We start from the raw sequence: 142,119 nt of genomic DNA, 5'->3' as shown, positions 1-142,119 counted from the left end.
CATAGCACATCTGGCTTTCCACAGAAGGCCTAGGACCAGTAGTGGAAGGGTGCAAATTTCTCATTTAGGCTGTCAAGGCTGGAGGTATGAGCTGGGGTTCAGCTGTGCAAGATATAGCAAGGGAAGGAAATGTGGGAGAAAGATACCAAGTATGGCAGCTGTCTGTGCTGGAATAAAAAGACGACAGGCTGGGGCTGTTCTGTTGCTCAGCCAAGCCATTCAGTAGTCCCCAGATCAGTCTGAGAGGCATGTTCCTATCTTGTGCCAAAACCCAAAATAAGCCTTACAGCTGCTTGCGGTGTGGTACCAAGGAACCACAGAGAATGCTGCACCAGCAGCCTGAGTCTAGAACAGAGGCAGAGGTTCTCCTTTTCTGGAAAAATTGTTATATTTTTTTGATCCACATTAAAACATATTTGTCAGGAGTAAAAATATAATTGTGGGGAACCAGAAAAAAGGCGTTTTCAGTGCACTACCCTTCACAAGGCTCCTTGCCATTTGTCCAGAAGTCTTTGGTCTCTTCCACTACTGCTGTACGTTCCAGAAATGCCATTGTTCTGATTCAGCATTGGAAATGGAGCATTTTTTTGCTTTTCACCTATGCCTCTCAAAGATAAAACAGAAAGAGGAGACTTTTGTAATTCCTAGGTATGCAGCCCTGTTGGACTCTTTTAATAAAATCTAATGCACAACAGGTTTCTGTAACCAGCTACCACTAGCCAAGAGGCAAGTATTACGTTCTTCGGTGTGTTAAATGTATGTGAACTATGTGTACCGCAGGTAAAGTTAATAGTTTCAGACTAGACCAGTGCATAAACTTCATACCAGGTCAGTCTGGCTGCACAGGAAGAAATGCTTACTGTTGCACTGTACAAATTCTGCTATTATTATGTAGACCTTGTTGGGACGTGAAAGAAAGAAAATGAAAGAGAAGTCATAGGAACAGGATGAAACCGTTTTTTTCCATCATACTTGAAGCTTGTTCCTCTTAAGTTCCTTTTTGATCTAAACCAAAAGGTGGACAAAGTCCATTTCCACATTAGCAATCTAAAAAACTCAGCTGAGATTAATTTACATGAATAAGGAAAGATATTTTCAAGTGTGGCATTATATATATATGTATTTAAATAAATGCTTACACTTAAAGTTTTTTCTGGGGCATTACCTATGGCACTCTTGTCTTGGTTTTGTGCTTTTAAGTTAAAACTAGTGACCAGTTGGAAATGGTTTTAGAGCTCCCTGACCACTGTGGCAACAACTGGGGCAGATGCTTAGGACTAAGAATTATTTAGTCTGACAAGCAATCAGGAGGATATTTTCAGAATCAAACTCACACTCCCATACAGACGGGACAGAGAGGTCTAGAGCACAGATTTTTGTGCCCCTGCCCTGGTGAGCAGAGGAACCACAGCCTGATGGTGACTTTTCACCAGTCTCAGAGGCTAAATTGCCATTGTCCAGACCCAAGCAACACTGATTTTCCCGACTCGCTTTATGATCAAGCAGGGCAACAGAAACCCCAATTTGACATTTCTACAATGAAACAGGTTTTCAGCAAAATCCAAAGAAGGTAGGCCTGCCTCTCAGTCACCTGAAAGCACCATCTGAAGGCCACTGGGCAGACAAGGACCTGCACTGTAAGCTATTCAGCAGCATCTTCATTCCAGTGGCGTTTGCTGCATGACAAAATGGGGGTGCCTCGTTCGTCCAGCTGTTTGGGAGCCTGCTCAGCAGCAGCTCCCTTGCCCTAACAGAAACATGGGAGGTTCTCTAGCATGAGGTTGTAATGTTTCCATCTGCAAACTGCCTTGAAAAACATCCAGAAGAAAATAAGTTTGTTTTGGGTTTTTTTTTTAGATGCTTCTAGGGCACAATCTGGGGCACAAAAAACGAGGGCACCCAGCCAGCTCTAAACGCAGGCCCTCCCGAGACTGCTGGGCAGAAGCAGTCCAGCAGCTGGACAGCTTTTGGCAGGGGGAGCAGGTAGTGGCATCTTCATGCCATGGGACAGTATTTTGGCTTCCACGCGGACTTTAAAAAATAACCAGCTCTGCCACAGCATCCACTCATGGGACGATGTGCCAGGCTGCAGCTGGGTTTCGGGTGTTTCAAGGGTGTGGATGGAAAACGGGTCCCGCGGGCGGGTGCGCACGCCGCACAGCCCCGCGCGGGCCGGCTCCAGGCCCGGGGACGCGCTGCCGCCCGGGGCCGGTGCGGGGCGGCGGCACCAGCGCCGTGGGGCCACGGGCGCCAGAACCGGCCGGATCCGGCCGGCGCTCACCTGTCCCCGCGCTCCCCTCTCGCTCGGGGCAAGGTGTGTGTTCAATTACTTTTATTTATTTATTTTTTAAAATTATTTTTAATTCCCCCTGAGGACCGGAACAGGCGTTTTTCTCCTCGAGATCTTAAGATTTTCCCTCTCTCCTTCCCCCCGCCTCCCAGCCAGCTCCCCGCTCCCCGGAGGGGAGGCGGGGGCCGCCGTACCTGGCGCCCTCTGCCCGGGGAGGAGCGCGCCGCGCCGCCCCGGCCCCGACGCACCGACACCGGCACCGGCTGCCGAGCAGGTGGGCGCGGAGGGGATGCAGCGCTGCGGCTGCTGGGTTGGGGGGTGCACGGTGCCTCCGACCCGCCCGGGACCCCCGGTCAACCGGCAGGGAGGGAGGGCTGGCCAGCCCCGAGGGCGAGGCGGCCGCTTTCCCTCGCCGCTGGGGCCGGGGGCCACGGTGGAAGAGCTGGCCCGAAGGCAGGAGCTGCCGCGGGGGACGAGAGGACTCCGCGGACAAACTCGCTGCCGCGGCTCCTCACCGACCGCACGGCAGCGACCGGGCAGCGCCGCGCCCAAGCCCCGCTCCCCGCGGGGGGCTCCGGCAGCGCTCCCGGCAGCGCCCGGCCCCCCTCAGCGTCCGGGCGCCGGGCCAGGGAGGGCACGGCGGTGGCGGGGATACCCAAGCCCTTGGGATTCGGTTCCTCACAGCGGCAGAGGACGTGCGGCTGCGTGTTCGGGACAGGGTTTGCGTGGTGCTGCTCTGCTCTTTTGCCAAGTAAAGGAAAACGCGCTGTGTTCAGGCGGCGGGGGATAGGAAGAACTTTTTTTTCCTTGTTTTTGCCCTTGAAATAGATATGCTGGAATAGGTCAGCTAAGAAAAAGGAGGCTGAGTAACCATCAGAGCTACCGTGCATTACATGCTTATGTACCTGTTACAGGGGGAATACTGGAGAAGAAGCCCTTAAAGGTTTAATAATAATTAACAAGGGGAAAAATTAGACTAAAATCTTGTCACCTGGGCATCACTCTGTTTGCACTAATAAAGAGCGACAGGAAATGTGTTGGAAGCGGGTAGCAAGAGTGGGTTTTGTTACTATTCTTAGGATGTGCTTGGGGTTTGCAAAGGCGCAGTAGCGGCGGGGAATGTCACAGCCCGTGACGCTGCCCGCGCAGGGAGGGGCGGAGGAAGGGCGTGTTTGTGTTGTTCAAGGAGTCCGGGAGTTCTAGGAATAGGAAGGACACGTTAGGCCAACATGCCTTTTCTTCATTTGTTACTGAAAGCGGAATATTATGGAGTTTTCTGAAAGGCAGCAAAATCTGGTTTAGGAGAGAAGACACTGAGATATAATGTAAAGGTTGATCATTTCAACACAGAATGGTCTCGGGACAGTCTGGATTTATGGGCTAAAATCCGCAAGTGCTTCTGCTGATTCAGACAGAGAAATATTGCTGAAATTGTGATAACAGTGATACCTATTATCATGCCTGCTGCATGAATAGAATTGTTGAACTGCTTCCTGATGCAATCAGTATTTTCAGTTTCTCCATCCAGCACCATATCCTGTTTATTTAACAACGTGTGTTTGTATAATCATTGTTAAAAGTCTTCAGTTCACATCCTTTGCACTGAAAGGCAAACCACGGGGAAGATGATGAAGGAAATTAATACAACTTTATTCCGTGGTGGCAGTCGGAGCAGGGACAGTTGTTAGGTATGTGTGCCTGGGGGTGGTTCCAGTTCACTGCTTGCACCTGTGACCCAAAACAGTGTCCCAGCTGGAATGTGCAGGTGGTGCAGATGCAGCTGCCACCCACAGCTCAGCTGGTGAGGGACATTGCCCAACGTGAGGTGGAAAGATTGAGTCTTCTTTGCCTTCGGTCACAAGCTTCCTTGTACAAGGTAATATACAAGAAGCTCAGTGTGGGATCCTTAAAAAGGATTGTGTAAGTGTGTTTTGTTTTGCTTTGGATGTTTTGCTGGTGATGATAGTGACAAAATGTGGATTAGATTCATAACCAGAAAGAAATTCCATGGGATTTGATTCTTCTCCTGTAGAAGATCATGGAAAGGAGTGGGGCTTAGCAACCAACTGCAACCACTCTTGATGTTACGGTGACCTTGCTTTTAAAAGTTTTACAGTATTATCTGTAACATTTTATTAAGATTGAGCCTCCACTAGACTAAGTGGCATATGAAATAGCATGAAAGTGCAGGTGACTGCCAGCTTGCAATATAAGTATGAAATTTAATTAAAAAAAAATAAAGATATATGTTCTATGAAGACGGGAGTGTACGAATAGTTTGATTGGCTTTGTATACAGACTTTGGTTGCTTAGGGACAGATGCAGAGCTTAATTCATAATGTGCAATGTTCAAGTCATTACTAGTTTGGATTTATTCCTGAAAATGGTTGAGGTGCACTTGAGATTCTGATTCTGTGGTTGTACTGCACTGGAAAGAGCGATGACTGTATTTATCAAAACATAGTATAATACAAAGCAACTCTCTCTTTTTCCTCTGTTACTTCTCTCCATCACTGCCCCCACCACCTAAGAAAATATAAATAAAGGTCCTGTAGTATTTCAGTTTCTGTTACGCTGCATCAGGAAGGGCCATGCTAGGTTTCTGTATGTAATGACTATTAAATATGAATTCACAGAAAGTATTTATTTTTTTTTTCCTAAAACAGTATATCAAAACGTAGCAGTATTGCATCTCAGTAATCATACCATAACAGTCAAGCCTGTTTGTTGAATGTCGTAACAGAACGCAACATAGATGTTAATAGATGCTCTTTACATAATACTTTAAAAGAATGGCTTTTTTGGTTGATGAGGTCATTATTTTGGGAAACTAATTGTTCTCTGGAAATAAGCTCTTGAAGTGAAAGCAGCATCTTAGTCATAACAAGTAGATAAATATTTGCATACTTTAAGAGACAGATGTTAAAAGCTCTGATTTACAATTGTGTATTATATCTAAAATAAATATTAACTGATATTATATATTAAATAGTTTTAAAATATTCTATCTCTGAAACGAAGCAGGGCAGTGAAAGGATTTGTGTTACATTTCCTTGTCTGTTTGTTAGTCATAACTCACCTAGAAGAATTGCATGATTTTTCAGAAGTATTTGCTTCTGTGGAAGCTTTTCTTCTCTGTGCTCAGTGACAAGTTCTGTTCAGTTATCAAAAGTAGGTGAGATTGAACTAGCTCAGTTCGGCTCTCTTAACTTTGACTTCCATTCAGTTACGGATGTGGGATGTGTGTGAGCATCTGCCAGGGTATTTTGTGGATATTTTTTACCATTTTATTTGATATTATGTGGATATTTTGTGCCATTCACTTTAAGGTCTAATAAATGAGATCACAGATGAAAACATGAAGCAGATAATTGCTTTAGGAAAATCATGCAAGGCTCTGTTGTACCAGAATAAAGATTCCTGCCTTCTTCAGAGTATATGTAAAATTAATATCTACATAAACATAATAATTGGCTATAATATCCAGTAAATTATTTTATCTAAAAAGCCTCCAGTACTCTCCTTACACTGAGTTACTAGTGACTGCTATGCAGTTTTGAGGTATAGCTTTCTGGAATTCCTTTTACCACTGTTCTTATAGATCTTCCTTGATTAGTCTGTGCTCTTATGCTCTCTTTGAAAGTCTGAAGCATTCTGAAAATTAGCTTATGGTAGCAAAACCTTAAAGGGACATCACAGTTGCTTTTTCATCTGTGGTCATTCTGTGTTAGGGTTGTTCAGTGGCTTCGTTGTCAGGATGAACTGTGGTGCAAACAGTGCTGTATTTGCAAAAAGTAAAAATGTCCCTGGCCATCCAAATCAGAGAGAAAAAGAGTGTGTTTTTAGACAAAAATGTATTCTTTTGAATATGGCCACCTTAATTTGACTCCTGAGTATCGTTGAGTGGACTCATTCAGTCTTACATATGTGGCAGCTGTAAAGCTGCCTTTGGATTGCTTTGAAAGTGTGTGTAACAACTAAAGAATTTTCAGAAGGTGTGAAAAGTGTGTTTTCATGCCTTGGTTATTCAGACAACAGCTGAAATGGATTTCCTTTAGACTACCAGAAATAACCTCTCTCTCAAATAAGATCATGCACAGGGAGCCTGATACTTCTTTGCATTGACCCTGTGTCATCTTTCACCACTGTTACCAGACGATCTATATAACTCACTGTGATGAGTAGGGAATAATTTTGTAGCCAGCCCAGGCAGAGGAGAGCAACAAAGCAGCTGTAGTATAGCTACAGTGTAAGTGATAATACCGCATGAAAAGCAGAGGAAAGCTGGACCAAGATAAAGTTCACTAAACATAAGAACAGAAAATTCAGCATGAAAGCACTTGCTCAATCTTGATGCTGCTCTTTCAAATACCTAAGAAAACTACCTGCAGCTTCTATGTAATTGATATGCTATATCCTTCGTTGACACTTTGGCAAGTGCAATGTCTGCCTTGATAAACTAAAGCGGTGGCTAGAAATTACGGTGCTTCTGCTCGATTTGTAAGATAGGGGTAAAATGCTCCTCATCAAATGAACAAAGTGAATGAATGGGTTTAGAGATAGTAGCCCCTTTGTGTTGGTCTTTCAGGAAATAAATGCAGGTCTGTAAATGGCTGCTGTACCATTTAACTTTTTCTAGTTACAGTATCATGTTTTACTCTCTTTATTGTAAGTAACAAAAAAGGAAAAAAGAGGAGGGCAGAATATGGTACCAGATCACAAGGGAGGTCTTGGGATCTTTTGTTCCTCCTTCATATCCTCTTGTTTGAAAAGGTATTATGTTATTGCTGTCCTTACTGGCATAGTTTTATGCAGTGAAAAATGTACATGCACCAGTGCTGCTGGCTGCCTATAAAACTGGCAAGTTTGGGGCTTTTGTCTGAGTCAGTCACACTTTTGTTTCACGTTCAGAAGAAAAGAAATAACACTGTATCTGTGCAAAATCTATAGATCTGCTTTGTTAGTTGAGTAGACACATAAAGAAAAGAGCAGAAAAGGCAAGCCAGGCTTACATATCAGGAAAATGGAGCATTTTTTAGTAAGTTACTTTCAGAGGGAATGTTTGCTCCTCTTGAGGATGTGTGAATCACTGCAGAAATATCTGTCAAATTCTGCCTAGGATTTGGATGGAAAGTTGCTTCAATTGATTGGTTGTGTGAGTGCAAACAGCTTAACACACATTAGTGATGTTACTTGTGTTACTACTTGAGTATTTTCAGAATAAAACCCTGAAGAACTGACCTCACTTCTACTTGAAAACAAAGGAAAAATTAGTATAAAAAATAATAAGAGATTAGTCCTTAAGTTAGTAAATTGTCTGAGGGGGTGGAGACTATCACTGTAGTGTACTGTGTGAGTGACAGATGTGGGGCCCGACAGGGCATTTAATGCAGAATGAAAGCCTTTTTTAGCCTTGAAATGACTAAGTAGCAAGGAAATTATGCAAAAGCGGATTGTACAAAGTATTCTTGGATCAAGTGATCATGAGTTTACATTGACTTAGCAGTAGGCGAAATGCTGCAGTGCCATGTGGGGATACCAGAGCTCACTCTGAACAAGCTGTACCAGGAGCTGCAGAGGCCCATATAGCTGCAGGATGGGTTTACTGTGGTTGCTTTGCTGCTTTCCTCTGCCCAAACTGGTGTTTTTTCTCCAAAATTTCAGTCTTGTATCCAGTCCATCATCTGAGAGTTCGTATGCTGGCGCTAATGCTTACCAGCTCTAGTCAGGATATATCTCCTGGTACCTCCTAGAATCACATTTTCTTTTTTTCAGAGCCAAATCAGCCTAGTTCTGCATTTCCTTTGATTTCTCTCAGTCCTAGCAACCTGTGCTGAACCCTCTGGTATCATCATGCAGAGTTATTCACTTTTGCATCCTGTGCAGTGTGTCTTCTCCAGGACAGACAACTCTACCTTGTAAATAAATTGTCCATTGACCAAAGACAAAGACAAAAGTGAAGAGGGGGGATGGAGAGACTGGTAAACAACTAGAAGAGGCAAGTAAAGAAAGAGAAGGGCCCACTCCATAGTGGTAGAAGTGAAAGATGAAGTCCAAAACCAGCATAAAACTTGCCACCAGTGTTGGTGGAAATGAGTGAGTCCTTATCTTTCTCCTGCTTATTCTGATGGTAGCACATACTTGCTGCATTGGAAGTATTCTTGGGAGCAGACTCTGGCCTTGTTTGAAGAAAGGAAATTGCAGGAAACCACTTTGCTGCTTTGTGTCTATGATGGACACATCTTCACAAAAATCTTCTGTTGCCAGTTAGTCCCTAAAATTGCCTTCCTCCTTCAGCAGGCAGCACAGTTAACTGGTTTTGGATTCCTAATGTCGGTTGCTTATTCTGTGTGTATAGGTAGATGTCAGTCACATTGTCCTGTTTGAATATAGTGACTTTTACAAAGAATTGCAACTGAAGTGCATTGATAGGTCAAAGGGCTGAATCTTCAATTTAGTAAAACTCGTATTGTTTCTTCTGAGGACTTTGTTTTACCAGCAATGCAGATGTAGGCCTACAAATCAAAACATATTTTGCCAGGGATTTTAAAGGGAACTAACCGTTGCAAATGACTTTGTGATTTGTTGTTCTTTGCACAAAGCGATATCTTTGTCCTGTAAATGGATGTGAGTATGGAGCTAGATATTTTGTCCATTGCCTTTAAAAACAGCTAACAATTTTATGTACAAGAAAACATAATTACACTTTGCACATAGGAATTTTTATAAATACATCAGCTATGACACTTAAGATGCAATAAGAGCATTTTGCACTCTATTTCAGAACATGGAATTAATTAAAATACTAAAAATGCAACATTGTGGTAGTGTAGTGAGGCTTCCTTAATAACATGGGGTCTTATATACCTTTTACTTTTAAGTATGGAAGCTTTACTCTTTAGTAAAGAACATCTACCAACTACGTAATTGAAATGGAGCGGCAGTTTCAACCGGATTGACAGATAAGAGCATGAAAGTAAGGATGTATAAGCATGTTCGGAAGTTGTAGTTTAATTGGTTGGAACATCAGGGCTAGTATTTTTACCCCTTGAAATGGATTTGGAAGGAATATTAAGTAATCACAGCTTACTGAAAATCAGGATCAAAGCTTCCCTTTCTTTATTTGAGGCGAGGATTTCCTTGTCAACTTACTCCTGCAGGTGATCAGACCATCACATTTTACATCCCTTGTGACAGACAATTCTCCTTACAGAATATGGTGACCACAATCCCTGCTGGGCCATGATACTGATAACCATGTTGCAGGGAAAAACAGCTTGTGTTATATTGCCAGATTTATTTTTCTTGCATTGCCAGTATTTGACTGTGTTTCTTAAGCTGGTAGATGTCAGCCTGACATGGCATGCATACAAGTTCCTATAAATTTATATTTCCAAGATGGAAAGCTGTGAATGTTTAAAATAGGATCTCTGATGAAACATCATGTGGTTGAGAGTGAAAATTTTATAATTATTTGAGATACGGATTTTGAAAGTCTTGGAGTGTTCTCATACCCATGTTTGCAAATTCTTTTCACTGGATTCACTTTTGAAAACAGACATTTTTTGAGCTGTGTATAGCAAATATAAAAAGCAAGTTGCTCAATACTACCCTGTTTGGGTTTTCTATTTTGATGCTAGCTATTTAACTGGAAAGCAAAACTTTCTTCTCTTAGGGGAATTGATTAAACAACTTCAGGAATTTCTTTGGTAGAAACCATTCTCTGTACAAGTATACTTTTCGAATATGTCTCTTTATATTATATGAATGTAAATAAATAAATAAATGTGAAAACATACAATACTTCTCTGCAGAGGCCACAAAACTTGCAAGTGTTAACTTGAAACATCCAATTGCCTCTACTGAGAGAGCTCAAGTGCTGTTCACAGTGAAACTCTTGAGAAGTGTAAAACAGTCATCTTCAGGATGTGGCAGTGACCTTGAACTTCCACTGAGCTGGCTTTATTTATTTAGCTTAGGCCAATGATTAACTTTGCAAATGACTGTGTATCGAATTCACTATTGTTTATATATCTGGCAGTGAAATAGGCCATGTCTGACTTTGTGTGGACGATACATTTAAAGGAAACTCTTTTTATAAATTGTTTCCTTTGCAAAGTTACATCTTTGTGCAAGTCCTAATTTCTTCTAATTTACCTCATTTGTCTTTGGATTCTTTAACTTCAGGTTAGCACTACGGTCGGCATAATATATTTCTTCTTCTTCTTAGATGTTTTCTTTTCTCTTGCTCCTTATTTAAAAGAGGATAACAAATTCTGTTATTCTGCTTCCTTACAGCAATTAGTCTTCTATGGCAGATCCCCACAGAACAGAGGAAGCTACACCCTGAAATAGTCATGTGTAGGGACATGAAGTCATCTGCACAGCTTTGCCTCTGAAGGGAGGTTTGTCAAGACCTAGCCCTTCAATTTCCAGCCTCAGCACCATAGGGAACCCAGGGGAGAACTCTACCCACAGCACACATGGAAGCAAGGCGTCTTCAAATCCTTGTAATTTGTGCTAGGTCAGCCCTGGCTTGTTTGTTGCGGCGTTATCAGGCTCATGACAGAACAAGAGTCATGCTGGTTTTTGTAGGCAGAAAGGGAATTCAGACCTTAGCTGGATCAAGCCTGGTGGAAATAATCCAAACTGGGGAGAATTTATGTTCCTTGGCTTAAATGCAGGATACTGTTACATGCTGTGAAATAATCCCACAGCTCTGTGTAGACAAATGCGACTTAAAAGTATTTCATCGGATATTATATGGAGGAGAAGCCCCCAAGGTTTGTACATTTCAATGGAAATTAAAAAGCCAGATTCTGCCTTCAGTTGCAGTAATGTGAATGGTGACTGAGAGCAGAAATTTGCCTCGTAAGTTGTATGTGATCTGGCTACTGTCTGTTAGGAAATGGTGAAAGACTGTAGTTTTCTTAGTCAGCTGTAGGAATACACCTGTGAATGTCTTAAACTATATCTAGTAAGGTAGGTATGTATATGAGTGCTTTCATTTCTCATGAGCTGTAAAAGGAGGTAACAGTTTCATGGTTCTGCACTGCTCTGAAATCTCTCAAATACAGCAGAGACTGTCAAGTATTTTGTGGAGGGGTTATTTTGCAGAGAGGAAACTATGAGGATACTTGCAGGCTCTACCATGATTCTTCCTTGTTCTATTTTCTAAACACAAAAAGTGATTGACACTAAAAATGGTAGAAAGAAATGTAGCATCTGGTGCTTAAAAATTACATAGTTTGGTTCTGTTATGCTTAAAATCTAAACTGATCCATTCCAAACAGAAGCTTTTTCCGAGTCATTTCCAGTTGTGTGATAGTGACAGAGGAAAATTTGATCTGTGTAACACACATCCACTGCTCTCTGTTTTTTCTCTTCTCTGATTCTGCATGTGTTGTACTGTCATCGAAAGACCTGTGGTGTGCTTGTACCAGTGATTTCAGCTGCTCTTTGGTGATGTTTGACAGGAGCAAATGGTGGCACAATTAGGCTCACTGTCTACTTTTCACATTGTGAAAGATGAGCAGATGCTTATTGATGCTGTTTCTCCTGTGTGATTTTGGAATTCTTTTAGTTTACTGTTAAAATATAAGGCTTTAAAAGCTGTTACTCAGAACAGTATAGTTAATGGAGAAATCATATTTGATTATATAAAAGCTGATTAAAACTTAAAAACAGAGTTTGTGTTCTACATTTTCTTTAGTTTTTAATCAGGAAATAAGACCAATATTTTAGATAAGTTTTCCTGCACACCTGTTAAATATCTACCCCAGCCTTCATTTTGAAGCAAAAAAATCTGTACATCTCCCCAAAGCTGAATTACCTGCCTCAGAGTGTACAATGCAAATGATTGCATATCCAGTAAAAACAGATCAGTTCTTTTGCAGTCCTTTCTCCAAATTTGTTAAGTGTTGTATTTGAAATTCCAGCTGTATTGTTATATGATTATGCCACCTAAAGACATAAGGAAAAGGAAAAAAAAAATGCTACTAGCTAAGAAATAAATTTGCATATAAATTTGCATATTATGTGCATTTAAACAGTTGTTTTCCTCTGTCCTTTCACCTTCCAGACACTGTTCCAAATGGGAGGCAGAGCGCTCCCTGCCTTGCCTTTCCATGCCAGTTGAAGGTACTTCAGCACAGCCTTTGCAGACAGACCTGTGGTGGTTCTGCTGGGCATCAGCGTGGCAGAAGACGTGACAGCTGCTGCCCCAAACCCAGCTTGTTCCTTAGTGTGGGTCTGTGATCCCAGCAGGACTTAATTGTGGTGTGTGCCCAGCACTGTGTCAGCGGCACTTTAGAAGGAGACCTTTGGGAAGCTTTTGGATCAGAGCTTGTGTCCATCTCATGGCTGGGCAAGGTGAGACCAGATCTACATAAACCTTAGTCTGAGTTTACCACAGGTGAATTCAGGCACAGGGCTGAGACCACTTCATGAAGAAGCAGCATCTGCATCTTCTTTGTCTTGTCTGTCACTTCAAAATGAAAGTCTAAGTGAAGACTTTATTTGGGCCTTCAGAGTTCTGTGTTGAGGACTGTACTTGCTGTTCTTACTTAAACCCAGCTGCTGTTCAAGCAAGCGCTGTGAGAAGCAAGGAACAGTCTGTGACACCTGAAATTACCAGTCTTAGAATTACGCTTACCAAGGGGACAAAAAAAGACCGATTGCTTTGAGACCCAAGAACAATAATCAGTTCACTGACTGATGGGATGATTTGTAAGAAGTAAAACAGCTCAAAAAATATAATTAGACCTTGTAAATGTACTTCTGAATTAGAATTCTTGTATTTCAGAAAGCTGATGCTCAGGGGTAGGAGAAACTATTTTACTTAGTACAAGGCAGAGTCATCTGCAGTAGAGTGCAAATGGGATCAAATGGAGAAAAGGAGAAATTAGGCTGATTTTTCGGGCAATCTGAACTATGAGGATTGACTGTTAAAGAGCCTCCCAAAGGAAATAATACAAGTCACATTATTTGGGACACCTAAAATTAGACTTCAGAAAGCACTAAAAAAAGATGTACAACCTTGCTTTCGTAGGGAGGTGGACTAGATTTGGGATTTTCCTTTTTTTTTTGCAATAAATTCTGTGATTGTTGGGCCTGATTATATTCTGTGATGTAGAAGTCAAGGGAAGATTTACATTATATTTTTGCCTGAGAAAACTGAGGCTAAACACAGGGGCTTCTCCCCTTCATCTTTTGCCAACTTTTAAAACTGTATCTTTATCTTTCTGTCCCTCAGGGATAATTCAGACCCTGCTCTTCCAATTAGAAATATGTATAGAGGAGAAAGGGCACGTGTGCCTTAAGGACCCTTCGTGGCATTTCCCTCTTGTCTGGCTCTTAACAGACACTAGAACTGATCAATGTGATACTCCTTTTTTTGTTTTTAATTCAGAATTTATTTAGCTTATAATGTGCAAATCCATAACCCCAGCATATTCTGAAGCTATTTTATGAAATTGCCAGCCATATTTTGAGTAGCAACTTGATGAGGGAGGAAGAGGCAAATGAAATACAGCCTAAATACAACCTTTAACAAAGGAACAGAGGCTTCCACATAACACATGTTGATATATTAAAGTGTTAGTGCAGTGATACAAAAGAGGTTCTCAAAATGTGTAGATAGTGCGGTTATGACCAAATTTTAAGAGCTAATTTTTTTTAATTGAAGATGCCTCTCTTTATCTACATCCAGACCTTCTTTGCTATCAATGTCTCCTTGTGTGAATGACAGCACTCCTTCTTCCAAAGCTCGCTTGAACAGATAGAACCCTTACATGGAAAACGTTTATTCATTGCATAGGTATTAGATGTGATCACCTTGACACTGTAATAGTACTGGTATAAAAAAAAGATGAATTTGTCTGTGTGCACAAAAGCATGCCAAGGTTGGGACACTTAGCTTCTGAATTTGTGATAGGAGACAAAGGAAGTCAGAATTTTCTGAAAGATAGTTCATTTGTAGAGGATTTGAAACAGCATGGGAAGAAAGCTGTAGGGCATCTCCAATATTTAATTCAAAGGTTGTGGGTTATAGCCCCCCCAAATACATTCTTCTCCTGCGTCACTGGACCAGAGGATTCAGGATGGGGGAGTGGGATACGTGGTGAACACTGCCTATGCATGGAATTTTGGGTTGTAGGTGGCCACAAGTGGCCTCAAGTTGCACTGGAGGGGTACAGATTAGATATTTAGAATAATTTCTTCATGCAAAGGGTTGTCAAACACTGGAACTGAATGCCCAGGGAAGTGGTGGAGTCACCATTCCTGGAGGTATTTAAAAGACATATAGATGAGGTTCTTAGGGACATGACTTAGTGCCAGAGTAAGGTTATGGTTGGTTTTGATGATCTTGAGGTCTCTTCCAATAAAAATGATTCTATGATTCTGGTCCTGGAACATCACTGGAAGGAATGGGTGCTGAGGCCAAGACTAGTGAGAGAGGCAGGCAGAAAAGAGGAGACTGAGGGGGACCTCATTATGCTCTACAATTCCCTCACAAAGGGAGAAGGGGCAGGTGCTGATCTCTTCTCTCTGGTGATCAATGACAGAACCCGAGGGAATGGCAGGAAGATGTGCCAGGGGATGTTTAGGTTGGACATTAAGAAAAGGTTCTTCACCCAGAGGGTGGTGGAGCACTGGAACAGGCTCCCCAGGGAGGTGTCACGGCCCCAAGCCTGACAGTGTTCAAGAAGTGACTGGACAACACCCTCAGACACACGGTGTGAACTGTGGGGTTGTGCAGGGACAGGAGTTGGACTCGATGATCCTTGCGGGTCCCTTCCAACTCAGGACATTCTATGATTCTGTGAATGGTCTGCATTTCAGATGCAAGATTGACTTCTAAATACCAAGAGCTGATTCCCATTTCCTTTCTCCCGCTGCCGCTCGCCCCCAGTGTGCTTCACCTCCTGCTGCCATGCATATGGTCTGTCACAGATGCGTGGGTTGTATTTTTTTTTCTAATTTGACTAAGAGCATATTTTCCAATCTAAATCCTTCATGAAGACAAAAGGCTTGTATTGCAGGGTAGGAAGATACTAACCCGAAACATATTATTAGCAGGGAAGACTCATTCTCCTTATGTCCAGGTTTTTGAATGACTTAATTGAGGAAAAGAGATAGCTTCTGATAACAGTTTTTTGCACAGGGCAACAATGAGGGTGGAATGGTGGAGATGCTGTGAAGCCAGCTTTCTTGGAAAGCTTCATTAAGCCATTATTGAAGTGATTGTGACCAATTCTCTTAAAGATCCAGGGTGCTTTGATATGATAGGCCTTTGCATAACAATCTCTCAAGGGTGAAAAACGTTGCAGAAGCTCTGCATAGTTAATTTTTGATCGGTCTCCCATAAACTGTTTTACAAGATACAGCAGAAGGAAAATACTCAGATATTATCTGGATATTGTTCACGGACACTTGGTATGAAGTGGACAAAGCTGCATGTACCTTTTAACTTCATTGACTCTTCCCATCCAAGTATTCCCTCAAAGATTGTAACTTGCCACATTTCTGTCGTGTCCTCTCTCCTGAAACCCTCCAGGTTGAACAGTCTCATTTCTTCTGCTTACACAGGTGATTCTTAAATTACTTGACCAAAAGGTTTCAGGCAGCTGGAAAAGTATAAACAGAGTAACTGTTTTTAAAAAAGAAGGAAAGAATTAGGGGACTAAGGCCTGGGAACTGTGGTGCTTTCAACTTAACATAAATTTCTAGAAAAACACCAAAATAAGTAGGATGTTTCTAAATGCTTAGAGGACAAAGGAAAATAAGTTATCATCTACAGAGATGTATAAAGAACAAATATGTCAAATCAGTGTAATTTCCTGCTAAGATAAAGCCTTCTAGAAAAGAAATAGCAGATGACATGTTTTGTGTTATTGTAGGACTTTTGATGCTGTTTTGCATGACATTGTAAAGAATCTCTGAAGACAGTCATGATGCGATGGACATAAAACTAGATGTAAACCCATGTTTGGAGCATTTCTTTGAGAGTCACTATCAAAATAAAGGAAGTTATCAAGTATGGCTTGCAGAGGGCTATATTTGGGGCTGCCTAGTACTTTCATTTGCAATTTTACTGATGAAATACAGGGTTTGTTTACTAACTTTACAGATGACTTCAGACTGAGAAGGGATGCAGTCATGTCAGGGGCTGGGTTAGAAGTGAAAATCAGTGACTGATGGATGCCCTGCATTCTGCAGGCAATTTAAAAAACAAACAAAACAACACCACCACCATATAGATTTTGCTGGAAGGTATGTGTCTCTATAGTCAGTGCATTACTAAAGAGTTGTGGAAAGGGAACATTTAAAAATGGCAGGAAAACACATGTGACTTTAATACATGAGATGCTTGGTCCTTATATGCTGTCCTTTGGTAACAGAACTATGTTTAATAAAACTTTAATTTGTAGAATGATTTCTTCATTTATTCAAACCTTGCTTTTTTTTTTTTTTTTTTTTTTTTTTTTGTAACATTGGGGCAAGTCCAGTGAATGTCACAGAGTCACTTACTCTGTCTTTAGAGCAGCAAAACTCTGGCTTAAATCAATGGAGTTTTTGTCCCATCAGGAGTGTGTCTACCTGTGGTTGCCTGTGAATTGCATTTCAGGGCTATGGGCTGGATTGAGGCAAGGCATAATAGTTAAAGCTGGCCTGGCTGGCATCGATGTATTCGGTATTCATGGCACTTGGCCAGATCTGTGAGCTTGCTCTTTAGATGAATGTTGTCATCAGAGAACTATAATGAGGCTGCTCGTTCTGTAGTTTTGGAAGCAGCACAGTATAAAAGTCTTCAGTCTGCTGTGAGCTAGAAATTTGGCTGATCTTCAGCTTACAGTGTATAAACACGTTCCTCCTTTTCTTTTTTTTTCCCCCACTTTTCTTTCTCCTCCCTTCCTTCTCCTCAAGGACATAGACTTTGGTTATATTTTTGATAACTGCGTGGAGCTAGAAATCTGAACGGATGCCTGTGCCACCGCCGCCACCACCACCTCCTCCTCCACCACCTCCTTTGCCTTCTGGAGGGCCCCCTCCACCACCGCCTCTGGTAAGATTGACTTTTCATCTCCATTAGCAAAAGCTTAGCTGTAGTAGTCAGCTCAGTCCCCCAGAATTTTGGTGTGGATATTCATAGCAAATATCTGCTTGTTTTGCTGGCTTTTGTCCTTCTATTCATTAGATCTGTCATCTCCAAAGTGGGATGTGTGTGATCATCCTTTGGGGTGCAAGAAGAAAATACTAGAACTTTGGTCATACAGGTGTATTATTTATAAATAAGTAAATATAGGTACATTGGGGTGCATGCTCAAAAATTTTTTATTGCTAGGGGTGCAGGATCAGATGGTTTGGAGGTAATTGCATTAGGGTGCATGTGGCGAGAACTTAACATTTATGAATACTTCTTCAGCCACAGGGAACTAACTCATTTTTGTATTGGTAATGTGCAGGTGGTAAATGTTAATTTCTTCATCCTCTTTCTTACAGCTTCTGTTAAGACTCACAGTGTTCGGTGGTAGGTGTTGCTCTTTCTAGCATATGCTGTCTTCCTGGGGATACAGCACAATGTGCTTTTATACATGTGCAGGAACAACTACGGCTTCCAACAGATGATTGCTCTGTGTGTCATTAAGCAGAACATGTGTCCTGCCAGTATGTTTGCAAGAAGAGGAGGATGCTCTGAGTGAAGTTTCAGGGTATTGCGTTTTCATACCTTCATAATCAATTATTGTACTTATGGTAGAACATACGTAAGTCATTCCTTGTGTTCTGCAATTAATTGTTCATAGCCTGTTTCTGCACTGAAACTCTTAGACTGTTTTTGAAAGGGTGAAACCTGGCAGGGTTGTATTCAACACATAATATCTCTCCTGACTCTTTTTTTTCATGTATTTTTCTGTCACTGCTGTAATTATTTGCAGTGTATGTTAGTCCCTGTAGTAAAACAGTACATGGTACTTTAAATGTACTTCAGATTATTATTATTTTTAAGAACTTTATTTCTCCCTTGCATTCTCTGGCATCATTGCCTGTTTTGTTCCCATGAATGTCTGTAGATTTTGTTTGATAATGTTCTTATCTTCCTTCAGGAGAAGGCTTCCTTGCTTGTTTCTCTCTGCTACTTTGCAGGCTGAACTATTTTGTAAAACTCTCTGTGAACTGTGGAGATGAAGAAGAGGAAGACACAGACAGCACATGAAATCAGCAGTGCTTGATTCCTTTTTTCATTCTGTTTTACCTTTGGGCACCATGAGCAGTGTCCTCAGTTAGCAGCTCTTCCGGATTGGTGCACAACCTATAATGAGATACTAAAATTAATGGGCTGAATTTTGTGAGCAACTTAATGCCCACAACTGCAGTTAAAGTCAAGAGAAGCTGCAAGTGTTCTTATCCTAATACATTTAGTGCAGTAAATATCTAGAGATATTTTTAGACTTCTCTAATGTATGTCAATTGTAAAAGACTTGAGAAAGCTAAGAGTACCCTGAAAGACCAGTATGAATAAGTTCAGCTTTTTGTTTCCCCTCCTTTTCTGATGACTAGAATCACTACTATGACAGGGTTTTGATGCAAGGGGGCGCTTATGCTGTATTTCTTTATTTTAGTTAGATCATTCTATTTCAAATGTCATCTGCTGTGTGTAAGACATACAGAATTTAGAGTCAGTTTTATCTTGGTGATAGGATAAAAACTAAGCATATTTCTAATTAATGTCTGATATTACAGCCTTAATTTTAAAGAGTGTTGACACTGAAAAGAGCACATGAACCAACATAAAGCAAATAATGTGACAGAACATTGAGGTTTTTTTGTAACAGCAAAAGGATCTTTCCCTGTCCAAACTGAATCAGAGAGGGCCAACTTTGAGAGATCTGTAGTCTCCCTGGTGAGTTCGGCAGAAGTGCAATGTAAGAGTCAGCTGGTGCCAAGTTGCAGAGTAAAATCTTATAATTGGGGAATCCATGAAAACTTGCTACAGACCCCATTTTCTTTTACTAGGAAGCTATTTTCTGGTACCTGGCATCTGTATTTTACAGCTGCTAAACTGCCCAGCTGTTGTTACAGCTGCTAAATCTGCAGTTGGAGGATGGAAGAAGAAAAATTCTAACAGGCACGTAGGTTTAAGGAAAACCTTCAAAGCAAATAAGTTTTATTTGAGCAACACCTGGGAACATTCCAAAGTAAGCAGCACTGTGATTTTTATTATACTGATATAATTAAACCAGAGTAACATTTACATGTTAGCAATTAGAAGTTAGGTTTTAATTTTGCTATTGATGTGCAGGCAATCCACTACTTTAATTTACTTGATTTATGTTAGAAGAGAAATGTCTGTGCGTAGGTTGAGGTTTTAGAATCCTGTCATTTTGCATGATGCCATTGCATGGGTACCATGGACTTCTCTTGCTTTTCTAATTACATGGAAAATACCCGTACTTTCCTCTTGTTTTCATTGTTAAGAGATTTCTGGCAGAAGTATTCACCATGTTATCTTTTTTTTGGCACATTTTCTTAGTGAATATGATGAGCCATGGTCCCAAATGATTTTGAGGTCCTTACTTCATTGAAATCCTAAGTACTGTTGGCACTTGACTTTTCTGTACTGTTAACTCTATCTTAAGGCAGAAGAAATTTAGGTCCTTTCTTACTGTCTTCAAAGATTTTGGATTTGCAGATGTTCTGTAAGTATTTGCACTGAATTCTGCTCACAAAAGTTGTTGCAAGACAATAGTAAAGTGACTTGGAGATGGTACTTCAGACATGTTAGGAGTCACCTGTGCCCAACAGCTGAAAAGCTTCTGGCTGTTAGAGCTTGCTTAAAAGAAAACAAAGTGGACTTTTCAGGAGGGAATGGTAGGGTATCAGTGATAGCAGATGTAGGTGGCTGAGTCAAAATGTAAATATAGTTAATTGGATGAATTGAGCATGTCTTCAAGTGCCAGCCTAGAGAAAGATAAGATGGATGAGTAGGCAGAATAAAGCTGTGCCCCAATATATTTCCTGGTACTGGCTTACAGAATTCAAATCTTTTTCTCTTTCCCCCTCCACCCTCATAGAGGAAACTTAGCAAGGAGGCATTAGGTTGTTTGTCCTAAAGCTCTTTCCGTTTTATAGGCACATGTGCATCACCTGGGTATGTTTTTTCACAGGTCTTTGTTGTTGGTTTGTGTGGTTTCTGGGGGGGGCTGCGATGGTGGTGGTTTTGTGTTTGTTTTTTTGTGGGTTTTTTTTAAAGCTTTCTACTTCCGAAAAATTTATTTTTATTCCCCCTCTATTTCTTTTATCTCTTTTGCCCTTTAATTTATCATATGAAGTATTCCGGTTGGTTTTGGCTGTCATATTTCCAGGAGTAGATACCACCACTGAGAGTGACTGAAAATTTCTCTGCTTCATCTCCCAAGAGAGGATCAAGAGAAAGTTTTGCTTTGATAAACCATGTTCACTTTTTACGTGCAATGGAGGCTGCTGTGCAGCCTTTGTCTGTACATTTGAATTCCTAATGTTATGATCAGTCGTCACCTATTAAAAATGTTAACATTGAGGGAAGTGTGGATATGTAGCAGCCCTGCTGGGTTGTGCCTTATTCAGAGAAGATGTTTGTTTAATGATTCATACGTTTTTGGAGTTTAAGAAAATACTTCTATTCTCTTTAGACTTGTTCTTATTAAAGCTTTAGCATAGAAATTAACCCCCCAAAACCATAATGGATCAAATGATTAAAGCCAGTAAAGTAGCACCAGGAGTTTATTTGCCTTATTGACATACTGAAAACTAGGAGAGCAGGAGAAGAAAGAAATGTGCTTACCTTGTTGGGGAAAAATGTGAAACTTGAAATAACGCTCAATGCTAGACTGGTATGTAGATTAACCTTAATGATCACTGCATTATTATTTGGTTTAAAAACCCATAATTTCTGTTGTAGATAAACAAATTTATGTGTTTGCTAAGTTTGTTATTCTGACTGGATTTTCCCTTCTTGTAACAAAAATTCGGAGGAGCAATTCCTCATGGTATAATACTGTGATAAATGCATAATTTACACAGAGGCAGGATTTCCAATGTTAAGGAAAACATCAGCTGATAGTTTTCTTTGGGGGGATGTATTTTTTTCCCCTCCTTCATACAGTTGTCAGAGTGAAAACCTTGTTGAGCTGTTTTCCCCAACCTTCCCAAGAAATTCAGAGCGCTACAGTGCTTATCTGAAGCTGTGTGGGAGTTGGTTTTTCTCCTGTGACATTTAGTACTCCTGTTCTTTGGCAAGAGAAAAAACAATGTATATACAACAGCTTGGCTGAAAATCCTGATGATTTATGGTATTTTGATTTAGTCTTAACCAAATATAATATAAGAAAGAGAATGTGTGCATATAAGTGTGTTTATGCATTAATGCGTGTACGCCTGCTAATTATTTATTGTAAAAATGAAGGTGGTTTCTTGGGTGAGCAATAGGCTGACAGGCCAGGCTTAAATGGTTCTAGTAAATGGGGTTATGTCGAGCTGGTCACCAGTCATTAGCAGGGTTCCGCCGAGATCCCTCTTAGGGCCAGCGCTCTTCAATGTCTTTATAAATGACTTAGACTCAGGACTTGAGGGGTTGCTTAGTAAGTTTGCTGATGACACAAAACTGGGGGGAGCTGTTGACACTCCGGAGAGCAGAGGGGCCCTGGAGAGGGATCTGGACAAATTGGAGAAATGGGCAATCACCAACTGCATGAAGTTTAAGAAGGTAAGTGCTGGATTTCGCACCTGGGACACACTGACCCTGGCTGAACATACAGACTGGGGAATGAGATGCTGGAACACAGCTCTTCACAGAGGGATCTGGGGGTTCTGGTCAACGGCAAGTTGAACGTGAGCCAACAGTGTGTCCTGGCAGCCATGAGGGCCGGTTGTGTCCTGGGTGCATCCAGCACAGCATTGCCAGCTGGGCGAGGGAGGTGATTGTCCCACTCTGCTCTGCGCTGGTGCGGCCTCACCTGGGGCAACACAGGCTAAAAAAGATATAAAGCTACTGGAAAGTGTCCAGAAGGCTATGAAGTTGGTAAAGGGTCTGGAGAGGAAGCCATGTGAAGAGAGGCTAAAGTCACTTGGTTTATTCACCCTGGAGGAGACTGAGGGGAGACCTCATTGCAGCTACAACTTCCTCACAAGGGGAACTTTTCTCTTTAGTGACCAGTGATAGGACTCGAAGGAATGTCAGGAAGATGTTGCAGGGGAGGTTCAGGTTGGACATTAGGAAAAGGTTCTTCACCCAGAGGGTGGTGGAGCACTGGAACAGGCTCCCCAGGGAGGTGTCATGGCCCCAACCCTGACAGTGTTCAAGAAGAGACTGGATAACACCCCCAGACACATGGTGTGAACTGTGGGCTTGTCCTGTGCAGGAACAGAAGTTGGACTCGATGATCCTTATGGGCCCCTTCCAACTCAGGACATTCTACGATTCTAAGTTTCCACTCAGGCCCCTAGGCGTGCATGCGTAACACTGAAAGCTTAACAGGATCAGGCATAGTGCCAATTACAAGATATTTAGGAGTGTGTTTACTAAAATTTTAGGTGAGCTGTGAGTAAAATCAAATACAATACTTTGTCATGAAGTTCCTAATCAGGAGATACTAAATCATAGTATTTATTGCAGCTAGGTAAAACATTCTGAAGCAGAGTGCAGGCTTGGTTACCTTGTTGATGACTGGCCATGATACAGACTGTGCTGAGGGCTGGCCAAGGTGCAGCTGACATTTTGGAGAACACTTTGTTCCAGCCAAAATAAAGGAACTGATTTTTAGTGTTTTAATAATGTATCACACCTCATACCTGTCTGCTTTCATAAAGAAGTGAGCAGCAATTATGTAGGGAAGATGATGTGTCTTTGTGTGGTTTATTTGACTTCATTTTCAGTTAGTGGAAAATGTCGCACAACTATAGCATCTCAAAGCATTGTTGCTGCAGTCTTCTGTTCATGTAGTCAACAAATACAGAAAGGGTAAGTGGGAGCTATGAAAAGTGGGGAAGATGTAAAGAAAGCATAGTACTAGGTTGGCATTGCTCCCTGTGTTTAATGTGGAGAGGGGCATGTACTGCAGATATTCATATGTGCTAATCTTGAATTCTTTACTTGAGATCTCTTAGGTCACCACTTCTAATGTATTTGGGTGGCAAGTTCTGTTTTGCAGGTTTCTTCATAATGTTGTGGAATGGAATGGAATGGAATGGAAAGCATTTAATTTTTTTTTTCTTATTCTTGCTGTCTGTTTTTCATCTGTATAATGTATAGAGACTACAGCATCTCGCAGAGGTACCAGATGTAAAGATCAAGCCCAGGTACTAGAAGCAGCCTAGCTACAGAGAGCTCAGAGGTTAATTTACCATTCTAATCACAAGCTAATACTGCCCTGAAAAATCACTGCCCCATCTGTAGTGTATGTAGTGGCTACATATTAAATTCCATCTGCCAGTTAATCTTACACTTGTAGCCTTTTAATTAAAAGAGAACTCAGAATTATAGCAATACTTGAGTTGAACTTCTCTACGTGGCTGGAAAGTGACATTGCAAGAAATGTTAGTTTCTTACTATTCTTCTATCTTGGGCTGACCGTAATTTTCAGGGATGCTAAAACACATAACAGGTAACTGGGTAGGAGAAATGGCACAGCACTCTTAGAACAAAGCAAGATTAAGTTGTGATACGCGTAGGTTGCCATATGTTGAATATTTTGTGGTAGAGAGAGAGAACAAACAGCAGTGGTGTCACTGGCTCCCATGGCAGCATTTTCAGCCTTGTGCTGTTTGACATTTTCATTGCAATGCCAGGGCCTCGTGTTTTCTTCTTTATGGAAGAATTTTCACTGATGCAGAGGAAATCCTGGGAATTTGAATCCCAAAAATTTGTAAATCAGAATGTGAAGGTCAAAATTGTATTTGAAGCCAGTCTCAGGGTATTTTTGGTATCTGACTTTTGATCTTTCTGAACTGCTGAGAAAAAATTTTAGAGTAGTTTTGATTTTATACTCCCTTCATTTTGGTGGCTTCTGTTACTGCATATTTTCTTTTAGTGAAAGAACAGCCAGAATATATGCCGAAAATGTGGGTGTTGGTAAGTTAAATACCCACAGAAAAGCTAAATGGCTCAGCAGGTATAAACCACCATATTGATTCCCTTGCATTTTTGCATTCAGGTACAGAAATGTAGCAACCCACACTGGAAAACTTTAAGTACAGCCTTGTGAATGAGCCCACTGCTCCGTTTGTAGCAGGAGCAATTGAACCTTTAAGTATAGAAGATTTTACATTGTCTGACGGAGTGGTGCTAACATAACATGAAGAGAGTTTTATTGGGTGCAGTGGCGTCAATCACTGGTGGTGTTTGGAATGAGCACTGGAATAGAGATGTAGAAGACAATAACTCCTGCTGTGCCATTTTTTCTCTCTTTTGTTCCCTGCTGCTGTGTCTGCTGGGAACGGGTAGATGCTCGTGCAGAGCAGGCACCATCTCTGCTAATGCTGAAACGCCTCATTATTTGGGACTAAGGCCAGGACTAGGCGGTGGCTGAAAGTCCGGGAAGAACTTCTGCACAGTACTTCCCTTGCTAGAAGCTGAGGAACAAGGCTGGTGTGGACAAGGCCTATCTAAGGACACACATTGCTCGGTGACCTTCTCAACCCGGCAGGTTCAGATTGCAGAACTTTGTGCGATGGAGACTGAGATCATGGTTAATCATTATTGAGCTGGGTGTAGATGGAATCATGAAATGCTGGTCATGTCATTCTCTTGAAACAATGACTTCGTTAGTTGCCAGGAAGCTATTTGGCATGTCCCCTTATGTGAGTTCCCTCAAAAGTTGGCTGGAAAGTGAACCCCTCACATGGGAAGCGTTTGCAGCTCAGCTTGCTAGAAGGCTGAGATATTGCTGTGTTTACCCAGGTAAACCAAGTGCCAGGAATTAATTAGTTTCATCCTATGCTACACAGCAGAAACAGGAGAAGCAGCCCTGATCTTGCGATTGACTGTGCAGGTGGAGTCTTGCACCGTAGCGAGGTTTCCCGTTATTAAAAAGCTTTAAATCAGAGGTCAGGGCTCTGTTGTGAATAGATGAACCAAAACTCACACATACCAGATCTCACAAGCTTCTTTATAAACAAACAGTTTAAAGTACTTAAAATAAGTCATGTGCTTTGTTGTTGAGACTTGTTGGATTATTTCCTTAAGCTGGAAGGGGAGTTTGTTTTATTTTATTGTGCATTTGACAGTACATGAGTGAAAGCACACCTGATGCATATTTAAATGCAGGAATGATGACAATGTTTTTCTGTATTGTACTTCTGTTTGTGACTTGCTGGAAACTGGGTTTATTTTATTATTTTAATAAGCTCTTGTTTTTTGTTGCAATTGCATTTCTTGGCACAGTCACGGGAGAGACTTTAGCTGCCCGTCCAAGAATTCTTTTTAAGAGCAATGCTCTTGCCTGCTGGGCAAACTGCTTCTGCTGCAAATACACAATTGTGAATTCTTGGCATAATTCTAATCTAGTAAAAGTGGATTGTTCTTGGGAAAACAAGTTCCTCTGGCGTTTCAGATTTCATGTTAGGCTACAAATGCATAGATGACTTTTATACTCCTCTGCTATGTCAAGGAAGACATACTTATTAGCTTACACTGATGTTTCTGGTCATCTTCTGTATTCTACCTTGTTCCAAAACAACCTCATTCTTTTAGTTAAAAATTATGACATTGTAGTTTGTTTGAACGTTCTGGCATCTTACTCGCAATATTTCTTTTTCTGTCAGTTTCTGGTTTTGAAAAGGATGCAGAGTTCAATTCATGTAAATACAGTATTCCTGATGCTTAACAGGGATCTCCTTAGGGAACACTTGTGGTCAGCAGCTTGTGGTTAAGTGGAAGGATGCTATGGAGTAAGTTGCTTGCGAGCAGGTCTCCCCTGTTCTTAGTCCATTCTTTTTCATCAGCAGTGTTCCAAGAAGGGTATTTTAGCAGGATGTAGCCTCTTATGGCCCCTCACTCCACGTCTGTACCCTTCAAGACTGCTGTAAGCACCAAGCCTGTGCCTGGCGTTCCTTCAAGAGAGCAGGAGCTTTATGGCTGGATGAGGTCCCAGTCAGCATCTCTCCCTCCATGCCCTCCTACTTGGAGACCCTTGCTATGCCATATGGGGAATGAGAACACCCATCATCCTTCCTCAGATGATTTACCAACCCCAAACAAGCTGTGTTTTCCTCTTGATATTCTTAGCCATCTCTGGCATGACGCATATACGGCATTACACAGCTACCCTCACCTTTATTGTCCTCTTCCCTGAACAATCCATATTTGTCTACACCAGAATCCCAGTTATGTTTAATATAATATTTGGGGGGTTTTGTTATATTTCCAGTTGTTCTGGCTCTTCCTTGATCCTTTGTGTGTCCTTGAAGTAAGGTTTAGACATCTCAGTTCTCTCTCACTGTTGATGGATAGTTTCTTTGGCCAGACTTGGCACTGCCACAGCACTGACTGAGTTGCATATGTACCTATTACTGCTTTTGCCCTGTCTGCTGTTCCACATGCTGATTTGAATTGTCCATTGCCATGTTTGTAGACTTTTGCATTTCTTAGTTTAAGTTTAGTCTCTGAATCGTGTCAGATTGGATGTCAGAGAAGGCCAGGACTGGCTCAGCAACTCTTGTTTTCATTAATGTGTGTCTCTGTGACCAAGCGTCCCTTTTCTCAGAGCTCTCTGTTCATTTTTTCCTTATCTTGCTGTAACATCTTCCCTTTCCTTCAAAGGCAAAGCTGAGGTGTTGCATGCTGCAGTGGTGAAGATCCCTGGCCTTGGCCATTCTCTGTGCAGGTTTGGCTGAGCATGGCAGAAAAAAATAATAAAAAATAAAAGAGTTTGAGGACACCCCTTAACAAGTCCGTATTTTACTATCTGTGCTTGGTCTCTGCCTCGAATAACTTCTTTTTTTAACTTAGGGGGGAAAAATTGGCCATGGGAGAGTGGAAGGGTGATTGACATCAGATTCACAGAAATAAATGAAGCTGTCAGCAAAAGAGAGAGCTCTCTTTCTGCCCATAATAAAATACTGCATGTCAAATTGATTGGTGGATTTTTATTTTTATGTCTCACCAAATAGCTACTTAGGGATAAGATAAATGTATTTTGACTTCTTTTTTTTTTTTGTTTTATTTTTTTAATCTACTTCAGATAAATACTTTTTTTTTTTTTTTTTTCTACAGTGCTGTGTTTCCAGTATTTCTTATAAAAAGTGACCAGGAAAGGGAATCCACTGTGATGACACAATTCATTACATGTTAGGAATATAATACTCAGTACTATGAGTTCTCTGAAATAAAATAGAATGTAGTGCCTTTGGATGGAATTGTGCTTTATTTTATCTTACTTATGGCTCCTACCTATTGCAAGGCTGGAGTACTGGATCCTCTTTTCTCATCAGCTGATGGGTTTATTCTGAAACAAAGGTCTGTGATTGCCCGGCTACTGGGATTGTGCAGGTAGCTGGAGGTACATTTTTGCTGCAACCATTAGGTTTATAAAGGTTTACACTATCCTGAAGTATTTTGCAAATTCAGTAAAGAGTATATTTAAAAATCAGAGTAAATATAACCCATTTGTGGGAGTGTCTGCATCTACTATGACCTGACCTAGCTGCCCAGAGTCCAAAGGATTTCCCCTTTTCTGTGCTACTACGAACTTTTTCAAATGCCTGGTGCTTTCTGCATTTACATCATTTTGGTCTCTGAGCACATATGCCTCTTAAATATTTTAAGTATCATAGGAGCCCAGAGGGTAGGTTGATGCTCTTATTTGTCTTGCAAGATGTAAAGTGACTTTCCCAAGGTGATGCAAATATTGCAGCAGTCATACTCCCAGAAACGAAGTTCATTGCCATGGATTTTAGTCCACTTTCTTTAAAAAAAGTCTCTCTGATCTTAATCTGTCTGATACAACCCAGTTTAGGGTGTTACGATTGTGATTATTCAGGGCCAAACCTTGTGTGGTCCATATGTCTAGTGTACACAGAGTTGTTCTGCCAAACAAAACTATTCACAGAACTCAGAACTGGAAGAAATCCTTAGGAACCCCTGGCTGCCTCCCTGCCGTCAGCAAGTAGCTCTGTACAGGCTCAACCACTTGCACTTCAGAAAAAGCACCAGAGAGGATCCAGCCCTGATCTGAAAACCAAGAAGTCGATGATCTGTTGCTGTCCACAGCCCTTTGCAGGGGAGATTGGTCACTCTGGCTGCTCCTATACTTGCTGCTTTCCAATCAGAGCTTGTCTGGCTGTGTCTTACATTGACTCGCCAAATGCCTGTCTCTGCTGGATTAATAGATCTCGGGTCCTCACTGTCACGTCCCTTTGAAGGTTTGTGCTTTGGGGCTCATGGACCAGCCTGAGCTGCTAAAATCCAGACTGTTTCTTCCAGCTTTCTGAATACCACTTCAGCTCTCTTCCTGTGCATCTCCATTTTTTTGATACCATTTTAAAGATCTGAAGACCAGAACTGAACTTGTAACCATTTTTGCCAATATTATTTTTTCTGGAAGGATAAAATGTATCAGAGGGCTGTGTTATCCTTCCTTGCCACGTCCCTGTGTTAGGAGGTCGGGCACACTTGCCCATGCACTGTCACTGCTGAGGCCTATGGCTGGTCAGGCTTCCGGCACTCTGGATGCTGGCTTTAATTTCAGAGGTATGGTCAGAACTTTTCATATGGTCATTTTCAGTTTTATATTTGACATTTGTATGTATATTGTGCATATTTTTTTTCCCTTCCCTCAGCCTTAGGGGAGTGTGTTTTGGTTTGTTGTTCTTTTCAAGTGGCCTCGAGTTGCAGTGATTTGATCTCTCTGTGTAACCGTGCTGTCCTCATTCATTTCTCTGCCAGTCTGAGTTACCAGCTGCAGATTTTGAAACGTTTATTTCCATCACTGCTGATTTACACTCTGGAACATCACTCTAAATATTGTGATTTGGTGGTATATTCCTGTTTACAGGTACTTTGGAGACCTGTCAGGCAGCCCCAACATTGACTCTATACCTTACTGAATGACATAGCTGAGGATGTAATTTAGGCCGCTGAAAACAAAAGTAGCAGAGTTTGGTCAGATGAAAAGGGAGTAGATCTCTTATGTACAGGCTGTTTACATGTGTGGTTTGTTCTGTTCTGTTTCCAAGTATGCACTGAATGTGCTATTCTTTATGTCCTAAATAGTAGCAGAATAACCTGATGGTTACTAAGGTAATGAGAACCCACCGTTCTCTTACCAATGCATGTAAATAAAGTATGGAACTTAATTTCACTCTGTGTTACCTGAGGCAGCTCTGGCATCTGACAAAACAAATGATCTTCACATTCTCCTCCGCTTCCCTTCTGATTTTCACTGAAAGATTGAGATGTTTCTCTTTTTGTAAATAAATGAGGCTGCCCTGCAGATGGAGGGAAGAAAGTAGCCCAAGAATTACATCCTTTGTCATGCAGCTGTTTTTCCTCTGTGACTCAAAATATATTTGCCTTTCCGCTTAAATGCTTCTACTTCATGTGATCGGAATTGAAGATTCAACACCCATATGACTTCCTCTTTTATTTTTCTCTTGATACGCAACTTATGTTTATTGTCTGTTCTTGTGCGATGGATTGCAGGCGTAGCATGAGTGTGAATTCCAGATTAATTTCTTAATCAAAGGAAGGAAACTTCCTTTTTGATTGTGTATCAAAAAGCAATATGGTAAAAATACAAATTTGCTGACACAGTAACACCAGTAGATGAGTGGGTGAGATACTTACTTAGTGAAATGATCCTTGACAAGAATTGTCACTGGCTTTGGGAGAGCAGGCAGCAAACAAGAAATCCAAAGGAGCTCTGACCACTGTGCAAACAGGCAACACTACACCCCAGACCATCTTGACTTTTTAATGGAAAAAGAGAATCCGTATCAAGCTACTCAGCAGCTCATCAATCACCTGAATCCACCAGGCTGGGCATGGGAGATTGTATCTGTCTCTTACATACAGGAGGAGGAAGAAGAAACAGCTGGGGCACGGGATGGAGTTGTGCTTGAAGTAAGGGAATCTACTGCAGGAGAAAGGCAGCAGTTTATGCTGAATTATGGGCCTCCAGAATAGTGTTCCTGATTTTTATCTTTTTTTTGCTATAAATTGTGAACAAATTAATGTCTTAGCCATGTTAAAGTGATATCAAATCATGGGTGCTCGCAAATGTACGTTGCCATGAGTGGGATATTTTAGCGTAATAGCCATTTGGATATCAAGGCTTTATATTCTAATAGCCTACCTGCTCAGAGAAGGAGTGGGGCAAGGGGCAGGGATGAAGTGGACAGCTGGCATAATATACGGATATTTGAACTCGGAAACGAAAAGACAGCTGCTGGATCTAATTTTAAACATAGTCTTGATCAGATCCCTCTAGATCCTGGTTGTCCTGCTACAGCAAAGTCATTAGCGGGAGTAGAGACGAGTGAAATTCAAGATACTGGTAAAAAACTTTTGTGAGAAGGGGAGTCACCCTTGTTCCAGTTATGGTATTTCCATTTCTCACAGTAAGTATTTAAAGAAAATGCGAGTGGAAGCAGCGTCTGGTTGGTACATGGTTTGACACTGCTCCCACAGGCAGCTTTTCTGGGTTGTCCTAATGCTGTCCTGAAACCACAGGGGCCAGCAGCGCTGTATCCAGTTAGGAAACCGTGTATTCAAAGTGTTTTTTTTGTAATATTTAAAATAATATGTGGTTATAGTATCGGTCACCAGATGATAATTCCGAGGTTTTACATCAGGTGTCAGGAATGCATTGGAAGGGATCGGGAGTGCCATCCAGTGGGGCTCTGCAAATTTAGCTTGCTGGTTTTGTTTGTTGGTTTGGTTTGGTTTTTAGCAAGTGCAAAAATAACAAGTAGTATCGCACCAGTATAGTTCTTCATTTAGGATTAGCAAGCTAAGATATTTTATTAATTCAACAGCTGGTTAAGCATTTTCAAGCGTCTGTCTTGCTTTCAGAATGCTACTACCAAGCTGGGTATTTTTGGTTCAAAGTGTGACAGTATTGTTCTGCTTTATTTTAACTACGATGCTAAACTTCAGGGCTGTGGAAACATTCCTGTATTTATTCTCTTTAGGAACTTAGCTAACCCCCGGGAATTTGCAGTAGCTGTGGACACATGCAGCACACTGCTCCTCTGATGTGAAGATTCCCCTCTGCTAGACCGCTCCATTAACCACATGACAGGTTTAGAAATAACAGCTTTGCTGGTTTATATCCACTTCAGGAAAGAGAAACGTCCAGACTTTTTAATTTTTTTATTTTTTTTTTTTAATAACAGGAAACTTGATGAAATAAGAATAAAAAATGAAGATATATATTTTTTGTTTTGTTACAAAACTTTAAATGACAACCTGACTTTACATTTACAGACCTTGATTAGGCTAGAAAAGTTACTAAGATATAATTGTATTCTTCTAAAGACAGCGTTCTGTGATCACATCCAAATATAAGTGCAGTATGCAATTAACTGTCATCTTTTCCTAAGGCAAAGTGGGTAGAACAGAAATATGTTTATTCTAAGGTAGGATATAAAATCTGTATTGTAAAGCATTGCAAATAGCATGAAAAGAGAGAGGTGGTTAGAGCTGGAGTTGTGGGGCAGAGACCATAAATGGCCAAGCAAGAGGTCACATTTCATGTAAGCGTGTCTCCTAATCTCCTTTCAACAGTATTAGCACAGCCAGTGTTAGATTTGTGTTATATTTAAACTTTCATCTTTCCTGCCTCCTATGCAACTGAACGCTGTTCTTGCTGATTCAACCCAAAGGCTTTGAAATGACAGCTGCCAAGGCTGGTTTATTTCAAATCTTCTATCCCACGTTTGCTTATGTGTCCTTTCCAAGCATGTATTTTTGTCTGTACCTCCCATCTAATATTCTTATTGTCAACAGGGAAGTTCAGAGCTGCCAAAATTGCGAAAGGAAGACCAAAAAGCACGGAATGCGCTGTTAGCTGATATCCAGCAGGGAACTCGCTTAAGAAAAGTGACTCAAATCAATGACCGCAGCGCACCACAGATCGAAAGTGAGTGTGTGCTCCTGGGTAAGGGCCCTGGGTGAGCTGTGCTGAAGCCTCAGTTGCGGAGATCAGCTGGACAGTTTTCAAATTGAAGGGCAGGTTTAAAGTTCAGCAAAGGTCTGCACCTTCATATGGCTTTAGGATGTGGAGATGCTTTCTAAACTTGCATCCTGCTGTAAGATGAATAACTATTAACACTTCACTGTTATTAACACTATTAAGTCTTGTCCAAAAAAGGCATTTCCTTGTCCAAAAAAAAAAATCACAACTGAGAGTCCTTGAGAGTTTCTCAATGAAATAATTGTTTAAGTGGGAATTGTTTGCTCTGGCAGAAGATCTGTTCTTTACTAGATAAAAAGAACAAAAAATGCCAAAAACATCTGGAAGCATAAATTTCCTGTTGTCTAACACAACTTGTGGTTGGTGTCATTATGGATGTGAAATTAAGAAGCACCAGGGGGTGCTGTGCTCCAAGATCTGGGTCAGAAATTGTGTGAACAGTAACTTTCCTTGCTGAGCCTGCCTTAAGAGGGAAACGTCTGCTCTCGGCTATGTTTGTTGGTGCCAGGTCTTACTAGTCTGAGTGCAAGAATGAAATTACTTTCTGATATACCCTGTGTTTTTTGTTCTTTTTAACAGAACCCAAGGAAACTAACAGAGATGGAGTTAATCAAGCCATTAATAAAGGCAGCTCTCAGCAGCCTCTGGGAGGTTTATTTGCTGGTGGCTTCCCTGTTCTCAGACCAGCGGGCCAGAGGGACATGCCGGGTAAGGGCTTCGTTTCTATGAAAGAATCACTGGAGGGAACTGTGGTTTGGGATAAACACACTTTGGGTTTAGCTTTAGTATTTGATTTTTATTGCTATTTACTGAACCCTTAGTTCATCATGTGACCATGGAGGGCTCAATTAATAATGTGCTTGAAGTAATCTTTCTAGATGTCAGGTGCCTTATTCCTTAAAATATAAATAATGAGCTATCTCTGCACTGGGTAGGAATGAGATTGAATAGGTTGTGCAGAGTTTTAATGGAGATTTTTTTGCATTAGTTTAATGAGAACTTTTAATTGTGCCTTGAATATTGAAATCTGAGCTTATCAACTTCAGCATAAATGGCATAGAAGTCATATTTCCTTCCCTCCATTAGTGTGCATTTCTGCAGTATTACAGGCTTGTGTGTTACTTTTAAAGATTCATATTTAAGATTTTTGCTCTCTGGATTTGGCAAGCACAGTTTTGATCCAGAAAGGTAATTTATTGACCTGAAAAAGGCTATTGTTGCTTCACAAAGACAGAAGGAAGGCATGTGTGGGAGCCCCTGCTGCTGCTTTCACCTCAAGAAGGGGTGACTATTTTAGAGTCACAGCAGTGCCCTCTGGTGCTGTTGGGCAGCTGGTGACTGCTCAGGCAGCACAGAGCAAGGTGGGCATTTGCAGGGAAAGATGCACATTGGCTCTACCTGCAGGGTTTTCTCCTGGAAGACGAGCCCATAATGCGCAGCTCAGCTTGTGACAGGGCCGCCTCACCGCCTCAGCTGCAGTAGCTACTCTGGGTTGTTCTAAAACTCTGACTATGTGAATATAGAATGAGATGCCTTTTTTTGGACATCATGCTTTGGGAAAAATCCTTGACATTTACTCAGGAAAATACATTTTGTAAGGTCAAGCATCTGAGCATTTGCAGTTGAAAAGGAAACATTTGAACCTGTACCTTTGGGAAAGCCTTTGAGGCACTAATTTTAAGAACTTGGCTTTTATCCATGGGATTGAGCTTTATGTAATATTGTGTGAATTTTTAAATCTTAAACAAGTTCTTAACTTCAAGGATGCAAGCTGATGCGTGTCCACCTTGTGTTCTTCGAGGTCTTTTCACTAGGACTCTTGATTCCTTCAAGCAGACAGCTCATTGATGTTCAGCCGGCTGTACTAGATAGATGGGGCTGGTATGAAGTACCTCAGGCCTTTTGAAGGAAAGTACTTTCTCCTTAAACTGTTTCATTTCAACTGAGGAACAGGGATCAGAGTCCCCAGTGCCTACTGGGACACATCACCTCTCAAGCCCCGTTACACCAGGGGCAACCTCTTGGATATGAGATGGTTTTGGAGAGCTAATCACTCCAAGTAACCAGTGGGGAGGGGACGATGAAGAGCTGGCTCTTTGCACTGTTCTGTCTGATGAGAGGGAACCAAACCCTGAGGTGTAACGTGTGATACCTGTTTTTCAGCTGGGAGACCTGGGCAGCTTCCAGGGGTCCGAGCAGCAGCTCCCAAGCCCTCTGCCCCACCGACCTCCAGCACCGCCAAGGCGAGCAGTAACCCGTCGCACCCGGCTGAAGGCCCAAGGGCAGCGGCCCCACCGGAGCCCCCCAGCACCTCCCGAGCCGGAGCCGGCCCGGGGCGGCCCAGCCTGCCCGCCCCCCCGCCACCGCCTCCCGCCTCCAGCAAACCTTCCCTCGCCTTCCCCCCTCCTCCGCCTCTCCCCCCTGCAGCCGAGCGCCCTCCCAAGGGGGTGTCCCCCAGCGCTGCTCCTCCGCCCCCGCTCCCTCCTCCTCAGGCTGACAAACCCACCAAGTTTCAAGCAGGAGCTTCACACCCGCCGCCTCCTCCTCCCCTGCCCCTCGTTCCCCCCTGCGCGTTTCCCGGCAGGACAGCGGATTTCCCTGCTGCTGCCTCTCCCTCTGAAGGAAGGGACTGTCCCCCTCCCACACCGCCACCCCCACCTCCTCCTCCACCACACACGCACCCCTTGACGGTCCCCAACAGGCTCTCCTTGCCGCCCTCCCCAGCCTTCGGCACTGCCGACGTGCCCCCTCCGCTGCCCCCTAAGTCCCCCAACTTGCTGTCGCAGCTCCACAAGCCCAGCAGTATCCAGTCCCTGCCGCTGCCCCCCACTCCCGGCCTCCCCCAGCCCACGGCGGCGGTGGCGGAGACCAGAAGGAAGAGAGCCGGCCGAGGGGCAGGTGAGAGCCGCACCTGGAAGGAGGGAACGTTTCTTCTCCCTTTGGCTATCGGGGAAATAGCACTGGTGGCCTGAGAGCGTGGAGGAGTGCGGATGGAGAGGGCAAGTAGCAGCAGGGTGAAGTCCATGGTCTGGAGTACTTGTAGGTCACATGGCGTGTAAGGGGCATGTGAGACATCAGGCTCTTCTTAGCGCTGGACACACACACCTTATGCTTTAATCTGTGATTCTGGGAAGCAACATGCTGATCAGCAATGTTTTAGGACCGCTAGGCTGTTGCTTTTATGTTGGCATTTACTGAACTCGGGAGCAGTTTTCCTACCAGTCTCAGGTAGGGCAGCTGAGTTTGCCACATCTGCAGCTGCTCAAGCTCCGATGACAGAACCCGAGGGAATGGCAGGAAGATGTGCCGGGAGAGGTTTAGGTTAGACATTGGGAAAAGGTTCTTCGCCCAGAGGGTGGTGGAGCACTGGAATAGGCTCCCCAGGAAGGTGTCACAGCCCCAAGCCTGACAGTGTTCAAGAAGAGACTGGACAACACCCTCAGACACACGGTGTGAACTGTGGAGTTGTCATAGGCAGGGACAGGAGTTGGACTCAATCATCCTTGTGGGTCCCTTCCAACTCAGGACATTCTATGATTCGAAGTGTCAGCCTACCCAGAACATCCCTCCACTGCTGCACCCGTGCAGTCTGGCAATGGCTGGAAATGTTACAGGAGAGACTAAAGCAAAGACGGGGCAGCTGCAGCTATAGATGAACAAAGGCAAGTATGGATGCAGCCCTCTGCTTTTCCGCAGTGGCCAGTGCCTCTTGTGATCCAGGTGGCAGGGTCAACAAAGGCTTCTCTGACTGCTTGGGAAGCGGGGATATTAGCTAGTGTTTCCTTGAGCAGATGGTAGAAGGAACTTTTTTCTGACTGATATAATGAAGATAATAAAAAAATGAGTCTAGATCTGTGTGGGTTTGAGGAATGGAGACAGCTACTTAATAAGGAGCATCTGAAGAGAATGTTCTGTACCCTGTATTTTAGCAGCCACATGTCAAGAGAAAGATTAGTGGTTCCCTTTGACAGCCATGGGAAAGGCCATGTAAGTACAGCACATCAGGTGCTTCGTGATGGTGATCAATGCTGCTCAGGAACTGTCTGATTCATGGTGGCTCAGCTTTTGAGGTTTCCATAAAATTAGCCTGCCTTTCTCTTGGTTATCCAGGGGGAGAAGCAGTTTTGAGAGGCTGGTAACTTGGAGACCTTGGGCTCCCTGTGCTTCACACAGTTCCTGTGGTAGCTCTGCCCAGATGTGAACTTTGAAGGCTCTTGCAGCTCCTCAGTGAAATGCACAAGAACGATAGTAATTCCAATGCATAGCTGCCAAAATGTCAGGAAATTAATTTCTTTTAGTGATGATACCATCTAGTGTGGTTGTTGCTTATTTTTCTTTTCTTAAACAAAATACTTGTTCTTGTGAAAGTGGAAGGATAGATTGGGCCAAAGCCATGCTTCAGAATGTCAGACTTCCCTAGAATTAGATATAGCAAGCCGCAGCCAACACCAATAGTGACTTAAAAGTAACACTTAATGCTATAAATCCATGGTCAGGCTGGACAAACAGCAGCTATGAAGTACCCCAAAGTAGCTAAGTTTGCCCTAAATCCTGCATTCCTTCTACACTTCCACTTTTCTACAAAGTATATTGTCGAGTTTGGTAAGTCACAATGATGTTTCTCTGTTTAAGGACCTGGTGCTGGGAAGCTTGTCACTCCTCCACAGCCACCAGCAAGATCACCAACAACTGAACTTACAAGCAAGTCTGGAGTCTCAGCCTGGGCTGCAGCTCATGACCCCTACCCACCACTTAAAAATGGAAACATGCACATCATTGGTAAAATAACCTAAATTACGTCTCTCAGCCTTATTTAATGATTTTAGTGCAAAAGCCTGTGTGTGTCTCAGACCACAAAAAAAAATCATGAGACCTTCTCATGGCAATAACAAGGTAGTATAACTAGACCCATTAGAAATATTTTTTGTTCAACCTTATATAATTAGAGAAAATCAAGGCTTTTTCACAAAGGTGTTGAATCATCCAGTAGAAAATAGAGCATGCACTACCTGCAGAATTATTTAAGGTTGTGAAAAGTTGCTGTAGGGTGCTTAAATTACTATCCTTAAAACCAGTTCATGGACATTTAGTAGCTTTAGTCCTATAGAGCAAAGACTGGGAAGAATTACTTCTGTGGTCTGATGAATTGGCCATTCATTATTGCTTATAGCTAAATGGCTTGAAAACCACCCAGGAATACCTCTGTTACCACAACTTGATCAATGCAGAAGACTGGAACAGCAGCCAGAAGCTTCACTTCAGTTAGTAGCAGGCAGTGTTTGCAATTAAGCCAGAAAACTTGGAAGGCTTACAGATACACTCCTCAAGATTGTTTATATGGAGTGAGCCACTGTCAATTCCAGGGGAAAACAAGTCAGCATTTAAAATTGAAATTACTTGTGGCAATTTTTACTTTTTCTTTTTTCTTTCTTTTAAGTATCTGTCTAATAGTGACAAATGTTTATTTCCCTGAAACTTTCCAGATGACTTTGAATCTAAATTTACTTTCCATTCTGTGGAAGATTTCCCCCCACCTGATGAATTCAAGCCATTTCAGAAAATATATCCCAGCAAGATAGCTAGAGGTAAGTGTGTAAACAGCTCTGATAATGATCCAAAAGGATTAAAAACAGGAAGTGAAAATAAAGAACAGAAATCTGCATTAATGTGAAGAACTGGGCTCAGGAATAAGTAGGGAGGGATGGGATTTTTTACAGTGGTTGCAGGGACCAAAGATACAATGAAAAGCACTTGATTAATTACTGTTAAGTCTTAGTAGCTAAAAATAAAACTATGTGGCTTAACATGCATTCTGTGTTCTTCAGATTGTTGAATTTGCAGAGCCCTTGATGTTAAAAACAGACAGGCAGCTACTGTTTTTTTGTTCATGAACTTGTGAAATCACAAGAGAGGTGATTTGATCCATGTCTTCCATCATGTGTTTTGATTTAAATCCTATGCTTGGTGTTTTACAGATCCCTCTAAAAATCCGCCATTAAGAACACATGTAAGATGAGAAGCGTCTTCTGATGCTCTGTGGATTTGCTATTAAACAAGAAGAACATCAAGATAATATATAAACCAGAAGGGGTCCCTATTACAGTGATAAGAGATTATATTTGAATTGCAAGTGCTGCAATGTTAACATTTTTATAAACTGGGAAAGTGCTGTAAATGATACTTTTTGAATTGGCCTACAAACCACAGGAATGTTAGCACAGGCTTTTAAATTATTGTATATAGGTGGATAATTTTTAAGCAAAGCAACATAAAATCTGAATTCTTTGTAGTGTTGAAACAATGCTCATTCATCATGCTGACATGTTACCTCAGAATACTTTTTGCATTACCTGCCTGTAGTTCATTTTTCCTCTTCCACCATCATTTTAAAGTATTTTGGAAATCCTCCAGTTATTATTCAGACATTTTTCAACTAACTACTAGAAACTAATGTGATACCTTTAGTCTCCCTGTATGTTTCTTCACTTCTTCTATTCTGCCTATCCTCAGATGGCGGCAGAATGGCACTTTCATGAACAGATGGGCCCACAATCCTTTTCTCATTAAGTGCGAAGAGGAAAGAGCTGATGAGGAGCTGTGGCTGCTGTTGAGCCCACCTCTTATTGATTATAGATCCTTATAGGATATTGTCTGAAGAAGCCCAGCTGGGTAGATTGGTCATGGACTTGACAAAAGACAACAGAACTTTTCCAGACTGGAGGAAAAGAAAGTTTTCTACTGTAAGAAAAAAAAAAAATATGGTGTGTGTGAATGCACATGCCATGAATTATGTATGTAAGGGCACGTGTCCTGTATTTTTCTGCTGGCAAAGTGGATATTCACCCTTTGTGTGACAGACTGTCTTTACCCAGCAATTAGGAGGCTTCTGGATGAGGGGTCCAACACCTATGTTATAAACAGACAACTACAGCTACAATTGTTAACCTGTAGCAACAGCAAAGATTCATTATCCGAAACACACCAGGTGGAATAAGCAGTCCCCAAAGTGGTTTTTCCCTTTAACAGAGAGGGTTGAAAAAAAGTAACAACCTAGCAGCAAAGAAGACTTGAGCTTCTGCTTTTAATATGCAGCCTGGGGTAAGGTCTTCAGATCTGTGAATAGGATGTCTATTTCCACCAAGAATTATCCTTATCTTTGTGCATTTCACAGCATGAGGAGGAATGTTGCCAGCAAGGTTGAGGGAGGGGATCCTTCCCCTCTGCTCTGTACTGATGAGGCCACACCTGGGCTACTGTGTCCAGTTCTGGGCTTCCCAGTACAAGAGAGACATGGACGTGCTGGAGAGGGTCCAACAAAGATCCAATAAGATGACGGAGGGACTGCAGCATCTCTCCTATGAGGAACAGCTGAGAGAGCTGGGACTGTTCAGCCTGGAGGAAGCTCAGAGAGAATCTCATCAATGTGCATAAATATGTGAAGGAAGGGTATAAAGATGGAGCCAGGGTCTTTTCAGCAGTATTCAGTGACGTGAACAGCAGCAATGGGCACCAAATGAAACAGAGGAGGCCCTGTCTGAACATCAGGAAACACTTTTTGCCTGTGAGGGTGACAGAGCACTGTCACAGGTTGCCCAGAGACACTGTGGAGTCTCACTCCTTAAGAGATACTAAAAAGCCATCTGACATAGTCCTGGGCAACTGGCTCTACATGGCCCTGCTTGAGTGGTGGGGTTGGACTTCCAGCCATCCCTCCTGATCTCAATCACTCTCTGGTTCCCCTTCTCACAGCTCTCCTGGGTTCCTGCACTTGGGTCACAACAATCCCATGCAATGCTACAGGCTTGGGGAAGAGTGGCTGGAAAGCTGCTTAGTGGAAAAGAATCTGGGGGTGTTGATCAACAGCCAGCTGAACATAAGCCAGCAGTGTGCCCAGGTGGCCAAAAATGCCAACAGCATCCTAGCTTGTATCAGCAATAGTGTGTGCCCCTGTACTTGGCACTGGTGAGGCCACAACTCGAATCCAATTCAGTTTTGAGCTCCTCACTGTAAGAAGGACATTGATGTGCTGGAGTGTCCAAAGAAAAGCAACAAAGCTGGTGAGGGGTCTAGAGAACAAGTCTCATCAGGAGCAGCTGAGGGAACTGGGGCTGTTTAGCCCAGACAAAAGGAGGCTGATTATCACTCTACAACCACCTGAAAGGAGGTTGTAACAAGGTGGATGTGAGTCTCTTCTACCAAGTAACAAGTGATAGAACAAGAAGAAATGGCCTCAAGTTGCAGCAGGGGAGGTTTAGACTGGATATTAGGAAAAATTTCTTCCTAAAAAGGCTTGTCAAATATTGGAGAGGTTTAAAAGACATTTTGAAGTAGCACTTAGGGACATGTTCAGTGGTGGACTCAACAGTGTTAGGTTAATGGTTGGCCACAATGACCTTAGAATCATTTAGGTTGGAAAAGACCTTTACGATTCACCGGCTTGAAAAAAGACACTGCTGTTCCAGGGTGAGTCTGGGTCTAACAGCCCAACTATTTACAGTTATGGCATTAATTTATATAATTGCCATAAATTCCCCTCAGCTGCAGCTATAGTAACAGTATAGATCACAGGTAAAGACCTTTCCCCATGGCCATGCCTTTGAAAAAAACTATTTGGAAAAGACACGTAACTGCATCTTCACATATCTCTGCTTTGCTCTCAGTTCTTGCAAGAGCTCAGTTACGCTGCAAGTCTTGCTCCTATGCACATGCTCATGGTGTGGAGTGGCGTAAGGGTAAGAAGCTCTTCACCTGGAGGACTCTAAGAAAGCATCAGTCTTTTTCTAGCCTATTATGATACCTTGCTGTATATCATGTGAAAAGAAAAAAAAAATAGTGATACTTTGAACAGTAAATACTGTCACTGTAATTATTATAGTTACTTGATAAATATGCATGAATAAAGTAATAATCAGGGGTCAGCATATACATTGCATTACAAAAACCTGGAAAAGTTTAATACTGCTTTGAAGAATATTTTGCTAGAGTACTATTAAAGGTGACTTACTGTTGGTTCTTATGAGTTCTGGAACTTGTGTACTGCTTTCTAATATGTACCTTCATAAGGATTTTAAACCTACTTAATGATAGACTACCTGCCAGAAGATATCTGAAGAAGAAAAAAAATACTACTGTTTTTTATTATGATTAGGGGCATTTTAGAAACAAATGACATCTTTTGGAGATTAAATTAGAAAGCCTGCGCATATTTGCAAGCACTGGTGAAATGCTATTTCCATATGTACTGGATTGTTGTTCAAGATCCATTGAGACTTTTGAAATTGCTGTTACCTGGAGATACAGAATCACACTGGCTGTCACCCAGGGACAGCTGGCCCCACTATGTCCTTCCACTCAGCCACAGCTGCATTCAAGACCACTGGAAGTTTTAAGGCCATATAGGACTCATGATTACACTCCAGCATGTTGCTGTAGCACAGTATTATTTTTTTATAAATGCACTACACAGCTGAAGCAAAACCAACATCCTATTAGAAAATTACTACCTGGATCACTGCGCTCAAAACAATTTATTAGTTCTGTCACATAAGCAGTTCCAAATAAGGACATAAATTCCCACAAGATAATTGCAAATGTTGGCTTGTTCTTTCTTAAGAAACAGGCAAATAAGATATATTTTGGTTTCAGCAGGAACACCCTCTTCGTTCATCTTGCCTCCCTCCCAACTGAAAGGCTAGAGATCAGAGTTGTGCAAAAGAGCTGTGTGAAGTGGTATATCCTAATTTTGGCCGTCTCGATGGGACAATCATTTTATCCCTGTTCTGCTTCACAAATATCCAGCTACTCCTATCAGGATGTAAAGTGCTCAGCAAGCAACAGCTTACAGAAGCAGTTCAACGTGGTATGTGTTAAGTGTACTCTCACTTGGAGTATTTTCACTCAAAGTACCCTTTCATTCCAAAAGTGGATTTTATGGGAAATCTTCAGTTGTGGGCAGTCAGCAAAAGCACACTGCTGCTTCAGCTGGCTTCATCCAGCACAATACCCTCTGAAATGAAGTGGGCTTCTAGGCTAGGTAGACAGAAGCTAAGTTTTAGGGTTTACTTGCCTACTTTCTCCTTCCCTTGTCTCCATTTTCAGAATACCCATCCACAGGAGCTGTTCCTGTCATAGAGAGCATGGGAGCAGTATGCTGTGAACGGGAAGATGATTAGGTAGGCCATAAGAAAAAATATTTTCACAATTTCATAAAAAAAATTCTGAGGATGCAGTGTGCCAATATGGTCATGACTACTTCCCTAATGCACAACTCTTACCATTTCCAGTTGAGGTGTTGCTGCCTTCTAAAGAGCTTAAATTTCCTCAATAGAAAAGCCCATGGTTCTTCACCATGCCCTTCCCTGAGCAGCAAAGCATTTTAACTCCATATGCTAACTTCTAACTATTAAAAACAGGGACTTCTTGTCTGAACCTCCTGTTAAAAAAAACCCAGCCATCTTCACATGATGCAGGAAGCAGTGTTTACCTGTTTAATTCTTAAAGGGCTTGCCCCATCTCACTTCTACAAGAAGATACATGAAAAGCAGGTCTGTCTGTAAAGACTGTCAAGGAAGGGAAGCATGCTGCAGAACTGCACTTAATATCAGGAAGCTTAAGACAACCATTTCTGAGCCTAACCAGTTGGATTGCCACACCCCCCAGTAACTCACTGGTACGTGATTCATCAGCCACATATGCTCACCACGGAGTACTAGGAAGTGTTCAGCAGTACAAAGGCAGAAAGATGGTGAATAGTCAGGTACTGATCAATGTCCAGCATCTATTCCCTCAAAAAAAAAATCCGAATTTGTAGTTTGTATATAAATATGACACCTTATTCCATCTTAAGAGCCAATAGGTTATGTATAGATGCCTTAGGCTTCCAGGCTGTCTCTGTGTTTTAGTAGTCAGTACTAGAGTGGCAGCCACCTGCATCACAAACACACAGGCACCCCTAAGTTGGGTGCAGGTGAAAGCAAAACTCAACTTGGAGGACCCAGTCTCTGGTCATTTGTACAGGTGTGAGGTCAGATGCTGAGTGACTGTAACCAAATATGCCAATATGAGGTCAGTACAGCAAGATCAAGAACCAGGACTTACCTTCCTGCCCCCCCAAAAAAGTGGGATTTCAACTCTACTTTCTTTGCATGAATTAGCAAGAAGATAAAAATGTGAGTCAGCCTTGCTGTGAGCCTAGTCCTGAGCAACAGAGGAAAAAACAGATTGTTTTCAATAACAATATGGCGGTTATCCTGATGAAGTTAATCTTTGCTTTAATTGGTTGCCCAACATACATATTTAAACATTCTGTACTAAATTAGCCAGCATGCACACAGTAATTGGACCAGTCAGTGACTTTCTCCTTTCACTATATACATACACAAACAGAAACACCACAAGATTGGACAAAAGAAAGCAATTTGTTAACCTGATACAGCTAGCAAGTAACTTTTTTTTCCTCTAGAAATGTTTGTCCTGCAAATTCACAAGTGTGAGGACTTTCTTTCAAGGCTTGAAGAACTCTGCAGTCTTCCAGTGAAAAGGCTAACAAGAGCCACTGTAGCTGAAACAAGATAAAATTAGTTTTAAATCCATTCCAAGCAACAGTGAAATTAAAAAAAAAAAGAAATTGCAATGGAGCATAAAGGAAAAGGGACCTTGGAGACAATCCGAGCAGATGCACTGAGGTAGAAGGTGGCTTTGGACCTGATTCTGAACACCCTTAGCTTGGTGTTAAAGAGAAGGAGGAAGATCAGAATCAGATCAACATTTCACATGCACCCATGATACCAGAAACCCAGTATCTAAAGAAGTGAAGTGTTTGCTTACTTTATTTGAAGAACTTTAGTTCTGTGTCAACACAGTCATAGAAAAGATCCACTACTTCAGCAGGATCCAGAACCTCTGTACGAGTAAGGATATCTTCCATTGCTTCTAAGCCTTGTTTTTCAAGGTCTAACATAATCCTCATCAGTTTCTGGCCTTTATCCTAGAGGCATGAAACAACCAAACAGGCTCATTAAAGCATTTTACTGTTCTCTTCTGTTATGGAGCTCTTCCAAAGTATTTTTAAAAATGAGAAAGCCTTTGACCATCAAAAAAACTATAATATTAACAGAAGTAGTTTGTATGTAAAAAGGCTAAAAGGAACAGTGTTGCACATTTATGCAGTAAGAAAAATAACCAAGAATAGTTGCTAAGTTTAAAGCAGAGAAGGAAGATGGAGTGAAAGCTGGACAGAGGAAAACAGTATAAGGCTTGTACAAATAGGAAAGAGGTTAAGCAACTTCTTATGCCTGTAAGCCCACAAACAGAACTGTTTGAGAAGACCAGAAGCCCTGGGGATTGTACAGATCATGGTATGTACACATGTATCCCTCAGATCATCATCTGCAAGATGATGATTAGATCTGAAGTGATGTTTAATATAACAGCAGTAAGACTCCAGATGCCAGGGAAGGCTTTGGGTGTCATTTTGACTGACTTTTATTCATGTTTCTGGGCACGAAATTCACTCTTAAAAAAAGAAAAATGACAGCTTCTTCAAATCCAGATGTAATTTAGAATCTCCTATAATTGTTTGTTTTTTGGTTTTGTGGTTTGTTGTTAATTTTTTGTTTGTTTGTTTTAAATAGAGAAGCGCTGCTTGTTTTCTTTGCAGCTACCAACATTGAATTCCAGAAGAAAAGACATTTTGAGTGAGTGATGGTTCTGAGCTTTCCAGGATTTGTATAAGCATTTGAGCAGAAAGAGCAGAGCACCTGCACATTGAGTCAATGTTACCACAGAGGCCACAGATTTTAAATTAAACCATTCCAAGGGATTAAAACCCACACATAGCTATAACTGCATTTAAAGAAAGTTTGTACTAGCAAAGGTTACCATGGTTTCCTTAATCACTAAAGAATAAGTCTGAATGCTGTTATGATCTTCTCAAGACTCTGACACATGCAAACACACACAGAGGAGAACAGCAGAAAAACAAGTCCTCTGTAGAAGTTCAACATGATTATGTGGGCCTTCCACAAATTGCCCAAAATACCCATACCAGCATCACCAGCATGCCCTGTTGATCTCTCCTTCTGTCTTACTTCATTTTAACCAGTTATCTAGTTTAGTGCTGTAGTTGTAATTACAAATGTCAAAGAACAGTTGTTGAACTACTTGCATGATTACAGCAAAAGTTGTATCTCCATCAGTTGGAAAAGCTGTGTAGAATAATCCTTTTTCTGCCTTTACTTATTCCAAAATTTATTCCCATTCAACACTTTAGGATTTTACACTGAAAGTTTTTCAGCTCTCGAGTACTTGTTGCATAGCACTGGAAAATGCCCTTTCTTCTCTTATGGCATTTTCAGTTATTTTGTACAAATTAATAGAAATACAATAAATTGTGACTTGCGAAACTGTCATGTGCAAATTATTCCTTAAAAAAAACCCCAACCCTCAAATTCTGCAGTTCCCAGTCCAGCATATCATTTAAATTACAACATTCCTGCCACCATCCTATCATATAATTCTGATACCATGTTGCACTAACATCCAGTGTTCAATAATCAATTTAAAAGACTATACACACAAGGAGGACCGAAGAAGCTAAACAGCTTGTTGGTTTGACTTTTCAACTTTGTAAAAGTATCACGATCATCAAAAAAAACTATGCAGAATAGTTTGCCCTTCAGAGGGCACCATTATTCAAGCTAAACTTGCAAGAATTCTAAGGATACTCAGCAAAAGCCTTTTTAAAATTATTATTCTGATAGCATAGAGAAATGTTTAGCCAGAACAGGCTGTATGGTTTTTGTTTGTTTTCAGTGAGTGACTCTGAAGTCAATTATGGAGATAGGAATCTGCATTTACCTCTTGAATTTCCAATCCCATGGTTCTCACCTGATCATTCTCAAGGAGAGATCTGGCCCATTCATGTGCCTTGTACAATTCATGCCTGCGATCAGGTTTCTCCTGGAATCGAGGTATCTTTTTAGCAGGATCATCATTGCCGAAAGAAGGAGACTGTACTTTTGGTACTAATTTTACATCATCAACAAAAATAAAGGGTTTAAATATGGACCTGAAAGAAATGAGAATTACTGCTTGCAGTAATACAAGATTTTTTTAATATGTTATTCAAACGTTCACCAGGCTATTTTAAAACAACAGATGCAGAACAGCATAGGTGGTTCATCTACACTAGGCACAGACTGGGTCACAGAGTTGGTACTAGTCACAAGCAAAACAAATCTATGTGCTTTGAAAGAGTTGGATTTGCCAGTTACCATAAAACTTCATTACCCCTTTTCACATCTAGGCTTCTTTGGTCTCATTCATGCCCATTCTGCCACTTCTTCAGAAAAGTAGCACTGTATTTTCCTCTCTAGATTGTATTTTGTTTTTGTTTTTTTTTTAAACAAATTTGAGCATTCAACCTCACATCAGTTTTTCTCCTCTGTTCAAACTGCCATCTCGCCTTCTCCTCCCAGATTTAATATTCATTAAAATCACAAACAGACACTTGTGTGGAGCAGGGAAGATTACACACCTGGCTCAATATAGAAGAATGTGGCACATAACCAGCAGCACTTTAAAATTTTATATCAAGTGGAATAAAAAAGACATAACTACCAATATTGTGACACTTCTCAAACAATTTCAACACTGAGTTTGGATCTAAACTCCAGAGAGAGAGAGAGAGCACAAAACCCCAGCAATCCAGGATCTTAATTCCTGGAAATCTGAGAGCACATATTGGCAAGTGCATGGAGAAACCACCTTCTTTCCCTTCAGCTACACAACAAAATAGCACCCTTCATTCTGCAGTAAAGAAGCTGCCAGAAGTGCAAGACTTCTGCAAAACATGATTAATAGCCACTGTCTGCATACAGTCAGCAGGTTCATTGCTGCTACCCTTTCCATCACTGTCATGAAGTCTTGCTGACTAAGAGTTTATGTGACTCACTAGCTTAAAATAATGTTTTTTTAATGCATTAGAGAATAAAATAGAGCAAGAAAGGCCTCTAAACAAGGGGTTTTACAGCTAGACTTTCCACCTTTAAAAAGAACAGAAATCCCATCAAAACAATTTGAAGCTTTGCTCCTTTTTATCTCAAAGGATTTGCATCAAGTCAAATAAAAGCTTTGGTAAGCAAGCTAAAACTTCATACTTAACCCTGAAGGTTTGAGCTGCATAATGCAAGGTAGGTGGAAAGTCCCTTTGGCATGGAGGACTTCTGTAGCCCTTGGCAGAACCTAATGCTGACTACTACTCTTCTTACAGGAATGACTGTCAGCTGCTTTCTTCTCCCCATAACCTCTTTACCTCAATGCAAGTGGCAGATCTCCTGAATAACTGAAAGTGGTTTAGTTTAATTTCTGTGAATCCCAGGTGGATTCTGTTTAAAACACAAGATAATTAATTAGTTCTTTGATGATCTGGCTCATGAGTTCCCTTATCTCTTCTGCTGCTTTCAACTAGGGGAAACATCATTTAAACCAACTAGAAATTGTCCCTCCAATAAAAAAGACCTAGGAGGGATACCTAGGAGTTGCAGATGTTTTGGTTTGTTAACATTTTGATGTCATACAAGGCTACCTACAGTACATGCCCCCTCTTTGCTAGTTAGACACTTCATTTGTTTCAGTTTTGCACCCACCTGTTCAAGAGACACTACTAAAATGGTCCACAACCTCATCATCTCAACAAGAAACCACTGGAGAGCAACTATGCTGGAGTAGTAGTTCCTGGATCCTCCCCAAACTGCATTTACTCTGAAGCTCTGAATTTAGGCAAAGTTCCAGATCTGGCCTTTCAGCTCAGTGGTGCCCATTTAGAATTGCGGCAAGACAATTCAGTAACACAGGACCGTCATATTGCACACCAACAACTACTGATTGCATTTCTGGTTAGAATATGCTCTTGAAGCACGTTCCAACTTCGGTAGCAGGGTTTGTTTAATATCTTTTGACCCCTCGTCTGCTCTGCACCCAGGGAACCCTGATGCTGTGGCTTACCTTGAAGGGTCTGGCGTGCCAGTGAAATAATGAATGCAGGGAAAACTAGAGTCCTGAGGCAGAACAGACACTATGCTAGCTGTAGTAAGGAAAGATTCAGAGTCCACGCAGACACCGCTATCCTTGTCACGTAGGACATCAATCATAGCTTGTGCAGAAACGTCACCTACATGAAGTGGGGGGAAAAAAAATTCTGAGTGTTCAATGGCTTGGACCCCAAGGTAAGGATTTTAGCTTGAATGGGCTTTGACCTAAAATAATCAGTGACACTCGGCATGGGCATGTCACAAATCCCAGTTAACACTTTCTATTTAAACAATGTAAATCCAGAAGGAACTTTCCTAGCTAGTAAAAGAGAACATCAAGAAGCATTAACTAGGCATTACAATTGCTGGGTGGGGAGAAACGTCATTAAAAAGGTATTACTCAGGAAGAAGGCCATCATGTCTGTAATACTGCTTTAGCAACTGCTTTAGCAACCACTATGAACAGACTACTTACATTAACCCACGTATTTTCCTCCAAGAAGCTGCCTCTGCCAAAGTCTGGGCAGATTGGGAGCACCTTGATCTCCCACTTCTAATCTGTTTCCATTAGGTCTCAGTCAAAATTCTGAAAAATCATCTCACTTTAACAGGGTGTCACAACAGCAGATACTGAGATTTTTATCCAAACCACTGTCTACAAGAATCCCTGGGTCTTAGTCTGTTTCTTGCCTGTGTCTTACCACAGCTTTCACCCCACAGCACACCATGTTTTCTTGCATTACTCCCTTGGCAGGTAGAGCTTCGTTCCCAGCAACTTCTCAAATGCTTCTATGCCTCAATACAACAGCAGACATGGAATGACCCAGCAGCCTGAAAGATTTGCAGCCACAGCCATCTGACTGTAGGGCCCTTGATGCTTTTTACCCTGTTTCCCCCAAAATAAGACCTACCCTGAAAATAAGCCCTAGCATGATTTTTCAGGATTTTTGGGTATGCTCGAAATATAAGCCCTACTCCAAAAATAAGCCCTGGTTACAGGTCATAAAAAAGTCTATTTAAGTAGTGTCCAGGCAGCTATACATGTAAAAAAGTAAAATTAATTGGCAATAGAATGCAGCAGGACAGATGTGACAGAATGGGATGACATGACTATATTTGAATAAACGTTGATTTTTTGTTCAAGAATAAATGTAGATCGTTGTTCATGGAAAAATAAGACACCCCCTGAAAATAAGCCCTAACACATCTTTTGGAGCAAAAATTAATATAAGACCCTGCCTTATTTTCAGGGAAACGGGGTAGTGCTATAATCCAGGTTTATTAAGACCTTTCACCTATGGTCCTCAAGGATTACTGTATCTGCCTCTCAGACACAAACCATACTTCATGTAATTCTATAGTCTTAGCAGGAACTCTGCATTGCAATAAATATTTCACCTCTACACTCTTCTTGACATTTGCCACATCTGTAGTAAAGAGTTTTTTCACACATGAAAGAGCAGATACATGTCGGCCATGGGCTGCTGCAGGCTGGTAATTTCAGAGCTACTTTGGCCAGCTGCTGTGAACTTAAGTCATTAATCAATTTTGGACTGGAAATAAACCTTCCTTTGACTGAAGGCAATTGGCATGTTGTCTGTCCTGGTAACTGTGTTTGGCTGGACAATGAAAAAGGGACTTCAGTTTGCAACTGACTAGCATTGCTCTTCCTTAAACTATGGTCTTAATTCCTTCCCCAAAAGCCTAAGCAAACCTCCCAAAATGTAGAATCCATTGGGCTCAAACTTTCCTATGTAAATCCATTGGTTTTAATACTATAATTTTAGTATTAGACCACTATAATTACACTAAAGCACAAATGTAGCAGCACATCATGCACATCAGAACAACAGTGAAGAAAGTTTGTTAGGTTTTTTTTTCACAATCCTGTTTCAAAACCTTAAACGTGAGGGGGACATTAAGGGATTCATCCTTAGTTGTGGCAAGTTCAGAGGCAGTCTTCAGTTCTAGTCTTCTTTTCCACACAGTTTACATGGAGAGGCATTCTCCTCAGTCACATGTAGTTCTGGACAGAATGCCTGAAAGGAGGCAGTAATGACCAAAAATCCCACTGCATATAGAGAAAGATGGTTCAACACTTACCACCTTGCTTTTCTAGGCTCTCCCTGCCAGAACAGCAGGCTAAATGGTCATCAGCAAGAGAGAACACTTCAGAAAAATTGAAGTCTGAGTCTCCATTCCACCAGCCTTGACTTTTCACATAATTCCTTAATTCAGGATGCTCAGCATCAATTTTTGTAGTTAATGAAAGCTGATTGCAAATGCATTTCACCCCCTCTGTAGAAAGAGCCACATATTAGAAGAAAGCATTAATACAGTTTTTCTGGGAGAAGCCGGAAGGACAATGTAATTTCAATTAGGAAACAAATTAAATCGCTGGTTAGGATGTACATTTGGCATGACTGCCTAACTACACTTGCACAGACTCACCAGTCACTGCAGGCTGCAGATCTCCATTCTCTGTGCCGTACACAGGTTTTTACACTGCCTTGTGATTAATAACGTTATTTAGTCAGAATACCAGTTTCACAATCCATACCTCATACATTCTGACCATGAAATAACAGTGGTCTCTACAGCACCTGCCTAATCTTTTCTCCAGTGATGTATTCTATCGCCACAACAAGGATTAAGGTCTGACTTGATTTCAAAATACAGGATGTTTCAAAAAGATGGACCCAATTTGAAATCACTGCCTCTCTGCAATTGGGTCCATCTTTTTGAAACGCGCTATATATTTCAGCAAAGCTGCATTTAATGTAATGACCCTTCTTTGCCCATCAAAACTGAAAATTTAATTTGGAAAAATGTTTTTAAAAGCTTACCAATTGCTTTAAGCTTTTCAGTCAAAAAACAATTTTATTGTAAGCTGCCAGACAGGCTTAAATTTAACTTCATTTTTAATCTTAAATTCTAAAATGGCATGAAGTAAAAAGAAAGTGTAAGTAACCTTCAAAGAATATTAAAGAGTTTTTAAATTTGCTTTTCTCAAAAATACCGCAGTGCTTATATCCATATATCTACCGCATGACTAACAGTGGCTGCAGCAGATACTCCTCAGAGAGAATAAAGCAAATGCACTAGAAGCCAGGGAAAGAGCTGATAAAATAAATCTCTACACTTCAAGCAAACTAGGTTCTGGAATTTGGCACAGACTCTTTCTTAAACAGAAACCAAGGCAGTATTTGTGAAAATTATCAACACTGCCTTCCATAAAAGTAACCTTACTTTTGTAATGCCTCATGTATGCAATTTAAATGAGTAACAGCTTACAGGAGGAAGTTCTGTGTATCAGTCTGCAGAAGAGTCACTGTCATTCACTTCTGACTTGCACTGGGTCACTGACAGCTTGTTCTGATTCATGCTTTCAAACAGCATACCCTTTAGGGAATTTTCTTGGGTGTTAGAAATATTTACATTTGTATCAAGCCATGTAAGCCACTCCCTAAGAGTTCTTTAAATATCACATTTAGTAACTCGTGTAAAATAGTATTTCATGGTTTTGATCCCCCTCCAAAAATGAAAATTTATCAAGCAAATAAATTTTTCCACTCAGACTGAAGAACAGTAACAAGGATTTTAAAGTGTTTATTCTTAAATTACTGTTGAAGAGTTGCTTGATAAACACTCACTATAAGCTTTACAGAACTGCAGCGGGAATATTAGGAACAGAAAAACTCCGAGAACAGAGTCGAGAAACAAAAATTGCCTTCACACTGGGGAATGCCACATTTTCCCTGTTTTAGCAGCGTTTGTGCATTCATTTGAAGCTGAAGAGTTGCAAGAGTTGAAGGTCATGGCTGAAAAAAAAAAAAAAAGAACTCCCTGAACAAAGTATGAAATAAGAGTTCTTGCACAGCCAACAGCCTCTCCTCCTGGCAGCCTCGGCAGGCTGCAGGAGATGGAAACTGCTCTATCTACGGCTCACAGGGACCTCCTGAAGAGAAATGTGCTGGTAAAAAAAAAAGAACAGAGCTGCAGTATCATTTCAAAGAGCTGCAAGCAGCAGATGAAGGCAAGAGTTTATTTGCTGGGAAGAAGGGCACGAAGGTTGCGTATTGCTGATGCAGCTAAAAAGCCTAAGTAAAAAACACTGTTCTTCAAATATCAGCCAGCTAGGGCAAGAGAAGAAGGCAGGCTGCCACTCCATAATCCTAGGGATCTCAGAAGCCAGCTGCTTTCCAGAATTTGGGTTTTATCAGGACAGCAAGATCAGTCTTCCCTCCTCTATTTGGTATCTGATTGTGCTAGAAAACATCCTCCGTCTTGCAGGTATCCCTTAAAATGCAAGCTTTGCTTGGACAAACACCATCCCTGCTAAGGTGAGCTGATTCACGTTTGATGGCGTGAACCAACGATAGGCCAGCACACAGCCTCGCACAGCCTGGTGTTATTTCTTTGCTTTGGTATTTTCAACAAAGTCAAACCTCCCTCATCCCCATATCTGCTCTCTCCTTCCCTTCAGTAAAAGCGAAATCAAAAGAGAATTGAATGGATCTATCACAGTTCAAAGCATGGATGATAAAAATCCTCATAAATTATCTGTATTTTAAATTCATTCAAATGTGAGTAAATTTTTAAAAGGTCTACTCTTATGAAAATAAAAAATATATTAAAAAAAACCACAATACAACAACAGAAAATAAATTAAATATATGCCTTTGTCTACTGTATTATATTAAGGCAGCACATATTTGCCAGACAAGTTTTAACCAAGTTCAGCTACCAAGCCAGTGAAATCTAGAAGTTACTTTGGCAGCTCTGGCTTCATGCATACAGAAAAAGAAACCATCTACAGGCTTCAAGAGCAGTACTGTTTTGCAATGTCAGACAAGAAATGGGGATATGAGGGAACTGTATTTATTGCAGTTAAGAAACCAGAAGCAGCCCATTCAATTTACCACCTAACACAAGCCCTTTTCTCAAAGCTATCAATGCTTATCCTTCCCTCTTAATATTTTAGATCTGTAAGGAACAATTTGGGCATTAACTCCATCAAAAAGATACTTGGGACATTCCAAACAGTAAATAAATCTGGGAAAATACAACATTTACCAAAGATAAAAGTTCAAGCATTATGATTATTACATAGTTTATGTATACTGGTCACAATCCCCAGCTTCACAGAAAATGCTGTTACATCTGCCAATTCAAATCAACATTTAAAAAAATAAGAGTAGTACAAATATAGAAGAAGGTGAAAATCAACTATTTCATCAAATACTTGCACAAACTAGTCATTTATCTAAACTCAGTAACTTTAAGAACCAATTCTTCCAAGACAATTATTTACAGCTGTTTGTAATAAGAGCTGTTTGCTGCGAGCAATAAACTGACCTGTGATTTTTTCTGCTGCCCAGTACTTTCCAGAAGTCTCCAGTATCCAGGCTTCACTTCTATCCACAATCAAAAATGCACTTTGGAAAGTATGGCATGAACTCCCATCTTCATAGTAATTTCCACCTTGTCCATGCTCTTCCAGCAGAGCCACTATCACATCCAATGCTTCCTTAGCTGTTGCACCTCTTTCTAGGCCAAGTCTATCAAAAAAGGGCAAAACAGATTGAGACAGACATGTAGCGGTGAAATTTCTGTAAGTTATTCATTTTAAACATCAGCACTGATCCGGTTTTCAAACACCAAAGTGTCAGGTATGCCTGGTGTAAGAATTTTTGCTTTAATCAGTTATTAGAATTACAGGATGAGATATTAAATTATTTCATTTGTTTCAAGTCTTTATTTTCTACACAGGTTGTCTATTCTCAAGCTTATAATAGCTGGTTTTTATATATATAATTTTTTTTAAATAGTCCAATTACCCACCAATGGCCTCAACTGCACTGTAAATGTGTAATGCTCTATCTGTCCCCACTCAGGCAGAATAAATTTGAAGAACAACTTGCAAAGGTCTTTTTAAAGTTACAGCTGTATGCAAGTTGACTCTTCTGTACAGAAGAGTGGGAAATTGCAAATTAGTATTACCAGAGATTAAAAAAAGGAAGGAACATTCAGTATCTCAATTGAGCATTCAGTATTTCCATCTCTCTACAAGCTCTCTTTTTCAATGCTTCAACATTGAATTGGCCATGGAAGTCAGATGTATGGTATTCTTTGATGCATGTTGCTTGCAGTAGATAGAAGCATTTGTGCACAGTCATGCTTCAGTGTTTCTGCAGAGGCTTCCTCCCAAAAATGTTTAACAATTAAACACCAGATATGGCTTTGTCTGCACTAAGAGTAACCATATGATTTCAAAAGAAGGTTTGAGCAAAGCAAGGGTGCTTTAGGGAAAAGTAAACTGAGGCACAAGAAGAGGTTTTACAAAGCTCTAGGGAATGACTGCATCCTGCCTTGAATAAATGAGATGAAATGAGATAATCTCTTGCGATAATTTACAGCCCTAACCAAGTCAACAATGAAAGCAGTAACCACAGGAGTCTCAATCAGACCTGCAAATTATTCTGCTGGTTCCAAAATCCAGTTACTGGTAATGATGAAATGCAGTATTTCAAACAACAGCATATCCATGCCTCCATCCTTCAGGAGAGCTATCTGGATCTGCCCAAAATTTCTCAGTTATGTCTCCTTAATATTTTCCTGGTTTTATCTTTCTCTAATAGCTCTACAGACAAAGTCATTTTGACTGATGGATAGTTCCAAGAAATTCACCTTTTTAAAGCTAAGTACTATGCCAGCTCTTTCCATTTCCATGGAAATCGCATGACAAGAAAACACTAATATGTCTTTTCTAAAACTACAGTACATAAATCAGGTTCTAATTATTTGGATACAAATTTGCTGATCTAAATGTTTTTCAACCTAATCTCTGCACTGGGCTTGCTTCCTTAAATAGCTGGCCACTATTAGTCTTGGTTTAGGTTGAATTTTCAAAAGCAGTGTTTCCATCTCTCTCAGCAGCATCTATTTATCACTTAATGACAAAGGAGAGCCAACTAGAGTTTTGGATAGTTAGTATTTTGGGGGACTATTTGTCCCCCATCACCTTCTAGCTTTGCATTCATAAAGTCTTTCCTTCTCATATTGTTTCTCTTATTAGCTGAAACTTGTTTTGCATTGTTGTCTCCATTTTTAGTCCCTATGTATTTATGCTATTCCTTCACTATTTTCATCATTGGTACAATCGCTTTTTCAGAGCAATACAGAGATGCCAGTCTTCGCACATACCATAGATATAATCTAAAAGCCAGTCCAAGAGCACGTTTTATTTATTCCCTAAGAACAAACCCAAGAGCTGTCACAATGAATGAGCAGGTCACCTTGGTGACCATTTAGTCACTAGACTGAGTGATTATCCACCCCCTTGTCTCCAATTTATGACCATCAGCTTATGATTAGATCAAAACCTGCCATACCATCACACTAAAACTTTTAGTAATATCTCCCTGAAATTCTCCTTCTGACATGGATATAGTCTTGGCTTTCTTTGTCAGAACTACAGCAGAGATTCAGGCCAAGGAAGCATCTTTTAGAGCATTGTTTTGCACATCTCCAATGTTACATTTACTTCCATTTAACAAAGACCTAGGCACTGGTTTTTGTGTGGATGCTCCTGTCAGTCACAAGGGGCAGCAAAAAGCAAAGCAAGGAAAAAATTCCACCCTACACAACCACCACACGGCTCATCTCCACAGAACTGTAAGTCTTGCCAGTTATCTTGACATCAACGTCCTGGGCAACTGCAGCATAACCCTCCCACTAACACATTTCAGAGTTCTCTGCAAGGGAAGCTGGAAGAAAAGTTTTGAGTAATTTGACCCCCAGATGAGAGCCTGAATTATCCATTAAGGAAATTTCAGTGACTTAGTACAATCCACTACCTCAGTACCTCCAATATGCTATCGCAGCATAATATAACCTTCTCAAAACAACATTATCTTAAGCTTTTCAACTTCACGTATCAGTTACAGATGCAGACTTTCCAAATGAGATAACTAACAAACATGATCATGACATTCTACTTTATTCAGTTTTGATGTCTCCAAGGAAAGAAATCGTTAAGCAAATTAATACCATTTTAAAGAGCATTCTTGACTCCTGGCCAAGATTGGTGTCTCTGTGTGGCTCTGAAAAAGTGCTTGCACCAGCGATGAAAAGAATGAAGAAATAATACAAACACGTAGGGATTAAAAGACAACAATGCAAAAATAATTTACAAGTTTCTTCATATATGCCCTTTGTATTATAATGTTGTCCTGTTCTAACTGTACCGCCATAAGCAAAACAGTACACCACCTTTTCATAGAAATATACTACTCTAAGTAAACAGGTGCTTTATAGAGGCAACTGTGCCTCAAAACAATAAAAAAGCCTGCAGCCACACCAGGAAGAGTATACAAAGAAAGTCCTGATCATAGAATCTCAAAAGCTAACCAATGCAGCAATACCGGTGCAGTTTCTGACGACCAGCTTTTGAATACCTCCTTAGAACAGAAAAGAAGCAGTTCTTAGGAATTTGTGCTGGAATCTGTTTTCTCTCAGTTTTTCTGTCTGTTGTGACTAGGTTCATATTCTCCATTTAGATAAACTGGGATAGGGACAAGCCTGCGTGGAGCAGGATCAACTTCCTTCCCTCAAGTCAATCACACATTTATTTCTTAAGAATCATTCATATGTTCTGACATGCTGTGATACACTATTCAAGCTACAAATCTGTAGATAACTGTCTTAATCCCCAGATATAGCAGTATAGAAGGTAACACTCTGTTTTCGGTCTTTAAGCCAGCAGCCAGTTACTACACAAGCAAAGAACTTTGCGAAATACATCTCTACTGATGTCCATTGTGGTCTCTGTTGAAAAAAAAATGCTTTGCCTATGAGATTTCAGGATGAATTTTTAGTTTCCTATTTCAACAACGAAACATGCTGATTTCAGAATTATACTACCCTGCTCAAAAATGCTTCTGGTCTGTTTAATGCCATGTGTTCTCACAACACAGGGTTTGCCCATGTTGACTGGATTTGCAATCCTAACTGAAAAGTAACAATTCCAGATCAGTTCAAAGAGAGAAGTCTCCCTTACAGAAGAAGAATAATCACTTTAAGAGAATGTAGAAGCAAACTCTTTGGCAAGCCTGAGCATTCAAGGAAAATTTTATTCTACTACCTGGATGACATTCTGGGTTGACAACTCTTACATGTGCTCTGAAGAACATGTTTCAGAGTATAAAGCTTTTAGTTTCTTTTGCAAGCAGGTAGCCACACATGCACACACAGTGTCAGTCTTCATCCTTCAGCTAAGACCTAATACAGGTGCATAAAACCAACACACACATAGGTGTGGGAAAAGTTTGGCCAGCAGTGATGTGCATTTCTTAATTAGGTTTAAAACTCCAATTTATTTTTATTCCAATAAATCCTGAGTGATAGAATTAGTCTGTTCTGCAGATGCGTAAAAACAGGCAGAGCTGGCGCCAGCTACTTCACTGGTGCTATATGATGGATCTTGTACTCGATGCCTTTCTATTCTAGGAGGTGATCCCAAACATACGCTTAATGCAACTGGTCAAGTCTTCACTGTAAGAGAAAGAATCATTTTGGCTGGAACAAGAGAGGTTGCCTTCAACACACCCCTAGTTCTCCTTGCCTGAAGCACTCTCTGCATTCAGACTAAGGACAATTTCTTCTGCAGATAAGAAGGAAGAGAGGGAAGGTAATATCTACAGGTGAAGATCACTGGTACTTTATGATGAGTTTCTTGTTACATTGATATCTCCTGATTTGCTAGTTTGAGTAAATCAGTATTTTGAGACTGCAATAACAGTGACCAAAATAAGCAGAACACTGCATCTAAACCAATGGTTTGTTAAAGTTTCAAAATAATGCTAGTAGGAGGAAAAAAATAAAGGTGGAACTTGGAAAGTCACTTAACATATTGTCCTACATTGTCTTAAAAGAGCTAGCAAGTCTATACAGTCTCGCTTGATGCAATTAAAGTTACTGGTCCTCCTAGATTCCTTCAGTAATACAGTGTTTAGAGAAAATACCAAAGAGAAATATAACCCAGATTCCGTCATGATTTCCTTATTGGTCAGATTCTATAGATCTCTGATCATATTTCTCATTTCTACTGCATTTTCTCCAATTGGCTCATATTCCTCTTAATGTATGGTAGCTGGAACCAGATACTGTATTTCTGTAGAGACATCATCAGATGATGACATTTACAATTACAGTTTCAGGCAGCTATGCATCTAACAACAATTTCTTCTAACTCATGCTTTCTAGCTTGCTTATGAGAATAACTTCTTAGGCTTTAATGTCCTCTTTAAGAATCAAGGTATCCATTTCCTATCCTCTATCCATAAAATTTGTTAACACACTACAGAAGTAAAGTAGAATGGTTGGACAGGATTTTTCTTTACTAACAGTTATTATTACACATTTATCAACTCCATCATATTTAAGTGTTTTTTTTCCTCTTCAGGAGCTGAGATTAAGCTGGTCTATCACCACAACTCTTTATAATTCAGTTAAGCATAGCCACAACATTTTACCTTTTCCAGTCACCCAGAACCTCTCCCATCTTTCACTACTTCTCAAGAAAAATGAGAATTCACCTGAAATTCGTTTAGTCTGCTCAGTAAGTATACTAGGGCAAATTCCAGCAGGACCACTTGGTCTAACATTGATGTGCTTAAAAAAACAGTTGTTGTCCTGTTCCATCTTCAACTAAATTGAGTACTTTTGCTGCCTGTCTCTTTGCAAGAAGTGTGCACCATTTTCTCTTGTTCTTTCATTTTCAGCTTTCTTCCCCCACCCAACTCTCCTTTAAATTCTCTTCACTACAAGATGAGCCTGCAGGTTGAGATTTACAGTGCAGCACAAGCCTTTTAGGCAGTCAGCCTTCAATGAACAGACTTAGAGGAGTTTGTTTGTCAGCATTTAAATAAGGGCAATGGTTTGCATTGGAATGCATGGGCTGAAGTGAGGCATAGTAGACTGTTTATGCCTACAGTTGGCTATAAGCCCAGGACAAGCTTTTTAGGTCAGAGTAGGCTGTTCTAAAATGGGGTAGAATGAAGGGCACAACAGCAATCTGATGTTACAAATTAGCAGTTCCTTACTAAAAATGTAATAATTTCTCTTATTCTGTCAGAATAGTCACTGCTAGACCATAGGGTAGGTAGACGAGGTTTAGTGAACCCACATTATATTGGTACATACTTGGTAGCCAAAATCAGATTACAAATGTTCTAAGTGTTAACTCAGCTGTGTCTGGAGATCTGCCTAGACAGGTCTCCTGCTTATGGCATTTTAAAATCTCTTAATTCAAACACCACAAAGCTGTTACCTAGGATCACCATCATCTAAACCTTTGGTGTTTGAAAGGCTGGTCACAGCTTGGCAAGCCACCCACCTCACAAGATCCATTCCAAGCAAGGCTTCAGATTCAGAAGCTGGTTCTCTGGTCACGACGGCTTCATTAGCTACACAGACTCCATGCTCATTAGCTCCCATTTCTGCCCCCCAAAGCCAGGAGGGCCTGCTCAGCACAACAGCATGAGTCTTCAGCACCTGATCGATCTCGATATATGTGCACTGCAGAGAGAGCAGGAAGAGAAAAAGCAAAACAATTGCAAGCACTTTATCTAATTCTCTGACTGACGTAACACAAGACTTCAATATACAGATAGGACACGTTACTTTTTAAAAAGTCCACGTCTTGCATATGATATGGGAATTTTTTTAAACAACATTTCACTGTCATGGTTGAACTTCTACATCCTTATGTTGGAAAGGTCTAGGAAAACACATCTTTCTGGATAGTTGCACGCTTCCAAGAATCAAGCAGAACTCAAGTGCCAGAATCAGCGGAAAGCAGTACTAAACAGAGTGTACTGTTCCAGTAAAGAAATATAGATCATGTTTGTACAAAGTAACAACATCAAACCATTCCACCATCTCACAAAAGCACAATCTCCAGTACTTTATTAAGTACATGGTGTAACAATGGTAACTGGACAAAGTACATTAGAAGGCTTCTCCCTCTCCCTTGCTGCCTCCCCTGCAGTTGCTACCAGGACTGATACTACTGGTAGGAAAAACAAAAACAAACAAACAAAACAAACAACAAAAAACAACCAACCAAACAACAAAAAACAACCAACCAAACAACAAAAAACAACCAAACAACAAAAACAAACAACAAAAACAAACAACAAAAACAAACAAACAACAACAACAAAAACAAACAAACAACAAACAAACAAACAAATCAAGACTTGAAGAGATTTAGTGGAATGCTTTGATAAGCAGTCACAAGAAATAAAAAACCCCAGAAATTATTTTTGCTTGAATCTGACATTTCTGCTATTTAAAATGGTCTACTGTAATCAGAGGTCTGTGGATGTATTCTGACAAGTCAAAAATACAAAGAAAGGCTGCAGAGGAGTCATTGAAACTGCAAGAAAGAAAGAAATTATATGTTATCTTTCAAATATGCTTACTTTTCCCTTGCTCTACGGCTTAAAAACAAGCACTGTTTTCCCAGACAGCCTGGAAGAGAGCTTGATCTCTCATTAGATCATTGGCTTGTACAAGCCAACAGAATGGGCTTTACATTTTGTACTGAGGTCATGGTAAGTTCTTTGAGGACCGAACTCCACAGAATTTTCTCTTGAGGAAACTAAAGCTTAGTTCTTAGTGTCCAACATTCCTCCTGTAACATCCTCCTTGCAGGAAGTAATATGCAACATTTTTCTAGAGGAATATTTGGTCAGTAAGCAGGATAGACTTGGAGACCCAAAGTTGTTTGCCATGAAAATAAATGCTGTGTCTACGTTAAAAGCTAAAGCCAAAGGAATCAGTCCAAGATTATTAGCAGTGCTAAATGATTTTTTTCCTAACCTGTTTTTCCTGCTCTAAGGATTACACAGCATGATCATCTTCAGTCTCCAGTCTTGAGCAATGATATTTACAGTGCTAGTTAGTCTAGCATGCAATTAGAATGTATAACAGACCATCTTTAACCGGAAATGACATTTTTAGAGTCCTTCACTCTGACTATGCAAGGACACAAGAAATGAGCTTTCCGCCTTCATTAGGAATCATGTGCGAACAGGTCAAACTGTCATCTTCCTACAAAACCAGGCAAATTATAGGTGAAATAAGAAGATGGTTTCTCATGAAGGACACAGGATAAAAAAAAAAAAGGGAGCAGCAGGGAACTCATTCATCCTAAGGGATTAAAAATAGTAGGAATAGTAGGAACATGCTTCGCTTTTCCCTTCTACCGTGTGCTTAATTTTGATTTTTGGCTTAGGCAATAAGACCCCATCAGGGACTTACCTGCTGTAATTGTTGGAGAAAATCCCTAATATTTCACCAAGCTATTTGACCAAATCACTGATACACTATGATTTTGCAGAGGCAGATTCCTCATCTATTAAGGTGCAATGACATCTGGCACTGGCCAGGAGCTAAGATCTGACTAATAAAAACACTATATACAGTTCATCCTTTGTTTTGTTTTCTAACCAAGCCACATCAGAGCAGACATTTCTTAACAAGACTTCCCCTTCTCCACCTGAGCTGTCAGCAAGCAAATACGATTTTTGACATTCTGTGCAAATTTTTTTCAGAGCTTTAGGTAAGTGCTGTTTGGATAAGCACTTACTGCATGTGTGTGAGTGAACAGAGAATAACTGTATTTCCTGGATGTGCAGCAGCAAAAGGCGAAGCACCTTCCAACATTACATGTGAAGACGTGACCGGAGCAGCTGTCAGGAGACAGGTCTGCAGGCAGGCAGACACCAAGCCCTGCACAGCACTAGTCTTGGCTCCCTATATTTCACAGGTGCTCAGCTACCTGGAGCCATCCTGCAGTCAGCCAGGACACAAACCTTCTCAATTCTGCAGCAGAAAGCAAAACCTAGATGCAGTGTGAAGGAGACTCAGTACTTGATAAACCCCCACTTGCACAGCATTCCCTGGCTGAATAGCCCTATTATACAAGCTTGCTTACACTGACGCTTTCATTTTCCAGAAGGAAAAATGATGAAAACACTCTGAAAAGTGATAGATAGGCTAAAAAAAAGGCTGAATACATTTTCTCTGCAAAACATATTCTAGCTATCCTTGCTACCAAACACTTATTACTTGGGGCCTCATTCCAAAATCAAGCATTTCCAAAGCTGCTATACTATAAAGATTTCGTTGTCAATGGCAGCAGTTGAAAAAGGGAAAAGAAGAAATTTTTTGCTCCTGCTTGAAGGATCCAGAGCATTCTGGGAAAAAAAAAAACCAAAAAAAAACAAAAAAACAAAGATGCTTTTGCTTTCTAACTATGCAATCAGAGAACAGAAAACATCCAGAGGTCTATCCATGCACCTCAGACTACAGCTGTCACCTTCTATATTGCTTCTTTACAGTCTCCAACCCAACAAGTGAACATGGACCATATTTTCACATGGTTATTTTCAGCTTCCATACAACATCTCACATACATTGCCCATGTTCAAGCTTTATTTAAATAAACTGTCTTAGAAGACCAAAGTAACAGAAAACCATTCCAATCTGATAGTAGCTGACAGACCTGGTAAAGTACTACTGACTTGATCCTTGTTCAACAATCCTTTGCCATGGTTACTGATAATGATGAAGTCTTGATGAGATTTTACCTTCCCATTAGAATTATTTTCTACAGTAAGCAGAAAAGCAGACACTCAATAGGACTGATTTATTAAGGCTAACAGGTTCTTAATTTTAAACATAAACCTCTTGCTCTTCATAACTCACACACATACACTTAAAAAAACATCAGAAAACTCTTTTCCATTTAAAAGAACATCCTCATACAGAAAACAGAGGAGCTGGGCTATCTACCTGTAGCCAAGACATATCAGTCTTAAAGGTAGGTCAACTAAAGCCAGTCACAGAATTTGCATTGCTACCTGTTCCACAGAAATCAGAATGTATGCTTATGACAGCTCAGACATGGAAGGAAATAGTGGGGGAAAGACACCACCATCCACCAAAAAAACTTCAGTGGCCACTAGATCTCAAGAGACAGGGGCTTAGATGATGACAAGATTTCAAAAGCAAGCACGACCCACAAAACTCCCTGTCCCCTCTCTTGCACCCCACCGATCTGGCAAATCCCTCCAGCACAACAGCATAGCAGCCTGTTCTACCAAGAGCTGTGCCAAACCAGGCAATGACAAATAAAATAGACATAAGGCACTGCTGAGATTCTGCTTGCTACTGATCCTGTCTTTAAAATTCCTGAAGCATCCAGCCTCAGCATTTCCTAACACTAACATTTTTCTTTTGAGTATGAATACTAAAAAAAGAATACTGATACATTTGGTGGCAAAGGCTGCGAGCGAGTGGTGTCAGGCTCCACTGATTTGCCAGAACTCAGCCCTGAAAGCAGCATAACTGGCATCATGCCCTGTGACAGTAAATTCCCATCAGAAAGTATAAAAGTAAAGAACAGAGATTTCACATACAAGAGAGGGAGCCAACAACTTTAAAGAGAATTGAGCAGGCTGGAAACTAATGACGTTTCTTTTATTTCACTTACAGCATCAAGAAAAGAATCTTATCAAGACAGTTCTAAGTATAGCACAAAGCACAAATGTACCTCCCACCCTAGCTAGGGCATGCAGCTATGTTGGAGGTATTCCAAAACCAGACACAACAGTCATAAGCACAAGAGATTTCTTCTTTCATTAATGAAAAGAAACTATTGTGCAGCCTCTACTGTAGTCAAGTCATTATGAAATATCAATGAAATCACATAGGCTTCAGCCGTGCATAACAATGGCAATAGTCAGGGAATGCTTTAGAAAGAAATTATATTTGAAGAAGGGCCATAAGATTCTAGATTACAGAAGAGATTCCCTGACACCACCCCCTCATCAGATCTGGGCTCTCACTTGGCATTGACTCTTTGCTTAACTGCTTCAAGCACTGTCATACCGTAGCACATGTTTGAAAATGGGATATCTGTACTACTGCAGTAACTTGAGAAATTGCACCATGGCTGCTTTTAACCCTTTCTAAATGAGGGGGTGGCAAAAATGTGACGAGGCAGTCTGACAGATTGCTGCCTCTGTGTCCATCAATACATTGACACTGACAGCCTGGTTTGAACTGTCTGGAGAAGCAATTGCATGGGTGACATGGGCTACCTGAGTCCTCCCATCATGGTGCAGGACTGGAAAGCTAGAACATGGTTGCTCAAGAAAGCCCTTCAGACCATCTCCTGTGGATATGCCTCGTAGAACATGTTTTACGGATAATTCTTCTGCTGCTTATTTACAGGAACAAATGCAATAGAGCTCAAAGGAGCAGAAATAACGATTCTCTGAAAAGTATGAAAGCAGTAGCACACAATACAGAAGATATGGCAAGCTGATGCTGTATCACTGCTTGCTTATGCACTAAGCAGCACTAAGTATGCAGTGAAAGACACCTGGACAACTTTACAACACCCATTAAGCAGGGTCATGGTATCTTCTATGAGCAGCAAAATGGTTGCGCCACAGCGGAAAGGACAACTGTGCATCAGGATAAATCTAGCCTGGGTACATCTCCAGTAGTCAGCCCTAGCTCTAGCAGTCCCCTACTCAAACCAGAATGGTGAACAGAAGTCTCTCCAGTGGTAGGATAAACCCTCAGGTAGCTGGCTTTCAAAAGTACACTATGCTTTTAATAGTATTTGTATCCCTATGTTGTAGCCAGATGTAAGCAGCAGCATTTAGTAAGTATACAAATACAGAACATAACCAATTTCTGCCACAGGAGAATGTATCTTCTTCATAGGAAGAACAGGGTTTTTTTTTCCATAGTGCACTTTACATGGGCTTCCGTATTTGTGTGTTGTTCTAGCTGTTTCTATTCATTGAAACCAATAACTGTAAAATTTGAATCTGTATACCACTGATCTCTAGCAGTGTCATTTATCTTGAAGACCAAGGATAAGATTTTATTCTAGAAATGAATTAGAAAAGCAAGAAAAAGCCAAACAGTTCCCCTGTCAAAAAGCAGAACTATTCATCCTCTGACCTACTCTACCAAGCCACAAAGGAGATTCAGGCATGTGAACCACAGCACAGAGATGTGTTCAATAAAATGAAATACAAAATTCTTTAAACAAACTAAATATCACAAAGTGCAGCAAGGCACCCAAGGCTGAGAACACTCTCTGGAGACACTATATGTCAGAGTTGACTTGGTAGCCAAGAATTCACCTCTTGTTTTTTAAGTTACAAATCAAGTAGTCTCCCAGGTGATGACCAAAAGTAAAACTGAAATAGGGATGAAGCCTATTAATTCATTTTTTTTTAAATGGTAAAAATCAGATTTCAAAGAAGTTACAAAAAACCCATCATGGAGATATCCTTGTAACTCCCAGATATCCAAGGACAGACTTCTTTGCTTGGTCCCTTCAAAATGCCTGGTCACACATCTGTTTTGTCACAAGTAAAAGCTTGAGTCAAGACAGGACAGCTGGTGGTTTTTTGCCCCACATAATTCGACACTCTCCTTCCTCTTCCTCTCTGTTCCAATTTAAAAAAAAGAAAGATTAAGGAAAAATATTGTTCAAGCTAACCAGTTTCATTTTGGTAGCAGAAGGGAACAAATAAGCAGTACTCCTGCAGTGAAAACAGAGGCTCTGAGAGGGCAGAAACATCCAAGAGATTATGGCTTCTACCTCTGAACTGTTGCTGGTTTGTGCATTGTGTTAGAAAGCAAAGTCAAACACATTAGTTTAAAGGCCAGTGGCCTGCAATGGAGCAGAACAGAGAAAAAGCTCACATTAGCCAGGCAATAAACTCTGCTGAAGGCAGAAACCACTTTCTCTCTTTATTAGTTGCTGTCTGCCTGCAGAGTGCCTCTCCTCCATCTCTGTGCGAAGTCTAAAGGTCAGCTTAAACAAGGTGGCTTGAGGTAAGCCACCGGACTGCCTGTGTCATGAGACAGGCTCTTTACACAGCTAGGTATCAGGTCTCAATTGAGAGGCAAGAAAAAGCAGCTTCCTAAACTGTCTCAGAATTGTAAGCCTTTAGACTACAACTTTTTTTATCTACATAGAGTAAACGAAAAGTTTCATCATGGGCACAAACACTACCGTGTTTCATCAAGGTTTCCTGCCAGTCAGCACTTACCCATGGAGGTATCATAGTGGGGGTGCCCAGATTCCAGTTCCCAGCTGCAGTAAAATGACTAAGTTTGGCACTGTGAGTCTAATCTGGAGGCTTCCCAGAGAGCAAACTGTCAGCAGATTCAGCTACCGCTTGGCTTCTCTTACCAGCTCCAAAACATCTTAGCCCCACATATAATGCAGATAACCCAAACCGTGGGCATAAGAGGGAATCAAAATATACCAGAACTAAACTGCATCACTGGCATGATGCCTGGTAATTGCATTACAAATACCAGAATGAAGATACCTCCAGGTAATACAAAGCCAATTTTAATACAGTCAAAGTCTACCTTCCAAGCTTTATAGGTACCTTGCAACATCAGACAGAGAGCCCTCAGTTAGATCCAGATGAGTTTTTGTGCCTGCAGTGCACAGAACAATGCACAGCAAAAGATCTTACCACTCCTCTCAAAACTCAGAGCAGGGGGAAGTAGGGTGGTATCTTAAAAAAAGGAGAGAGAGAGAAACAAACAAGAAAAACAACTAAAGCACAACTGGCACAAAGTTTTAGAGAACACAAAATTCCTCCTACCCCACAGAGGGTTGGCTTTAAGCCCAGTAGAGTGTTTAATACTAACATATTAGAAAAACTGTGCACATTCCACAATTTGATAGACTTTGTTGTAAACCATCCTTTCTATTTTCCCCCTTTCACTTTTCCCTTCATAAGAAGTTGCATGCTATTAAGATAAAAGAGCTTTTAGAGCTCTACACTGAGCGAGCAACCATGACTATTTTCAAATCATGGATAACAGATAAAATTAGAAGAAATGGAGGTTGATCTGAAAAAAAAAATCTGCCTGGAAATCTATCCTAAAAACAAGACAGAGAAGCTCACATCTTAAAACTCATTCAACAAGAATTCTCACTAACACATGAAAAACTCTTAAAAATCCACGGTGGGGGGAAAAAAGAACACACTAGAGGAATTCAAAAAAGAACCCTATTTATGCTTAAGGCAGCAATATTTCACCTGCACACACAAGCTTGCTAGACTGACCACTACAACAAGGAGGAGATGCTGATTAGCATCTGCCACTGCAAAATTACAATGCACGACAAGAACAAACTTTAGAGAAAGTTGTCACACACAGAGAACAGACCTTTATGAAAAGCCCCATTGTTCGGGGTCTTGGGAACCTGCTGACACGGAGGGAAGGAATTATGTTGATGAGTTAGCTGCAGGGTTGCTTGTCTGGTAGATTGAACCACAAAGATCAAGCTTCAAATGACTTGCAGTATTCGCTGAATTCCCTTGTTTAAGGCCCTGACACAAACTAGCTGATAGCTATATAGCACAGCCTGCCTGATTCCTTTCAGGCGATAATCTACCTGAATTTCTGTGCCATTTTTGGCAACACTGTGCGTTACGACATTTGCACAAGTAGCACAGAACGTAAACAGGATACAGACTTTCTGAGAGAGTCTTATGAAACAACCCATGTTGTTAGTGTGTTGAAAACCACCTCTTAACAGAAGTTCAGAATGTGAGTGACAGTCACACAGAAGTAATCAAAATTGGATACACACTGGATTACATTACCTGCAAAGAATATATTATAAAGAAAAGCAAGTCCATCATCACTGCCCAGTGAAGGTAACAGATCATGTACCTAATATAAGAAACCAATGCAAATGGACAATATGGAATGGAAAGAAAAGCTGTTTGGCAAGAAAAGAAACACCACTAGAATGATAAAGTGGAATATTTAGTCTGAGGTACAAAGGATTACTGACTTAGAAAAGCAGTAGCATGAAATCGGTCAACCATATTTTTCTATTTGCAAAATATTATACATTTATTTTTCTCAGACCTCTTTAGTTAGTTTTCTGAAATGCAATGGAAGGAAAGCTATAGCAAAAAAACCCCCACCCAATGATAACTGAATTGTTGGCATTTTCCATAGGTTTTAAAGAAAAAAAGTAATAACCATGAATACATTAAAGGCTACATCTAGAAGCTTTGACATTCCTCTTCATTCCCCCTATTACCTAAATACCTCTAACAACTCATCAAGTTTGCTTAAAAGGTGGATATCATGTTGCATGCGTGCTACTTAAAAAACATGAAGCAGATGAATTCAAGCCCTTCCCTAAAGCTTTTCTTAACTTTTAGAGGTACCACTAAGTTCACAAGGAATCAACACAATTTGCTCAAGCTCTGCCTTTAGGTAAGTATGCATTTGTTGTAAAACAAGAGTAGCCTTAGACACATCCCTATAGTAGGAGAAATACATACAATTCAGCTTATTAGCAAAAACTGAAGACCTGACTTCTGTTCTGCTATCACACAGAGTCAGCACATTCGAAATTGCAAACTTCTTATTCACTAGTGTCTTTAAGTTCATAAAACATGAAAATCTAGAAGCAAATTTAGCTGCCTAAAACTTGGATTGTACAGCTTTCATTGATTCAGTGTATCTTTCACAATTCTCACAGAAAAGGATATTATTATGACACTTTTTAAAAACCTTTGAAGTGGCCAGTTTGTACAGTAGATTTTTTAAAAGGGTTGTTTCTAAAGAGAATTATTCTAGAACATTGATATTTTCTAGACTTGTTTGAACACATGCTCTCTCTCTGAAGGTGGAAAAAAACCCTTGAGCTTTAAAGAAAAACTAGCAACTAAATCTATGGTTAGGTCTGTCCGAAGGAGAGCAGGTAAAGGGCTGTGGGAAGCTGCCAGATAGCCTTAAGACCCAAAAAAACAATTAAAATCAGTATCTTGTTTTAACCAGCTTAGTGCTGAGTGTGACAAAGATGCAGTGGTAAGTGATTGCTTGCACTACACCCAAAGTAACTGAAGATGTTTTTATTCTGTGCTGGGAGGAAACAGGAAGAATTTCAGTAAACATCTAAACATCTGGAGCCTGCATGTTTCTGTACACCACTGTACTTGTAAAACTTCAGGCTAGCTAATGAAGAGTTATGCAGTAGCACAGACTAGCAGAAGCCAAAGTACCCACCTAATTAGGGCTTAAGCCCCTACTTTAAAAAAGTTATCAGCCCACTCCAATCCCTTGTCTAAAAGTGCACCTTCACCACATTGCAACAAATTTTAATTACTAAAAAAAAAAAAAGAAAAAAATCAGCATTTAAGTTGTAGGCTTGCAGATACCAGTTAGCAGAATAAATCTACAACCTGTAGTGTGCTAGGCAAAGGGATTGTGCTTCCCGCTTCCAGAAAGACTGGTAAAAGAGACCAGTTTATGACTGAATTCTACAAAAGGAATTAAACTGGTTAATCATGGAGTGGGAGAGGGTTCATAATAGATTATATATGACTTAATTATACCCTTCAACAAATTAGAACAATCTCATCAAAGAATAAGATACAAGGCAAAGAGACCAAAAGAATCAAGTGCTCTAACATTAAGTTCTTACAAAGTATTCTTTAAGGACATAAACACTCCAGAGCAGTTTTTGGAAGTTCTTCTTCCACAATAGCAATTTTTTTTTTTCAGTTCTATGTATAGAAGCCTAAAAAAACCCCCTCCTCTTAAGTTTTCTTCTTGTCTTTTTGTCACACTCACGTTCTGTATAGTAGCACAGGTCTACAACGGTGCTCCCAATACAGCACTGCAATTGACAGCAATTAGTGCTTTTGGACAGGGTTAGGGCATTTCTTTATACCCAAGATTAAACCATTTAATAATATATGAGATGTACCAGATGTTGGTAGCAACAGGAATCAAGAGAACATTAACTGTTGGAAAGAACAGCACCAAATCCTCCAAAACGTGGAAATTGTCCTACTTGAAAGACAGAATAAAAACCAGCACTGGCCTTAGGATCTCTTCTGGAGAAGCAACGATTATATCTATAAAGGACCTGTAGGGATAAGAGACACCAGCCTGGTGCAGAACACCTAGTGTCCTCAGCCTTCTGCACAGCCACAGGGCCAGGAGAGAGCTGAATGCAGGGAACCTCACAGTTCCTGCTTTCCAGTTGCCAGCCAGAGCAAGAACCTGCGGACTCTAAAAGTTCCTGACAGCGCAGATCAGGCTCTCAGTCCTCTGCTAAAATGGCTATCCTCACCAGTCTTTCACTTGTCTTTCCTTCTGCTGTCTCAGACTCCTCATTCTACCTTTGCTGCACACTTTCCCCTGTTCCTGTCTTCTTGTTTCATTTGTCCCCTTGTTTCACCCTTCCACATTTCCTTATGCTTTCATTTGTCCTGTCATTAAAGTGAAACTGCAGTTAACAGAATATAACTAAAGTTACTTCCAGCAGGGTTCCTTTCAACCTGCATCCATGGCATCAACATCTAGCTTCAGGACTCTACGTCCAGCCTGGATTCAGAGAGAAGCCACAGCACTGAAAACTGACCACAATGCAGGTGCCTCAGCTACAGAACAAGTCATCAAAGCAAACTGTAGGTACAAGAGTTATGTTTGGCTTAAAAAGCTTATGCTCTTGCTTTCCTCGTCTCACATTCCCTTATTAGAGCACAAGTTCTTTGAAGCAGAGATTTTTGGGTACCTGTTTTGCAACATGCTCAGCGTAGTCAGGCCCCCCCTACAACTGTCAACAACCATGAATGAAAACAATTCATGTGGCAAGAGACAAACCTTGAAAAATTGCTTCTAGTTCTAGTTAGCCAGGATATTTTTCCCTTTAAAGGCAAAGGAAAGTGACAGGCTACACGGTACAGGAACCCAAGATGTGAACAGTTCAGCCTGTCTGCTGGAGAAAGTACAGATCATAGATTTTTTTTCTCAAGTAAACAAAGATGTTACATTCTGAGTTTCACTTTTAGGACTTTCAAAAATCTTGTCTCCTCTCTACTCAAGAAAGTTTTGAGTGAGGGGAACAAGAACTCTACAATCCGACAAGAAAACAAGACAGCATTCATTACTTCCAATAATTGTTATTTCTCACAGCTTGAATGTAACAATTCACCCTTACCTCAACTTTGCTTCCCGGTTCATGATCTGCGGCAGCAAAGTAGACCACCTCCTGCACTTCATCCCTTGGCCGTGCAGAGTTCTTTCCAAACACCACCAGGCCATCTTTAGAACATGGAGGAAAGGCTACAAAACAGTAACTTGGGGGAGCTGCAGCCATCCTGGAAAAAAGGAGGAAAAAAATAGAAGCAGGGTTTGCTGAACTCCTAATTGCATGCATTGGACTATCATTCAGTCTACCGCTATCTGTTGTAGCTAAGAGACAATGCATTCCCTCTATCTGTCAGTTGATTTTGCAGTGATAATGGAAAAACAGGTCAGCTCAGAGGAAGCTTATCTGGATTTAATAAAAAGGAATTACAATCATTTTCAGACATTTTTCACCCAAGCCTTGTTAGGCCATAAAGAAGAGGAATAAAGGCAAGATGACTGTACCTTAATGAGTCTACTTAGTCCCCACAGAAAGGGAAAAAAAAAAAAGAGAGTTCTGCACCAGAGTTGTTCAGGAACATATGACCTAGATGTATTCTGCTGACTCAGACAAGTGTAGAGACACAGAATAATTTTAAATAATTTACTCTCTCTGTTCCCATGCAGTTTAAATTTTTTAAAAAGGAAAGAGAAAACATGTCTGAGGGATTTCAGAGGGAAGACAATGGCGTAACTAGAAACAGAACAAAGATAGATACAATTATATAAAAAACTGTCCATCAATTTATCTACTCAGATTAGAGGGAGACTGAAGCACTAATTGCACTTTATTTCCTCTGTGGTTTGTCTGCATTGCTGCTCTTTGCCTAAAGTTAATTGATTGCAGTTTATTTGTTTATGCAAGCTAATGTGAATAGTCTCTAAAATAAGTGTTTGCAATGACAATATATTAATAAAAAATGTAAACGGTTTCAGGACTACGACACTACTAAAGGTGGTCTTATGTACATGCCATATCTGACATTTTTTTCACGTTCAGAGAAACTTCGGTCACATACACCTACAGAATAAAAAAGTATCACATTTATTTATCACTTGTTAAAATAGCACTCAACACAAATGTCTAAGATATCTTCATAGATTTTATTGTTGCATCAGAAATTCCAGCCCCAAAATGAACAAATATGTTCCCTTTCTCCCTCCATGATATCCTGAAAAACTAAAAATATCTGCACGCATTTGGACTCCTTAGTAACAACCACTAAAATCAAAAGTTTTCCGTCAAAAGCTGGTAGTTTATTTGAAAGACAATGCTGTGGGCGGGGGTGTGTGCAAGGCTGGTTTTGATCATTAACTTAGACATCTTTCAAACCATTCAAATTTGACTATTTTTTTTTAAAGCAGTACCATTTAAGCATACACTTCTCACAGAATAGCAAGCTTTGAATATTAAACCAAAGAAAGAATGCCTTTTGGATAAAGGCTATAATCCATTAAGAGTTTGCCTATAGACTATGAACAGGTCACACTGATGCTCAACCTTGCAAAAAAACTTCAAGAGAAGGTGTATTAAAAGTGTCCTCTACCAACAAAGTGTGCAGTGATGAATTGTCTAGGGAACCCATACAACTTTTTCATTTAGGCAAGATTATACACAAGAATAATCAGCCAGCTGAGCTGCGTATGCATTAGGAAACAAACCAACTCCTTTATACAAGCCGAGTTTTGACCAGTGAGAAAGGTATAAACTGGAATGACTTCAGCTGATAAAATACACCCAGCAGAGGACACCTACCTGCAGACTTGCATATTGTGCCAGTAAGTCTTGGTACATTACCGGTTCTAGATGAGTGTTTTGCAGACAGACACCAAGACAAAGCCCCACTTCAACTGCCAGCTATCATTTGCAAGTCATGAGAGCATAAGTGATTAAACTGAAATACACCATGCAGAGCATTGCCTCATCACTAATGAAACCATTTAGTATTTTGTTATGAATTATTCTGAGTATGTACATTTCTTTTGCTGTGTTGGTGATGTCAACATAACTGCTTTCCAGCACCCTAAGAGTTCATATCTACCTTCAGGTAAGTCATCACTTAGTGCTCTAAATTTGTCTTCTGATGCCTTGCCAGACCAGCCAAAATCTTGAATAACTTGCAAGTTTACTGTGGATCTCAGTGTTCAAAATAAATATTTTCTTTATTCTAAACACAAACTAAATGGATTTATTTGATCTACACAGGGCAGCAGAAAGATCTTAGACATCCAACAGCCTAGAAAGAAAGGTTAAAGTGATACACAGTACTAATTTCTTCACATAAAGTTCTTCAACTTGCATACCAAACATATTGACAGGTGGGCCTAAAAGGATGGGAAGAAATGCTTCAGCACTGTGCTACTGAATGAATTGGGAGGTACGTGAGGCAGACTTTTACATACCTACAGACTGAGTCCTAAGTCCTCCTTGGAACAAAGCAGGCTCATTTGTATTTGTGAGGTTTTTGATTCTTCCCTTTAAATATACCAACAGCTACTGAATGAAAAACAAATTGCCATTTTGGTACCACTTTTAAAACATGAAAGTATGAGTAAACTACTCAATAACTAGAGTTCACTTGAACACACACTGTATTTTATACAGGGGGGTATGTAACAGTTCAACACTGCAAGCTGAATGTTACAAGCTCGTACTGAAAACATGATTGTTGTGAGAACTGGCACAGCGGATTGTAAATTGCATTTCTAGAGAATGAAGCTAGCTAGCAGCCTACTACAGTTTAAATCTACTTAGTTTGCTAGGTAGCAATTTTTCCTAGAACCTTGTTTGGTTAATTTTAAATATGGCAAGGATGGCATTTTCTCAGATACACCGACAACCTACGTTTGTTCAGAACACTACTGAACTTTGTCTTCCTCCATCATGTAACTAAAGCAGTCTGTTAACAGCTTCCTAAGCAGGACTTTTCTACTTGACTACTTCATTTTCCTTTTTCCTTGATTCAACTTCAGGTTGTCCTCATTCTCATTTTCAGGCATTTGCCACCTCTTTGCCCTCTCACAAGATACTATCCTGACTCTATACCATACAGCATCTATGGGAGGAACAGAATACTCCTCCTTCACAGTACCTCTGATACATTGCACTAACTTACAAAACCACCTACTGTTAATCCCTAGTCCTTTTTTTTTTTTTTTTTTCCCACAAATCATCTGCTCCTTCAATGACAGGCAATCCTGAAAATGTTAGAAAACACTGGAAATGACTGCAAATAAATCTCAAGGAACACCGTTGCACATTCACAGCCAGAGTTTTTTAGCCTGGAGCACGTTAGCATACAGGCCTGATTTTCTCAACAGATCATACCTCACACCTACGTTTTGGTGTAGACAGAGGTAAACCTACACTGTATGTCAACAAGCCCTAGATTTCATTGCAGAATGTTACACTCATGAATGGGTGACTGCAAGTTAAGAGAAACAGGGACCATATACCCTGTATTGGGCTATACCCAAAACCACTCAGGATATGAAAGCACTAGAAATAGACAAAAAGCTGTACATCATGCTATGCCACTACATAATAACTGCTGTGGTTTTGGGCAGTTAACAGGCATCACACCTGGGTGACCTAGAATCACGGTGGGCACAAAGATTGGAAAAGCAGTTCTGAGCGACAGTCACAAGGTAACATATTCCACTTGCTATCTTTTTATTTGACAAATATGTTCTACAGCACAGATGCAATATTGCACATAGTCATATTTTTTCCAGAGTCTTCTGGTCACTATAGTACTTAGCTTAATTTGTGTTCTGACACTATGAAAAAGCTTTGTTTAACAAGTTCCTTTATTAAGATCTTCTCTGTGATAAATTTCATGTAGAGACTGTCAAACCAAATTAATTCTATGAATGAATCACCATTACAGTCAATGCTAAAACAGATGAGCTCCTAAGTACTTCGATGCAGAAAGAAAGGAGTAACATCTACTGGGCAATGTCTGTCTCCAAACATCACGATGTGAAACAACAGGTATGACAATTTTCAGGGTTTTATAAACACGTCTGAACATCCCTATACTCCTGAAATAGAGTGAACATATTGCCTACCTCCATGTCAAGAAAATTAACCCATAAATCTTGACAGACATGAAATAGTGATCTTGAGGTTGAAAATATCAAGATGTGGAACATTTCACTCTACAGTATTCTTCATTTCACAGTATGAGGATCTTACACATAATAATGTGTGCTAAGAGGGGCCATACATTCTAATTGGAACAATGTGCACTATTTGCATCAAAATTTGTCCACTATGAGACTTTCAAGTGTTGTCAACGAGGAATAAAACTGTTATTCGTTAAGTCTATACATAAAGGTTGTGACAACCTAATGAAAGCTTCATTTAGATGTCATTTTTCACTTATAAAAAAAGGAATAGACAAGTAATACTATGATAGGAACTGACACACGGGACGGATTGCAGTATCCCGTCCTCCCCTCACAAACACATGACTGTCAGAGACTGAAGCCACGCTCCTAGGAAAACAGGCACGGGCGTCAATTATTCAGCGTGTCTTGGAGCCTTGCCCCTAACCCAGGAAAACTGAAATAGCGATGTACCAACAACAAAGCTTTGCAAGCCAGAGTTCAAACCAGAGAAAGGAAGATTTTCATACTGACTTGCTCAAGACTTGTTGTTTTCCAGAATAACTCTGTACTGCTTCTCTGAAAGCTGTGATTTGGTACTGAAATAATCCTTTCTAAATTTCAAGAATTTGACTGCTACAATAAAATTACTTCTCAGAAGGATAACTTCAGCCTCCCATATCAAATAGATAAACTCTTTTCAAGTTAACTTATTTTCCTTGTTTGTGAAAATACCTTGAAGACATTAAGCATGAAGTAATTACTAGTTTAACAGAGTTCCAAACTACATGAAAGCTGGGTTGCCAACAGTAACTTTCATAGCCGCTATGTCTTATTTATTAAAAAAAATACTAAAAGCAGAAATCCAATATTATGAACTATTAGGTTTTGAAGCTCTTCTAATAACTTATTGTTCAAGCAATTCCAAAGCTTATTTCTAACACTGTAAAACTGCTTTTGCCAATAGTAAGTTCTTTTCTGTCTTTTATTTCAATTGTAAAACCAAACAATAGGCTTATAATGAAAGTGCAGCACTCACTAGGAAGCAGTAGGCAATAAAAAAGGATTAGTATGAGAAAACATGGTCCAAAAAAGGGTTTGTCTTGAAATTTAACTCATGCTTAGAGAACGGAACCAGTATTTGCTCTTCACACTTTTAAAACTGCTGCTAACTCAACACCCTGCAACTCTATCTCTTGAAAAGTTAAAGATGCTCCTAAAATAACACGCAAAACCCCTTTGGTTTTAATACAAGCTTGGTTAGCTGAGGTTTCTGAAATGTTAATTAAGATTTATTGTCAAATGTTAATTAAGATTTACACTAAATGAAAAAAAATCTGAGGTAGCTATTCCTACATGTAGAGCTCCTCCTTTCCTGACAAGGCACTGTTTAGGACCTGTTAAGTGATGCACATGTACAAACAGTTCTGCCCTTAGTACTCTGCAAATTTTTTGTTTTCTGCACCAATACAGCCTCTTGCCTAAAAAATTAACACCCAGTCACCACCATGTAAAGGAACACCAGACTAGTAAAAAACATTACATGAGAAGTCAGCTACCACCATTACAGCTCCTCTTCACAAGAAATCAACACTCAAGTACACATTAAGGAAACAAAGTCCAGTGAGACCAAGTGGGCAGCACTGACAACAGAAAATAATTTGCCTCATGTTACTATGAGCAGAATTTACCTGTAAAATTTGCCTTGTATTGATAAGATTTGACTCATGATTTTCGCAAAACTTCAGCTTGATCAAGTCAAACCTTCACCTAGAAGCATAACTGCTGAATTCATTCCTCAGCATAGCTATGCTAGCAAGTCTTCCAGAATGGATGGAACCATGAAAACACTTTGCTTTCATTAAGCTTAGTGAGGCTGCATAGATACATCACACAAACTCATCTTCCAAACATTTTCTAAGTTTGTCTTCAAGAGTTTTGTTGGTGTAACTGTTGAGCTTTCTGAAAGACAGACATAACCAAAGTGTTGTACAAGGAAAAGTCTAGAGCTCTCCTAACCCCCAGTCTTTCTTTTCAGTTGTGATTGTCCTAGATAACCTATTATTAATGCTGGTGATAATCAACATCACGGTGTTGGTGTCCACAAAACCAAGGGCAGGACGTTTAACACTGGGGTTTCATCTCAGACCTCCACAGCAGTTTGCTCAGAACACCAGTTTTACTGATCACATGGCCTAATTTCTCCACCTTCACTTGCATGGTGTCTTCAAATTAAAAAAAAGATCTGGAACAGGTGCTTTGAGTACTAGAAACACAGAGGCTTCTAAATTCCTTGCTGGTACTTTCTGAGTACATCTTGGTGATTAGGAGGGCAACAAAGCTGGTAAGGGGCCTAGAGCACAAGTCTGATGTAGAGCAGCTGAGGGAACTGGGCTGTTTAGCCTGGAGAAAAGGAGGCTCAGGGGAGACCTTATCGCTGTCTACAACTACCTGAGAGGAGGTTGTAGCATGGAGGGTGTTGGTCTCTTCTCCCAAATAACAAGCAATAGGACAAGAGGAAATGGCCCCAAGTTGTGTCAGAGGAGGTTCAGATTGGATGTTAGGAAAAATTTCTTCACAGAAAAGGGTTGTCAGGCACTGGAACAGGCTGCCCAAGGAAGTGGCTGAGTCACCATCCCTGGAGGGGTTTAAAAGATGCATAGATGAGGTTCTTAGAGACATAGTTCAGTGCTAGAGTTAGGTTAGGTTATGGTTGGACTTGATGATCTTGAGGATCTCTTCCAACCAAAATGATTCTATGATGACAGCATTTTCTTTAATATTTATACTGCAGAAGAGATTCGAGCTGTTTTTGAAGTCCAGAGAGCACATTAAACCTTTTACAAAAACACACAACTTGTTTCTATGTATCAAAGGATGACTGTTCCTCACTATATTTTTGGCTTTTACAAAACAGAAACCCAGCTGTGGTAATACTTCTGAACTATTTCAATAATGCTTAAAGAACTCAATAAATCTGTTTTCATTGCTACCAGAAAGGCTAAGTGACCCAACCTGCAAGAAACATTTACAATGGAAAACAGAGAGAGCATCTGAAAAAGGATCCTCAGATTTGGATCAAGACTGTCTCAGTAGGAAGGGAAGAATATATTGAATAGGCCACACATGATTTATTATTAACTCTTCCATATTTTTAATGAAGTGGCAGGAGAAAGGTCAGATACAACTGTGAAAACTTTGTTCAGGGTTTAGTTGTTGGTTTTGACCCTGTATTCTAACTTTCAAATTAAGATGTTTCCTGTGCCTGAGACAATCTTATATTTCCATTTACAAATCAAGCTTCATATCTTATGCACATAGAGACATGTGATCTCTGCATCCTGCAGAAAAGCAACATCTCCAAAAACAGAAATGAAAAGCAAAATTCATTCAGCTGCAGGCACAGAACAAAGACAGCAAACTGAAAGGCACAATAATATATTGTTCCCATCTTAGGAAACACTGAAAGGTTATTTTTTTAATTGACAATTTGGACAGTTTTAATGCATGACTTATCAGGAGAAAGGAAGGTTGCATTTATTAAGAATTTAGAAAGCAGAGACTGTTCCTGAATAGAAACCACAAAACCATGCCAGATCTCTGCGTCCTCACAGTTTGGACATTTCATTATTAGAGCTTACTTAAACTGTTCAACTCTTTCCTTACCACCAATGGATGATGATACCAATTTACCAATTGAAGGTGCCACACTCAACTTTGATTGAATCTGTCCATCTAGGCTGTGTCTGAGAAGATATCTAATAGGAGTTATCAGCAGCTGAAATTTAGCAAGCCATGCTCAACTCTCCTCTTTCTCTCCTTTTTTTCTTCCTCTTTTTTTTTTTTTTTTTTTTTGGTATATTAACAACATGTTGAAAATTTCTGAAGAATTTGCTCAAAATGAGCAGCATCTCAAATTTCTATTCAGAGATTTGGGATGGATGGTCATCTTCTCCAGTAAATATACTTTTATTTTTGAATTACGAGAAGTAGCAATTCCCTACACAGGCATAAAATCAAGTTGTACTTCAAAGCTTTCCTAAGCAGTACACCCCCTTTGGTCATTTAACAGAGCAAATGCATAATAACCCTGGAAGGAACTGAAAATATTTCTGCTGCTGTATGTAGGAAAATTTGAAATATTCCTGGCAACAGCTGCCAGATTTCTTAAGAATGTCTAACAAATTAGATAGTGGCCATCAAATGAGCATGGTAAAACTCTTCCGCATTTAAAGTCCTAACTAATGGTAAGATATCAGCTGTTGAAAAAGTTTACAGTCCCCTGATGCATTGGTTCTGTTTTTATTGTCTAATACATCCCTGCGCAACCTTCCAAAGTACGCATCTTCGAAAAGATAGGATCTTATTTTTTGCCTCAAGTAATCTGTATTATGTTAATGAAAACATAGTTCTATTTAAAAAAAAAAAAAAAAAAAAAAAAATCAGGGTCAGTCATCCAGAGACAACAGATTTCAATCTCATTTCCATCACAGGCTGTGCATACAAGTCAAATTCTTTATTTATACAGCCTTTTCACTGAGTGGATGTCACTGCACTTAATTAAGTCCCAAGCAGCGACAGAACTCTATTCCTTTTATAGCTGCAATACCAGCCTGCAGTCTAAGTCATTTTTCTAACACTCTCCATTTCATAGAGAAGCACCTGCTTTTCCTGCTTCTGTCACTGAGGCAGCGATCACTGTCGGGAGCTGCTGGCATTTAAAGCATCTTTGTACAACACACAGCTTCACAACGAAAAGCTGCGAACTGCTGCATAATACTTAGCCATGCAGCTTTTCCTCCTTGCAAAGAGGCAGCACAATCCAGTTTGGCAGTTCAGTTGGATCTTGACTGTCCACCTCCACACATGACCAGCTAATGCACACTGACTGGTAGTCATTTCAAGTTAGCAACATGATTATGTTAACAAGGTGTAAACCAAAAAGCATCAAAGTATCTTGTTGGAAGTCTCAGTTTAGTTTAAAATATAACCTAAAACAACAGCAAGTGTAGTAATATTAGCAAAAGAGTTTTGTAAATGTTAGGATGTAACACAACACACTGTGGCAGAAACCAGCCATTTGGATACCTCACAGGGAGGCAGGTATGTAGGCAGCAATTCTGTGCAATTTCTCAATCTGCTTAATTTACAGAAAGGGGAAGGCAAATACACTACAGGGATAATGTCCAGCTTTGCAACTCTTCAAGTCCATAATAAATAAAGAAATTCTTACTGGAGGCTTCTAGCATAAACTAGCACATTTCCCACATGCAAGCTGCGTAAAGCATCCATGGCTGACGACTTTTGAAGGCAAGATTCAGGCTAGACTCAGTACCCTTGACCAAAAAAGATCAAATTCAGTAAGACTAAACAAATGGAGCTTAATACATGTCCTATTTTACTACGAAAAAAAGTTACAAATGTCTTCCACAAAAGGAAGTTACCATAAAAAACTCTAAGCATCAGAAATACTTTTCTGGGGCAGACAAAGCCTACTCATATCAATATACAACCTCCATCCGCATTTGCCTCCATACAACACCTGTCTTTTTAGACTGTCTATATATGCTCTGGGATCTAAACTGGTTGGTAAAATTCACAGCACTATAAATGTTTTAAGTTAACTTCAGTCTTGATTCACCTCAAAGGAGCGGAAGTCCTGTGTTCATAGAGGTCAGCTTCCTAAATATGTATGACTGAGTATTTGTTTTGAGCTTTCTTTTTGTTTGGCTGGAGGCTTTAGGGTGCATATTACAAACAAACCAGCATGCTTAGAGATTCTTTAAATCCCTAATTCTAAAACAGCTTTAGACCAATAGTTGAAACGGTAACAGTCTACAATCAATGAGTCACTCACTCCACTTCCCACGAGTTCATGTATCTTCTAAACTACTGAGTAAATTTAGCATACACAGATAGTTTGCATCACAGAATTTTCCAGGTGCACTGCAGCACTTGGCTTACTAAAGTTTCATATCTTACAGGTATGGATGGCTTTACTCAGTTCTAAGGATATTTTTCACAGGGACAGATTTATATATCTGTGTACTCATAAGATCTGGGCACTAACAAAGCTGTGTTCTGTTTGAGATGCTGGTTTAACATGATTTTTTTCCCCCTCTAATTACCAGTACTGGAGAAAATGTATTTAAAAAAAAAAAAAAGAAAATTAGGTTAATCATAGCCTCTAGTATTATTACAGTAGCACAGCGATCTCAGGTTTGCAGACTCTTGCAGGAGGATATGTCTTCTCATCAGCCTGCTCAAGTAAATGAAACCATCACGTATCTACCTGAGCGTAACAGTATGCTTAGAAACGCACACGAAGGCATCTAGATTTCAAGGTGACTAAACGAAAAGGCACCTTCAGAAAAAAAAATTAAAAAGATGAGGGAACACAACCCACACCGGGTCCTTAAAGAGCAGAAGGGAAAGCAGCAGCTAATACAGAGCAAAGCCAGGGAGGACAGAGATCGCGGAGCCCTGCTTCAAACTGGAAACACAGCCGGGGATGGCGTCTGCTGATGCCAGCCCCGAACACCAAGTCCCCTCCCGGCCGCGGGCTCCCCACCCGTACCACCGGGGCCCAGCTCCCGCCGGGCTCGCCGCCCCCGCGGGCCGGGGGAGGCCTGCGGGGCAGCCATGTTCCGCGGTGCCCGCAGCCCCCGCCCAGGGCGGCGCGGTGCCTCCCGCCGCCGCGGGAGCAGGTGCGCGGAGGCGCCGCAGGACATCGCTGCCGGGGGACAGCGCTCGCACCGACTCCGGGAAACTGGCTCTGTGCCGCCCTCCCCGCCGATCCGCCCCCCCCTCACCACCGCCGCCTCCCGCTGTTAACGGGGCGAGCCCCGCCGGGCAGGTCGCTGCCCGCAGCCCCCGCGCCCTCCCCCCCGCGCCGCGCGGTACCGCACCGGCCTGGCCTCACCGCTCAGAGGAGGCCGGGGAGATGCCGCCCTACCGCGCAGCGTTACCGGCGCCGTTACCGCACCTCAGCGCCTCCCGCTCCTCACCCCTCAGCCTGGCGGCGGCGGCCCCTACCGGTGGGAGCAGGCGCGACGCACGCAGCCGCCGCCGAACCGCTCCGCGCGGCGAGTCCCAGCCGGTGCGGCGGCGGAGGGCGCGGCGGTGCTGCGTCCCGCCACGCGTGGTGCAGCGCGCTTCGGCCGGCCCCTGTGCCCCCGCTCCCGGCGGGTCACCGCGGAGCTGGCCGGCTGCTCTGTTGGCACGACGGCTTTCCTCAGAGCCGTTCCTGCCCGTGCCCGGGGTCTTCCCGACACACCCTCTCAGCGAGGACACCGGTCCTGGCTCCTGGTAGCCGTCCTCAGCCCTCAGGGCCAGAGGTGGTGGCCGCCGGTCCCTTTCCAGTGCAGAGCTACAAAGATGATTAAGGGAGTGGAGCATCTCCCGTACGAGGAAAGGCTGAGGGAGCTGGGGCTCTTTAGCTTGGAGAAGAGACTGAGGGGTGACCTCATTAATGTTTAAAAATATGTAAAGGGTGAGTGTCACAAGGATGGAACCAGGCCCTTCTCGGTGACAACCAATGATAGGACAAGGGGCAATGGGTATAAATTGGAACACAGGGGGTTCCACTTAAATATGAGAAGAAACTTATTCTCAGTAAGGGTAACAGAACACTGGAACAGGCTGCCCAGGGGGGTTGTGGAGTCTCCTTCTCTGCAGACATTCAAAACCCACCTGGTCACATTCCTGTGTAACCTCATCTGGGTGTTCCTGCTCCAGCAGGGGGATTGGACTAGAAGATCTTTCAAGCTCCCTTCCAATCCCTAACATTCTGTGATTCTTAGGTGGGTGTGTGTACCCCCAAAGGCCTCACTGAGGCAGAGGTCACCAATGCGTGAGGATGTGAAAAGCGCCGAGAACAGGTGTCCATGTTCCCCGCGCATGGTGGAGAGTGGTGTGTGTGTCATCCCTCAGCCTCTTTTGGGGACCAATAAATGCTCCCCGCACATGAAATGCTGGAAGAGAAGGGGCTCGTGTTCAGTTTTAGTTATATAGTTGGATAGATAACTTGAGTTCCTTTGTCTCACACACAGGACAAGTCTAGAAAGTAAATCAAGTAATTTAAAATGTGGCTGCCTCATTAACCAGTCAAACCGACAGATGAGGAGTCCAACAGATTTTGCAAAGCTGAGGGGATGACCTCACGATCGGGGTCTTCTCCATAGGCTGCATGTGAAGCATCACAGCGGCTGCTGCCCCTCCAGGGGCTGAACCCCTGGGGACCTCTCAGCTCTCTGGGTGCAAGAGCACCAGCATCACGTGGCACCGACTGTCCCTTTCAGCCCCCGTGTATAGCACAGCGTGCCTTTGCCATGCTCTGTTTGCCAAACCCACCCAAATGAGGCTATGTTGTGCTCCATCCTCAACACGCAACCTGTGCCTCCACGGAGAGCTGAAAATTGTTCCACTGCTAGGTGTGACCATGCAGGTGCACGGCTACTCAGTTAAACAGCTCTGGTTTAGGAAAACAAACGTGGTTTGCTGGCGTGAGGCAGCACCTTTACGTTTCTATCTCAGTCTTCAAGGACGGGAACTTTGCTGCACGCTTCACCAGTGCCTGCCCCAGAGCAGATGCTTGATGTGGAGAAGGGACTGACAGATGTGTTAAAAGAAGGGAAGACTAAAAGAAAGCCAGGGAGGAGGTCAGAATGTTGAGGATGAGCCAGTAGGCGGAACAAAGGCCGTTTAAAACTAGAGCATTCCAGTGTAAGTGCAGGAAAAAAGCGAGGGCGTTATGTTGATGTAGCAGTGTGGAACCTGGGGAAGGCACAGGAAATACAGAAATCAGCTGTTGCAGAACTAATTACCTGAAAGTCCCCTGTCAGCATGACTTCCGTAGTGCTGCACAACTTGGTGGTGGGAGTTGGGTTCCTGAGGATATTTGCTTTTTTTCCCATTTCTCTTCAGGAGCCTAACTCATTAACATGGGCCAAGCCAGCCTAACATCTGCAGAATCAACTGACACAAAAAGTACAGGACTACTAGTCCAAATTTCAGTTAGTACTACATGTCGTGCACTCCTGCAACACAGGAATCGAGAGACTTAAATATCACACTGTTTATTAGATCAGCCAGACAAAATCTGCATGTGGGACCCTACATTAAAAGAAAATGTAGAAGGTGGGATCTGCACCTTTTGAGCATGTGTCAGTTACCTGAATAGGGACTAATTTATAAATCATTATTTAGACTAGAAATAGATTAGAAAGCAGGGCTGATCATTAGCAACATGGAGCCCTTCTTACTCAAGGATCTTCCGTTACATATTTTAAGCAAGACTTTTGTTTTCCTCTGCTATCAGTTTGCTGTCATCAGAATTGTGGTTCAATGTGTTTTGCAAGAGAAAAGAGACTAGATATCCCCTGCTTAAAATAACTAACTGAAAGGTGATGTGAGTGACTGAAAATCTGAGGAATTTATACCAATTGAATTGTAACAGTTTCAGTTGAACAAACAAGCCAAATTCCTTGCTCTGGAGCTACATCAAGGAAGAACTGCATCATAGGCAACTTGCTGCTTAGAATCAGAAAGATAGCTGATGAAAAGAGCAGGTGCAATTTAAAAGGGGGTTTAAATTATATCCTATAACACACCACTTACATTGCCCATATTATGCTCACTTAGATGACTAAGTCTATTCTCTAATTGCACTGGAGATGATTATGGCTGAGTATAATCTACCTAAGAATTATTAGACTGTCTACAGAATTATTACATACTGGCAACAAAGAAATCTTCGAGGCTTCCTTTCTGCGTAAGCTGTCATAAACTGTGAAAAGCAGCAAGGATGAGCACTTAGAGAACAGTCCTGTGATTCAAGAGAGCCTGGGGTGTACGTCGGTCTGTCATAAGCTTGCTGCTTGGCTTTGGATAAATCTTGTAAACTTGTGGCAATTAAATTACCTCATACATGAAATGGGGAGAACATTTACTCACAGCTGCATCCTTGAAATCTTTGAATGGAGATTGCTGTGTAAAGAGAAAATACAAAATTATAATAATTAGGACGAAGCCACAATGCTTGTCTATTGATTATTTGCTCTTCATACTTAATAACATAACAGCAGAATTTATGGATATTAAAAAATATTTTTTTCTCCTGTAAGAGTTGAGTTTCCAATGGGATGCAATATCAAAGAAGGAGAGTGGGAAGGGCACACCTTTAGAAAAGTTAATTTCAAAGAAACTTTGTTCCATGTTTTATCTATGAAAGGAAGAGACCAAAAGGCACACACAGCAACATATAGCTTAAGTTAGTTTGGTTTTGTTCTTCTTTGAAGACCTCCTTAGTTGGAGATCAAAACCTATTCAGCAGAACTAGTACCCAAAATTCTCAAAGACATTGCAGCACTAAACTTTGATTCATCATTTCCAAAACACTTTACTCTGCAAATTCAAGACAGCAGCCATGCAGGCATGCAAGCAATGGGACTAGTTTTCTCAATAAATGATGTTTAGAAGGAGAGAAGCTGGCCTAATGCAGACTGTAAAAAAGGAACATCTTACTGTTGAAATTACATTAAAAATGTACTATGATAGATTTTGGTGAAAAGATAGTGCAGCCAAGAAAGCCCTTTTGTTGGTATTATTTTTTGTTATTTTGAGCCACCATCTTTGTCTTGTTCTCTCTGGTGGGGCACTGATTTTGAGTACATAAAAATCAGAGGAACTGTACAGTTGTACAGAAGAAATGTACCTGGTTGCTGCTAAGTCAGAATTCTAAACCTATACCCATAAGGGCGTCCCACTAAAGGTAAATGATTACCCTTACAGTGAGTTACAGGAGCAAAAAACTTCTTACATACAGAAGAGTTAGTAACATTGAAAAACCCCAGGAACCCTAAGATAATAATTACCCCATAGGCCAGTAAATTCAGCTGATGTTGTAGAACAGATCTAAAGAGCAAAAAGTGTCAATGGTACTTGGGTGTTTTGAGTTTTTAATATAGTCAGGAGAGTGGAACAGAGAGTTGAGAGCACTTCTCCCACACTACAGGTGGCTTCACTCATAACAAAGAAAGAGGGTGGCAGGTGCAATATTCTGATGTGAAGCAAAGATGTCACCTGCTGGGCTCAGTGAATGAAACAAAAATGATGTAAGAAATCCTGGCTGCAGCCCCTTTTATCCAATTATACCATTGAAGACTGATCTGTGTCAATGGCTGCAGCTGTACATGAGATGTCATTGTAGGCACAATGGCAGGCTTAGATGCCAGGCTCTTACTTATGCACCACAGAAGGTGATCCATTTCTCCATTGCACAAGTGACATAACAGAACACAACTGCTTAGTTAGTGTCACAGGGACAGAAGACAGTGAGTGACAAGGACTCTCATGCTGCAGTTACCCTCAGTGTCTAGAAACCTGGCAGTTACGGCACTGAACCACACAACTAAGCTGCTGCGTTGTCCGTTTAGAAAGGTTGCTTTCTTCTGAAGTAATGATTTATCAAAAAAAGTGTTAGTCTCTTGCTTTGTTTTCATAAATTTTATCATTTTGCTTTAATTTTATGATAACCCGTGACAGGATACTTATTTTCATAACTCTAAAAAGTATTGCAAGACACATTTATTATTATTGGCTTACAAAGTCCATGAGCCTGGAGCTTTTGTAGTGTGTTAGAACGGCACCTGTAACAATGAAGCTAAAATACTTGACAATAGCTTAAGACTCATAATAATATGAGGGTAGAAGAAGGAAATCTGTCATCCTAAGAAGATAAGCCAGTAGTGAAAACAAGGAAGCAGAAAAAACAGATACAACATCATTGCTTTCTTATGCAATGATCCTGTTTAATCTTCGTGTATACTTTCATTCTTATGATGCTGCCTGTACAGAAATGTGCTATATAGTTACCCTTATTACAATTATATTAAAATTCAAATTTTTTTGAGCTTAGCATTATTCATAAAATTTCAACAGCTTGAACAAAAATTCATAAGATAAAACAGTTCTGGTGTTACGCAGGTGATACAGGAGTTCACCAAAGTGACTGCATACCTGAAGCAGCTTTACATCGTATTTTAGTGTGTCATGTCTGAATAATCTACATGTAAATTGCTGCAAATTAAATCACAGCACTTAGAGAAAAGATGGGACAGTAACATAAGGGACAACAAATGCCACTACATGGTTTCTCAGCCATCTGGTGCAGTGCAAATAGCATTCCGTCAGGGGAGGTGCAGTCTTCTGGTTAGTTACCAGAGCAACAGGTTTGCTGAGTACACTTAAAAAGTTATGCATGTGTCAGCAACCTTTTTTCTCCTCCCATACACATCATATGCTGGGGGCTTGCTAGGCTATGTATGTTTTTACTGTAGCATTTTCCATTATTATTATTTTCGGGGGAATTAAAACTTGGATGGTCTTCTTTTTTGATTGTGTGTGTGGGGTTTTTTGTGTGTGTTTTTTTTGTTTTTGTTTTTGTTTGGGTTTTTTTATTTCTCTGTTTTGGTTTGGGGGCTTTTTGGTTTAGTTGGGTTTTTTTGTTTTGTTTCTTTTTGGGTTTTTTAATGCTACTTTAAAGAGTCCAGACTCTCAAAATAAACCTCAATCATTAAGTCATTTTCCTCATACACAGAAGTGGTAGATAGCTGTAAGTGGGAAGGGACCTCTGATAACAGAAATACTTTAAAATAAAAGAGACATAAAACGAAGAAGTCCTTTTGGTCCCAGTACTTCCAAAAGGATTTTAAAAAGTATCCACAACTGGGTATCTCTTTCTCATAAAGAGCCTGCATTTGCCTAAATGGCCTTGCTCATAATGTACAACTGAAAAATAGTAGTTAATAGGAAATGGGAAAAATAACCATGTTGATTGCCTGTTATTCCTTGTGTACATATTTTATTAATAACAAAGAAGTGTCAACAATAAGTTACCCAGGAGTTTTTACACTTCTTAGTATTGGCTGTGGGTATTGGTCAAGGAAAACTGGGTGGTTTGGGGAGCTGTTCTCCTGCCTTTCTATTTTCTCTCCTATTTTCTCCCATTCAGCATGAGGGCTGCTGGTGTTTTCTCTAAGCCTGCCCTTCAATGTACCCCTGAGCAGAGCTGCAACCACACATGCCCGTGGTGCCCACCCAAGAAGCGAGGTGTGGAGGTTCAAAGCCAGCAGAGGCCTGGCAGAGCTTCTTAATGAGTGTCCTACAGCCCACCCCAGCAGCCTGCCTTCACACAGCCCCTCTGCTGCGCGCACGGCTGGCTGGGGCTGTGAAAGGGTGCCACAGGGAGCTGGATTTGGCACAGGTTAGCAATAACAAGGTCTGGTACCAAATGAATAGGAGCATTGGCCATTTCTGCTCCGTCTGCACTCCTGCTGCACTTTGTGCTCACATGTTAGCTGCAAGATGAGCACCACATATCTGGGAGCTTTGCTTCAGACTGAGTTTTGCAGAGGCAGAGCGTTGCATTATTTCAGAGTGCAAGTCTACATTGCGACATCTGTGTGACCATGTTAAGCCCAGGTTTTAACCCAACTAATAACAGGGACAATTGCAATGAGGACATGATGGCACATAAGGGCTGGAATACTGGATGCAAATTCTTATTATACCTTCTATTAAAAGGAAGAAACATCGCCAGTCTTACCTAAGTACTGTGGTCAGCATTGCCAAGAGTAAAATCCAGCAGGACATAATTTTCTTTAAGCTATGATTAGTCCATTAGCTATAGCCATATTATTTCCATACCCTGAGATGGACACAGGGTCACTAAGAACATTTGGCTTTGTATTTATGGAAAGAAAACTTGTTCTCTAACGACATATCCCAGTGGATTAGAGAGAGCAGAGCTAAGCTGTGCTATTTACTCTAAGAGAGACAGCAGGCCAAGCACGCAAAATAGGTATTACCTAGTTCACTCTTCAGGGAAGGAGGCAGAGGAGGAAACCAGCTACTTTAACGAAATTTCAATTGTAATAAAATGTAAAAGGATGGGATTGATTTAATGCTTTCAGTCTGATTCCCAGATGAGGAATCAATTATCCTGCATCATTTAATCTCCTTAAGCAGGTCATGACTGAAACTAGAAATTAGAAGTGTTGTATCTAATACGAAAAGCAATTCTTAATGGTAGGTAGCATCAGCCTCCATTTTTTTTAGAGGAAAACATAACTGGCATTCGGGGAGCTCTGAAAAGTTGGTTCCACTAGATTTCTGCAGTCAGATCCTAACATTTTTAAAGTAGCTTTGTTTGTTCTTTACCTATTGAAGATGCAGAGCAGTTAGAAGAAAAAAAAAAAAATCATTAAAAAAAAAAAAAAAAATCCCTGGAGACAAACTCCATTCCTCCATCAGGAACATGGCCTTCAGAAACCTTGCACAAAATTAATTACCTGACATGTTTCAAATTATCCTTCATCTTCATGACAAATCTCTCAGCTAAACCAAGCTCCTACTTTTTTTAACATCATTCAAGAGAACAGAAATACTGCACAGCTCCTACCCAGGTGCAACCCCTAGCTAAACCAACCTGCTCTTGGAACAGAACCTCCTAGAAGGAAGAAATGTGATACAGGAGGAGGCTCCATCTGAATCCCTTGCAGGCTGGCAGGGCCGATAATGAAGATCCTTGTCCCTCTAACAGATATATAGCTTCCTACTGAACTTTGCAATTACAATTCTTACATGAAACTGTTGACATAATCAAGCACAAGCATGGAAACAGAAGCAGGATAGCTAAAGAAAGTTCCTTCTTTTGTTAGAGAGCTGTTTTTCCTATGTACCAGGAGAAAACTAGGGCACAGAATGTAAGCATTACGATTAACGTTCAAGAGAAGCTAAAATTATCTGGGATTATACAAATATAAGCAGGTTTGTTGGTTGTTGTTTTTTATTTCCTGCTACCACAAACAAGTGCTGAAGATATATAATGGTGGGGTTATTTTGTGGATTTTTTTAAAAAGCTCTATAATGAGGCTGATTATTTTTTTTTAAACAGCAGTCAAATGCAATACTCCTATTCTGAATATTCTTCAATGGACCATGGAAGTATAAATTTAAACTTTGTCATAAGAGTAAAAATCCATATACACACTGGCTGCAGCAGTGATTTATAATCAAAGTCAGATGAGGAACCAGCCTCATAATTTGCAGTACCTACATCAGTGCCTGCCAATGTTCTTTTTGCCAAGCAAGCAGATGCCAAAGGATCTAGGAAACAAAATCTGTTGCATTTCTCACATCGCTCTGCCTACTTCCAGTCTCTCTCACATTTCCCCCACCTTTGCTCCTTTTCCTGGAATGACTCAAAGCAATGAGCTGTCCCCATCCTGCTGATGCTCACCTGCCATCTGAAACTGAGATTTCTGGGTCAAGGGATAGACCACCTCATGTGTAACAGCAGAAGTGATGTGGTGGAGGGAGCACATATAACAAGGACAATTGTAAACGAAAGGCTGACCTGTACCACCTGTTTTTACACTGAAGTACTCAGGGAACGCACTGGATCGTTTTCATTCTAAATGTCATCAAGAAGAAACTATGGTAGCAGTTTCTTCAGTATGTACTTAACACTGCAAATTTATGATTCTGTCACATATAGTACTCAGCAAAACACCTCTAGTGGGGATGTTGCTGGCAGCACAAAGACATAAGGAACAGAAAAGCAAAGATTTAAGACCTGATAAAGCGATTTCTTCATTTTCAACCCAGCTTGCCTTGTCAGTTGATCTCAAGAAGAAAGCTTTAAAAAACATTTCAGACTATAAGCATCATTCCTGAAGTTTTGCCAAAAGCTTTCTTGTGTCATTGCATTGCATATCAAGAATTTTCAGATAAAATGAGCTCTGAAGGCTGCTTCAGTACCTACAGAAGGCAACAACTCCCACTGTTTGTGCTGCATAGCAGCTCTGAATGACAGGTTGCCATTCTAAAAACCATCAGTACATATAACCACAAAACAGCAAGAAATGTGTGGAGAAGGCTATAAGCTGCAGGCACAATGATCTGGTACATGCTCATGATGCTGTTTTGAGCCCTCTTCACTTTTTCAAGTACTGCATTTTACAGACAAGAAGCAAGGATTTGTTTCTTCAGGGGAAACGCACCTTGCACTTTGCACGTAAGCCAGACAAAATGTTGTTGAGTGCCACTGAAGCTCCAATATTCCTTCTCCCCTTGGAGAACAGGCAGCTGCCCCTGCTCTCCTGCCAGTAGTAGCTGGCTCTTGCCGGCACTGCAGCAGCACACCCTGGGGATTAATAGGCAGATGCAATTGAGGTTAAGACAGGAGGTGCTATTTCTACCTAAGAAATCCCTTCGTCTTCACATGACAACTTTAACGATAGCAAACAGTAATGAAGTTGAAGTGGCTTCTAAAATCTGCTGCTGATTCTGCACTTTTGAAACTTTTTTTCATTTCAATTTCAGAAATGTAACACAGCTACCAAGAAAAGCACTAAAAACAAAACCCATCCACTCATCTGACATAAATCTACACAGACCAAATCAAGCATCTTAGTCTTGCAGCTTTAATGCTGTGCTGGCATTAAGCAATTAACTATTGCACACGTTCACTGAAAGTTATTTTTATGAAGTACTTTAAAAATCTAAGTGGAAGTTAATGCATATGTACATTTCACAGCATTCACTGACTCCAGACTCCTATTTAATACAAAGGAAACAACAGTTGGCCCTTACTAAAGGCACACACTGGCACCCCATTATTTAAGCTTAACTTCTTATGTATTGGGTCAGTAATCTGGGCCAAGTTTTATTTAATGCTTTTACGTGTTCATTGTCCAGCCAGATATTTAGAGAACATGCTCAACACTGCAAATAATCATCTAAAACCCTGACAGTCCCAATGCAAGTCTCAGTTTGGGCAGCACACATGCAGAGTTTTTCCCTTTGGGTGGTTGGGTACCTGCTGGTTCCCACATCCCAGGCAAGATTGTCTTAGGGCCAACTTTATAGCCTATCAGCCCTCATCCGCCTCGTCTGTGCTAATTGCCTAGGCTCCCCATGTAGGCAGTGGAGAAAGACAGGAAAATATTAGATAAGGGATCTATCCCAATACGACATGAACAATACACATGTGATGAGTTGCCCCTTTGTGCTCTAGTGACTGTAGGGGAAAACAAAACACCCAGCACAGCTTCATTTTGATAAGCGACAAGAAAAAATATCAAGATGAAAAATCACAACCAGTAAGAAGAGCTAAATAGGTAATGATTATTCATTATTTCCTCACAATACAAGAATTAGGATAGGTAACAAGCCAAAAAAAAAAAAAGAAAAAGTATTTTCCTAGACTATTCTACTGTGAAACTCACTGCTATAGAACATTATGGAAGCAAAAGTATAAATGGTTCAAGAAAACTAGATGGCATCATATGTGAAAAAGATCTCAAGGTTACTGAAAACAAAAATACGTGGCCACAACTCCATATCACATAGGCCATCAGCCACAAAATGCCAGATGCTGGAAGAAAAAAACAAAGGCAAAACCAAACCAAACAAGCCCAGCACTGCATATCTTCACATCTACATTTTTCCCCAGAACAGTCACTATTGACAGCAATCTGCAATGTCCATATGAAGCTGAACTTTGTTTAATGAAGCAGTCTTCTAATACTTACTTGCAACACTAGGTGGCAGGGAAAAACACATAGCTTCATCTACAGCATTGAGAACCTTAAATGTAGAACCTTCCTTGGCAATAGTTAAAGATAAGTGCAATGCAGCAATCTCAGTTTCATATGACTGGATTTGCTTTGTGTCCCTACATAGACTTGAGCAACATTTTTCAAATTTGTGTTCAGAGACCCATATCTAAGTGGTACCAGAATACAGGCTGATTCCTTCCCTGAGGTACCTTGCCCTTTCACTTAAGAAACCATGGACAACTGCAAAATCTTTCTTCTTCTCCAGAAACCAATCAAACACAAAGTAGAGTCAAAATCTTCATGGTCTCTACCTCTGTAAAGACACAGCATGTGTCTCATGCCTCTGTTTTTTCTAAAAAGCTATTTAAATTCACATCACTTGTGTGCTACTGCAAAGGGGCAACGATAAAACAACTTGTGCAACTCAGTCAGCTGCAAAGCAGGCAAGCTAATGCAAATTGTTCCTCAGGCCACACTGAGTCTCCTGTCAGTGTGCTCTTCCGCTTCTACAAAAAGGAAAAACATCAGACTTGGAACACTTTGCTCAAGATCTCCCTCAAAACTTGAGAAGAGGAAGGTATGGTATTTCTTCACGAATGCAATCTCCATGTTTCAAAACAAATAAGGGTGTATGTGTAAAGGACACCACCTCTGCAGTACAGCATAACTTGCTCTTTTCTAAATTACAGACATTTTCCAGAGTGTTGTTGACATTAGAAGTCTGACATTTACCTCCTATTTGTTCACATAATTTAAAGAAAAATGCAGACAATTATTGGCATGGTTGGTAGCACTCTCCCTTTAGAGAAGCAAAATTCTTCTCATTCAGCTTTGTATCAGTTTCTCAGCTGTAGAAAGAGATGCTGATGCCTTCTAGTACATCTTTAAAAAAAATCTGCAGAAAAAAAAGCAAGGTCAGCACACTGCTTTTCAAGCAGTGACACACAAGAAGGAAGGTCAAGTAATTAAGCCACAGACTAGAAGTTATACATAAAGGAGTCATTGAAAGTGATCTTAACGCACAAACAAATCACAGAAAGGCACTGAACTGGATTTTGATTTTTACAATGTTTGGTAACTGTAAAGTTTGTTTCATTTCTGAAAAATAAATTAATACAAAATTTAAAAACCACGGATGTACAAGTCTTTGCTGCATAAAAGGAAGTACATTTTCATACTTTAAAATAGTTTAAAACATTTGTACATAATGAACAGAAATTCTCTTTTATATAAACAGTGTTTCTTTGCCAACAGCAGCTGTCAACTCCAAAACACAGAATTCAGATGACAAGAGAACCAGACAGTCTAAGTCAATGCCATTTGTGTAAAAAAAAAATTATGCCACACTTTTCTACAGCTCATCGTGCTTGTACGTAAATTCCCTTGCAGATATAAACCCATCACTGTCTTCATCTTCTTTATCAAATATGTCTTCAACCAAAGCATCGTGCTGGGTGTCATTTACCACTGCTCCATGTTTTTCAAATTCTTTCTTCAAGTAAATTTTCACCTAGTAGAAAAAAAGGTGAGAGTTAATATTTTTAGGCTTATGAAAGAATTGATTACTTTAGCATAAGAGAGGGCCACTGCATTCAGGATGGTAGTTATTAGACAACAGACAACTTCCTTCATATGCTACTGCCAGAATAATACTTGTCTGGCTGATTCTGCAGACCCATTCAGTGGTGAAAGACTCTTTAGTAAGTGATAGTAAAACTAGCAATTCAGTTGCCATACCTTTATTGTATCTCACTGAAAAATAAGCCAATAAAACCTGTCATCTGATGTTTATACAGTAAAGTATAAATAGCTAGGCAGAAGTTATTAGCTACTAATTGGTCAGAGAGCCAAACAGCTTTTTCACATCCTAGCACTTTGACAATCCAGTAGATGTAAAGAGCCACCTCAAAAACATACAGACATCTGCCCACAATCTCAGTGTTTGCTACTCTAGTAGGAGCTACATTAATAAAGATTTATTTATTGACATGCCAAAATTTTGAAGGACAAAGATTCAAGGTAGCTTTTAAACAGACCAGTGGAACAGTTATTTACACAAAGCTAGTTACTAATGGTGAGCAGTGTTTTGAACAATTTCAGATTATTTTTCCTGGGTTTAAGGTTTAACTATTGAAATCCAAAGTGTTCTAAATTGCAGAACCTTCTGCAAGAACATCGATACCAACATACCCACCTGTTAAACAGATACCACTTGTATAACAAGGTCTGTAACAGATTGTTAACTGCAAGAAATGGGCCATGTTTCAGTTGTGTTTCATTCATTTAACATTCTGGTATTTGTTAGGGTCATTGCTTACATTTCTAATACAGACATTGGACACACTGACACTGTCTGTCTGATGTACAGTACAATAGATTAGTCTTTTGGGTCTAGCAAACTGTACCAGCCCCAAATCAAACAGAACTAGTGGTTTATCTTAACTTCTCATGGATGACTTTTTGCACATTGGAAAAGCAGAAGACTGAAAATCAGAGGCAAACAGAAGGTAAATAATGCTGAATACATGTCCTTCAGACAGTGAATGCTGTGAAACAGGACTGCCCTACAGCAGAATTTCCAATTCCAATTTATTAGTAAATCACCAGCTAAATCAAAGCCCTGAAGCCTGGTTCTATTTCTAAGATGTTTTACTTCAAGTCTCCCATAAGCATGGGGCACACATGGGTCACATGCCTATGCCTCAGCTTTTCAAAGCTGCTTTTGAGCCTGCAGTCCAGCAGTTCCGCTGGGATCCAAGGCTCAGCATGGTGCATAGATGTGCATCCTTGGCATAGTTTTACTGAAAAGAAAAAAAATCTATTTTTAAGTTGTAAGAAAGTATGCAAGCCAAAGCCACACAAGAGCAGCAAAGCACAGACAGAAGCTTAATTGCTGAGCCAGGAACAGTAGTTCAAGAGCATTCAGCAGGAAAGATAACAACACAAAAAGGCATTAAACTCCAAAGGCAAAAAAAAAAAAAACAAACCAGAGAATTGGAAGGCAGCAACATTAAAAGTCATCTCCAGGGAAGAAGAGAGACTTGCCCTTCTCCACAAGACTAATGATCACCTGGCTAGCAGTGACTTTTTGGGTGTCTTACCATTACCGATGAGCATATCAGTTCAGTAGTTATGCTAAGGACTCGTTAATCCTAGCTACCTGTACTGTGCATTGCCCAATAAATAATTGGTTTTAAACACTCTTAAATAGTGTATATTCTGCTTGGAAAGTTGCTCTGTGCACAGCAGTAGGTAATATCTAACTTGTGTGCAGATACTTCCCTAACAGGGTCAAGTTAAGTTTATCTTTCCCTTTGTGCTCCCCATCCTGTTGGGTTTGCTCACAAGAAGGGCAACCCACTCACCTCTTGCTTGGACAGTTTCCAGTCATCATTAAGATCCATCTCTTGGAATGACTCATGAGACCTTGGTCCATTCCTAATTTCTAGAAGGTCAACATTGAAAATCAGTGTGCTCTCTGGTGGAATTTTTCCTGCCCAAAATGGTAAACATGTAGAAAAGTTAACTATTCAGTGCCATACAAAAGCCATATGCATCACAGCAATGTTTCAGTAATCCTGCAATTTGAAGTAACAAGGATAAGTATCTGTAACAGTGATAAATGTAACTATTTCAGACTGTAGCCTGCACCCTGAGCAGCCCTTACAGCACATATGCAACTTTAAATGCAACTAGTTTTGTTGGAAGATTAGTGCATGTTGATGTGAGCTCGTGTTCAGCAATAATCATCACAGGTTTATCAGATAATAGTGTTGAATCTTTTTTTGATGGCCAGAGATGAAGTGGAAAACAGTGAAGGAGACTGTACAGCCAGCCAGGTGGCCACTGCTGCAACATACACCCAAGACTGACTGCCAGAGTAGTAAAAAGGGAGAGTTCAGTCTCCAAATTCCCTCCTCTTCCAATTGACACCTTGTACCTGCTATTCTGCCACTGGAACTCTTCTTGAAGAGAAAGACAGAAGGTCAGCAGTGCCATCAGTATACCATAGCCATCTCTGGACTGCTACACAAAGCTCTGAGCTATTTCCAAACACACAGCAGAAAATAAGTATATAAACCTGCTGAAAAGACATGTTTTGGCATCATGCCATTTTTTATGCAGGTGAACAGACTGATAATTTCCTAACAGCATCAAAGACCAGCCCCCCATGCCACCACTCTTCAAGGACTTCAATTTATCAGGCATTGGCTTTTATAGTGATGTGCTATGCCTTCATGCTGATGGCTAAAGCTACTGACAAAGACTTTTTAGCACATCACTCTGCTCCTTATATATATAGAAAGGCTGAATAGGACCAAATACCTACCTACTTCTACTGTTTTGGAGCTATGGTGTTAAATACACCCTGAGCTGCAAACAGGCTTGTAGATTTCTGGGATGAATAAATGTGTAGAAACTTCTGGAAACAAAGGGCACAGTGGCCTGCTTAGAGTTTGGAACACAGCTAATTTTTTCTGAGTGTTACACAAAAAGGCATCTGACTCATCATTCAAGTTGGACAGCAAGTAAGGTGAGACACTAGTGAAATGAAAGCATGAAGAAAATTGAGTAATTCTGTCTTGAAGGGCATCATTTGATAACAGCAGCATAATTATGTTCACATACGTCAAAGTTTTCCTAAAGCTAGTGATTTCTTACAGCAGTTAGCAGTGTTTACTTGTTCAACCTCCTTGCACTAAGCACAGAAGTGAGGTTTGCAAGTCTTTGAACAACAACTACAGTGTTTTACATATTAGTTAAGGCAATTAGGCCTGTGATGACTATTTGAGCACTGCAGCATTTAATATCTTTTTGTGGAAAAATTTATAGTTGTGTCCTGCATACCGTCAACTAACTGACCACCATGAGTTTTCTATTCTCTGCTAGAAGCATTACTTCTAATATTCTCTTGAACCCCAAACCAAGGCTTTGAGAAAAACAAGTTTTAAAAGAATACTTTCAAGAAAGGAGAGTATGGAGAATGCTCTATGCTAGCCTGTGTTCAGCCCTACTTGCCAGAAGATACAGACATGTAAACACTCCTCACTCCGACAACAGTCTCAGATTAATGGGAGAGGCCAATAGCAGGAAGGATTATTATGTTCCAAGGCATTTATCCTTTCCACTTTGAAACCTTGCATTACCTTAGGTAATTTGTGATAACTGTTGCCATGACAAGATATTCCTAATAACTGCTCAAAAAAAATTAACTAAAACAAACCCCATAAGGCAGAAAAAGTAACCTTCCTGCATCATACAGGCTGTCACTCACTTAACTGTAAATTCCAAATCTGGCCCTCCCATTAAAATAGGAATCTGAAAACATTTGAAAGGAAAACCCCCAGACACCATCAGTAGTAGACAGGTTGAGAAAGCACTACAAACAGTGCTTTTATTTGTCTGTACACCATTCAATACATTTTCAGTAGATGCCAACATGACTGTCCAGGTACCTGCATATTTTACTGTGGATAACAGGGACCACTGCACAAATTTAAAATGGCTAAAAGAGCAAAAGAATTAGTTGTCATAGAGAATTAAATGGTGACTGATCACTGTATCAGCCAAGAACTGGTTGGGCAGCAGCACAGGGAGTTTCTTAGGGTTCTAAAAGAAACCTGCAAGCAAGAATGAGGCTTGCACATGCACATTCATGAAGTACCACAAACACAGATGGAACAGCCAAAAAGGCAACTGTTACCTAGGCAACCACTTCCAGCTTGACTGTAAAAAGCAGGAGAAAAAAAAAAAAAGAAAAATCAGGGCACTGTTGAGTAAAGCACTAACAGAGAAACCACTCAAAATATATAGCACGGCAGCTACCATCAGTTTTTTTGCTGTATTCACTATGTAACCACTTAATGGTTATTTCTGCAGAAAAAATTCTGAGAAAGAGCACCTGACTCCAAGTCAGCTTACTAACTTCTTAAGCCAGGAATAGCAGTAAAATACAGAGATTAAAAAGAATCACGGTAAGGGAAGGACTTCAGCAGTTTTTTACCTTTTCCTTCTTTTCCATATGCAAGGGCTGGTGGAATAGTTAGCTTCCGCTTCTCTCCCACACACATGTCCTTCAAACCTCTGTCCCAGCCTTTGATAGCTTCTCTTATGCCAAGTGTAAACCACATAGGTTGACCATTGTTATGCTTGTGACTGGAAAATAATGGAATAAAACACTTGGGCTTTAGACAGCAAGCTCTATAAAAGGCACATGGAACAGATGGAATATGCTCATAGCGTAGATACACAATTAAAAACACACCACTGTTTGACACCTTGGCATTTCTTAAATGAAAGACATAGACTTTTAAAATATTTAAAACTTATGCCTTGCATGACAAGGTCCCTTAAGAAGTGGGGAAAAAATAAGAACACATCTACATGGTGTGTTTATGACAACACCGAGCAACCTGGATCCCCACTTGCACTTGCCTGATCACTTGTTTCCACTTTGAAACTGATCAAATGAGAAAGGCATTTCTACTTAAAAATCTACATGCAAGGCCATGCATATTCTTTGGTAAGTTGCAAATCAAAAACCAGTTTGGTCGTGATTACAATATACTTTGTAACATGCTTAGAAGAATCAGCCACATGTCTTCCATAGAAAGCCATTAGGAAAAAAACAAACATTAAAACCCACCACCTACAAAAAGAAATAAACAAACAAAAAACCCCTACATAACAGATAGTCTAGAAAAACAGAAACGAATGCATGCAAAACTTCAGAGCAGACTGACAAGCCCCTTCTCCAACTTAACTAGGTGGTACAACCAGGACAGGACCACTAGTCACGCAGGAAAGGTGCTTACAAAGAAAGCAGCACTTACAGAAGTTAGTCAGCAGCAAAAACTTAAGAGTGTCACTAGAACTCCTTTTAGAGAGGCAGGTTAACTACAAGAGAAAATTAGTAAGATTTTAGTTTAAACCGTCAGCAAGGGCATAAACATGCAAAACATTGTCTTCTTTCTTAAAATACGTTTCACAAAAGTAGACTTCAAACGTAGCCTACAGATACTTGAGCATTTTACTGTCTCCCACTATTAACACTTCGTTGGTGTTTTACAGGAAAGGCAACATTAGCAAGTCGTTGCAGGCTCTTAGCAGACTCCCTCGAATTTCTGGCTCTTCCTCCCCACTTGCATTACTGTGGCTCTGGTATGTTGATTTGTCTGGTCAGGGGCAGGTGAAGAATATGCCGTTTCAGTAATGAAAAGCTGTTATTGTGCTGCCAGTAGTGGAAGGATATATATAACTTTTTTTTTTTTTTCTTAAATCAGAGGCAGACTTCTCCCCTAGAAGTTTGCTTTAGAAACCTGACAGAAATTCGTGCACAGCAGAAGACTTGAACTGCTGAGATCACACACTAAAACCTGTGTCTACATTGCAGAAGAGGAGGCGTAACATGCTCGCCTTTTAACAAATGCCACATGGCTCCACTTCATACAAACCATAAAGCAAAAGCTATATGAGATTTATTTTATAGCCTCCATCTGGCAAAAGGAAAGGAGGTAGACTTTACTGTTCGTGTTAATCTTAAGCAGCATTGTGAGTCAGTGCTTCCTAAACTAAGTATAAAGGCAAACCAAACTTTCTGAAAATTGGTGGCTGTGGATAGGGTCTTACTGTCAAGTTTGTGCACCTTTACTTAAGCTATTTTAATTCAACGACAAATAGCATCTAGGGCATGCAATGAACATGCATGCATTGCTTTTGTTTCCTTGCACACAGGTAAATGAAAGTTTTGGGAGGGATGGGTAACCTGCCCTCAACAAAACACTCTTCACAGAGCTATTTTGCAGATGGATTGCAGGCCACTGTGAGGAGTCCAGATTCAGGAAAGCACTGACAGAAGGAGTCACCTACATTAAAATACAAACAGAATCATAGAATAGTTTGGGTTGGAAGGGGCCTTCAAAGGTCATCTAGTCCAACCCCCCTGCAATGAGCAGGGACATCTTCACTAGATCAGGTTGCTCAGAGCCCCGTCCAGCCTGGCCTTAAATGTCTCCAGGGAGAGGGCATCTACCACCTCTCTGGGCAGCCTGTACACATAAAGATATACATAGAGAAATATATATATATATATATTTTTTTTTTTTTTTTCCCCGCTCAAGCTCACCCACCCGGCCGCTCGAAGGAGAGCCGCCCGGGACGAGCTACTTACGTGGAGTGAAACATGGAGCCATCCCTCTCCAAATAGCCCTCGTAATGCACCAGCATCATGTCCCCCCACTTGGTCTTTCTGTGGCAGATGAACGGCTTCTGCAGCACCTCCACCTTCACGTCAGCCGCGGGGATCAGCGCCGCGGCCGCGCAGCCCAGCGCAGCGCCCAGCAGGGCGACCCGCAGCGCCGCCGCCATCACCGCCCCACAGCCAGGGGCTCCCGTCTCACCGCCGCCGGGCCGCCATTCCGCGACTCCCGCCTACGAGCCCACGGCAGCGGCCAGGGCCGGGCCCGCTGTGCGGCCGCTCTCGCCCGCCCAGCAGACGTGGCAGCGGCCCTCACAGCTGGCAGCCCCTGGCTCCTGAGGGCCCAGGACGGAGGATGCGCCTTCTGATTGGCTCGCCTCAGAGCGAGCCCAGAAGAAGCAGTCGCCCATTGGGACACGCCCCTGTCCGTCCTTCAGCTTGTCCAATCGACAGCAGAGCTCCGTGGGAGGGGTGCTGAGTGAAGGGGATGGGCGGGCCTCGGGCGCTCTAGGAAGCGAACGCTAGCGAGCGGGGGAGCCCCGCGGAGCGCTCGCACAATAGAGCCGGCTCCTGCCGGCCGCCGATTGGGCGGTGCTGTCACCAAAGACGCATTTTGATTGGCTGAGGAAAGCGACCGGGTTGGGCGCGCTGTCCCTGCACCCCTCCTTTCCCCTGTCGATCACGCGGTTTGCGATTCCTAGAACTGTTTACGCTTCCGTAGCACTGCGGCGCCGTTTTTTGGGTGCGCCTCAGCGGCGCGTCCTGCGCTAGAAGCGTGGCGGCGGTGGGCAGGCGCGGCGGCGGGGGCCGGGCCGGGCCGGGCGGGCGGTGCCCCGCGATGGCCCTGGATGCCGGCGGCGCGGCGGGGCGCAAGGGGTGGCGGCGGCGGGCGGCGTGACTCCGCCGGGTGGCGGCCACGCTGCATGGGGGCGGGGGTCGGCTGCCATGGAGGGGGTGCTGTACAAGTGGACTAACTACCTGAGTGGTGAGTTGCTGCCCGTCCTCAGCCTCTGCGCGGGGCGGCTTCCCTACCGGGGTGGGTGCCATCATCATCTTATATGTATATTTATACAAATATATATATATATATATGTATTTGCCGAGTCTGGACCAGCGCTACCCCCTGGCCCCGCCGTGCAGGGGACCAGCCCCAGCCCACCCTCGATTTCCAGCTGCGCTGCCACATTGTCACCGTGCAGCGCTGGAGGAGGCGTTTAACCCGCCCGGGGGTGTCAGCGCTCGCCCGGGGCGGCCCTTGCCCTCTCTGGGGTGGCGGGTTGGGGTTTGGGCTTGTTTTGGGTGCATTAGGTCATACTTGCCAGCGAACTTCCCCGTTCTGTACACCCACGTGAAACTTTTTTTGCTTTTATTGAGTCGCTTGGAGGAGCTGGGGGTGTCGGCATTAAGTCACACTTGGGGGATTTGGATGAAAATGCATTAAAATAAAGGGGGGGGAGGGGGCGGCTGTCCTGCTAGCACTAGGCCCAGATTTGAATTTTGTGGGGTGTTCCCATGCCATAGGACGCTTGACTTCTATAGCAGATTGAAAGCAGCGGTGGGTTTCCTCAGCAGAGGCTGAAGGTGGTGGGGTCAGAAACGCTGCAGAAGTGGGGAGGGACCCGTGCCACCCGTGTTTCTGCAGGGTGTCCACTGCCAGACCCATTGGAGTTGGGGGTGGCTTGTCATTTGGCGTGCATGGATGGGGTCTTGCCTGGCGCAAACCTTGCCGTGGTTTTTTGAAACAGTTTGGAAACTGGATGATTGGAGAAAAATAACCACGACCTTGACATTGCCAGGTGCAAGTTTTGCTGGGGTGCAGGCAGGAGGGCTGCCTTCCTGCTTGAATGGTTTTTGGAGAGGCTGGAGCAGCTGCACCTCTCTGGTTAGTTGAGAATGAGTAGGAAATCAGAATTAAACAAAGAAAAAGCTGAAGCAGGGGGTGAATTTGTGTGGCAAGGGGCTAGGGAAGAGTGGTGCATGAGGCTGGATTTATTGGTGTTCTAGAAGATTGCTGCGGCTTTTCCCCTTTAGGCAATAGGTGTTCTGAGAGGGCAATCAAAATCTGTCAGGTCTCAGTGAACAGAGATGGATCTATATTTTTTTTAATGATTTGTGAATGCTCTTGAATTATGGAATGTGTGGCAGTAGGAGCAGCCATGCTTGGCTTTTCCATTTGGATTGTAGAACTCAGGCAGTGTTATTAGTCCTTTCCCCATAATAAAAATGTCCACGGTTCAGTTGATCTAAAGTTTTATGTGTTTGGGTTTTTTTGCGTTGCCTAGATGCTGGGATACATTTGGAACCTTTGTGCTCGAGCTCCAGGGAGTGAATGTCTGTGGGAACCACTGCGTGTGTAGATGACTGACTGGGGTTTGGCACTGTAGCGTTTGTGCCTGAGTGTGGATGTGGTAGGGTCAGCTGTACTTGTCTTCTGCTTTGATGGTAACATGAAAACTAAGAAACAGAAATATTCCAGTTCTATCTTTTTTTAAAATTTGTTTTGTTAGCCACATTGTTGTACACTTTCAACCAAATGACCCTTCATGAAGAAAGATGACACTTTGCAAACTAAAATTTAAGTGAATACAGACTGAAGGAATTGCTTTTCCTTGTATGCACAATATTTTCCCCAGCTGAAAACTAGATGTATTTTTGTTCTCAATACAGAAAAAATCAGTGATGGAGGATTGAAGCATCTTTCTGATTTCTTTGCTGAAACTTGACTCTGTTAGTCAGTGTGCTGGTCAAGGTCACTCCATGCCTTCTCTTAGGTTGTAGAAGGCCTGTCTGGTGTGTGTTTGAGAATGGTAAACTTGCTGTTCTGCAAGCTAACTAGGCTTACATGTGCTTTCTTTTGGAATAAAATGAAGACTTCCTGCCCTGAAGCCATTAAGTTATAAATCTATGCGATGATGCAAAAAAAAAAAAAAAAAATCGTGCTGGAATGTGGCATTTATCATAGCAGCAGTACAGAACTGGGGAATGAGGGACAGGAAAGACGCCTTTTGGGGATTAAGGGCAGCAAGAGGGTTCAACAGGTCATCCAGAACAGTACTCTTGTCACTTTCTGCTTTTCCTCTTGCTCAAGGTTAACTGCATTGGTGCTACATGGTGTAAATGATGTACACAAAACACTGGGAAAATGTGTCTCCTATTTTGTGTGTCTGTGTTAGTAACAGAGTGCTGATGTAAACAGACACTGCAGGCATCTTACACACTTTTCGCCTCCTAATGAGGATCGCACCTTTGCTTCACACAGAGATAAGACATGCACCAAAGAATAAGCTTAAAGCTGTAGGAAAGGGGAACTGCTTTCCCTTCTTGCTGTGAGAGAGGAGCTGGAGTTTGTTGGTAATTGAGTCTTTTCTGGGGATTTTGGTTGTATAACATCTTCTGTCATTGCCATCATGAGAGGTCAAGTCCACATCAACCTATTTCCTCTCGGCTCTTGGGCAGGGAGCTAGATCTCTATTGCAAATTGCATAGTTATTGGCAACAAGAACATTTCAGAAGTAGGAAACAAGCTTGGCTTTCTGTGGGCAAAGGGCAAAGAAAGCACAACATGATTGCCAGCAGCTGAAAGACAGATTAGCTTGCCTTACTGCTCAAACAAGTTATCTTGTTTTATGATAAATGCACTTGTTTGCTTTATATAGATTAGGATAAACTGAATTAGTGTTACTTGGTTTCTGCTCAGAGATAGGGTTTTTGCTCTGGTGTTGATCCTGCACTCATGTTGTAGTTTCTGTATGCAGCGGTTCCAGTGCTGCCTCTGAAATCTCTGAGCATAGATAACTGAGATTTTAGAGTTTTTCTCTCCCCTAATGCAAAGAATAGCAGATAGTGCCTTCTCAATGTGATATTTTTGTTAAAGTGAAGTGTGCCAACTTTGGATCAGATATGCATACACACGGGTCTAGCCTATGAAAATCCACTTGGGATCTTGTGTTTACAATAAGTGTGTCCTGAGATTGCTCTCGCCTGTGCTTCCCTCACTAAATTGGTTAAAACCTTAAGGGCGCAGGGAACTTTGGAAGCAGAATTATTGCTCATGTATAAAGTGCGATGGCACTTTTTCACTTGAGCAAATATATGATGCCTCTGCAAACTTCAAGTTATTAAACATCAAAACCCAGAGCTGGGTGACTTAAATCACACAGGCGTGTAAATTGGCTTCAGCTGAGTCTACAGTCAAAGCGTATAACATGATCTTAAAAAATTCCTAGATTTCATCCTTTGCAAAAACTCTAATGTTAGCATTGCTTGGTAAAGATTGTGGGGGTTAGGGATGGGGTTATGGCATGGATAAAGGGAGTATAACGTTTATTTCAGTACCATTTGTTGTAGCAAGCAGGTGAGGTGACAAAAGCGTCACCCTATACCTTCGCTATTGCTCCTTGGTGTGTTGTGCTGCCGCTGCCTGTGGTCCTGGCTGAGCATAAAGCGTCTGGTGTAGGCAGCATCAGCTGGATCCTGGCTGCAGGGTTGTAGCGAGGCTGAGCTCAACACGGGGGACGCTGCTTGCAAGGTGGAGAAAGGAGAGAGCAGAGGCAGACAGCACCTGAAGGCTGCTCTTTGGGAACTGTCATCCTGCAGGTCTCTCTGACTGAACTCACGCTGCAGTTCGCACTCTTTGTTAAACATAACTTGTGCTTAATAAAATACATTTCTTTAGTCTTTGGAGATTGCCTTGTAAAAATCATCTGCAATTTTGATTTCTCAACAGGTTTGTAGAATGAGTAAGCTATTGCTTGCCCACAGGGAAACAGTGTGAAACTGGGGAATGCTTTCCTTCATTGGTGTGTGTGTGAGAACTTGGCATTTTGTTTGTTTTTTCTGCTGAAATTCAATTTAGTTCAGATCTTCAGCATAGGCACAGCTTACCTGGGCTCACTGGCCACTGGCAGGATTGCCTCTTAACTCTGAAAGAGGTGATGTTTATCAGCTCCTGGTTTGGGGATTAAAGGCATCTTTGTCATTAGAAAGAAAAACTCCAACAGCTTCCACTGACTTGCCTGGTATTCATTATATGCTCCATAAAATGGCTTTGATCACTTTTCTTCACAAAGATAAGCTTTTCCTGATATTTAAATATTCACTTCCTTAATTGTGCTGAGTAACTCTAACCCTAACTAATGCATCATCCTCAAGGCATGACACCCTTGCATTCATGCCATCGCTAGTGACGCTGCATCATACCACATACTGTAGTTAGTCCTCCACATCTTCCTGTGTCTAGTCATGCTCTCTTATTTTATTGTGCTCTGAATTCTTTTCAGTTTATCCTGAGATGCCAAGAGCCAAGACCAAGCAGTAAATTTTAGCTTTCACATAAAACTTTAAATTACTCTTGTCTCTAATGATTCAAAATTTCTTAAAAAGCTTGTGGGGGAGCTCAAGAAAATGTGAAAGAAATAGTTTTTATAGCTCAAATCCAGGTGCACATGATACTGCTTACGGTCTTTGTTTATTGAGTTTAATTAAATAAATCTGACCTATTGGGATATCAGACACATATACTTCCATTTGATAGCAAGCTCTGGAAATAAGGTACTCTCTTTCCAGAGATGGAGGAAGTAATCAAAAACTTAACAGATAAACATTTGGTTCTAAAAAGCTTTTGTTTATAATTTTTTCCCTTCTTTTTAGCCTCTGGGTATAGTCCAAGTTCTGATTGTGTAAGATGAGAAGTCTGTTTTTTGTGGAGGTGGACCTAGACAGCTGAGGTTTCTATTGTCTTTAGAGCAGTTGACTTTCTGTTGACTTTGGAGTCAGTATTACTGACTGTAGCTGCTCTCAGAGACCAGGTGTTGATTTAGATGGGTGGCTGAGTCTCACCCAGTTCTGGCTACACTTTTCACCCAGGATGCTTCAGGGACTAGTTAGTTCATTCTCTTTGGATTTTGCATAATTATGTTTGTGCGGTTTGACCTTCTTTCTCAAGTCTCTCCTCCCTTCCCCCCTGTTTTTCTTCGCGCTTGCTTTTGTCATACCTTTTTGGAGTTGAGTAATGTGGTTGCAGCAGAAAAGTTTGATGAGGCTGCAGGAATGCAAATCCGTGTCCCCTCTCTCCTCTGTTATAGGTGTTAGAGCGATGCTGCAGAGCCGACACGGTGCAGTGTTCCCTGCCAGGTATGCTGCAGTACCGGTGCCTCTGCATTCAGTCACACACTGAAATAAATAAGTGATCACAGGGAATGGCTGGCTAAGGACAGAAACAGAAGGTGTGGCAGAATGATGGTGAAGTGATACCACCATGTGGTATCTGTATGTGTTTACATAAATTCATTGACTCAGTCTGGCCTGATAACCGCTCCAGGGGTCAGAGAGAGGAGCAAATAGTTTGCTGGGGCTGGGAAGTATAAACAGAGGAGGGAAGCTGCTGGGAGCTTTGAATGACTTGAGTTAGTGTGTCTGGGCAGTGGACCGGATTATTGAACTTTTGCCTCCATCACTCGCCGTGATCCTTTCTCTGCCCTTCATCCTTTCACTGTGTCCCCTTCAAAATGCCTGACTGCTGGTACATTGCTCTCTCCATGCCTTGGGTGGTCACTGTCATAAAACTGTTCGCAAACAAACCCAGTTGTCCTGTGTCCTTTTTCAATGCTTCTAGAACTGCCCTAACTGTTGTGATTGAAATGAGGGTGGATTTTATGGGACCTCTGCAAGAAAAACCATCTGGGAGAGGGTCACTGTGTTAAAGCTAGTTCCACCTGTTGATTGTTTCACTGAAACCTCTAGTGTACCTCAAACAAGTGCTTTAAAAAGTGATGGCATTGTTGAAGTGCTAAATCGGTTAACTTTGTTACCTTTAGGGGCTTTTGGTATTGATTCCTGCTGTTAATGTGCACATAATCAGAGTAAAATTGCAATGTGGGAATTTCTACAAGCTGCTCTGTAGGTGAGATAATGACAGCTCAGAGAGGCTTGAATTGTCACACACTCTGTCTGTCTGCTGTCCCTCATGGATATGGACTGTGGATTTTTATCTTGACAAATTGTTTCACTACACAATTAAGGCTGCAAAATGTGTTCCAGTACCTGGGATTGCCCTTCCCAAAATGCTGGATAGCCTTAGGAAGATGAATGGAAAAAGCAGGGAGCAGTTTTGGGTGCAAATTGCTTATGTCAAGTTAACCCTTTGACTGTATTACTTCTGTTCATTGTATGAGTAAAAAGGGGGAAAGTGTCAAGTTTGGTCTGTGTAAGATACTCTTTTGCTAAATGATTTTCCTGGCTAAAAACTGACAGCATTGTCATGGATGAGTGAAACATGACACACGTGGCCGCAGCCAGTTGTTAAGAACTAGATTGTGAGATTTGGTGTGGGTGCCCAATAGTTGAGATTGCGGACTCTCTGGGATCTTGAAAACGAGTGTTTCATCCATTTGTGACACAGAGATTTCTATAGCCTTAATTCCCCAGGGAAATCCTCTTCCTTCGGACGTTAGTGCTTTAAAACCAGCACTGGTCCTTCTAGGCCAATATGAAATGTCAGTGTTGTGTAGGTGAGGAGAGGCAAGCAGCTCAGTGCAGAAGTCAGGTTCTTCTCAGCACTATCCAGGGCAGCTCAGCAGTCTTCTTTCCAAGCTGGAAATAAGGTCTCTTGACTTGGTCCTGTGTTTTGGCTGTTAGATGCACCCTTGAACTGCAAAATATGACTTTCCTTGTAACTGGAAGGCAGGCGTTTTGTGGTCACAGTTGCATGAGGGAAAGGTAGTACGTTCTGGCGAGCAGCTGCTGCCTGAACAACCAGGAGCAGGCTGGGCTTTAGAAGAGGTGCGAACTGTCACTCATAGACTTGCATCAGCACTGGCAACTGGGGAAGGACATATATTGGATTTTCTCGTTTGGTTGGGGTTTTTTTGTTTGTTTATTTTGCAAGACACCAGCCCTGCCTTGGTCCCTTTAAGCTGAATTTTCCTGAGCAGCTCTTGTCCTGCTATGAGTTGTTGACACGGTGCTGGGCAGAAGCTGTGATTCATCTGCCCTTGGCTGCTGGGAGGTAAAGCTGCACGTGGTAGTTTGGTGAACACACACACAGCTTACTTTGCTCTGGAAGGGGTGAAGAGATGGATATTGCTTGTCCTTGCTGTGAGATGTCTCTGACTATCAGAGCAACCACACAGAAAAGCAGGGATCTCCCCCTGCTCTGCCACCGTGCTGTGAGCTGCAGCCAAGTCCTGGGTCTTACCCATGAGATTAGCAGTAGGGATGTGATGAAGGTTTTAATTCCTCCTACTAGGCAGATGTTGCCGTAACATGGAAATTTGAGAATTATCTCCCGTCTGCACTAAAAACCTGAATTAAGGTTGAAGCAAGGACTATCTATTGCATAAGTTTTTATACTGGCTGACATTGAAGCTCAAGAAGTTAATAAGCACAAAGCATTACATTATTCTAGTGGAAAGCAAGCAATAATAAAAATCTGGGTGTCTGGCCTTTGTGCCTTTTAGAAATGCAACTCGAACTGGTTCCTCTTAATTGCAGCTTGTTTTCCAGGTCATCAGTTTGACTTCTTGAGTATGTAATTCTCCCAGATGGTTTGGCTTTGTGGATGTCTAACATGATCTACATGTCTTCAAATGTTTTTCTTTTGGTTTGGTTCTGTTTTTTTCTTCAGGCTTGGCACTTTGGAATGAATACTGCCTAGAGTTTGAGTTGTATAACACTGAAGTTTGAATTATGTCCAAATTTCAACTGTGTTATCAAGAAATGTCAACTTTGCTCACTGATAGCTGCATCTAGACTTCCTGATGTGTAGGGAAGGAAGTAGGCAGTTGTTTCAGCCCATGGAAGCTTCTGGAGAAATGCTGAATCCTTAGTAGGCACAGACTGCTTAAATATCTTTTCCTGTAGTGGACAATATCAGATCTTCCAGGCACTGCAGGTACTAACTTTTAAGTTTCACACAGGAGTGTAGTATGTATTAGGACCTTAACCAGTGTCTGTGAAGTTGTCTGGAATCTCTTCACTATCTTCTATGACTGAGACCTTAAGATACTACTCACTTTTATGGTCCTTTGCATGTTATTGTCTTTTTCTTTTTTTCTTTTTTTTTAATTTCCAGCAAGGTCAATTTTTACTGTTAATAGCTCTGTATTTCTAAGGTAGCCTGTGGAAGTATGAGCTATGTTTTGTCCTGCCTGTGCACCGCCAGTATAAATGACCTCAGTAAATTATTCTTCAGAGTTGTAGAGTTGTGTTAGTGCTGGCACCTGTAAGACCTTGAAAGGTTCAGCTTTAACTTTATATCATATAATCATTTTGGTTGGAAAAGACCTTTAAGATCATCAAGTTATATCTCAGGTGAAGTCTGAATGCTCAGCTCCAGAAACTGCAGTACTCCCAGGAGAGTCTATGGGAAGAGAATAAGACTTAATAAGCCCAAGACTTGTGTTCACAAAGTGTCTTTTTTTTGTCTTATTTTTTTTTCTTATTTTTTTTTCCTTGCTCTTTGCTTGCCTGCAAATGTGAAGCTCCTGTAATTGCAGTTCGTATCCCTGTTGCACTGCCCATGACTTGTCAGCCACACGCTATTTTTAGCTGATTGTTTAGGGTAACCTCCCCATGGCTGCTGACTCAGTGTCAGTGAGTACCAGGTGGTTAGTGCATCTTCTGACAGAACCTTGCTTGATTTCCTTTTTTTTTTTTTTTTTTTTAAATTGGTTTCCTTTTACAAAAATGTATTTTTATTAGTGTAACAATTCTGTTCAGAAAACGTACACTGTCCTAGTTAACAATTGTCTATAGTTGTCTTTTTAGTACACATCTAATAAAGAAGAGCTAGATTTTGCAAAGGAAGACAGATAATTGCTGCTTCCCCCTCAAAAAAAAGACCCAGAGTCAAAAAATCCAACCAAACAAAAACCTCAATGAAATATATTGACTGACAACGTATTTTTAACCAGCCTCCGAAGTGATGGAGGCAGAGTGCTTTGTATGTTGGCTAATCGATCACACAGCTTTTGATTGGCAGAATGCAATTTGGTGAGCATCAGATGCAACAGTAAGCTGTAGGGCTGTGACTGAAATGATTCATGTGCAGCAGCAGGATCTCCAGGCTGAATTAGAGGCTTGTATTGACCATGGTGCTGTGCATTATTTAAAGGATTGGTTCTGTGCCATTGAGTGTCTGAAGCAATTAACTGCTTCTGTCTGCTGAACAATCACATCCTTTTTTTGTGAGTTTCTCCATAGCAATACTGACTTTTAGGATAGTTTCTTTATTTTGGTGTCAAGACAAATAAAAATCAGTCTGGCTATTTTTCTTTTTTTTTAATTCTCATTCTTGTGATTTTTTTCCCTTCATATAAAGAAGTACTGAGAGTACTTTGGCATTTATAATGTTTTTATAGTCTTCTAGGAAATAATGGAAGAGTGTGAAAAGGATTTATGTTTAATTTGTTTTCCAGACACCCCCAAGGTTCAGCAATCTGTAGACCAGGTTGGCCTAGATGCCGTGGTATTGCTTGTTTAAAAAAACAACCAAACAAAAAAACTCCAAACCATACTTGTACTATTAGCCTGTGGCTTTCAGGCTTTCTAACCTTAAACTGAGTTGGGCTTGGCTTCAGCAATAGCCTAGGGAGTCGGTCTCTTGCTGGTAGGGACCTGTCATTCCTACAACGTGATATTGGCCCAAACCCAGCCTGGGCTCCTGCCGTGCTGGTGGCCAGAGCCCCAGTGTGGGGGACAGCAGAAATGAGGCCCCTTTGCAACAATGCATAGGAGCAACGTGACCCACATGGTCTTGGAAAAGTAGTTTTCCCAGAGATGGTTTGCTGGCACAGTGTGGGAGCTTCGTTATCTTGCTCCCTTGGTCCTTGCCCAGGAAGCTTGTTGAGCTCAGTAACAAAAGCTGCTTTCCTCCAGTGACATTGCTGCCTCGTTTCTTCTTAAGTTAATGAGCTTGTAGTTTTTAATTAGACATAAATGATGGCTGTCCTGTCCTGTCTTGTTTGTTTGCATCTTTTTCATACTGCTGTAGTACTTCCAAAAGAAGAAAACAAAAGGGGTGGGCAACAGGGTGGGCAAAAATGGTACCAAGAACAGTTGGTTTTGGTCTAGCCTGTTGTTTTGCTTATTCTCAGGGAAGGTATCCAGATATGCAAGTAATTAATTCAAGATTACTTTTTATGTGGTCAGCATGGAAATTTAAGAGGTATTGAGAACTGCTTTGCTGAAAGATGGTGCTCAGAAGTCCAACACATCTGCCTCTGTTCCCTGCTTCCCTTGATTTTTAGGAGTTTCTTGCCCATTGCTTTTCAGGAGAGTTTGGCCAGCCCTTCCCGCAAGGGAGGAACATGTGTAAGGCAAGACAGCTGAGGTGGCTTTTGGAAAGAGTGAAGAGGTGGATTGAGGAGTGATGGAGGGAGTTGAGGGGTATTGGACTGAAAAGGTGGTTTTGCATGAGAGAGTGAGCCAGTGATGCCAAGTAAGCAAAACTACTGAAAATGACATGTGACATCTCAGGAATGTACCGCTGAGTTCCAGCTGCCTGCAGAAAGGACATGTAGCTGCCAGCAAGTAGGGATTGTGGTGTACAACGTCCAGGGCTGTCCACAGATCTTACTGCTTCAAAGGGTTTGATTTTCCTGGGGAAACTGAGAATCTTTGGGGTCTTATTTGTAGTGAGTCCTGAATAAGAGAGGTGGTGGAATTTCTTGGAGAGAAGCAACTGAGAAATGCAGTTTTGTTTTTCAGGCTGGCAGCCTCGGTGGTTTCTTCTCTGTGGTGGCATCCTGTCCTATTATGACTCTCAGGAAGATGCCTGGAAGGGTTGTAAGGGAAGTATCCAAATGGCTGTGTGTGAAATTCAAGGTAAGTAAGATACAATAACACTAGAGGCATTTGGTGGCTTGATTTCTTTGGTATGTATTTGCAGTAGCTCAGTAACTTGATCTATATGCCAGTTTTTATTCTAGAGTATTTTGAAAATGTTAAGAGAGCTTCAGGCCTCTAATATAATGGTTATTCCACAGGCAGGTGGGTCACTGTTTTTCATGAGCCGTGGTGAAACATCACACAGCTTCAAATGACTTTCCATAAGCATAAAGCTGAAGCTAGAAATATTAATAATAAGCTTCAGTACTAGGTCCATTCACTCATATTGGATCACTTGCCACATCTTTGGGGTTCAGTTATGGGCTGGAAACCTGAGAGAAGAGCTTGCCAGAAGAGAATGCCATTTCCATAAAGACTTGCAGATGATACTTTACTGATCACAAAACCGCCTTTCATGGCCTATTGTCCCACAGCTGTACACGTATGTGTCCTGTCTATTCCCTAACTCAGAAAAGAAGTCATAAAATGGCAACAGGGGAAGGTGGAGGCTGTAGATTCCTCTGCTTTCATTATTGTTTGACCTGCCACCTAACATATCTGCTTAGTTATTCAGCTGGGTTGGGAAGGGCCGAAGGACTGGTCTGAAATCTGTGTTGCTTCCAGTTCATCCTGCAGATAACACGCGAATGGACCTGATCATCCCAGGGGAACAATACTTCTATCTGAAGGCAAGAAATGCAGTTGAAAGGCAAAAGTGGCTGGTTGCACTAGGAACTGCCAAAGCCTGTCTGACTGACAGCAGGACACAAAAGGAAAAAGGCAAGAACACCCTTTTGCTGGCACATACTATTTGCTTTGTATTTTCCCATCCCTACCCTAGTAGATGTACACACAAAGATGACAAAATCAATTCCTGAACTCTGTGTCCAACTTGTGCTTCAGGTTTTTGGTGCTGCTAAAAGCCAGGCTGTGTGGGAACTCTAGCTAGAAATCTCAGGTGTTACCTCTCAGTGCGAGGATTTGAAAACTTGGCTTTTCCTTAGAATATACTATGTATAAATCATTTGAAAAACCTGTGCTGATGGGTTCTGTAAGTACAAGGAGTGAGTAGCTGATGGCTGTGGGTCACTGGGATGCAGACTGTGTATGAAGGTGAGACACCCACCTTGTGCGATTGTCTTAGTATGATGACCCTGCCTCTCATGCCTGTGGCTCTTGAGCTTTGGCGTTCCTCAGACCCTTTCATTCCATGTTCTAACTGAACTGTCCTGTGCACTTCAACAATCCATTGGCAATTAAAATCAAGGTTTGCAGTTGGTTTTAAATGCGCATACTAGTATTTGGAAACTGCAATCTGATCATGGTCAGGCTATAAAAATTAATTCACTGACCTCTTTGCTTTCACCAACAATCTCACTTTCACCCCAGTGAAGACCCCTCTTGCTTACAAGCGTGTTGTTCATCAGTCAATATGAGACCTCATGCCTTAACCTTGTGTAACCTCAGCACAGTGACTATGCAGAAGATGGAAAAACAGCTAATTATTGTTAATATATTTGTGATCCTGAGCAAATGCACTTCCTTTCCCTTAGCTGAGGGATCGCTTCTCCTCTTAGCCTTATGTGCGTTGTCACTGGGCTTTGCATCTACTGGTTCAAACTGAGTCAGAACTGAGCAGAAGATGCTACTGTAGGGCCCTGCACAAAGTGGGAATCTGATGCTTGGTTCCTAGAAGCAGAACAAAGTTATATCTGTAAACTGACATGCAGTAGCACAGGGTAAAAAGCTACTGATGTATTTGCAGAATTAAACGATGCTAGTTTTATTAACATAAATTAATTTATTCTGTAATTCTAGGACTCTAATATAAAAAAATTACTTCTGAAAGATCTCACATTGACTGTTAGCCATATCTGGATTAGTCAGCTCAGTTCTGCACTCTCTAGTACAAGAAACATATGGACATACTGGAGTGAGTCCAGCGAAGGGCCACTAAGATGATTAAAGGGAATATCTGAGGGGAGAGCATAAAAAAAAGATGGAGCCAGGCTCTTCTCAGTGAATGGGCAAGAGGAAATGGGCGTAAATTTAAATACCAGCAACTCCATTGAGACATAAGCAGAAATGTTTATATTGTGAGGGTAAGAGAGCACTGAAACAGGTTGCACAGAGAAGTTGTGGAGTCTTCATCCTTGGTAATATTCAAAACGTGAATAGACATTGCCCTGAGCAACATGCTCTGACTGACCCTGCTTTGAACAGGGGAGTCGGGCCAGTTGATCTCCAGAGGTTCCTTCCAACCTCAATAATTTTATGATTCAAGGATATGTATTAAATGAATTCCTATGTGTTGGACAGGTTGCATCTTTTCCCTCCAGTGGTGTCTACCCAGAATCCTGGTCTTTTAATTCACAGTGTAATTGTTTGCAGTTTAAACTACTTAGTGAAAACAAGTCAGGGTTTAATCCTATTTAAAAGGCCAAATAAAGTCAAGTGGTGTGTACTTGCTTTGTCTATGTGTCCTAAGTCTAGGAACATACTGTTCCTGTCTATGATGACAAATAGTGAAACAGTTTTTTACCTGTCAGGAGCATAATTTATGGCAAATCCAGCTCATCTTTTTGAGTTGATAGGAAATGTTTTGAACGAAGAAAGTATTGATTGGATTGGATAATACTATTTCAGCGACTTTCCAAAATCATATACTTCAAGATAGATACAATAAATGTAACTCTTCTTTTGTTTCACTTTTAGAGTTCACTGAAAACACAGAAGCCTTGAAGACTAAAATGTCTGAACTTAGACTGTACTGTAACCTTCTTGTTCAGCAAGTGCATAAAACGAAGGAAGCCAGCATTTCTGGGGTATCAGAACCAGAGGTACAGCACTATTTTTGGTGTAGACCACATCTGTCAAGTCTTGAGCATTGCGAATTCTTCTGGTCAGCCAATGTAGTGTTCACTCACAGGTGGTTAATATTGTACCCTCTTTCTGCAGAGATCCTATGGGAAATAATGTACCCACATAACAGCTCTTGTTTAAATGCAGTAACAGTGTATTGTTGCAAATATCTTTCCCTGTGTTGGGGTAGCAAATAGTGAGATGAGATGAGATGATATCTATGATCCAGATAATAGCATCTCTGTAGTTGACCATGTGTATATAGTGGATCAAAAAAGCAAAGGATTTTTTTATAAGAAGATAACTTAAAAGAAGTGCACATTTGTCTGCCTCTGAGTCATTAATATTCTGCTCAGAAAAACACTTCTCAGCCAAAACCTTTAAAAGGTCAAGAGACAATGCAGACGACAAAAAAGCAAAATTGCTAGAAAGAACTGCATGATTAGCCTCACTTAAGTTTCAAACCTTGCAAATCTTCCTGACCAAAGAAACCTGATTTAAGAGGGGTCTCCTAATGACAGTGATCTGCCCCTTGCTTTGAGAGAGAAATGTGTGAAGAAGGATGCACATCCCTTGCTGGAGAAGCTGTTGTGAAGTTCCAGGATGCCTCTCACTGGAGAGATGGGTCCTCAAGTGCAGGACAGGCAGGCAGAACATGTGAGGGTTAATAATTTGTATGTCCAAACCATCTCCATAAAGATACTCGATAAACTGTTTATGGTGAATTAACAGCCAGTGCAGAAGCACGATATAGTGTATAAATGACTAAAAGGTGCTGTTGGAACTTGCAGCTCACAGGTTTTGACAACAAATAAGTAATGTAATGTTTATCCAGCTCATAGTTTATGCTTCTGGGGCAAAACACGCTTTCCCTGATCTTACTGCTATTTAACTGGAAAGATTTAATGCTACAAGCATTTCAGGATCAATAACTGCACTTTGCAGAGATGAAGAGTGTTGTAGTAATGTGATACTTCATTCTGCCTGTTTTTTGAATTGTAGTAATTTTTTGTTCATGGGGTTTTTGAAATTATCTGCAGATCATTCTGATCCCATTTAATTTGTTTATTTTTCATTTCTCCTGCCAGTGGTGTAATCTGGAATGCCATTGTTGAATACACCAAGGCTTAGTATTTAATGCACCTTTAACACCAGAGATAAGTAACTAGAAGGCATTGCTTTCAAAACACAAGCATACTGACCTTTTTGTAGTGAGAAGCTGGCAATGTTGTGGTGATGTTGTGAGGGGGCATAGCCCCAGGAATACATGATGCCAGTTCTCTGAGCAGCCGACGCATTGCATTTTAATTAATGTTAAACAGAAATCATGAATGTAGTAGTTGCTTTGTAGACATTTGTTGCTCTAAGTTGTTCTTCTGTGTTGAGTCCATGTTTTCCCATTGGTTTCTTCCCACAGAGTGGAATTGATATGGGAGCTCTGTTAAAATCAACCTGTGACACCTTCCTGAAGACTCTTGAAGAATGTATGCAGATTGCAAATACTGCCTTCACTTCTGAGTTATTGCATCAGACCCCGCCTGGATCCCCACATTTAGCAGTTCTCAGAACGAGCAAGGTAATGGCCACTAACCTTTTCTCTCAGTCTGCATAGCTGGTAAGGCGCCCTTTTGTGAAGCAGCATTTTTAGAAGTAGGGAATGCATTTTTACCCATATTATACCTAGTAATCCTCCACTGGACATACTCTGATATTTCTTGTGGTTTGCAAGTAAGATAGGGCCATTTTTTATAATAATAAGCAGTGACCAATCTTTTAACTTCTAGTGACAAATGAAAGTTATTAAGCATTAACTTTCAGGGCCTGCTCCAGCTGCAGACAGTGGTGTTTCAAAATACCCCGAGTGTATGACAAGTTGGTCCATTGCAGGAGCTCACAGCAATTATTACTCTCCTAAGCTACTGCAGCATCGGATCTGTGGTAATACGTCACCAGGAGCTGATGAGCTTATCTTTTTAATGACAAAGGCACTTTATTGGATCCTGAATCCACAACTACATACGCAAAACTGGAGCATCTCTGACAAACAGCAGATTAAGCTGTATATAGGAAGGTAGATGTGTCCCTGCATCTGGGTAGTGAGGTTATTTCACCATACCTGGTATCTGGCCTCATGTTTCTTCTGTTTTTTCATAATGTCTTTTCATAAGTGAGGAAAACATCATTGCGAAGGAAACTCAATGCCTTGGTTCTTTTCCATATGCTGTACTGTGTCTCACTTGCCACTTGCTAGCTAGCTTCTAAAAGAAGTCTCCTGGGTTTTGTTTTGTTTTTTTTCTTTTCAATATTTTAACAGTGTAATAACATAGCACTGTTTTCTATCTGTATACTGCCTCCAGGTCAGAGAATTAGTGAGTGTATGCTTAGCTTTTCAGCCTTTTTTGCTAACTCCAGCTTGGGTTTAATGAAATGTGAAGCCTCAGAAGTATGATACAGTCTTCTTGCTTTAAAGAATATTCCCCCTCCCCACTTATCTTGCAGGTAAAGCACTCTGTCTTGTCTAGTCACACCTCAACAGAAAGGTATGATAAAAGTTTTTACTGTCAATGTCTTTCTAATCTGTTTTTGGTAATGTCTGTTCTTTCCATACTTTAATATTACTAGTGCTGGATGCAGGCAGAATTGTATTGTTCTGAGCTGTGTACTTGGAAGCAGACACAACAAAAGGGAGCTGGCTCACCCCACTTCATGTTTCTTCTTTATCAGCCCTTTCCCTTTTATTTTTCTCAGACACCCACTTGATGACCTAGTGGTCAGTCACCAGCCAGTTCTCTCCCACTTTATTGCTCTTTCCTGCATTTTAGGTTCTGCTCCATAAACTCATAAAATTGTTGATGGAGAGAAGGCTATGATTTGTATAGCAGATGGCAAGGGTGTATATTTTAAAGTACTAATGAGGGAATATTCTTTTAGCTACAATATCTGCCTGTGATTTTCTTTTTCATAATCAATTGTATTTTTTTGTTTGTATCTCTCTTTAATAAAGGTCATTGTAAATATATTCCAACTCTGCAAACTGAGCTTGAAGTGTTAATCCTATGTGCTGCAAAGAGCTGCCTGGTTCCTTTTGTTATTTTAGACAAGTTCTTTTGCTCAGAGCAGCCTGTGACAGCCTATAATTTCTGTCAACTGTTTTTCTCTTATTGTTATTCATGTGTTTTCAGAGGAAGAAGCTTACCAAGCAATGTTTTATACACTAACCAGTATTCTTTCCCTTTCTTCAGGCAGATGGAATTGAACCCCTGTGAAAATGGCTCTGTAAAAGCAGAAATTAACCATCAAGAGCAAACCCTTATTAAAAATCTGGAATGTTTAAACCTGGAGACAAATGAGGGGGGAAGTGATGTTTCTGTTGAAGATCACATGGCGGAGGGTTTGGCAGGTAAACATATGCACCATCTTTTATCCAGCATCATTACTCTTTAAGTGTAAATGGAGGGAGGTGTAGGGTGCCTGTGAGAGGGCTGATTTGTTGCTTCCCAAGAGAGGGAATGTCAGTGTATTTTAGTCTAATATCTGCCTGTTGTCAAGTCTTCCCAGCATAGCTCCTGCCCTTGTTGATAGCTAACTTGGGACCGAATGGGGAAGGAAATTAAAAATCCTTTTTTGGACAAGTGGAGGCTCCTCTAGATGCTGATTGACGTGCGTAACAATATAGCCTGACAGAGCTCGGGCTCGTCTTGCACTGTGGACAGACACATTGTTCCCAAAGGCCCTTGCTGGGAATGCCAGCACCTCTGCTGGTGTGTAGGGCTGTGCTGTCAGATGCTTTGTGTGCCTGTCTTGGAGGGGCTGACCCTGTAGTCTTTCTTGATGGTTTTCACAAATCTTTATGGAAAATTAGCACTTTTTCTGCAACTAAGAGAATACTAGAAAGTACCTTATTTCTTCCATGACCCAAGCAATAGCATGAAACTTAGATTTGTGTGGGACTTCACTAAAACACTGTTGCACTAATTCAGTATAAAATTCCATCCAACATAGCTATATTGTTAAGGTCTGCTGAGCTTAATTTGGTTCTGTACAAGTAACGTATGATTTCTGCTCATCCTGTTGTATTGTTCTCAAACAGCAGCTTTCTCTGCCTGGTCACCATTCCAAAACATACCTGTGCAGTCAGTGAATCAGTTGAGGTTTTTAAGCCCAAGTCAATGATCAAGTTGATTTTGTTCTTACATGGGTTGCCTTTGGAGTTTTTCCCAATTCTGTAACTGGTGTTGTGTAGCGTGATAAGTCCTTGCAGAATAACGTGCATTCGGGGACACTTGTGTAGTGTTGTGTTTATTTGACACAGATGCACTTGACGCCAAAGAAGAAATAAAACAGAACACAGCAGGGAAGAGGCAACTGGATCTTTTTCTTGGAAGCTTTAAAGATATTAATACAAACCAGGGAGAACATAGCAACCTTTGATGTCATAGCAGTACCCATCTAAGCAGCCAGTTTACTTATGAGAAGGAGCAAATAAGTCACTATTGTTCTTTTGCTTTTGAAAATGCATTGTGCCACTTTATCAGCACTGGTGAAGTTACAGCGATGTGAGAAGTGATCTTTCTTTTAGGGAGATGAGTCTACTCCCTGCTGCACCCAATCACTTCTTCAATGTTCTCCTCTCATATTGCTGTCCTTTCTGAGGATGTGTGGGTTCACCTGCACTGGAGCCTGGTGCTGGGTCTGTCTAATTAAAAAGCAATGGGGAAGGGACTGGTGGAAATGTGGTCTGAGCAGTCAACAGTAGGGGAACTGCAGTGAGAGTCATGTTGCTGGCAGGGAGAGCTTTTAAACTTGCATGATCCAGATATCTAAGTGCCTTCCTTCAAATAGAAAGCATCTTGTTGAACAGGAATAACAGTATGGGTATGTGGCTGTTTTATTTTTCTATTTTTGTTTTTCTTCTGTTTCCTATAAATGTAAGGCACTAAAGAAAATGGAGAGAACAAGCTGCAAGCTGCGAAAATCTCTGGTGCCCACAAGCTGCTGCAGTCAGAAACGAATTCTTTAAGTGGATTGACTCTGTGTGAGGAAGACAGAAATGAAAACGATTCTCCTACCTTCTTCAGTGTCATGAGCAATAGGTAGTACAGATTTCAATTAAAAAGGATTATTGAAACTTTGTTAAGCCTTTAATTGACTCATTTTTAAGAGTCTTCTGCCTGTAAAGCTTTATTTGCTGAGATTATTCAACAAGACTGTATATAGCACAGTAATTGAAGAAGATAGCCTTTGTAGAATTAGCTGTACAGAGTGGAGTGGGAGGTTTTTTCCTTGTTTGTAATTGGAGACCCTGCTTGCACACCACCAAATGTGCATTTCTGCAGTCATCTAACCTAATGAAACAAAAGCTATCTTGGTGGTTCCATGTCTATAAATTTTACATCTATGCAAATGAAGTGGGCATGAAACGTAATTTTGCCTTTAGAAGTTGCAAAAAAGGAATTGTTAATTTAACAACCTTTTCTGCTTGTCGTGGACACCAGGTTCAGCGATATTGAGCTTCGGGAGGAGGAGGGCATACCAACAGAGGAGTTTCTGGAGTCGTGTTATGCAATTGTACCTGTTCTGGGTAAGCAGCTCCTCCTTCTTTTCTTCTGACTCCTTTTGACTGTTGCCAGTTGCGAGAAAAGGTGGAGCTGTTGGCTTAGAGAGTTAGCTTCTTCATTAAAGTGGTATAATAGAAACAGTTCCTATCAGCAGAATCAATTTGAGTGGTACCAGAAGATTATGGAAGATCCATTTTCATTTAGATGGGACCCATGTCCAAACTGTCTGGAACTTTATGGGTCTGCCTGGAGCAGCAATTTCTTCCCCTCAGAAGAGCAGCATGTATACCTTACATGCCCAGTACAGCGGACAGCATGCCATCAGCTGTACTATCTATTTGATTTTTTTCCAAAGACTTCTATCTCCAGCCAGTGCAGCTCCCTACCTGCTTGACCCCTGCATCTGACAGTGGACGTGAGGTCCCTGTGAGCATGAACGCTTTTGAGGACTTCCGAATTGTAGGCTGGTGTATTTTAACACTTGCACCCACTGAAGTGGATCAGTTCTACACCAAATAAAGACTTTGGTTTACGTTATTAATTTAGTGTTCTCCTGACATTTAGAAGGATTGTTAAGAGAGTAAATGAAATTAATTGTTACTAAGGCATGAGGACTGGAAAAAAACACAAAATATGGCCTCTTTTTTTTTTTTTTTTCTAGACAAGCTGGGACCAACTGTTTTTGCTCCTGTCAAAATGGATTTTGTAGGTAACATCAAGGTAACACCTTCTTTCTGGCAACTTTTTAATTTTTTTTTTTTTTTAACAAAATATCTATTTTGGGCACTAAAGCTCAAGAATCTTTGTTGTAGGAGTCAATAGTGGAAGGCTATTTAGTATTTTATAATGTTACCATCTGTCAGATCACAATGCTGAAATACCCCTAATTCTGTTTTTACAGTACATGCTGTGTTTAAGAAATCCAGTTGTTGTGTGAAATCTTGTAAAATACTTGTTTGACTGCCAAATAAAATATCTGTTACACCTAGTGAATATGACTTTGATTCTGAGCTTGAGTAGGTTATAAGTCATGATGTGATGGTAGCAATATTGACTTTGGATTGTATAACAAAAGGAGGTGGAGGAAAAAATCCCTTTCCTCAACCAAGTAGGAGGAAGTTGGTGCATTAAGAAGCAGCTTCTCAGCAGGTCAGGGCAGGCCCTGTAGCCTCGGTTCTTGGTCTGGTAGTTCTTCAAGCTCAAAGTCTGAATAGGTTTGAAGTGCTGCTTGTGATTTTTCGTAGCTTTTCTTTAAAAAAAAAACAGAAGAAAAACAAAGCATATCTTCTGAGTGTATGATGCTTCTCTTACTGAAGATAGCCACTGAAATACTGAAAATAGCAAGAGAGAAGGATGCTGTTTAAAAAACTAAAACCTTGAATATTCATTGTCAAGTGATAGGCAGCTTCTCCTTTAATGTAGACGAAGAATGTGTTTATCTGCCCCTTATATATTTTTCTCTCTTGTTTTTATAAGGAGTTGTGCATAACAAACTTGGGAATAAATTAAAAAGCCTAAGCATGCTGATGACTGCTACATGTAACTGAGATTTTGCAGCTTAGCAGTTGTCAGAAGGTGTTCTTGCTTGTACCTGAAGCTTGAGGCAAATGGGAGTTTGATCAGAGAGCAGGTTGAGCTAACTCCTTTCTGCTGGTGTAGAGGATGCCATGGGAACCTAAAGCATTTTGTCAGACAGAAATGGCAGGTTTCCTGTAAATCTTTGACTAAAATGTGGGTGTTTTTTTTTTTTTATTGTGTTAACCAGATGTGACTGGGGTGGTGCCCTGGGAAGATGTGCCTAGTGTGGCAGGGCAGCTGTGCCATGGGAAGTGTGTGATGTGGTTGGGGATCTGTGGTATCCCTTTGCAGGGAAGAGTTGTGATAAATAGGTGGTATTTGCCGAACAGGTCACTGTTTGGTCTTAAAAGGCTTCACCTCTTGTTTTCACTCCAGAAAATAAACCAGAAATTTATAACCAACAAAGAAGAGTTTGATACCCTCCAGAAGATAGTGCTCCATGAAGTGAATGCAGGTGTAGCACAAGTTAGAAACTCTGCTACGGAAGCTCTCTTGTGGCTGAAAAGGTAACGACCTTGTATCTACTTACACTATGAACTACTAAGGTGCAATGAGAATCATTAGAATCATTCCAGTTGGAAGAGACCCTCAAGATCATTGAGTTCCACCATAACCTACCTCTAGCACTAAACCACGTCCCTAAGAACCTCATCTATATGTCTTTTAAACACCTCCAGGATGGTGACTCCATCACTTCCCTGGGCAGCCTGTTCCAGTGCTTCACAACCCTTTCCATGAAGAAATTTTTCCTAATATCCAATCTAAACCTCCCCTGGTGCAACTTGAGGCCATTTCCTCTCATCCTGTCACTTGCTAGCTGGGAAGAGAGACCAACACCCTCCATGCTACAGCCTCCTTTCAGCTAGTTGTAGACAGAGAGGCCTTTCGCCAGCACAAGCTTGTGTACTTGGAGCAAACGGGTTACTTTCCACTGGCTTCATCAATCCAGATTGGCCAGGTTCAAGATTAATGTATTGTCTGTGGTTGTATCGCTGCGACTTTGCCAAAAGGCCCAAAAAAGCAATGGCAGGCAACCTTTTTTTCCTGTAAAGGTGAAGTTACAGTGAATGACTGTTCCTGCTGGACCAGAACATCAGACAGGCTGCAGCAGAAATGTTCTAGCAAAGTATTTTTCTTTGGGTTAGGAGAGAGGCTGAAGAAGGTAGCTGCAATTTTTTAAATTCAGATTGAAAATGGCACCTTAATTCCGAGTTTTAATGCACTTCTGAGTTGTATTACAACTTTGAGGGCTTTGTTATACTTTGGATTACTTTGTTATAACCATGGTTTCTTTTTTATTTCATGGGTTCATCCTGACAGAGGTTTAAAGTTCTTGAAAGGGTTTTTGACAGAAGTGAAGAATGGGGAAAAGAATATCCAAACAGCTTTGAGTAAGTGCCAATTGCTTTATTCTTCCTGCGCTTCTGAATTTATGTACGAGGCTATTTTCTTTCTTGTTTAGAGTTTGTGTTTCCTTCAGTGACTAATGATGCAAGTAATTTCCGAGACATAAATTTTTTTAAAAGTACAGTTTTTGAAAATGGACATCTTCAGGCAGATTACTAGACAACTGGTCAATGTTGATTTAATAGCAGATAAAGATTCCTTTAATTGGCATACTTTTGGCAGAGGAGACAGTCATATCTTACAGAAAAAAGTGCTTTGTCTCATTCCATTTTCTCTACTGGTTTCCAGCGGGAGCACTCACAAATTTATAGTTGTTGTGTTATTTTTTTAGTTATTTCTGAGATTGGCCTTCACTCTTTGAAATCACCTCTTTGCTAGTATGGCTGTGAATTGTTTGTATCAGTTAGAAGGGAGTTTGTAATGGAGAAGAAGGAATTTTTTTCCAAGTACAGAATTCTGACACTTGCCAAGTCAGGGTAGTGCCCACCGCAAATGTAAAACAAAATACAAACCCTGCTTAGGCTTGACGTGGTTATTCCTGAGTAAGACCCTCTCTACATGCATGCGGTCTAATGTTATGATAATCCAGTGGTCTTTTAAACAGCTAAGCAGCTGCCTTATAGGATCAGTACAAATAGCTACTCTGCACTGAAGTATATAAGCAGCTCTTGGAAGTGGGACTGTAAATACACCGCTACCAGATGTGGATGTTAAACACCGTGGAAAGTCAAAGCACGTATTTGACCTTCTGAGTCTGAAGGCTGTAGCAGTGAATTCCTTCTTGAATTGCTTTGTGTCTATGGCAGAGACATGCTGTTGTTTTTTTTCTCACTTCACCTTTGCCTTTCTCCCCATGAAAAGCTCTCCCATATCTTTATCACCATTGCAGCTTTTGTTTGCTGTTAGAGTTTCTTACATAGGCCTTCTCATGCTATTTGAATCTCAGGTAAAGATGGGGGTATGTGTTCTCCATCTACAACCTTGAATGTCAAGCTAATGACATGAAATGAAAATAAAAAATGGAATATCCACCAGGTCTTACAATCTTTTGAGGAACAAACAGCTTTTTGAAGGGATTTGTCTTTAATTGGGATTTAAACCTTAGCCATCTTTTAAAATTCTGATGTTTTTAATATCCCTTATATTTGCTGATAAGGCAGAGAATAGACTCATCATTCCTGTTTGCTACATAATACTCTTTTCCTCCTTATTTCATTGCTCTCGTTACTGTATGCTATTCTCATAGATTTTCGCTCCTACTGTGAAGGTAGAACAGACACATTCCCCAGTCATTAGACTGATAGGTGAGGAGTACTTCAGAGTACAGCAAAACTTATGGCTGTTTACACTCTTCCAATAATAACTGTCTGCAGTCTCTTGAGCAAATACCTTAAAGCAGCAAAATGTAGAGGTTCTCTTTCTTCAAGGTGAACTGCTCAGGGAAAGTCTAACACTATGTCAGATACTTAAAAATTCAGCTGAAGGGCAAGGATATGAAATGACGGCAGTGACAAACTAAGACTGGGAAAATATGGCTCAAAGATATTTGGCTTTGTATATAGTAAGCTTCGTATATGAAAGTGGAGCTGTCTAGGAACATAACAAGGGCCTTCATCAAAGGCTGCACTCAGAGGCACTCACAAGAGAGATCCCAAGGATTATTTTGGTAAAGACCCGGTGCTTTCCTTTCCAATGACACTCAAAACTTGATCCTCGGATGCAATGAGAGGGCTTTTGGTTAATGCCTGAGCTAACCACCTTGATGGAGGCTGGCTAACCATCAGCTTGGAAGATTTTTTCACCCTGTGTATTATTTTATCAGACTTGCACTGAACGGAGAACTAAATAGTAGGAGAAATGTTAGGCGTGAAGCACAGCTAGTCAAATAAAAATTACATTTGCCATCCTGTCTGTTAGAACACTTACTTACCATGGATGAGGTGAAGGAGATTTGACAGCAGAGCTGAGACCTCGGTGCAGAAATCCCAAATCTGTCATCTCCTTTCAGTCATAACTTGGGTGCTCAGAAACAGCCTTTATTTGCATCCAGTGGCAAGAGTATATCCATAAATAGTCATTTCTAAGCTGTAAGTTGTCTTTGTGATGCAAACTTAATACTGCCGTACATCTGTCTCTTGATTTATTTATTTTTTCCCTTTAAGACAATGCTTATGGAAAGACATTACGGCAGCACCATGGTTGGGTTGTCCGCGGAGTCTTTGCTGTAAGTATTTATCTAAGTTGCTGATAGAGCTGGGAGGTCTTGTTAATGTGATCTGGCATTGTGTGTAATTCATAAACCATGTTGAATGTTTAAGTGTTAAAATGAATAGATTCTTTTGTCAGACTTTATTTTCAGGGTGAGAATGGTGGTTATCACTGTGTTCAGTACTGGGCTTTCAGTGTGGAACCTTCTTTCTGGAGCCAAAACAGATGGATCACTTTTGCATGCATATTTTTTTCATTATGTATTTTTCTGCACAGACTGGCAGAGCTGTTAAATGACGAAGTGAGGGATTCAGTTTGCTTTTAAGGATTGATTGGTCTTTGGACGTGAGCATTCAATAAGGGTTAGTGCAGAATGTGTCAGGGACTCAAAGTATTGGCCAGAGGAAATGGTTCGTTTTTATCCAGTCTGGCAGCTCCCCCTTGTGTCTCTCACTGGAAAACATAAAAGGAAAAAGGAAAGCCACATCCAGGGAATCATGACAGAGACTTTGACTGGGAGAAACAGAAATGTTGGGGAGAGCTTACTAAAGAGCGTTTTGAGAATGGAACTTCAGTGCTGAAGTGTGTGATGCTGGTTTGGAAGCTCCCTTAAGAAACTGTATGTGGAGTTTGTATTTAATTAATTTCTAATGTATGCTATTTGTTTGTACAAAGTGTGATATACAGACACTTCCTAAAAATCAGGCCTCTCTGAAGATGTCTTAAACTGGGGATCTACACAGAGATTAAAAAAAATAATGTTAGCCTCCCTCTCATTTAAAAATCTTAACATATGCATGTACACATAAATACATTAAAGCTATGCAGTCTAAGTGCATAGAGGGATGTCTTAGAGGTTTTGTGTGTGTTTAGTTCAGTTTCTTTTCCTGTTCTGTTTTACAAATCTAAAAGCTTTGGTTCCTTTCCCAGTTAGCTTTAAGGGCAGCTCCAACGTATGAAGACTTTGTGGCAGCTCTGTCTGTAGAGGAGTGTGAGCCTCAGGAAGAAACATTTTACAAAGGAATGCAGAGGGACCTCAACATTTACTTACCAGCCATGGAAAAGCAGCTAAATATCTTGGACACTCTCTATGAAGTACATGGTTTGGAATCAGATGAGGTGGTATGACTACAGCAAGACGGTGTCTTTAAACTTCAGGGACTGTGTCTGTTAACAAAGATTTATTTTGTTTTGGATTTTTTTGGACATCATTTCTGTTCATTGTGTCTTTTCAGGTGGGAAGAGTGTTGTGAGTGTTTTGGGGGAAGGGTATGTGTGATTTGTATTTTTTCATTGATGCTTGTTTTGTGTTTAAATGCTAAGGTACTGTTTCTCTTTGGGTCACAACTATGTCCATGATGAATGTTTTTTGACAGTTTTTCTCGTGCCTCTGCACTCCCTCTTCTCTTCACCTTGTAAAAGTAACAGAGCAGAATTTGGCCTTTGCTCCCATACCCTAGGAGAGAGCTGTGCAGGCAGCGGAGCGGTCGGGATGTTGTGATGGAGCCCATGCAGGCGCTGCTGGCTCTGGCTCTCATGTGCCCTGTGCCCACTCCCTGCCACGGTGCAGGAGGACAGAGGTAGCGAGATTTATTGTGACCTTGGTAGCAGAAGAGAAGGTCAATTAAATGCCACCTGATAAGGTACGCGGTGAGTTTGTCCCTTAATTTGGGTTGAAAGCTTTTTAATGCAGCTCATCACCAAATATTAGAGAGATCTTTGCCATAAGCTGGTTTGAGCTTCCCTAGGAACCAGCCTTTGAAACTGGGTGTCGTGTTCCCTGACCACCTCCCAGTATGTGCCACGTTCTCCCAGTCAGTGGACCACAAGAAATTCGCTGGCACAGACTGGCAGAGCCCAGCGAATTGCAATAGTGCTTTACACAAGCAGTTGAAGATCATGTCCATCATCCTGGTTTGTTAAAGTTTTGGTGGGATTTTCTCTTTTGGGTTTAGGGTTTTCTTAAATTCACACAAAAATGTAGTTTTGAATTGAATATGGCTAGCAGTTTAAAAAGCAGATATTATTAAAGTCCTTCCTAGGCTGACATTATGGGCAGAGCCTTCATGAAAGTGGACATGAAATGAGTGAAGCATAGGGGAAGATAGAATTTGTCATGGAGCCATTACACATTGGGCCAATTACAAACCTTAAAATCCTAAATTATGTAGAAGTGACTGGAAATTAGGAAAATAAAATTTGCCCTTTTCTCCATTTTGCTGATACAGATAAAAATGTGCTCTCAACACTGCTGCTATTAAAAATAATAAAGAAGTCCTTTTAGCTAGTGATATGGTTAAGGACAAAATTCCTAGTTGTGTTGATGACTAGAGGGCTGGCTGTGAATTATTGACTGCCCATTCAAGGCATAAGTGGGTTTCTCAGTGGTGACCTGCAGCTTCAGATGGCTTTGTGCAAAGAGTTGAGCTTAACTCATGTGCAGGAGGAGAGCAGAGTGTGCTAATGAGGTACTTAGTATTAGTAAATCTTTGTAAATACAGGAGAAGTTTCAGTGTCACCATACTGACAGGAGAAGTACTGGCTTTTACTAGGCTAAAAACCACATTGTCAGTAAAATGAATGTACTGCAGGCCTGCTGCCCTGCATTGCTTTGTGACGGGAACCTCTCTAAACACCAAATACTTCATCCTTTCTGAAGAGCCCAGCATTGTGAGCTTTAAGAAAAGCATGTGATGCTTGAAGAAATGACCAAACATCACACTTGGTGTATAAAACAAGATACCAGAACTGTAATTAGATACCTAAACAGTGTGACTTTCTTGTTCTGTCATCTTCTCTGAGTAGTGCCTATCTGTAGTTCCTACATACACCAAGAGGAGTCAGAAGGATGTGGGGGTTTTAGTCTTGTGGATTTTCTTAATTTAAGTAGTATATATTTATGTCTAAGTACAAAGTAAAAACTTTTGGCCAAAGTTTATTATTTATTTCACTACTCACAGTGTTAAAAATGAAGTAGAGAGCCTTTGGGATTTCGCCATCTTCTTCTAGGCATGAATGCAAAGAAAGCACCCCTGCAGCAGAACAGCCAACTCTCCACCCTGCATGGCTTCCTCAGGGTTTTCAGCTGTTATGTGGGAAACTTTGCTGCAGTAGTTCTTAGCTGGATGCTCTGGAAAGGTAATGGAGACCACATTTCCACAAAGTATCAGCTTGGGGTATCCAGGGAGAACAGGAAGAGATCCCTTTTCTCTAGAATTCAGCTGTGAGATCATGATGAAAATTGGCTTCCCTTTTTTGCTCTAAGCTTTTCCAGTAGCAGGAAAGCATATTCAGCACTTAAAGTCTTGGAGGTATTTTGGGGGGTTTGTGGTTTTGTTTTGTTTTGTTTTTTTTAACTAGTGAGAGAACCACTGTTTTGTTAGTAGTGCATCAGGCCCAAGGTTTGATGCAAAAAGTAAGGAGGCTTTATTTTGTAAGCAGAGAACTTAACAGCTTCATCAGGCCATTAGCTTCAGCAGTTACTAACTTCTATAACTAACTTCTACCGTTCTTCTTTCTTCTAACAAATAGAGAGTGGTCCACATGGCATCTTCTCTAATCAGCATGGCATCCTGCCTCAAAGCAGGCTTTCTTGCCTTGGTCTGCTCTGTAAAGTTGGTAATTCTGAGAATGTTCTTAGCAGACCATGGTTTCAGGAGACCCCTGTGTGCTTGTTGTTCAATAGGGGACTTATAGAGCAGGAACTGAGCAAGGTCTCCATGCTTTCTAAACTTGTACTTCACCATGCACTGCTCCTGCAGGGTGTTGACCACTTCTAAGGCTAACGCATGCCACCTTTCCAGCCAAAACACCACTAAGGAAGAAACCCATGCAGCATGTTGCCAAGCTTAACTCCCAGTTGTACCTCTAAGGATGCAACAGACCAGATGACCAAGGGGAAGCAAATGCACTACGAGACATTTCCCTTCTTTCTTTCTTTTCCTGTGGTGTCAGTTTGGCAAGCAGAGAGGAATGATTTTTATTTTAATAAATGTAGAAAGCAAGCCTTCAAATTTGGAATTGGAGAGGGGGTTGGTGGGTTTTGTTTGATATGTTTGGTTCATTGATCAGTTGGGGTTGTTTTGGTTTTTTAATGACTGATATTTTTGAACTGACCTGCATACTGATAGAGGTCCACGTGGCTCTCGGAGAACAGCACCCTTGCTCTATATACTTTACATTAATTGCTTTGGTTTCTCAGACTGCACTAGTCTAAAGTTTTGCATCCTTTTCCTTTAGAAATGCTTTCGGCTGTTTCCTTCAATGTCTAACAGTTGCATATTCTCAGGGATTTTTCTTAGCCATGGCAAAATAAGAGTAATCACAGCCTTACCCCAGGGGACTAAGGCTGCTTTTTGTGAAATTAGTATACCTGAGTATAGAACTCTGATACAGCACATGACACCGATGGTGTCTGTCCAGTGCACAACCTTGCTGAGACATGGTAAATCCCAAAGCAATCTGATAGAAGTGCTATCTAGTACTGAATAATGGCTGTCAGCATATTTGAATAGAGATCATACACACATTTTTAATATAGTGCCATTGGCATTAGACCAGAGCTCTGAAATAATTTCAGTCGAGTTCTGCTTAGTAATGGGAGGCTTTTATTTATTTTATTTATTTTGTTGTTATTTTTTTTAAAACAAACTATGTTCTGGGGCCCCCTCTGCTGTTTTAAGACACCATACTCAGTTGCATATTAAAGTTCTGTGACATTACAATTGTAGAATATGAACTGGATACTCAAGTGCTTTAGTGTAAACTGAAGGAGTCACTGAAACATCCCATCTTGACACTGCTGTACTATGGGTCTCCTTTTAACATATGCACTTAAAGGCTTTATACCTTCACTTACAAGCTTTTTGTAAAAGGATCATCAAGATTTAGGTTACAACTGTTTGCTTTAAAAATGTTTTGTAGTTTGAAAAGTGTCACTTGGTTGGCTGGACATATAAAAAATATGCCCAAAATGTGTTCCAGTTGTTGGCAGCGTGCTTTGGCAAAGGGGTGTGGACCATTATAGAAAACAGTGTCACATATGTCCATATGCTGGACTTGCTAACTTTTTGTTTTCATTATCACTTCAGCTTTTGTGAAAAGCTTTAGGCAACCATAAGCTGCCTTTCAGACACTAGAAAAGATAATTAACTCATTCCTACCTGGCTGTCTTTCTCTCTTCCCCCACCTGGTCTCTACCCCTTCATTTCTTCCCGTTCTCATCTGCTTTGCTACCAGAGCTGTTGCTGTCAAGTCAAAGCATCTTTCCATAAGAGTGCAAAGCGGGAAGTTTTGTAAGTGATACAAATGTAAACTTGGAAATTAAGATGTGAATTCTTTGTCAGGCAACGAAACATACAGTCAGATGGAGAATGTGCTGCTTTTCTCTGAAGTTTCTCCCCCATTTGACATATTTTGCCAGAAAAAACATACACTTTGAACTTTACATTTCACCAGTGAAATTTAAATAGGACACTTCAGACTTGGCAGTTCTGCCTCTTGGGAGTGAAAGCACGGGAATTTTTTTTTAAAATTACCTGTTTCTCTTCTCTTGCCTGTATAGTGCAGGTGACAAAACAAAAAGAGAAGAATGGTGGGAATAACGGAGTTCATGCCTCTTTGCTGCTTTCCATAGCCCCTTGGTGAACAAACCCTTCAAACTGCTGCATGCTCCAAGCAATATAAAAGCACCATCGTGCAGAAGGGTTTTCACAGTGCGCTTACTGGCTCAGAGCAAGCCCAGGCAGTAGCTGATCCTGCTCACAGATCACACAGGGATTTAAGCACTTGCTTTGAAGTTAGAACACAGGCGCATGCTTCACTTAAACACGTGCACCGTCCCACTGGCATGCGGTTCTTCAAAATGTAGCCTTTAACGATCATTTGTAATATCCCTTCGTTGGTATAGGATTTCTGCCCCCAGATACTCCAGGTGTTCTAGAGGTGTGTTGTTTTTTCTTTTTAATATGTGAAACCTCTGTGTTTTCTTATCCTGATTTCTGCTTAGCACTTAAGTTTATTAACTTTATTTTGCATTGCAGCATTCATGGGGCCCAAAACTTATTAATTCCTTTATTTAAAGCCATCTGGAAAGTTTGAGATTTGCATCTACTTGAAACTAAACAAGTAAATTGCATTCCAGAATGTGGTGACTAAACTGAAAACCAAAGCAGCTTGCTTTTGTGGTTTCCTTGCCTGTTTTCTTTTTTCAAGCCAATTTTGGGCATACATTTTATCAATGTCAAGCTGAGCTTCCTGCAAGCCTTACTTATACATTCTAAAGCACATTACATACATACTGAAACACATCTAAAGATGAAGAGAAGGTATATTGCCTTACACTTTAAATTTACTTAATTCTAGGGGCTTGTTCTTGCCCCCAAAATCACCTCTTCCAGTGTAAGCATTGCACAAATTGTGCCGTCATAAGCAGTTCAGTCTGAAATATGTACTTTGGAGTTTCCAGTCTGCATCATCCCTCAAATCATACAGCATCTGTCTCTTCTTTTGGAGCATTGTTAAGACCTTTGTCAGACTTTTATATTATTTCATTACAATAAACTTATTTTAAATAAGCATGTTTTAAAATCTCACTTTCTCTTTGCATGGATTTTGTTTCTTTTATTACAACAGAGGGCCTAAAGTGCTCTTCAGGAATGCATCTGTTCTAGGTACTGTGTGAACACTCGAAAACAGTATGTTTCTGGTTCACAGAAACTGCCTGTCTGTATCTTTGTACGAAGAATGTTAACACACATGGAGCCTGTTTAGATTACGAGAATAAAAGCTGTGTCTGGCATGTGCTTGTGGTTCCTTGGCCAGTGTAAATGTGTGAAGACTGTAGCTAGAAAGGCCAGCTCGGCAGTGTGAGAGGAATTTGTATTGTAAAACTGCATGTATTATCTGTCCTTCTTTTACCTGGGCTTGAATCTCTTCTTTACAGGTTTCAAAGACTTCAGAAACTCCTGTGTGGTCATCTTGAGACGCAGATGAAGCCTAGTGCTCCTTAATTAATGTGGGTGTAACATCTCACTTTTTTTCCCCCGTTTCTTTCTCTCTGTATAAACACAGCACTGACCTGAGAGCAGATCTGTGATTGTCTTTCTCTAGCAAGGGCAAGTCTCTCTGCTAAATGGCAACGTCCAGGTGGAGATGTGAAGTGTCAGAGGCTTCTTCTCAGCTGGAGATGAGCAGATGAGACTGGGCCCCTGCCTGTGCCTCGCCAGCCCTGTGGCAGGGGTCAGACGCATGTACCCTGGTGCAGCAACAGCAGCGCTGCTGGGCTGGAGCTGCCTGTCTCCTGGGGGATACAGGAGACCCTGAACCCTTCTCATTGCAGTAAGAGTGCCCAGAGCATCAGCCTCAAATGCAGCATCCCTCTGTCTCACCTGCTGGGGCTGAGCTGGCGGATAGATGGCAACTGGGTGTGGGAGGAATGGTTTAGAAAGCCTTCCAGGGCAGAGATCACATCTCTCTTTTACAGCTCCAGGGCTTTGTTCATCTTCTCTCCTTCCAAAGGAAATTAGCAGGTTGTCAGTCATGAGACCCTGGCAGTTCCAGCCAAATAACAACAGCCATGTCACTAATGCTTTTACATGTCCCTCTAAGACGCTGTCTTGGCCCTGTTCTTTTGGCCTGTGGAAATAATTTGGCGTGTGGGTGAGCCTGGGTGCCCCTGGCATGAGCTGTTATTGCAGCCATGGTGCAGGTTGCTTTGGTGGATGTCCTCAAGGGTCAGCTGTGCCACCTTGCCCAGGTCACTCCTTTACCCGGCAGCTCCTCTGAAGCCATTCTGTTACATGTCACCGTTAGACAGGGCTGCTGCTGTGTCCTACACAGAGCTGGCACTTCTGGTGTTGATATCTACACTGCGTTATGCTGTATTAGACACCTCTAGCTCTTCACACCAAAACAAAGAGGATGTACGCAGAGACAGACATTGAAAGCGGTGCAGAGTCCATCAAAACTTCACTTGCAGTGTTATAATGAACTGTTTCCTTTTCTTGTTTGAAAACACAAGGTACTGTTCTAGCAGGAAGATGAGATTTCAGCTTTCCATCTGACCATGCAATAGACAAATTGAACAAATGGCCGTTTTCACCAGAGAAGTAGCAACTTGCAACTTGCTGCAGACATGCAGCCAACTTCTATCCATTGGCATTTTTGGACGAGAGGAGGAGAAAGGATGTGATGGGGTCCATCATGCATCGTGGTGTCCCACAGACCTGCCCCATAACTGTCAGTACTTTGGTAAAACCCCTAAGCTAATGCCTCAAAGCCCAGCTTTTAACCATGAGCTGCAATATTGATTTGCCAACCAGCACTGCAGTGTCCTATTTTACAGCTGGAACACGTCCATGAGCAAAGGAGAACAGAACGTGGTGGCTGTGGCAAGGAGGTATGTGGCTGTGCAGAGGGACTTTGCACGAGTCGTTAGTCACCTCTGTAAAATGCTCTGCCCTCCTAAGTAGCCAAACACAGACCAGCAGCACGGCAAAGACGTGTTTGAATGGAAATCCCATGCATGAAAAGATACCTCCCAGGAAAGTGTCTCTTCACTGCAGCTTCCACTGGTTTAAAAAATGTAAATATGTTGCCATTACAGGATTCCAGTTAAACTGCAGGAAGAGCCCCAGCTAAAGCTTTGACAGAGTTTGTGATGTTTATTAGTAAAGGTCGTGGGCTGTGATGTTGGCTCCTAAATTGCTGTCCCCACAGGAATCTAGATCCATGGTTCAAAAATAAAAAATGGTGTGCTGAACGTGTAGGGTTATTAGGAACACACAGGTGCTGCTGTTAAAATGGAAAGCTTGAAGAGGACACATTAAAGATTCAGCAATGACCGAAATATCCATAAATGTTTTTTCTTAGGGTTCCCCTATATGGAAAAAAGACTGTTTTCTGAATTTGAGGGGGAAAGGCAATGCAAGCTCCCAGCACCAAAGCTATGACCTATGCAACTGAGCAGAGTGAAACCTTTACTGGGTTGGTTTCTTTCTAGACCAGCTGGAAACCTTGCTATGCTGAGGGCCTTGTGGGGCTGGCCTGCAGTTTTGCTGCCCTATAGGAAGTATAAAGCTATTGAAATGCAGAATATGGTACCATCATTCAGTGCTAGAGCCTTGATGGAGCACAAGTTTTGAACACTGGTTCAACGTGATCATGCAAAGCTGTTCCTTGAATCGGAACCATGAAAATAAATTTTCTTTATCGTTTAGGAACGGGTAGAACAAGTGTCAAGCACAAGTACTAGGATGGAGAAAAATGCAGGAGATGCTGCAGTATGCCAGACACTTCCAGACATTGGTGTATCCAAGCTTAAGTGTCTGTCTGTCCATCTGGAAGATTTCATACGAGAGGTTACCATGTATTTTTTCCTAATATTTCAATGTATTGATGCAAATATATTTCTTAATTAACAGATATTTATTCCTCTCCTGTGTCTAACACAGATTTTAGATTTGGTTCTTGTGAGTTATCATTAAAAAAGCACATCAACCTTAGAAAGCTTCCAGCATCCCTTCCCCACCCCATGAGGGGATGGTTCCCAGAGAAGCTGCAGTGACGGCAGTGCTGGCTCAACCCCCAGTTTTGGGGACTAAGAAAAAAGGCTCTTCCAAGTTTTGTTGTGTTTGCACATTCCCATAACCTTCACCTTTTTCCAGCCTCTATTACTTTGCTGGTGTTCTGTTATGCAAGGTCTGGTAAAATTTCTGCATGACCTTTTGCTGTTTATCTACCACTTTGGCAAGGCATCACCGTTAGTGCAGGAGTTTCACCTGCAGCAGGAGGAGCTGAAATTGGTGACAGCTTCCAGAGCTGTCAGTCAAGGAGTCACTGAGAAGCTGCTTCCCTGTCAGGGCCCCCAGCAGGTCCTGGTGCCAACCAGCAGCATTTCTCCGCTTTCTAAGTGTGTACCTTACTGCTTTCAGCAAAATGCACTGGTGGCCTGTGCAAAGTCCTGCAGTGATGCCAAAGAGAGAACAGGTCACTGTTTTCTCAAAATCAGACAGATCTGAGACTTCAAAATGCGTTTTGCATCAATTTATCTTCGTACCGGGGCTCCAGCTATGGCTTTCTGCCAAAATAATTTCCAATCAATTTAGCATCTGTTTCCAGTGTTGGTATTGCCAGCTCATCTGTAGCCTTCAGAGACCAGACGTGCCTCACATAGTTTCCTATAGGTCACAGTTTTCCACTTGCTTTCTTGCTCGGCAGCTGGTACCCAGCCTCCTTCCTGCAGGCAAGGGCCAGCTCGGTGCCGTGCAGCCCACGCAGCCGCTGCCGCATCGCCACCGCTCGCCTGCCCCACTTTGTCCCCACCGTGACATTTGAGCTGTGGTCTCATGTATTCCATGCTCACTGAGCCCAAGGCTCCACGTCCTATGCATCGAGGAGCAACGAGCTTTCCCAAAACGAACAAAACGAGAAGCTTTGCCCCACCGGCAGGATGCATCTGTGTGTGCAGCGGGGAGCTGTGATGTCTCCATGAGAGCTCTGAGCCCTGTGGCGGGTGGGAGAGCTTTCTTCCCAGAACCACAGTGGAAGACCCTTGCCAAGAGCAAGCGGCATGCTCTCCCACACAGAGCTTTGTTCTGCTGCCCCAGCCCTTGTGTTGAGGCACCACCAGTCCTGCCTCATCAGATGCACCAGCCCCAGGCACAGGGACCTTCTTGCAGGTGCTTGTCTGTAAGGAGTTGTCCCCTTGTTGGGGGCACACTGAATGTCTCAGTCCCACATTGGATCCTGCCAGGACATTTCACAATTTATTTGCTTCAGTCCGGCTTTTTAAATTCACCTCCTCCCCCCATCTTTTAAGGAATTGTATTCTCTCACCTTTAATTTACAGCACACTGTCAATGTATAAATAGTCACTGCTACTTTTACTCGCCTCACACTTCATCAGTCACCTTGAACAGGCTGCTCTCCCCAGGGGCTCGAACCAGCCCCTGGGTGGAAGCTGAGGAAAACCCTGGAGTACTTCAAAGAACTTGGACATGCTTCTTGTCAGTCAGCCCAAAAGTTTCTTCATGTGGCAGTTTGTTTTCTTTTATCGGTCCTTTACTTGCATGGGGAGTTCATACATCCAGGCTTTTCTCCTTCTGATATAGGGCTCTCTTCTGCCGAAGCTCTTCTGCTTTGGATAATGTAATTAAATATTAATTTACATTCTCTTAAGCCTGGATCATCAGTACATCTGTCCACATTACTATTTTTTTTTTGTCCACAGATCATCCCAAATGAAACTCTGCTTTCAGCTATTGATACAGATGCTTAAAAACATATAAGAGCAGGATATTCTTGTGCAAATATAACTTTTTCAAAAATAGCTAGTTGTTATTACCTTTTTAATTAAAAGAGAAAGAGGCAGATAAATAATCAGCCCTCTGCTAAGGGGTCCTGCATTAAAGGATTTTTTTATGGGCTTCAAATTTAGGTGAAGCCAAGAGAGGGTCTAGAAACCTGCCTTGATTTATATGCCTAAATAAATGTCAGGCAAATCTGACCACCTCTGTAAATCAGAGCTGTCAAGCATTTGTCACTCAGCCTCAGTGACAACCTTCAGTTGAGCCACAGGGATGAGGGTGCAGAGGGGAACTCCTTCCACTCCCAAATCCTGATGCAACGCATCCGCCATTGATATGGTAGAAGTTAAGAAGTCTGCAATCTTCACATATGGATGTGGTCACCAAACAGACCACTCAGCTATGGAGCCTGGGCATGGGTGTTGCAGGCAAGGTAAGAAGCCGGAGCCCCCAGGCATTGCCTGTGCGGTGCTGCAGGGCACTGCAGGGACCCGGCTGCTGAGACACTGCTAATGGTGTTTTGGGTGGTTTTGCATTTCAAGGGAAGCTTTGCTTCTCTTTACCCTGCAGCTAGGGTCCTGCCATCCTCAGGGCTGCAAAATACAGGGGCAGTATGGGTAAAGAGAACATGGGTTTCCCCTCACAAATGACCAACAGATGATACTTGACTGCTGAATGAAAGAGGAATAATCACGTTATTTGTCTGTCCTTAGGGCTCAATTCTTCCTTGCCTGTAACCAGTCCAAACTCTTTTACGTCAATCTATTTGTCCTAAGGGCCAGTCACAGCAGTTGAGTCCTCCATGCCATGTGGATATTCCTTGGCAAACTTACAGGACGTGATTGCTCATCAAATAATGGGGTAGTGTGGAGCAGAGAACAAATACTTAACTTCTTTAGATGAGCATAACAGCTTGGTCTCAGACAGCTTAAGTTAGAGCCTGCTGATCTCAGGCAGCAACAGGTACAGCTCCCTGGCTTTATTTAGAAGCTGTAATCCTGCAGCATTTCACACCAGATGTTGTCTTGCTTAAAAAGTTCTGGCACAGAGCAAGCCTCTCTGCCCTTTGCTGTGTGCACCGAGAACAGTGACATTACCAGCTTTACCCTGCTGATCTCACGCTTCAGCTTTGGGGTTACTGCTGGGTTTGACAACTAATCTCTGGTCAAGCAACAATGAAACAGTAACTCCTCGCTATGGCCACCACATGGTTTACGATGGTTTATCTGAATGCACTGGAGCATCACAGCATAAATCTGGCTTTTCATTGTACTTTGCAACCAGCCTCTCTGTGGTTTTGGCCCATAATGTCTGCATTTCAACAGGACACTCTGGACAGTTCAGTTGCCTGAAATATTCTCTGTTTCTTATCTCTAATCAGTCATCCTCCTCTTTAAATCTGGTAGCAACTCAAAACCTAAGCAGTCCTCAATATTATCTGGCTCAGCACATCCTGTCCTCAGAGCAGTAGTGCCAGGTAGGTAAGGTGACAAACCAAACGGAAATGTATAAAAGAAATTATATTGCTATAAAATGTCAGGGTTCAGAGGTTCCCCTATATGTGTGTCCATGAAATGATCTCTGAGAGAAAGGCACGGGAAGCAACAAGTATATATCCTGCCCCAAAGGTCTGACTGGCTCAGCTGACCCCCCAGCTCCTGCATGGTGAGTTTCATGGAGGAACATGTCCAAAGGAGACGAGAAAGGCAGGGGGCAATGGGAGCTCTTCTCTTTCAAACATAATTCATCACTAACAAGTTTCTGAGGCCTCACATGGGGGTTGGGGAACAGTATGGGGTCTCCAAGCTATTCCCTCCTTGCTCCACCAAACTGGATATGCTCTGGTTAAGAGTGCAAAGGAAAATAAGTTTTACACACCAACATTTGCACATCTTAAGTCAGCACTCAATAGTGGTTCAGTGGGAAATGCCATCGGGTACCTCTTCCTTCTGCAAGCGTTACGGTGAACAACCGCTCATCCCAGGCAGGGGATGCTGAGGACCCTGATGGGTCTCTGTCTCCCCTCTAAGATGAATCCTGAAAGATTCCTCCCATGCCTGGCACAAGAGTCAAACATATACGTCTTGCCAAGTGCTTTAATATAATGCTGATGTCAGTTTGTTCGCTTATTAAACAGTGACACTTTAGACCGGCTGAGGGAGGGCCATCAGTTGCCGAGTTTCTAAATATATTAAGCATACTGCTGTGTGAGGAGGTTAATGTTACCTCCTCTTCCTCCTGCTGATTTATTGCACCATTACCTCAGACTCCTGGTCTGTCAAGACTCTGCAGTCGGGTCATCACACACCAGCCGAGCAGGCTCCTGATTGCACCTGCAGAACTTCTTGGGGACCACATTGTCCTTCCATGTGTTGTGCAGCAGATGCCACCAGTAGTGTTGGCCCTGGGGACAACCCAGCAGGTGGCTTTTCCTGAAGAGCGTGAGATGCTTTGATACACTTGTGGCACAAGGTCCCTTCCCACCCTGAGCACAATGGCGAGAGCTGCTGCTTGGCTTTGCTATGGGAGGCTTTTGTGGGTTCAGCTCCATGGTTCTCCTTCACCCTCCTTTCCAAAAAGAAAATGCTGAGCAGCACCCCAAGCAGGGAGGGACGCTTGTTCAATAGTGGGTGGAAAGACTGCGGCAAAATATGTTTAAACCCTGGTCTCTCTCACTTGAGAAGGTTGTGCGTCCAAGCTGGACCCTCCATCAGATGCACAGGAAACAGTCAGAGCAAATTAAAAATCCTGAAAGGCTGGGCCTATAATTCAGTGCATTTTGAGTTCCAAGATTTTGTTGAGGGTGAAGAGAGGGAAGTAGCCACTAATGTAATTTCCAGCAGGAGTGCACTCCTCTAATGTAATTTGGCCCAGCTACCCTTTCAAACGCAGCCTTTCCTCAGCTGAGCTGGTTCAGGTCCATCCTCCTAAATGCCTCAGTAATTACCAATGCAATGAAAACATGTGCCCAGGCTTTGTTCTGGCCTCTTCAGACCTGGAATGACAGCAGCCTTCAGCACAGAGGACCCCACTTTGCAGCAAAGAGCATGTTGCTGGACATGTAACTGAATGCGTTGATGCAGTGGGGATTTGTCATTGACCATGTTCAAAAAAGACATAAAATGACTAATTTCCATAGGCTTTGTTCTTTTTTTTCTCTTTGATTGAGGTCTGGCAGCACTTAGTCTACAAGTTGCACGGTCTCTTACCAGATCAGTGAGCATCAGTTACTCTGAACCAGGTTCCTGATCCCAATTTTACATTCACTCTTTGCCTCAGTTTGTCCTTCTGCCAGCACCTTACTGTTGCCCACAGCAGATTTCAATAGCCTATTACTTGGTGCTTGCCTTGCAAGACGATGGTTTCCAGGAAAGGGACACTTGCTCTACTGTATCCATCTCCTTGGTCAAAAGCTATCAGAGGAAGAACTTGAAAGTCTATCACAAAGTGCTTTCTGTTGCTTCACCCTTTGTGAATTAAAACATGATTTTTCCAAAAACTCTTTTAAAGGTCTTCTTGTGGCCTCGCCTTGCCTGCATAATACACTTGAGTATCATCAAAGATTCACAGCACAACACTGGTTTACTTCTCTTGGGTATACTTTGGTCTTCTTTTTATAATATGTGCCCTGATTGTATGTGGCAGCCAAGTGCCAAAGCTATCGAATTGTTCCCAAGAGCAACTAACTGGGTTGTTGTTAAGCTGGTGCTTAAGGACAGTACCTGTTCCGGGGGACTTCCAGTTTAAGGATAACTACCGAACCGTTCTCCCTTTGTCCAAATCAATGGGACTGAAACAGGAATTGCAGCACATGATTTCTAGAGATAGTGAGGTTGGCTTCTCTAAGAAGCCATCCTTTAAGGAGGTAAGAACCATGGCCAA

At 41.4% G+C, this 142,119-nt stretch overlaps 4 protein-coding genes across 12 annotated transcripts; 2 read left to right on the top strand and 2 right to left on the bottom strand.

The window, feature by feature from the left end:
• The first annotated feature begins 2,462 nt into the window (after nt 1–2,462).
• WIPF3 (WAS/WASL interacting protein family member 3) lies at nt 2,463–39,282 on the top strand. Of its 2 annotated transcripts, none has more exons than XM_082045826.1 (8): nt 2,463–2,564; nt 17,219–17,357; nt 32,274–32,406; nt 33,040–33,168; nt 34,624–35,358; nt 37,093–37,239; nt 37,944–38,045; nt 38,436–39,282. In XM_082045826.1, the coding sequence occupies exons 2-8, from the start codon at nt 17,274–17,276 to the stop codon at nt 38,474–38,476; spliced, it is 1,371 nt and encodes a 456-aa protein (XP_081901952.1). In that variant the 5' UTR covers nt 2,463–2,564; nt 17,219–17,273; the 3' UTR covers nt 38,477–39,282. The 2 variants fall into 2 exon arrangements, with proteins under 2 accessions (XP_081901952.1, XP_081901953.1); XM_082045827.1 differs by lacking the exon at nt 2,463–2,564 and adding an exon at nt 3,860–3,978.
• Nucleotides 39,283–43,682: 4,400 nt separating this feature from the next.
• SCRN1 (secernin 1) lies at nt 43,683–82,680 on the bottom strand. Of its 5 annotated transcripts, none has more exons than XM_082045828.1 (9): nt 82,594–82,674; nt 71,593–71,752; nt 59,890–60,071; nt 53,850–54,052; nt 50,595–50,789; nt 48,466–48,631; nt 46,348–46,528; nt 44,287–44,446; nt 43,683–44,020 (listed from the first exon to the last, which is right to left on the bottom strand). In XM_082045828.1, the coding sequence occupies exons 2-8, from the start codon at nt 71,749–71,751 to the stop codon at nt 44,288–44,290; spliced, it is 1,245 nt and encodes a 414-aa protein (XP_081901954.1). In that variant the 5' UTR covers nt 71,752; nt 82,594–82,674; the 3' UTR covers nt 43,683–44,020; nt 44,287. The 5 variants fall into 5 exon arrangements, with proteins under 5 accessions (XP_081901954.1, XP_081901956.1, XP_081901955.1 ...); XM_082045830.1 differs by having other exon boundaries at nt 43,683–44,014; XM_082045829.1 differs by having other exon boundaries at nt 82,657–82,674.
• A 10,160-nt stretch (nt 82,681–92,840) lies between these two features.
• On the bottom strand, nt 92,841–101,849 carry FKBP14 (FKBP prolyl isomerase 14). Of its 2 annotated transcripts, none has more exons than XM_082046402.1 (4): nt 101,466–101,849; nt 99,300–99,451; nt 96,661–96,740; nt 92,841–94,805 (listed from the first exon to the last, which is right to left on the bottom strand). In XM_082046402.1, exons 1-4 carry the CDS (start codon nt 101,660–101,662, stop codon nt 94,647–94,649), a joined length of 588 nt encoding a protein of 195 aa, XP_081902528.1. In that variant the 5' UTR covers nt 101,663–101,849; the 3' UTR covers nt 92,841–94,646. The 2 variants fall into 2 exon arrangements, with proteins under 2 accessions (XP_081902528.1, XP_081902527.1); XM_082046401.1 differs by having other exon boundaries at nt 96,661–96,788; nt 101,466–101,847.
• A 550-nt stretch (nt 101,850–102,399) lies between these two features.
• On the top strand, nt 102,400–133,730 carry PLEKHA8 (pleckstrin homology domain containing A8). 3 transcript variants are annotated; one of them, XM_082044248.1, is made up of 14 exons: nt 102,400–102,477; nt 113,199–113,315; nt 113,943–114,098; nt 116,034–116,143; nt 117,598–117,756; nt 118,680–118,720; nt 119,423–119,580; nt 121,114–121,273; nt 121,676–121,761; nt 122,400–122,458; nt 123,692–123,822; nt 124,637–124,707; nt 126,886–126,947; nt 127,862–133,730. In XM_082044248.1, exons 1-14 carry the CDS (start codon nt 102,438–102,440, stop codon nt 128,057–128,059), a joined length of 1,548 nt encoding a protein of 515 aa, XP_081900374.1. In that variant the 5' UTR covers nt 102,400–102,437; the 3' UTR covers nt 128,060–133,730. The 3 variants fall into 3 exon arrangements, with proteins under 3 accessions (XP_081900374.1, XP_081900373.1, XP_081900375.1); XM_082044247.1 differs by having other exon boundaries at nt 116,034–116,158; XM_082044249.1 differs by lacking the exons at nt 102,400–102,477; nt 113,199–113,315 and adding an exon at nt 113,494–113,760 and having other exon boundaries at nt 116,034–116,158.
• Nucleotides 133,731–142,119: the final 8,389 nt, after the last annotated feature.

Source organism: Streptopelia decaocto (assembly GCF_964273445.1).
Source record: "Streptopelia decaocto genome assembly, chromosome: 2".
Taxonomy (NCBI): Eukaryota; Metazoa; Chordata; class Aves; order Columbiformes; family Columbidae; genus Streptopelia; species Streptopelia decaocto.
This window is presented reverse-complemented; position numbering and strand designations above follow the sequence as displayed.

Bases quoted from the DNA above. Each gene is read 5' to 3' on its own strand.
- WIPF3 (XM_082045826.1), top strand. From the start codon at position 17,274: ATGCCTGTGCCACCGCCGCCACCACCACCTCCTCCTCCACCACCTCCT. The intron at 37,240-37,943 runs GTAAAATAACCT...GAAACTTTCCAG, and splicing joins TGGAAACATGCACATCATTG to ATGACTTTGAATCTAAATTT. The intron at 38,046-38,435 runs GTAAGTGTGTAA...GGTGTTTTACAG, and splicing joins TCCCAGCAAGATAGCTAGAG to ATCCCTCTAAAAATCCGCCA.
- SCRN1 (XM_082045828.1), bottom strand. From the start codon at position 71,751: ATGGCTGCAGCTCCCCCAAGTTACTGTTTTGTAGCCTTTCCTCCATGT. The intron at 60,072-71,592 runs GTAAGGGTGAAT...CTCTCTCTGCAG, and splicing joins AACCGGGAAGCAAAGTTGAG to TGCACATATATCGAGATCGA. The intron at 46,529-48,465 runs GTAAGCCACAGC...CATTTCTTTCAG, and splicing joins GGCACGCCAGACCCTTCAAG to GTCCATATTTAAACCCTTTA.
- FKBP14 (XM_082046401.1), bottom strand. From the start codon at position 101,662: ATGGCGGCGGCGCTGCGGGTCGCCCTGCTGGGCGCTGCGCTGGGCTGC. The intron at 99,452-101,465 runs GTAAGTAGCTCG...ATTATTTTCCAG, and splicing joins GGCTCCATGTTTCACTCCAC to TCACAAGCATAACAATGGTC. The intron at 94,806-96,660 runs GTGAGTGGGTTG...TTTTTCTACTAG, and splicing joins GGAAACTGTCCAAGCAAGAG to GTGAAAATTTACTTGAAGAA.
- PLEKHA8 (XM_082044247.1), top strand. From the start codon at position 102,438: ATGGAGGGGGTGCTGTACAAGTGGACTAACTACCTGAGTG. The intron at 119,581-121,113 runs GTAAACATATGC...TATAAATGTAAG, and splicing joins CATGGCGGAGGGTTTGGCAG to GCACTAAAGAAAATGGAGAG. The intron at 123,823-124,636 runs GTAACGACCTTG...TCATCCTGACAG, and splicing joins GCTCTCTTGTGGCTGAAAAG to AGGTTTAAAGTTCTTGAAAG.